The sequence below is a fragment of the Artemia franciscana genome, chromosome 12 (assembly GCF_032884065.1).
Source record: "Artemia franciscana chromosome 12, ASM3288406v1, whole genome shotgun sequence".
Classification (NCBI taxonomy): Eukaryota; Metazoa; Arthropoda; class Branchiopoda; order Anostraca; family Artemiidae; genus Artemia; species Artemia franciscana.
The window spans coordinates 29,242,483-29,386,661 of NC_088874.1; the positions used below are offsets into that span (position 1 = coordinate 29,242,483).

At 35.1% G+C, this 144,179-nt stretch overlaps 2 protein-coding genes across 4 annotated transcripts in view; one reads left to right on the top strand and one right to left on the bottom strand.

Annotated features, from left to right (window-relative positions):
• Nucleotides 1–22,700: 22,700 nt before the first annotated feature.
• Nucleotides 22,701–82,180, bottom strand: LOC136033967 (uncharacterized). Its single transcript, XM_065714993.1, has 6 exons — nt 82,058–82,180; nt 69,821–69,971; nt 60,915–61,080; nt 40,193–40,336; nt 29,434–29,565; nt 22,701–22,876 (listed from the first exon to the last, which is right to left on the bottom strand). Exons 1-6 carry the CDS (start codon nt 82,086–82,088, stop codon nt 22,775–22,777), a joined length of 726 nt encoding a protein of 241 aa, XP_065571065.1. The 5' UTR covers nt 82,089–82,180; the 3' UTR covers nt 22,701–22,774.
• A 21,952-nt stretch (nt 82,181–104,132) lies between these two features.
• The window catches only part of LOC136033968 (5-hydroxytryptamine receptor 4-like), a 106,065-nt gene continuing 66,018 nt past the window's right edge, over nt 104,133–144,179 (top strand). For 2 of the 3 annotated variants that reach the window (XR_010619068.1, XM_065714994.1), the window contains exon 1: nt 104,133–104,205. The gene's annotated coding sequence lies outside the window, so the exon portion shown is untranslated. The remainder of the gene's footprint in view (nt 104,206–144,179) is intronic. The other variant, XM_065714996.1, reaches the window with a different exon arrangement.

A 144,179-nucleotide genomic window follows, 5' to 3' on the forward strand; every position in this document is an offset into this window, starting at 1 on the left:
CAAATACAGAGATTCTTTGCTCATTGTCAGCCTTTATTGACCAAGTTTTGCTTGAGTATAAAGCAATTGGGATTATGAGGGAGTTGAAGAGTTGCACCTTCAGAGAAGTTGACAGAGTCTTGTTTTTCCAGATTGGCAAGAGGTTCTTGAAGCTGGCGCCTGCCAGGCCAAGTCTTTGTTTGATCAATCTTGAGCAGTCGTTATCAGAAGTTAGGAGGCTCCCTAGGTAGACAAAGGAGTCAACATTTTCTACTGGCTCTCCTTTTATTGTTAGCTGCACGTTTCTTAGAGTAGGGTCTCCAGACACCCACATAACCTTGGTTTTGGCTGTGTTAATGACCATCCCAAAGACCTTGGTGGCCACCACTAGTTTGTTGGTTTCAGCTTGGAGTAGATGCTCTTGATTGTTGAATTTTTTTATGTCATCTGAATATGCCAATTTATCGATAAGCTTCCCTCCAATTTCTCCACTGTCAACAGTCTCAGCAAATGATAGTGAATGAAGTCTTGGCAAAGAAGAATGCCCGCTGATGTCAGAAACCCTTCTGTCAATCCCTTGGGCATTTGGACTTGACTGACAAAATGTGAATACATGTTTCTTATCAGGATTACTATGTTTTCAGGGACTCCATAGTGTAGCAGGATGTGCCATAATCCATCTTGTCATATCAAGTCAAAAGCCTGCTTGAAATCAATGAAGAGTAGTAGCAGCTCTTCAAGACTAGAATATCACAAAACTGAGCATTCATATTGCTGATTGTATCTTAAGTAAATACAATCCCTGATAGAGCTTTGTTGATACCTGTCTTAAAATTTATTTGTCTAAATAAAATACATATTGTTTGTGGGACAGCAGTGATAAATGGGAGCAACTATGACTAGAGTTGTTTTTTTTTTCAATATTTTCTTTTTCCAAATAATTTTTGTTCTCTGGTGACATTTGTGTTCCTTCCTTAGTGGCTGGCACTCTAGGTTGAGAATCCTTTATCCAAAGGGCACAGGTTTAATTCCTGGCATTAGCAGTTTATTTGGTTTGGGACAAATGTCAGTGATGTGACTCTGTAAGTTCAGCCAGAATTGGCCCAAACTTAACAGGTTACCTAGAGAAATCTGGGGTCAGTAAGCAGGAAGGGCATGTAAAAGCATAGGATGACTGGCCCCTAGCTTCCTATTGCACTTCCTGGCTAAAGGACCACCTGATCCTTTACTGGGCTTCTGACTTAGCCATAGAAGCTTTCTTTTAAACCCATTAAATATAAGTACAAACGAAGAAATGCCAGTAAGGTGGTCTTTCCTTTTCAATGAATTGTTGATGTACAGACAAGGGTGTAGGTCATAAGAGGTGGCTGGTGAATGTTTTGCAAGGTTTAAAAATTTAGGGCAATTGCTCAGGTTGGCAACTGAGCACAAAAGTAAAATTTTGTGAATGTTATATTTATGTAATGTCAAGCATTTTAAAGTTAATCTTAATCTTTTGTTTTAATTGCCATGGCCCTAGGACTTTAATGTATTAAAACCTACTTATGTCCGCCCATTTTCTTTTAAACAGAGAGGAGTTCTATGTTTCCTAGCTTCAATAAATTTATATGCAATTTTGAGACCAGGGTTATGAAGTAGGTCAAAACTTGCAAATGGAGCTTTGGTATGACTAATTAATTTGTAAGAAATGTATATCAATTTAAAGATTAAAAAATCATGTAGAAAACAAACAAGACAAATGAATAAAAGTATCCCTTTACAAACATTTAATGAAGTGTAACAAATGTAGATCATTCCTAAGATAGAAATGAACAAAGCTTCAATTATGAATCTGTTTTCTTCAAACTGACCAAAGGGGCAAACCTCCAAGCTATGACAAATTCAATCTCACTTTTAGTCTCTTTCCTTTTCAATGGGAACTTTCTTTGGATTTTTTTTTTCAACCAAGTAAAAAGAGTAGGGACAGGATCAGGTATAAGTGACCTTCCACTTAGCATACATACCCAGGGGAAAATCAAGTAGCTATACTAATAATTGGTAAATTTTTTGTTGTTCATATTTTTGATTTACAAATAAAGTGAACATACCCTTTGATGCCTTTTTTATGTTCTTTACAAACATAATAAGTGCTTCAATTGCAAGTTTTTGAGCTCTTGAAAATGACCAAAGTATACGCAAATAGTTTTTGGGTATAAAAAAGCTTAAAACATTGGTCTCAATTTTACTGTTTCATTATTAATCCATTTTTTAAATGTTGTATAATCTATGGGCACTGATTTTCCACAATTAAGTTGGATTAATAAATTTTACAATATTATGCTGTTTTTCTTCTTCTTTGATGCCAAATGTTCAATTAAAGTATGTGTTTTTGGTCATTTTTGACAAAATAACTTATGTTTTTCACTGCCAAAATTTGTTAGGTTAAGTAAGGTCAAAAAGTGCTTAAACTTGAACTAGCAATATAAGCAATTATAATATTTGTAAAGAACATACAAAAAGGCATCAATATGAACAACAAAAAATTTACCCCTAACATGCCTAATTTGCAAATATATAGCCCAAATTATATATTTCCAATGTTTTCTGCCACCTTTTACTTGTTTTTCCAGTCCTTGTTTTGCCACAGTTGCTTCAATTAACAGGTACTAGGGTTGAGGGATAGATTGGCAGAATCAATAGAAAATTTGTAATTTCAGCTATAGATTTCCACATTAGGAGGGTTGGGGCTAAAGTAGAGCAGGGCTGCATGTAGAATGTGTTAGCTATAATTATTATGTGAATTACAAAGAATCATCTTTTTTAACAGGTCTTCTTCTATAGGTCTACAGGTCCTTCTCTTGGCTTATACCACATCAAGCATTATATAACCAGAGAAGAATAAGTAGCAAAAAGCTATATGTACATAAGCACATGTTATTTAACAATGACTTCTCTAGTGCTTAACTATGACCCCTTAGTAATATTGACAAGAAATGAGTAACAGAAAAAGCGAAATTTAGTGTAAATGATAATCAGGAACTGGATACTGGCTCAAGGGGGCCAAAAACAGGGCTATATAATTGGAGTTCAAAGAAGGTGGTGATTTTTAGTGAAACAAAACACTTCCCTGGCTAATTTAGGACTTTAAATTGATTAGCCTACTGAAATTTTCCTATAGGCTACTATACAATTGAAATATTTTTCCCTTTTCAGAGCATTAAGAAAATTTATCACAATAAAAAATATCCAAAGCATCTTGAATGGAATGACTAAAAAAGGCAAATGACAACCACAATTTGCAATCTTACAATTAAACTTCTGGCCACACAAATTGTATTAGGCTAACTGGCTCTGAAATAATTGCTCAAGGTGTATTTGCCTGTAAAATTAGAAACAGGCCCGAAGAACCAGCCTCTTCCTTGTCAGAACTTCACATAGCATTAAAGCAATAATATAGGCTATTTTACATGTGAAAATTTTTGTTATTCTCGTAGTTATTCGTGCCGTTTCAAGTGGCACGTGGCCAGATAAGTATTTGTTGTTATCTTTTAGGGGTTAAACCCCGATAAGTGGAAACCCCATTGGACAAGTAAAAGAACACGGGGCTTAATTAATGTTACCACACAAAACGAAATCAGAAAATCATTTAAATTTTTATTTTTTCGCTAGCTAAAAGATAAGTTTGCCATTTGATTCGCCATTTATCCCATTTTCCAAATATAATAATCATTACCAACGCTAATGCCCCCTGACCTTCCCCCACTAATACCTGAAAATAACCCCAGAATAATCGAGCATATGAAACTGTGCTGACTCTCCCGTTATTTTTCTTGTTAATTTGGTATTATCGACCAGCTATTTATGAGAAGTAACGCAAATATTAAAATAGTGCAAAACAACGGAATCGTCGAATTTTTTTTAAGTAGCCGAGGTTTATAGCCAGCCATTAAGAGGAAAGCTCGGACCAGTGCTTAAAAGGTAGGTAATTACATTTTCAAGAATTAAAATGTGTGCTTAAATACTTCTATGTAAAAGAACTCTAATTACATTTTTTTTTCGTGTGCTCCCCAGCACGTTAATAACAACTACATTTTATCTCAAACTTCTTAACTGTCTTCCAGGAAACATAACCCATTTCAAGCTTATTATGACTTAAAGACTGTTTTTTTAGAAATATAAAGCGGCTATTTAAAGATCTCAAAAATAATACGGTCTCTCTTCATAAGAAAAGAGAAAAAAAAATTGCTCGAGCGAAAATTTTGTCGAATTTTTTTTAGTTATTATATTTAATAGCTTTTGCAACTTATTTTGATGTTTACTTTAAAAATTTAGATAAGCTTTCGGTACATATTAGTTTAAAAATGACCTAAAAAACTGAAGAAAAATTAAGAGTGATATTAAAATCTAAAACAGTAGAAATGAATTCATATAACAAACCTAGCATAAGACGGCAATAAAATACTTTGAATGACTAAATGAAAGTTAAAGTGAGAAGATTTAGGATATAAATTTTTAGAACAACGCTAAGCGTTGCAGCAAACGTTGGTCAGCTTTGGAAAGAAAGTCTATTGGCAAGAACGGTTAAATATTGTTGATCATATTTTAAATACCATCATATTTTAGTTTATGTTTTGTTTTAAGGTTTTTTTTTATTGAATCTGCACTGAAGACGGTCAAGCGGAGGTCTTGACCAAAAAATTTGCATGATTTCAAATTTTTTCACTGGCTGTCAATTGTCTACGTTCTCCTTTTCTTTGCAATTTTGGGTTTTGTGATTATTAGCCAGTGTGGTCCCAGAAATTATTTACGTCTAGCCTACGGGGAGCATTTGACCAAGTCTATTCTTAATTATTTTGATATGTCTTAAAAAACACGCCAACCTTATTAATCAACAAGAATTTTTACAGCATTGTAGAGTAAAGAGAATTCTTCCAAATTCTCTTCGTTTCCACCTAAATCTGTAGGTGTAATTTGAAAGGCAATTTAGTGATAGGGTTGGTTTTCAGTACTTATCCACATTTTAAAGACCAAAAAAACGACGCTTTATTCTTAGTAATACAATTTCAAAAATTCGACATTTTTTACAGTGCAACCTTTCACCAACAGATTTTCAGCAGATTTCTAGAATAGCTCAGAATACTTTCCGCCACGACTTTCGTATGGCTAAGGCTCGTTTATCAGAAAAGTTTGAAAAATTAGAATACAAAAATTTCAGAATTCCGGATATTTTTTTTACCTAGATTCTGTCCTGGTCCGGCAATTGAGAACCTATCTTCTAAAGTTCTGACACTGCAAGAAACCCATTGTTTGTCTAAGGGACCTAAATTTTGCCTACCTCAAACACAAGTGAATTTCTCAGAGATAGTCGCCAATGTGGAGGTGGATATATTTGGTTCAGGTCGTGCTGTGGAAATCCAGATTTACTTCGTGGAGAGGTGGTTAAGAATATTCTTGATTTCACTCCGCATACCTCAAGGTAAAAAAATCAGGAAACACAAATTCTCAAGAATTTAAGAAAACCCACACATCATTATCACCAGGGCTAACAAAGGAGTTAAAATTGTTATCCTTGATAAGACGTCATATAATCAAAAAATTACAGATATTTTATCCAACACCCTTACTTACAAACTCTTAGATTCAGACCCCACCGATAAGTCCACCCATATGGTACGAAACGAACTAGGAATTTTGCAAACTGAAAGGCTTATTACTCCACAGATGTATAAAATATTTTATCCTAAAGATTCTTCCGCTCCTAAATTTGACGGTCTCTCAAAACTGGAGACCGGTCGCCCAATTTACGGTTGCCCAATTGTGGCTTCTTAACGCTCGCCGGCTGCCAGATGGAGAAAATGGTTGTCAACCCTTTTTCGACCCCTTCTGCAAACGCAAATTTCATACACTAAGAATTCTGTTAACCTTGTTGAAAAATTAAAAGACCTTGATTTAAAAAAAGATACAATTTTGGCCAGTTTTAATGCCATTTCTATGTATACATCTTGTGATATAAAAAAAAATGTGAACTGACTCTTCAAAGAAAATTAGAAGAAAATATTGACCAAATGGACTACAAAACACTGGATATAGAAACTATTATGCGTCTTGTCCGTCTTTGCAATAGTTCCTCCTCATATTTCCGATATAATAGCCAGTTTTTCACCCAAATTATGGATTTTCCCATGGTTAGGAGCCTTTCACCATTTTTGGCAACTTTTTATATGGAATTTATTGAAACTTCTGCTTTGGAAAATTTTCCTCTGAAACACCGGTTTTGGGGTCGGTTTGTGGATGATGTTATTTCTGTGTGGGACCATGGAGAGGAGTCAATTAACTCCTTCTTGGCTCATCTAAACACTTTGGACTCTAACCTTCAGTTCACTTTAGAACTATAAGACAACCATGAACTTTCTTTTCTAGATGTATTGATTTAAGTCTCCTAGACTTGAATTCTCTATTTATAGGAAGCCTGCGCATAATGATAGGTATTTATATTTTCCTCCAATCACTCTCCTTGCATAAAAAGAGGAGTAGTTATTTCTTTGGTTGAAAGAGTTATCAGAATATACTCAGAGTCTCCGAATTGAACTATATTAAGGATATTTTATTTTGCAATGAATACCCATAAAATTACTTGAAACCATTATAAAGAAAAGACAAAAAAAGGCAGAATAGAAGTCATCAACTCCACAAATAATAACAGATATCATCCCACTGGTGGATGAGAAGAAACTTTTCAATGTTCTACCCTACATTCCAAAACTGAGTGACAAACTGAAAAGAATCCTTAACAAAACATAAACTTAATGTCACCTTTAAACATTCAAATAAAATACAGAGATTTTTCAACAGTGGCAAAGATAAAACCAGCCCCATTCTGGGTAGTGGTGTTTATAGAATTGCCTGCTCTTGTGGCCGTCTTTATATCGGAAGAACCCAACAGCAACCAGGGGAGACGTTATTAGAACATAGATCTTCAATAGACAAGGCCATGAGGCTACGCCAAAGGCCTGAGATTTTTGATTCCGCCTTGGCTCAACATTTGTACAATTCCATTCATGTACGATCATGCGGATGTACGATCCGCACCATTTCATCTTATTTGACAGCACCTCTATTATTGACCCCGTTCAAGGTCTCATGGAAGTTTTCAGGGAAGCAGTTGAGATGAAAAAAAACACATACACGAAAAGGTAGCTCTCAATAGAGACACGGGAGAAACTTCTCTAAGTCTCATTTATGACAAAATTATTAATTCTGATCGTTTTCACATAAATCAACAAATTTTTGTTGCACAATCAAATGAAATATATGATAATAATCTACCTGAAAAGCGATTACCCTTTAAGAGTGCTGTAAGTAAGATGAAATTGTGAAGTGTTATTTAGACTTGTGGTCTTTATTTAGTTACCCTTTTTGCCGTTACTGAGAAAGGGTCATCATATTTTAGTTTCGTGTTTTGTTTTAAGGTTTTTTTAATATTCTTATCAGTTTATTCTGCACTGAGGACGGTCAAGCAGAGGTTTTGACGGAAATATTTGCATAATTTTCAATTTTTTCACTGGCTGTTAATTGTCCTCGTTCTTCTTTTCTTTGCAATTTTGTGTTTTGTCAATATAGGCTTTTCTACTAAAAATAATTTCAGTCCTTTTTTCTCAAACTTATCAGTGTTTCAATCCCCTCATAATCTCCATTGCTTTATACTCACGTCAAACTTGGTTAATAAAAGCTGATTAAGACCGAAGAGTTTCTGCATTTGAAACTAAATATTTTAGACACATTACTTGGATCACTTACATTGACCGAGTATTAAATGAAGGCATCTAAAACTACTTCTTTGCCACCAAACCACCATGGACAGGACCAAAATCCAACCACTCTGCTGGCTTGGCAATATTCAGCAAATGTCAGCCAACCAGCTACCAAAAATAACCTTTGATGGACAGTTTCACGGAACGTACTCTAAAAAAAGATTTTTTAAGAGATGGACCGACAAGTTCATGGCCTATAACCTCCGCCAGCTACTGCGTCTAGCGCCAGTCAGATTGAAATATCGTTGCCAAATTCATCGTCTGCCTTGAAGTAAAGAAGCACTAATACAACCGCAAATGCCAGATCGGACTTTCTTCAAGTAATTCAAGACAATGTTGTTAGTTTTCTGAAATCTGTTTCTTAGGTTTTCACTTGACAGACCGAAATGTGTTCGTTATGACTTCATTAATGCGATCTTTGATTGTGTTCTGTTCCATCTCAATCTTGGTTTGAAGACGGTTGGGGTTCTGACCACTGACCTAGTCTCTTCGAGCTCAACTTGAAAGGCAGCAGAGGAGTTCAAGAGTTAAATAACAAATTCTCATTGGTATTGATATGCTTTTAGCTTCGGTACATCCATATTCTGACTGGGAACACTTGTTTTCTTTGTGCTGTATTTTCGCCTCATCTTCAATAAGTAGTCAGATCCTCTTTTCGATCTTTTGCAGTCTCAAATCTAGCACTGTATTTTTCTGCCGTCAGGATATGAGCAGGTAATCCATTTGGGCGTTTAATTTTCGGATTCCCAGGTATTTGTATTTCACGGCTTGATTCTAAAGCAGGTGTTAGCGACAGCAAGAGAAAGCCCAAAAAGGAAGCCGAAGCTAAGTACTTGATGTTTCGATCACAGAGTTGTATGTAATATTATCAACCAGAGGACACTGAGATGGCTTGTCCACGCAATGCTTACATCGGAAGATCATATAAGCAAAAAATGGCCTAAATTTCTACAACTGCTAACATGGAAGAAGAAAACAGAAGGCCAAAAGAAGACGTGGTTTGTGACAGTGAAGTCCGATCCTAAGCCAATCGGAGGGTTTCAAAAATACTGCCTTCATTGGTACCATCAGTAGTTGGAAATAGTGGAGTCTGCCACCCTCTAGTGAAATCTCTGTAAGAAATCGTGTCTTCGTCTGCTAGCTGCCACGATGAGCCTGACTGTGGATTGAATATCTATAATTACAAGTGTGTATTGACTGTACTGGGTCTATTAGATTTGTGGCTGCTGACCCCTTTTATGCTCCCAAAGGGAGAAATTAGATGTACAAACGATCCTTGGATACCAAAGGTTCATTTCTGAATGCCCTTCGATATGCCAGTCTTGTCTTTGATGTGCTAATTTAAGTTTTCGCGTTTTCCTTTTAATTCTATTTTCTTCCCCATCAGATATGACAAAAAAAATAAGTCGTTTTTGAATCTTTGGGCTCGTGTAAGCCGTCGAAAACCGTATAAACAAAAAAATATATAATAGATTCTCATCGAATTCCGTGTATCTAGAATTATCCTTCTTTGGAAATTCACTCTGGCGCTTTTTGGGCAATACAGAGCGTTACAGTTCCTTTTGTTCGGTAGCATCATTTTCAAATATGAATTGCTAATTTTTAATGTCAAAACATGGGTCAAAACCTATCATCTCGAGGACTCTATATTTCAGGGATATCAGTGAACTGCTTCATAACTACATGGCAAGAAATTTGTTTAAGGTGAGTATTTCTTTTTGAATAACGAAACTAAGGTTTAATAAGATATATGCTGGTTTTCCATTCTTCTCCAGTCATCTGCTTTTTGGTTTCTCCTCGGGTGACTAATACACTATATCTTTAGTAGGAGAGGATTTGAAAATCTTTGATATAATTTTCTTAACCAATTAGCACTTGAGAGGCTGAAAATCATTATCGAAGAAGATTCAAAACCTTAACTTCCTTAGTAAATTTTGTCTCCGCTTTAATAAAAATTTTTCTCCCCAGAAGGGAGAAAATAGTTTCCTTCAAATATAACTCACGCAAGGAAGATTTGCATTAGCAGGTCCATCAAGTCGTCCGATTTATTGCATTTGATATTAATGAGAATTAAGGCTTCTTTGGAGCAATAAGTGACAAATATCATCTCCTTGTTTAGAGAAGGTTTTGATTTCCAATCAATATTCTTGGATATTTTATTCAAATCTGTCCTTCTAAGATCAGTAGTGACGTCAATGTCCAGGAACTTGGGAAGTAGGCGAAATGTATACTTCAAATTTTGGAGAGAGGCATTTTTTTATTTTATTTTTTTAAAGTAAAAGCACCAAAAAAAGGTATTTTAAATAAAAATCCATAGAAATGACTATTTTCAAAATATGAGAGGGGGAGTGGTAGACACTATTATTGCTAGACACTTTTGATTTCCAAAGACAGTTTTACCATCAAAAGAAAAATACACTCTCTGATGCTATTTTGTTCCACGTGTTCTTTTTATGGTTTTTCACCCATGTTTTTTTTTGCACTTGCTACTACCAAAGACTTAATAAATTGATATGGAGTTTGTTCTTGGCAAAAGTTATATTCTTGGTTTTTTCCCAGTTTTTTAAGATAAATATGACTGTGAAAGTTTCCAATTAGTCAGTTCTAACGTCAGATTTCATTTTTACAGTCTTTGGTACTTTTGGAAGGCATTTTAAATGTCCCACTTGACTTTGAACAATATCTTTTTGGGGTATTTTTGAAGAATTGATGATGCTACATTTTTTATATATTAGTTAGGTTACTAATGCAAAAAATTTCGAAGATTTTAATCGCTTCTAAAGCCCGCCTTTTTTGTAATAAAATAGCAAACCAACTGTCGAGAAGACGTTAAAGAAAAAAATTTGAAAGCAAGCAAGAATTTTAAAGCTTGTTCGTCATCAAACAGTTCGTGGTAACGAACTATAAGTAAGAGGCGACCCGGCTCAATAGTAACCGAAACTCTAAAAAACGGAATTTTTACTGAGATACATCAAAAGAATTGGATTTTTATGCTGATTTTAAATATATAAGTTTTTAGTTTTAATAAGTTCAACCTTACCCATCATAAGTTACGAGCCTGAGAAAATTTGTTTTATTTTCGAAAAAAGCGGGGAACACCTCCTAATAGTCATAGAATCTCAATGAAAATCACACCATCAGATTTAGCGTATCAGAGAACCTTGATTTAGAGGTTAAAAGCACCTATCTGCAAAAATTTGGAATTTTGTATTTTTTGCCAGAAGAAAGATCACGGATGCATGTTTATTTGTTGTTGTTTTTTTTCAAGGTTGATCGTATCGACTCAGTTGTCTTAGAATGTCGTGAGAGGGCTCATTCGAACGGAAATTAAAGTTCTAGGGCCTTTTTTAGTTAAAAACAAAATTTGATTAAATTAAAAAACATTTTTATTTAAAAAACTGCATTTTTATGTACAAGCTTGATGAATGGATGTTCTCGAACCGAGTGCCGAAAACAGATATAAGCAGGATGAGAAAGCGCATCTTTTTTCTTCTCTCCAGGGAAAAGGGGCAACATACTTCCTCTAATCACGTAGAAATAGGTGATTTTATATCAGCTGACAAAAATATAAAACATGACGGACCTTAAGGTTCGGTTTTGGCCTCACTTTTGCTTTTGTTATATACTAATGATATAGACCAGTTTCTGGCAATTTTTGGTCTGTCAGGACAAGCTTCAGCCTTAAGAATCTTGTCCGTCGAACTTCTGCTAACATTGATCGCAATATCGGTCTATTAAGAAAAATTGGGCATATTTTCCCAGTTAATATCCCTAATATCCATCTGAACATACACCTAGTTTACAGGGTTGTTGTGTGATCATCTACGTTTGTAATTCATCAACAGCAGATCAAAATAAAGTGATGAGAATGCTGATCACTGATGATAAATATTCTTCAGTGAGGTCCAGGTACAGTTAAGTTAAGATATTGCCCCTATGCGGTTTAGTATAATTTTGATTGCTCTATTCATGTATAACTACCAGAATGATTTGTTGCTCAGGTGTTTAGCGGTCTCTTTGTTCCTACTTCAAGTATCCTCGAATACACACAAAAAGTTCCAGTCAGTTTAAAGATCGAGATAGTACTCGATCAATGTTTTCTATTTGTCATGTTTGCTCTAATGTATGGAATAATATGCCATTGAATATTGTTCTGGAAACGAAACTGAACGATTTCTGTTGGCTCTTAAAACACTATTGTTTTAGGTACTATGAAAACAAGTGGGAGAAAATTTTCTATTGCCATCATTGGTTAACAGAAAAAAAAAGTATATGATTTTTTTTGTGGTTCGATGGATTGAAGATTGGAGGTCCTAAAGGTTTTTTTTTATTATAGGTGGTTGATTGTCACCACCTTACACAAATTAAAACATCATAAAGCCCTTTGGCTTTATGATGCCAAATGATGCTTTATTTATTAAAGCATCATTACAGCAGTCAGCCCTTTGGGCGACTGCTGTAATGGATTCTATTTTTGGGATTTTGCAGCCCCAGTGGACAATGACTTTGTGCGGTGGCGACTGTAAAGTCCCGCTGGTCGAAGTTGTTAGAACGACACTTTCGAAAATTAGCAATTTCTAAAGTAGCAGCACTCTTGGAATTGTTTTCTTGTTGTTTATTTTAATTTTCTGTGTTCTGTGACGTTTGTTTTGGATGACCTTGCAGATAAAAAATCAGCATTCTGTCTCTATCTTTTATTTCTTTTTGCTCTTTTATTTCTTTTATTCGCGCCTTTCCCTCTTTTATTCAGGTCAAGATTAAACAAAGAAAAAACAAATTCCTTTTGTTGGTTTCTTTCTCTCTCTCTCTCTCTCTCTCTCTCTCTCTCTCTCTCTCTCTCTCTCTCTCTCTCTGTGTGAGTATCTCTCTGACCATCTCTTTTGTCTGGACTTTGTCTTTCTCTGTGCATTTGTGTGTGTATGTGTTTCTTTCACAGAAGACGATGCTCCGACACAGAAGACGATGCTATGGAGCAAGACCTGATTGGCATGGCGTTAGCTAATATTCTCCCAAGTTCGGACATGCGAAATGCTGGAGAAGACTCGACAGCCACTTTTCTAATCCCAAACGATACAGATCCTTGGCTTGCTGTGCCTTCAACTTCATCAGCACCTGTTCTGTCTCGTGCAGCTAATCAACCAGAAAAAATTTAAGACCGCTGGCAAGGAAAGCAAAAGTCAATAAAAGGCAAAGAACATGGAAGAAAGTTGTCGCACAAACCCATCAGTTGGAATTGAAGAGTCCTGAGGCTAATTTAGAGGAAATAGGACGTGAATCAATTCCTATGGATTTTTTTCTTACCTGCTTGAGCAATGAGCTTCTTCAGCTCCTTGTTTTCAGTCAAATTTTTATTCTGTTCAGAAGGGCAAGAACCTCAACATAACAGACAGTGAACTTAAGGTGTTTTTAGGGATAAATCTATTAATGGGGTACCACCAACTTCAAAGCATGAGGGATTACTGGGCTGCTGGTACTGACCAAGGTGTCTCTTTTGTATCGTCAAGGATGTCAAGAAACAGATTCGAAGATATTCTAAGAAACTTGCATGTCAGAGACAACCTGACAATTACAGCTGGCCAGAAAGACAGGCTTTTCAAGCTGCGATCGATGATGACCTGCTAAACTTCCGCTTCAAGCAGTTAGTGAAGCCTGGAACTTACCTGAGTGTTGACGAATACATCATTCCTTTCAAAGGACACTCCACACTAAAGTAATATAACCCAATTAAGCCGATAAAAAGGGGCTATAAGCTTTGGTGCTTAGCCTGCATGAGCGGTTATGTCTACAACTTTGAAGTTTATCAAGGGAAATTCCAAGCTATCAAAGACGATTTAGGATTTGGACTTGGCGATTTTAGGATTTGGACTTACCTGAGACTGAATGTCTCACCAAGAAAGAGCATATCGTCATTTTTGATAAATTTTTTTCGTCTGTCTCTCTTCTTGAGCAACTTAAGGAAGATGATATTTTTAAATGTTGTACCGCACAAAGGCATTGTCCACTGGGGCTGCAAGGTCCCAAACATAGAATCCATTACAGCAGTCGCCCAAAGGGCTTTATCGGATTTTTTTATGCCAAAATGTTTCCTTAAACATAAGCAATAACTATGGAAGTTTTGGATCTGATCTTACAACGCTGTAGCCCGCTATCACAAATAAAAAAAACGACTTCTTACCTTTTTTGAAAAAAAAAGTCGCAGCAAAACTTCACCGTCATCTGAGTAACTCCAACTGAACACAACCCATCAATCGACTGGCAAAATAAGGCGCAAAACGATGAAACAGGTTTTATCACTCTATCAATTTAGAAGCACCCAAAGGATTTTTAAATGCCGGGACTGTAAGGTCCCATCGGTCGCGAAAGGGTTAAACTTAGAGCTTGTATTGGCTAAGGTCACACTGCCACAAAATCAACACCTATAAATTTTTTTCTATCCTTTTGATGGTAAAACTGTTTGATTTAATGTCTATCATTGAATGAATGCAGAAATAAGATTATGAATACTTTTAAAATGCGAAATTGTTTTGCATTATTAACTATAATATTTCTTAAGCTATTTGAAGGAAGTCAGATTTTCGTACTTTACAAAGCATTGCATAAATAGTAGATTTTTTTTTCTTTTCTTTTTTCAATGAAAGCAGTTTATTCAAAAAAGATTTCATGCTTAAATAATACATTTTTTCAATGAATGGAGTTTATTAATAAATACTGGAAATAATGAAAACCAGAATGTTAGCCTGTCAAGATTAAAAATCACCCTACTAGGCTTTATGATGTTTTAATTTGTGTAAGGTGGAGACAATCAACCACCTATAATAAAAAAACCTTTGGGACCTCCAATCTTCAATCCATCGAACCACAAAAAAAATCATATACTTTTTTTTCTGTTAACCTATGATGGAAATAGAAAATTTTCTCCCACTTTTTTTCATAGTACCTAAAACAATAGTGTTTTAAGAGCCTACAGAAATCGTTCAGTTTCGTTTCCAGAACAATATTCAATGGCATATTATTCCATACATTAGAGCAAACATGACAAATAGAAAACATTGATCGAGTACTATCTCGATCTTTAAACTGACTGGAACTTTTTGTGTGTATTCGAGGATACTTGAAGTAGGAACAAAGAGACCGCTGAACACCTGAGCAACAAATCATTCTGGGAGTTATACATGAATAGAGCAATCAAAATTATATTTTTGTCAGCTGATATAAAATCACCTATTTCTACGTGATTAGAGGAAGTATGTTGCCCCTTTTCCCTGGAGAGAAGAAAAAAGAAAAAAGATGCGCTTTCTCATCCTGCTTATATCTGTTTTCGGCACTCGGTTCGAGAACATCTATTCATCAAGCTTGTACATAAAAATGCAGTTTTTTAAATAAAAATGTTTTTTAATTTAGTCAAATTTTGTTTTAAACTAAAAAATGCCCTAGAACTTTAATTTCCGTTCGAATGAGCCCTCTCGCGACATTCTAAGACCACTGAGTCGATACGATCAACCTTGGAAAAAAATAGCAACAAATAAACATGCATCCGTGATCTTTCTTCTGGCAAAAAATACAAAATTCCAAATTTTTGCAGATAGGTGCTTTTAACCTCTAAATCAAGGTTCTCTGATATGCTAAATCTGATGGTGTGATTTTCATTGAGATTCTATGACTATTAGAAGGTGTTCCCCGCTTTTTTTGATAATAAAACAAATTTTCTCAGGCTCGTAACTTTTGATGGGTAAGGTTGAAACTAAAAACTTATATATTTAAAATCAGCATAAAAATCCAATTCTTTTGATGTATCTATTGATGTAAAAATTCCGTTTTTTAGAGTTTCGGTTACTATTGAGCCGGGTCGCCTCTTACTTATAGTTCGTTACCACGAACTGTTTGATGACGAACAAGCTTTAGAATTCTTGCTTGCTTTCAAAATTTTTCCTTTGACGTCTCCTCGACAGTTGGTTTGCTATTTTATTACAAAAAAAGGCGGGCTTTAGAAGTGATTAAAATCTTCGAAATTTTTCGCATTATTAACCTAACATATATATAAAAAATGTAGCATCTTCAATTCTTCAAAAATACCCCAAAAAGATATTGTTCAAATTCAAGTGGGACATTTAAAATGCCTCCCAAAAGTACCAAAGACTGTAAAAATAAAATCTGACGTTAGAACTGACGAATTGGAAACTTTCACAGTCATATTTATCTTAAAAAACTGGAAAAAAAACAAGAATATAATTTTTGCCAAGAACTAACTCCATATCAATTTGTTAAGTCTTTGGTAGTAGCAAGTGCAAAAAAAAAAAAAGAAAAAAAAACCTGGGTGAAAAACCATAAAAAGAACACGTGGAACAAAATAGCTTCAGAGAGTGTATCTTTCTTTTGATGGTAAAACTGTCTTTGGAAATCAATAGTGTCTAGCAATAATAGTGTCTACCACTCCCCCTCTCGTATTTTGAAAATAGTCATTTCTATGGATTTTTATTTAAATGCCTTTTTTTGGTGCTTTTACTTTAAAAAAATAAAATAAAAAAATGCCTCTCTCCAAAATTTGAAGTATACATTTCGCCTACAATACATCCACGAATATTGATTGGAAATCAAAACCTTCTCTAAACAAGGAGATGATATTTGTCACTTATTGCTCCAAAGAAGCCTTAATTCTCATTACTATCAAATGCAATAAATTGGACGACTTGATGGACCTGCTAATGCAAATCTTCCTTGAGTGAGTTATATTTGAAAGACACTATTTTCCCCCTTCTAGGGGGCAATTAAAGCGGAGATAAAATTTACTAAGGAAGTTAAGGTTTTGAATCTTCTTAGATAATGATTTTCCGCCCCTCAACTGCTAATTGGTTAAGATAATTATTTCAAAGATTTTCAAATCCTCTCCTACTAAAGATATAGTGTATTAGTCACCCGAGGAGAAACCAAAAAGCAGATGACTGGAGAAAAATGGAAAACCAGCATATATCATATTAAACCTTAGTTTCGTTATTCAAAAAGAAATACTCACCTTAAACAAATTTCTTACCATGTAGTTATTAAGCAGTTTACTGGTATCCCTGAAATATAGAGTCCTCGAGATGATAGGTTTTGACCCATGTTCTGACATGAAAAATTAGCAATTCATATTTGAAAATCATGCTATCGAACAAAAGGAACTGTAACGCTCTGTATTGCCCAAAAAGCGCCAGAGTGAATTTCCAAAGAAGGATAATTCTAGATACACGGAATTGGATGAAAATCTATTGTACCTTTTTTGTTTATATGGTTTTCGACGGCTTACACGAGCCCAAAGATTCAAAAAAGACGTATTTTGTTGTCATATCCGATGGAGTAGAAAATAAAATTAAAAGGAAAACGCGAAAACTTAAATTAGCACATAAAAGACAAGACTGGCATATTGAAGGACATTCAGAAATGAACTTTTGGTATCCAAGGGTCGTTTGCATATCTATTTTCTCATTTTGGAAGCATAAAAGGGGTTGACAGCCACATATCTAATAGACCCAGTACAGTCACTACAAACTTCTAATTATTGATGTTCAGTCCACAGTCAGGCTCATCGTGGCAGATAGCAGACGAAGACACGATTTCTTACAGAGATTTCACTAGAGGGTGGCAGACTCCACTATTTCCAACTACTGATGGTACCAATGGAGTTTGTACAAAATTGGATGAAGCTTAATAAGTTAAATTTGAATTATAGTAAATCTTGCTTTTTATTGTATGGTAGGAGCTCAAATTATTACCCTTGGATAGACAGACTTAATATTGCTGATATGAGTATTTTAAGAATAAATTGTACAAAATATCTAGGAGTTTTAATTGATGAATGTCTCAGCTTTAGAGAACATATAGATTATATTAGTCTTAAACTCGCTAGGAATGTTGGCATTTTAAGAAAGTTGCAATATATTTTCCCAAGAGATATTTTAAGAACAATATATTATTCCTTAATTCATCCTTATCTGCTATATTGTTGCAATGTTTGGGGTAGTACATTTCCTTCTCATCTCCATCGTGTTCGAGTTTTGCAGAATAAAGCGCTTCGAGTGTTATGTGGTGTAGGTTTTAAAGACTCGGTATAAAAGAGGTATATAGAATGCAAAATCTTGCCTTTAGCAGGACTTATTATTTTTTATCGAAGCCTGTTTATATATAAATATTTTCAAAATTGTTTACCAACATGTTTTAAAAGTATGTTTGAATTAGGAAGTGATATTCATACACATTCTACGAGACAGTCCGATATAATTCGTCGTCCGCTTGCTATTACCCGTAGATCTCAATTTTCTATTCGGCATCTAGGACCCCATGCATGGAATTGTTTACCTACGACTTTGAGAAACATGGATAGTTTTTTTGAATTTCGGCGGGAATTAAAGCTATTTTGCCTTAATATTTATGGTTTTGATAGTTGAGTGGAGCCAAGATGTTGGTTTTGATTTTGGCGATACTGGTAAAGTGGTTTTAGTTTCTTTTTGTTTTGTCTCTTTTGAAGTGTAAATCCGTTTCGATTGAAATGCAGGGTAATTGATTTTTTCTTCTTCTTTCTTTCTTTTTCTTTTCCTTTTCTTTTCTTTTTATTTTTTCTTCTTTTTCATATTGTTTTATTTGTATGTGTATTGGGGTTGTAAGCCCAAACAAGCTTTGCTTCGGGCCATTTGCTTGTTTTGTTTTGTTATTTATATTAATAAACCCATCTTTCTCTCTCAAAAAAAAAAAAATGAAGGCAGTATTTTTGAAACCCTCCGATTGGTTTAGGATCGGACTTCACTGTCAAAAGCAACGTCTTATTTTGGCCTTCTGTTTTCTTCTTCCATGTTAGCAGTTGTAGAAATTTAGGCAATTTTTTGCTTATATGATCATCTGATGTGGGTATTGCGCGGCCAAACCATCTCAGTGTCCTCTGATTGATAATATTACATACACTCTCTGATCGAAACATCAAGTACTTAGCTTCGGCTTCCTCTTTGGGCTTTCTCTTACTGTCGCTAACACCTGGTTTAGAATCAAAACGTGATATACAAATACCTGGGAATCCGAAAATTAAACGCCCAAATGGATTACCTGCTCATATCCTGACGGCAGAAAAATACAGTGCTAGATTTGAGAATGCAAAAGATCGAAAAGAGGATCTGACTACTTATTGAAGATGAGGCTAAAATACAGCATAAAGAAAACAAGTGTTCCCAGTCAGAATATGGATGTACCGAAGCTAAAAGCATATCAATACCGATGAGAATTTGTCATTTAACTCTTGAACTTCTCTGCTGCCTTTCAAGTTGAGCTCGAAGAGACTGGGTCTGCGGTCAGAACCCAAACCATCCTCAAACCAAGATTGAGATGAAATAGAACACGATCAAAGATCGCGTTAATGAAGTCACAACGAACATATTTTTGTTTGTCAATTGGAAACCTAAGAAACAGATTTCAGAAAAAATACTCAAAACCCCTGCAGAGAAGAAAAAATGACAAACAAGAAGCCAACTAATCACATAGAGCTACGACAAGAATACTAAAAATCAGCAGGAGCTGTCAAAAAAGCTTATGGGTCCGATGTTATCACTGATATATGAAAACCACATTATGGAATGATATAATAAATCTCTTTCATCACTTATTTAGAGAATGTACTCAGAAGCTGAAGCAAACGACCATCCTCTCTCTTAAAGCAAAGGATGGGAAAATACTCACAAGTCGTTAAGAATGTATAGAGAGATGGAAAATGCATTTTCAAGATCTATTAAAACCAAGTTCCTGATGGCCGAGATCAACGACCCAGAGCTACCCACAACCCCTACACATCCCCGCTTATGAGAATGCGTGGAAGGAATGACCCTTCACGGATCAAGTAACCAAGGTGATACAAGAACATATTTTATAGCAAATGCCTGCACTATATCATGGGTTTCGGCCTCTCAGATAGAATCTCGAACAACGGAGCTATTAGAAGATGTGTAGATTGTACACTGGTATGTGATATTATCAAGCAGAGGACGCCTAGATGGCTTGGCCACACAATTATCACGTCATATGATCATATAAGCAAAAATGCCTTGAATTTCTACCACTGTCAAAATGGAAAAAGAAAAAAAAATTGATAAAAGAAGACGTGGCTTGCGACAGTGAACTCCGACTTTAAGCCAATAGGAGGGCTATGAAAAATACTGCCGTCACTGGGACCATCAGTGGTCGAAAATCATGGAGTCCTCCATCCTTGAGTGAAATATCTGGAAGAGTATATATTTTTGTCTGCGAAGCACCACGGTGAGCCTGACTGCGGCTTGAACTTCAAATGAGTAAAGCAAGTAGTAACTGCACTGGATCTATTAGACACGAGGTTTCTGACACCTTTTATGCTGCCCAAATGAGAAGTTAGATATTCAAATGATCTACAAATATTGAAAGTTTTTTCCTAAATGACCTTCAATATGCTAATCTTGTCTTTTAGGTGATAATTTAAGTTTTAGCGTTTTCCTTTTTAATTTTGGTTTCTACTCCTTGAGTTTTGACAAAAAAAAAACTTCGTCTTTGCATTTCTGCACCTATGTAAGCCGTTGGAAAACATATAAATAAAATAGAAATAGCAAAGTCTCAACCAATCCTGTTTATCTAGAATTGTCCTTTAATAGAAATTCGCACTTGCTCATTTTAGGTAATTCATAGTCTTACAGTTCCTTTGGTTCGGTAGCATTGTTTTCAAATGTCATAATCAGCTTATTAGGGTCACATTTAAATCTCAAAGCTATTTACACTTTCAAATTTTTCGCTAGCACTTTTTTAATTGTTTTCTCTAGAGGCTGTCGCCTCTTCTTTCCGAAATTCACTGGGTGAATGTTACAATTGCAACATCGGATGTAATGAAACCTTTTTGTATTAAAGTAAAATTATTTAGGCTTTTAAAAAAGCAAATGAGCCTCCTTTTTGATTCTCAGAAGTGTAACTCGTAGAATTAAAGTACTAAGGACAGTAAAAAGAAATCTGATTGTTTGAATTGGTTGAGTAAAAACCTGCACAGCTATACATGCCTAAAAAAATACAATTAAGAAAATCAGGAAATTTCTTTTTAATGGAAAAGATTTCTGCACTTATATAGTTTTGATAGAATTGGGTACCAAGTAAAAAAAAAGAAATGTGGTTAAAAAAAACTTTAAAAAATGCAGAAGCAAATCGCTTAAAAGAGTGAATTTTTCATTCAAGGTGTAATTGTCTTCGAGAATCAGCATGCCGTAAATGTTTGAATTTTTGCAGACAAAAAGTGTTGTCAAGTTTTACAAGTCAGTTCTGCTTATTTATTTTAACGCTACAATATAGCAACACATATAGTGCTGCTCTAAAAAAGTCCAGATTTCTGAAGAAAAGGATGGAAAAATTGATGAACTGAACCCACTTTTAAGAGGAAAAACTTTTCATTTTTTGTACCGGTGTTCAGTTTCACACAAGAAATCAATAAGGTGAAATTTAAATTTCCATTCTCTATGTTCACTTAAAGTATTCCAAAGAAGGTTTTCAATTAAAATCAAAGGGCTTTCATTTATAATGGTCCCCCTCACATTTAATTTCTGAATGTTTTTGAATTAATGCATGTTTTGATTTTGGTTCACCGCACATGAATAATTAAAACGAAATTTGCATATTAATTTTTTTGGCCAAATGGCTTTCTCATAATTTTGATCGGACGATTTTGGTAAAAAAAGGGGTGGAGGAGGAGGCCTAGTTAACCTCCAATTTTTTGGTTACTTAAAAAGGCAACTAGAACTTTTAATTTTTTTTAATAACGTTTTATTAGTAATAAATATATGTAACTTACGAATTTCAATACCTCACTCTTTACACTAAAGCTTGAATTTTGTCCCAATTCCTTAAGAATGACTGACCCCTGAATCACAAAAGCCGTAGGATAAATAGTTGAAATTAATAAAAATACTCTAGTGTACAGACCGAGGTGTTGAGGAAGAGACAAGCCCCCTTATAAACGTAATAATTTCAGTTCGTTTTAAGTTTTAATGCTGCTCCTTACTTCCAGTTGAGAAAACCTTTTTTTTCTCTCTCCAACCCTCTCCAACCGAACCCCCTCCCTCACAACGCGAAAAAGCCACCTTGAAAATGTCTGTATACTTCCCAATAACCATTACTATATGTAAACGATGGTCAAAGTTTGTAACTTGCAGCCCCTCCCCTGGGGACTGTGGGCAATTAAGTCGTCCCCAAAGACATAGTTATTAGGTTTTTCGACTGTGTTGAAAAAATGCACATCTAAAAATTTAGATCCGGTGATTTTGGGAAAAAATGAGCGTGGGAGGGGGCCTAGTTGCCCTCCATTTTTTGCCCTCTTGCGACATTCTAGGACCGATGAATCGATATGATCACCCCCCGAAAAAAAACACGCATCCGTGATCTATCTTTTGGCAAAACATACAAAATTCCACATTTTCATAGATAGGACCTTGAAACTTCCACACTGGGGTTTTCTGATAGGCTAAACCTGATTGAAAATTGTATGAATTTTGAAGGGTGTGTCCCCCTATTTTGTAAAATACGGCAAATTTTATCAGGCTTGTAGCTTTTGATGGGTAAGATTAAACATGATGTAACTTATATATTTAAGATCAGTATAAAAATACAATTCTTTTGATGTAACTATTGGTATCAAAATTCCGTTTTTTAGAGTTTATGTTACGATTGAGCCGGGTCGCTCCTTACTTACAGTTTGTTACCACGAACTGTTTGATAATGTGACTGGCCAATGAAGACACATCACAAACTTAAGCCAATGAAATTATAGTACACTTTTAACGAAGAATTAATAGGATAGTCTTCTGTTTTCTTCTTTTAGGTTATGCAACTATGAGCGAGTCCTGCCGTCCATTACCCATGTAGGGGTTGATAAATCTTCTTTCTGGTGAAATAGTAAGGAGATAAAAGGACTTTAGGTATCAGTATTTACTTTTGGCACTGTATAACAAGCTGCCAGAGCATAAATTCAAAATAAACAAAAACAATCATGGCTTTGGTACGATGTCCCAGATATTGATTCCTTCAAATGCTTTATTGAGGAAGTTGACAATCGCATCAGACAATGGCGTTGTTATCAGGGGTATTATCTAAAATAAAATAAAAATTAGAGCAAAGATTAAATTCTCTTTAATTAAAGCTTGTTATGCAACCTTGATTAGAACTTATACGACCGAAGCTCAAAATTACGGGCTAACAAGCCCCAGGTCGCTTGTGATAGGGGCGAGGAAGATATTCCCATGTGATGTGATGCAGATGTTCAATTAAGCAACTGTATGTTATCTGATAATATTGGTGGTTGTGCTATTCTGTCTTTTTCTTCCAAAAATATTTATATGAGCGTCACTTTCACTGAAAATTAATATTTACAAAAGAAATTTATGATAATTTAAACTATCTCGATAAACAATAACAAATGAATTTTCTTGTGATTGCTTAACAGGATTCATATAAGTTTTCCTATATGACCCTATAATTGTTCAGTGGCTATTGTTTAATAGATACTAATTGGTCAATTGAGCACATTGATCATTCAGATCTTTTAAGTTCCATTCTTCAGAAAAATATGGGTTGTGCATAATAAGACCTTTTGAATTACGAAAGCAAAGTTTGTGCAAAGTCAAACTAGCAGATTGGTACAGTTGTGGATTGGTATAAATGGTAAAAGTGTCCATACTGAGCAAGGTATATTTACTTTTGGGAAATTTCAGTGGGTTGACACAATATTTTCGTTTAGAAATAGAAAACATGGTTCGATTGTGTACTTTTGGGCATTTTTAATTGCTTAACCGCATAATATTTCGGGAAATATTAGTTGTTGACTTGCTTCTATTAAGTCTTGTCCGTCCATGAAGGTCCCTTTGTGGCTTTTTCTTTCACCAGTAAATTGATGTCATTCCTGAATGCACTTCTATCCTCTGCCAGGCGGAGAAGGTACCGTAAGTTATGTGACGAGAAGTCTTTGTTGCATGTGTTTGAGTGTCAGCAGGTCAACGACCGTGTATCCAGCCTCCAAAGGCTATCTTCAGGAGACGAGTGCTTTCTATAAGTTGTATTTTTGCTAGTAAGGTGCTGCAGTTTTATTCTGTTGAGGATGGTTAGTTTGACATAGAGATTACGAAGATGCTTGACGTTGGAGATTTTGTCATAATCAGTGAAACTGGCAATGCCTCGTAGTTATTTTGTTTAAAAGGCAGCAAGACAGTACTGATCATCTGCTTTCAGAGTTTGAGATTCACAGGCATAAATGTTGATAGGGGTGATAAGTAAATTAAATGATAACAATATCATAGGCATAAACAAGTTTTGTCTATCATTACTCCTCCTACAAGGGTACCAGACAGACTTTCCATGACTGAAGCGACTACAGGTAAAAAGAGTTTCAAGAAATCGGGTGATAGCAAGCAACCTAGAAGAGCACCAGTCTCGATGTTTCAAAGATTTCGGAAAGGCCTTCTCTAGTCATAACACGGCTCTCAACTTCATTTACATGAATCTTCTCAGACACACTAAATCGGGTGGGATTCCAAAGCAAAGAAATGTTTCTTTTCTCCAGAAAAAGACCTTTTCTCCAGACGAATTCAAACGTCTGTTTGAAATCTATGAAGAGGTGGAAGATACTGTGATCTCGTTCAAAAGTCTCGTTCAAAACATTTGTCTATGATCTGGCGGACCGTGAAAATCTGATCTACAGTCGACCTATTTGGTTTAAAACCTACTTTTTATTCTGAGATGACTGCTGAGCATATTGCTAGGATACGCCCTAGCATGACTCTTATCAGTATTTTAGCAGCATGGCCAGTCAGACTGATTGGTTGGTATTGGCCTTTCTAATGGAGAGAGAATATCGTGGCTTTGCAATAAGTACGGGGAGGTAACCTACCTACTAGGTAGCTGTGGTGACTTTATGATAAAGCTCAACGAGGGATAATTGACTTTCAGAAGTTTCATCTGTATTCAATCAGGGCAAGCAGCTTTGTTGGCCTTCAGATCTCAGATGGATACTTCTGTTGCCTACTGAATGGGAGGGGGGAGAATGTGGGCTCGGATCAGAAGTGATTACCGGGAAACGGGACAGAACAGTTGAGTCAAGGAGGATGGGCAAATTTTGTTTATTCTCAAAGTGCTGTTTCAATTTAGATCAGACTCCACATGTGGATTACTTCTGGTGGCCATGTTAATCAAGGATGGAACAAGCCCCGAGGTCCTTCTTTTAAGCCAGTTCCCTCACTCTGCTCTACATGAAATGTGAGTCACGTTTAGTGAGAGCTGTTTCTCACTGCTCACATTTTGCTTAACAAAGATGTGGTGAGCACGGTGTATTGCTTTCTCTACTGTTTGATTTGCTTGTATTGGTCTATACTTTCTGTGTCATGCTTGCTGACGGCGTTGCGCTTTTCATCGAAGAGCTGAATGGTTCCGTCTGTGAACCAGGGTTTCTGGTTATCCTTATGGAAACCTAGTACGGAAAATTTGTGTGATGCTAGTCACCAGGTTGTCAAATGCAAAATGAATGGTAATTTTGAAGCGAGCTCAATGATTTTGTCAGATACGGTGCTTATATAGGCTATTTGGGTTGCTTTGTCATTCAGGAGATTTACTTGAAATTTGAGGAGTTTATTAGTAGTTTTGAAGCTGTTTTAGGTTTCATTCTGAAGTTAGGCACAATAATTAAGCGATTGCTGTCAAATTCACCACCGGCTAGCGTGACCGTGTTAGTGACAGACGACTTACAACATTTCTTCCATCGCAGGAGTTCGAGGTAGCTTTACATCGGGGACTGTGCTTTGAGATTGTGTTTGTGATGACTGAATCGCTGTCTCAGCAGAATTTTATTTAGGTGCTCCCCTCTTTTGTTTAGTTTCCATCACATCTCCATGGCCTACGTGGTCCTCGCCATCCAGGGCATTGAAGTCACCAATGACGGAGAGTGTATCTTTTTTTTTGGGGGGGGGGAGGCTCAACTAGGCTTTGAAGCTGGAAATAGGAACTTTTAGACTCCTTGTTGTCTCTACTGGAGTCTGGAGTAAATAGCAGGACCACTGTAATATTGACGGGTGATCTTTTTAGTCCGATCGTAATAAACCCTTAGGATATAGAAGTTGCCATAATCAGAAGTCCTCGAGCATTCCTAGAGAGTAGAAAACCGATTCCTTGTCGTATTTTCGATCATTATGTCCAGGGATGATAAGGGTGGCATCCCCATGTTTCTCTTTGCCAGTGATTGGAGGTGGATTTCAGATAAACCAATAACATCCCAGGTGAACCGGTTTATCTTTCTCAGAAAGGTTTCTTTTCCTTGTTTAGAAAGGGTTCTGGAATTGAAGGTACCAACTGACAGGAGGGAGGAATACTGCCTTCTCAGCCCGCCCCCCCCCCCCGTACTTAATACTGAAGTGTAACTAATAATCAACTTAAAGCATTTTAGAGCGCCATAAACATAGTTAATTGTTTATTGCGAGTGTTTTATTTACCGATTGCTTTTTAAAGCACTTGAAGGAAAATCTTAGTTGTTCAAAGCTAATGTGAAACAATAAACCTTTCTATTCTCAAGGCATAATGAAAGAAGAAATATTTTTTTTGTCATTACTTACTAACACTTTTTTTTGTTTTTTCGTAATTTGGTTTATCAATTCACTGCTCTGTAAGAGCGTTTATTCTTGAAGCATTGGCGAGAAAAAAAATTAGAGTAAAAACTAGGGGGTTGATAGGCCTTACCCACTGAAGTACAAGATAATTTCATTTAGATTTGTCTTTTAATATTACTCTTAACTTTTAATTGAAAAAAGTGTTTGTTTCTTTTTAATCTTAGGGTGCTTAAAATTATTCCTTATATGAATAGGGAAGGATTCAAAAATAAATCTTTAAGGAAAGTGTGGAGGTTTGAATGAAAGTGTATATTACTTGATATGTGAATGTGAAGAACTGAAAGATTACAGAACTGAAGTGATTTGTTGGGAGGATTTTGAATTTGAGTGGTTGATGAGAGTGTGTGTGAATGAATGTATTATGGATTTAAGATATTTGGCAAGATTTCTGCGTCTTGTGATGGTTCGTAAAGCTAGGTCTCTGTAGGATTATGTTAGAGATTTGTAATTTCTGTCTAATTTTTGTTTGTTTTACATATTTTGCCATGGCCTATGGGCTGAAAGTGCAAATAAATTATATTCTATTTATTGTTTAACTTAACATATTACAGATATTTTGATCAAGAGTTTTTTAAGCTATTCAAAACACACATCGAGGGAAAACCCCAACTTATACAAATGAATAACTAAAAATGAATTTTTTTAGAAAACTCGAAATATCGTGTCACTTTTGAATTTGGATCAGCCAGGCATGTTATATGAAAATATTTTCGGACTCCAATGACTTTTCCTTTTTAATGAAGATTAGTAATTCAAGAAAATATCATATTCTACACCTAAAGGCTAAATTATAATCTTTTTTTAAAGCGTGACATTGTTCTAACATTTTGAGTTAGACATTGTATTGAACATGAAGAGGCATTTTCTTTGCCTTTCTGGCCCAAGTTCTAATCGTAGTAAAAACTTCTGTGATATTGAAAGCCAAAATAGCCATTTCCAGGAGCCGCTTTTCTGAAATACCAAACGTTCTGAAATACCTTCAAGATTATATCATAAGCGAATAGAATTTTTATTTGAATAAAAATTTATATTGATTTGAAGGGCTTCTCCCAAAAGGTGGAAAAATTTGGCCTCAAAAATTCATTTTAGGGTCTGAGCACTTCCTCCATTATCCATAAGGGCCCATGGATCTTCCACCTCATTCCCATAGAGGTTATGCAGCAAATCCGCTTCTTATAATTGTTATTGACACCGCATATACGTTTTATATAAAGGCTCTTTCTGTATGAACCATGTCTATGTTTAGAGACGAATGCGGCACCGTGTGGTAGTATGATCTCTGAAAATGAGAGGATATTTACGTATATTTTTGATATTTCTAAGTCAATCGGCCATTTCAGAATTTTCTCTGAATAACGTTTTAGCCATGTTCTGGCCAACATTTCTGTTTTACAGCTTAAAATGGTGGAAATAGATACTTTTTTACGATGGTTTACGACCACTACTTCGTTATGATCGTGCCTGTGAAAAAAATTGAAAAGCCAATTAACAAATTAATACACATCCGATACCAAATTTCATCAAAAAATTATGTGACTGGGTTTTGGGGCATCCATAATACGACAACACTACTTTCGTAAAATTTTGCTTACTTTTGGTGGGTGTAGCCTTTTTTTTCAGAAATTATGCAAATTTAATTTTACTAAAAAAATTTGACGGGAGCTGTCATGATATACGCCATGCTATATTGATCATGCTTGCCACCAGGTTTTGTTACTTATAAAATTTGTTCCAAGTAACCCTTAGGTTAGTAACCACCAAGGTCCCCAAAGGTGGCTGCACTTTCTTTTTTCGTTTTACGCTGGAGCATTTTGTATTATATTTTTTTCTCAATATACTAATATGTTCAACAAAGTATTAAATCTATACTTGTACCTTCCATCTGTTTTAATCAAGACTCACCACGATACTATTTTCCAATTAGGTGGTTTTACTTATCAGCAATTTTCTAGTAAATAAGGGAACAAGCACTCTTTTTTCTAAGGAAACTCAATAGGAATTAGAAAGGTGAGCGTCCATAGTGGAGCTTCTGTTAAAGTCTCAATTTGAGACTACAGAGGACTTGGTGTACTGTAGAGAAAAGTAGGCTTCGAAACATCACATAATGGTAGGCATGTTTAAAAAAGTTCATAGGGGGGGGGGAGGGTTCAAGTACATTAGATCTGTCAAAACGTAATCAAGTGTCCCAATTCACTTAGGATCGATAATTAAACAATTAATTTCATTTATTTCAGCTAACTTAATTGCAACTAACTATTTGCCTTTAGCTGACTATAGGAAACATATAGCCTAAGATACACCTAATCTATTTGTCAAATCTAAGAGACATGCTTTTTATTAAGTATTCACTTGCATTGGTATGATACATAAAATGTTGCTTTTTAAAAAGTAACAAAAAGACTGATTACTATTCACTTGCTAATCACTTTTAGATTTGGAACTTAATGTGCAATTTTAGCCAGAGGTTTTAGATATTTTTTCGTTTACGGTGAGGCATTTAGCCCTGTTTTTAAAAATTCCTTGATAAGTTAAAAGCACGAAATCTATCCTTTTTATAAATTATTTCTAGTACCATGTTCGATTCCCTTCTAATAAATACAATTTTTAATGACAATGGAAAGGCCTACATCCAAGATGAGGTCGAATATATCTATTTTAAGAGGTTGTTTGTGATTTCAAAATTTTCCAAAGATGTGTCTTAACATCAACGCAGATCTGTATACATCAGAACAACAACCTTTACAGAGCAAAATTGGCCATTCTACCCTTTCATATTTTTGGGATTTTTGTTGTCAAAGTAAATGTTTTTGTGACAATCTACGTTAGCAAATTTTGTGTGGTTGCTTTTATTCTTAACTCGTCAAATTTTATCTCTGCTCACTAGACTAAAAGCAAAAACAAGCATATATCCTTCAAAAATTCATTCATTCAATAAATTATTTTATCGCCCTTGTCTTGATAATAACCTTCAAGATTGCAAGATTTAATTCAAAACTTACCGAATTGATGATGCTGGTTGCAAGAGAAGAAATCATTTCATTGATTTCACTCCCCAAGTCACCTCCTCCTAAGAGTCCCTCAAAGTTAGTTACCAACTGGGAAAAGCTTAATCTTAAATTCAACCAGTTCATCTAGAAAATAGAAAAAGGAAATGTTTTAAAGATATAAGAACTTCAAACATACTTTTTAAGCCAAGAGTGTGGATCCGATATAAATATACTAACCACCGACTAAGTTTAAAAACTTAGAAAAGATTTTTCATCTCATTTTGTTTACTATAGCCTAAACATCGCCTAAAAGCACCTACCAGGGAGGGGAAGCCACTTAAACCCCCTGAAATCTCTTAATTTGTAAGTTCCAAGAACTTCCAGTAATTATTCTTAGAATTAACTTTGCTGACTTGTTGACAGAACTAACTCAATATATACCCACCCTAGAAAAGTATTTGAGTATACAGTATTTAGAAAAGTATTTGAGTATAGAAAAAGTGTTAGTATTTTGACCTTGTTGACCTAGAAAAGTATTTGAGTATACAGTATTTAGAAAAGTATTTGAGTATAGAAAAAGTGTTAGTATTTTGACCTTGTTGACCTAGAAAAGTATTTGAGTATACAGTACGTCAACTGTTATGACTCGCAATATTATGAATTCCACACATTATGGAAGATAAGTTTTCATACATTTCATTCCAAGATTAGCTATTAATGCAGCAGCGACTCTATAAATAGTTAGTTTGGATTCTATGAAACTGAGGGGTAAAAACAAATAGAAATAAAAATAGATTACAAATGAAGGCTTTATGCTATATATCAATCGTTCGTTAGAAAGAAAAATGGGTATGGACCAACTATCGCTAGTACGCAAGGCCAATCAATAAGTAACAAGACAAATCACTGTAACCCAAAAACAATTCACTTAAAAATTTCAAACCTATGGCTACTTGTCAAAATAGTCCTGAGTGTCCTAATTTGTATATGCCTTTGGCATAAAATTTTTTAAATTAACCTCGAAGCCACCTTAACACCTGATTTTTAATTTCATCATTGAAACGAAAAAGTTTTCTGAGTAGAGCCTCTGTAGTTTTCTGCGTAGGTTCCAACCAAATGAAAGTCTGATGGAAAAAGTCAGGGCAGTAAGGGTGATTTGGAAAGGTCTCCCACCCCAGTTTTAAACCGTTTCTGGATTTTGAACTGACACACATGGGTGCAATTTTTTCATAAAAAAAGTCACACCTTTAGTCAAGAGTCTACGATGTTTTGTTCAAATGAAAAGGCTTACTTTTTGTCAGCATATCACTGTAAAACTGGTTGTTACTGGCACGTTGGTCTTCAAGATAGTCACAATAGGTAGGCTCCAGTGAATTTTACTGCAAGTATGACTTAAGGCTTGCTATACCATAATATGTTGGGGACTCTTCACTTTTCTTCAAGACAGGTTTGATTTTTCTATGACTATACGCGTCCACAGGTGGCACTACTGAACCTAGAAACTGCTTAAAAACTAGAGTAGGAGATCCCTTCAAATACCTTTACTGCTCTAACCTTGCCTTACACTTGCTTGGACTCCTTAAAGAGGCTCTACATGAGGAATATTTTCGATCCAATGAAAGAGTTAAAAATCAGAAGCAAAAGTGGCTTCAAGATCTAGCTAACCAATTTTCTACCAGAGAAAAACTATTGTCGTTTTTCAATACCCTTTACCTTAGCAGATCGGGTTAGTCAGATCCGGTCAGATCGGATAGTTATTATCACGTTAGATGGTCTAGGTTCTTGATCTCTTTTCTAGGCATTATAATTCCTCTTTTTACTTGCTATACTTACTCTAGGCATTACACTTTGTATTTTATACTTAGCTATGGTCCTTGTTGTAACGTCGTATACGTCATAGATATAAGAACGATACGTTGAATCTTGGGGGGGGGGGGAGAATCATATAATTTATTCTCTTGAAACGTACTCTTAAATATGGCGTCAATTGAAAGATCTTAAGTTGATCTTAAGGCAAACTTGAAACACAGTTTAGATTCTTTAGATTTTTTCTGTAAATATTTGAACAGTTTTGATAAAAAATATAAAACTTACAGTCGAGCTTGAAGAAAATGACAAATTACCTTTTCTTGATATCTTATTAATTAAAAAAGATTACCAAATACTTTTCTCAATGTACAGAAAACCTACGCACAATGATAGATATTAAAATTTTTATTTATGCCACCCTGTTTTGGTGAAATGAGGGGTTGTAATTTCATTAGTGGATAAAGCTTTCAGAATTTGTTCCCATGAATTTCTGAATTATTGTATCTGAAGGATATTTAAACATGAAGGACGTATTAAACATATTAGTAGGGCTAACCGGAGTTTCGCAGTCTTCAGAATTAAATGTTTCTAAAAGTTTCATTCCTTTGCCATATGTACCTAATTTGGGAGAGAAGCTTAAACGAATTTTACTTAATTATAATATTGATACATGTTTCCAATCGGTGAGACCAATAGGTAGTTTTCATAACTCTGGGAAAGATTTAACCTGGCAAATTTAGTAAGTGGGGTGTATTGGATTCTTTGTTCCTCTAGGAACTTTTATACTGGTAGAACTCACCAACAATTTGTTGAAAGATTTATTGAGCATAAACTCCACAAATTCAGCAAACCTCCTGAAACTTTTGTTTCGGTTTTGTTCATCCCGGACTTTATGTACAGTTTGATGAGGCCACGGTAATTTCTAGTGATAGAGCATTTTCTCGGTAGGCGAGGGAGGCTATAGAAATAAAGAAAAAACATTTGTTTGCTAACCTCTAAATTGATAAAGATAAGAGAAATTTAAATATTGACCCAATTTATAATATTATTTTGGAAAATGAACCAATAGTTAATAAGGGAAATTAAATTTTACAATATCACCAGGGGACGAGATTACCTACCAGACCAAAAAGAATTGTTTCAATAAGAACTAACAATATGATTATTTCGCAATAGAATAATTAACTTCATATCCGTTTTTATGCTGCTTTGAGCTGCTTTGGTGTTTTCATCGAAGTAACTCTATTTGGGGGTCTACTATGTGGATCAGTTGGGACATTTGTAGTTTTATTATAATTGGTGGTTGTTTTATTTGTTTTTAGTTTACTTTAGTTTTTATCGTTTGTTTTTTCTGTGCTGAAGACGCCTAGTTTACATACAGGCAAAATATTTGCGTCGTTTTAGTTTCTCATCTTTTCTTTCTACTTGCCGCAGTTTCGTTTGTTGTTTTTCATTGAGTTTTTTCTCTCTTTGTTGGTTTATGACGTATATAAATATAATTATATATATAAATAATTATAAATATATATAAATATAATTATATTTATATAAATAAATAAATATATATATATATATATATATATATATATATATATATATATATATATATATATATATATATTATATATATATATATATATATATTATATACATAAAAATAAGTTGTCTGTGTGTGTGTGTGTCGAGTGACGTCATGTTTGTGTGTCGACTGACGAAATTACAGACCGGGACACTCAAAGAGAAAGCGACCGGGACACAAGGAATGTTCGATTAGCAATCATCATCAACAAAGCACCGGGACACAAATGACGACCGGGACACAGGGAATATAAATGACGACCAGGACATAAGTAAAAAAAAACAAAAAAAACTAAAAAAAGGTAAAAACTAAAAAGGTAAAAACTAAAAAAACTAAAAAGAAAAAAGAAAAAAGAAAAAAAGTAAACAAAAAGTAAAAACCAGGTGGGAGCGAAGCGCTCCCACCAACTAGTGGTATATATACCACTAGTATATATATATATACTAGCTGTTGGGGTGGCGCTTCGCGCCACCCCAACAGCTAGTATATATATATATATATATATATATATATATATATATATATATATATATATATATATGTTTTTAACTACGTAAAACTTGCGAATATACAACATTCTTTGCTGTCCCATTGTCTGTGCATATAAATAGATTGTCAGGTTTACCGACTCTTGAACATGCAACATATAATGGTCCATGGGAAAACAATCCGTATTCAGATCTATACCTCATGATTCTAATGATTGCCCTTGAGCTTTGTTGATGGTGATTGCTAATCGACCATTCCCTGAGTCGCCATCGTCATTTATATATCCCCCTGTGCACCCCGGCGTCCCCTTTGTAGTTATGTCCCTGTGTCCCGGTCGTCATTTATATTCCCTGTGTCCCGGTCGTCATTTGTGTCCCGGTGTTCCAGTCTGTGATTTCTCTTTGAGTGTCCCGGGCGTCATTTATATTCCTTGTGTCCCGGTGTCCCGGTCGTCATTTATATCCCCCTGTGCCCCCCGGCGTCCCCATTGTAGTTGTGTCCCTGTGTCCCGGTCGTCATTTATATTCCCTGTGTCCCGGTCGTCATTTGTATCCCGGTGTCCCGGTCTGTATATACATTCGTTTTTTAGTTTTGTTTTTCTCCTTTATTTTTTTCCTTTTTTCTTTTTTTTCTTTTTTAGTTTATTTAGATTTTTAGATTTTTTAGTTTTTTTATTAGTTTTTAGTTTTTTTGTAGTTTTTACCATTTTTTTAGTTTTTTTAGTTTTTTTTTTACTTATGTCCTGGTCGTCATTTATACTCCCTGTGTCCCGGTCGTCATTTGTGTCTCGGTGCTTTGTTGATTGCTAATTTATATTATATTTATATTTATATTTTTTATATTTATTAATATTTTTTTAGTTTTCTTTTTCTCTTATTTTTCAGTTTTTTCCTTTTTTTTAGTTTTTTCTTTTTTAGTTTTTAGTTTTTTTTTGTTTTTTACCTTTTTTTAGTTTTTTTAGTTTTTTTAGTTTTTTAGCTTTTTTAGTTTTTTTATTAGTTTTTAGTTTTTTTTTAGTTTTTGCCTTTTTTTAGTTTTTTCAGTTTTTTTTAGTTTTTAATAATTCAGACGTCATATGCGGACAAACACGACGTCACTCGACAGACAGACAGACAGACATAACCCACAAACAACTTATTTTTATATATATTTATTCATATTTTTTTAGTTTTCTTTTTCTCTTTTATTTTTCAGTTTTTTCCTTTTTTTTAGTTTTTTTCTTTTTTAGTTTTTAGTTTTTTTTAGTTTTTTACCTTTTTTTAGTTTTTTTAGTTTTTTTAGTTTTTTAGCTTTTTTAGTTTTTTTATTAGTTTTTATTTTTTTTGTAGTTTTTGCCTTTTTTTGTTTTTTTCAGTTTTTTTTAGTTATTAGATTTTTACCTTTTTTTAGTTTTTTTTAGTTTTTTAGCTTTTTTAGTTTTTTTTTCTTTTTAGTTTTTTTTGTAGTTTTTACCTTTTTTAGTTTTTTTCTTCTTTTGTATTAGTGTGAAATAATTCAGACGTCATATGCGAACAAACATGACGTCACCTGATCCATCCACAGATCCACACACAGACAACTTATTTTTATATATATGTTTAAAAATTCAGACGTCATATGCGGACAAACACGACGTCACTCGACAGACAGACAGACAGACATAACCCACAAACAACTTATTTTTATATATATTTATTCATATTTTTTTAGTTTTCTTTTTCTCTTTTATTTTTCAGTTTTTTCCTTTTTTTAGTTTTTTTCTTTTTTAGTTTTTAGTTTTTTTTAGTTTTTTACCTTTTTTTAGTTTTTTTTAGTTTTTTTAGTTTTTTAGCTTTTTTAGTTTTTTTATTAGTTTTTATTTTTTTTGTAGTTTTTGCCTTTTTTTATTTTTTTCAGTTTTTTTTAGTTATTAGATTTTTACCTTTTTTTAGTTTTTTTTTAGTTTTTTAGCTTTTTTAGTTTTTTTTTCTTTTTAGTTTTTTTTGTAGTTTTTACCTTTTTTAGTTTTTTTCTTCTTTTGTATTAGTGTGAAATAATTCAGACGTCATATGCGAACAAACATGACGTCACCTGATCCATCCACAGATCCACACACAGACAACTTATTTTTATATATATATATATATATATATATATATATATATATATATATATATATATATATATATATATATATATATATATATATATATATATATATATATATATTGGGGTGGCGCTTCGCGCCACTCCAACACCTAGTTGGTAGGGGCGCTTTGCAGCCCCCCCCCCCCCCCGCGCTTAAGTCGTTACGTGCCATATTAGTTACGCGCCATTGTAGTTGTGTCCCTGTGTCCCACCTGTGAATATAGATAGATATATACATGTTTTTAACTACGCAAAGCTTGCGAATATACAACATTCTTCGATGTCCCATTGTCTGTGCATATAAATAGATTGTCAGGTTTGCCGACTCTTGAACATGCAACATAACATTGTCCATGGGAAAAACAATCCGTATTCAGATCTATACCTCATTATTCTAATGATTGCCCTTGAGCTTTGTTGATGGTGATTGCTAATCGAACATTCCCTGTGTCCCCGTCGTCATTTATATATCCCCCTGTGCCCCCATTGTAGTTGTGTCCCTGTGTCAAGGTCGTCATTTATATTCCCAGTATCCCGGTCGTCATTTGTGTCCCAGTGTCCCAGTCTGTAATTTCTCTTTGAGCGTCCCGGTCGTCATTCATATTACCTGTGTCCCGGTGTCCCGGTCGTCATTTGTGTCCCGGTGTCCCGGTCTGTAATTTATCTTTGAGTGTCCCGGTCGTCACTTATATCTCCCGGTCGTTATTTTTGTCCCAGTGTCCCAGTCTGTAATTTCTCTTTGATTGTCCCGGTCATCATTTATATTCCCTGTGTCTCGGTTTTTAGTTTTATTTTTCTCCTCTGTTTTTCAGTTTTTTTCCTTTTTTAGTTTTTTTTCTTTTTCAGTTTTTAGTTTTTTTAGTTTTTTTTCTTTTTAGTTTTTTTTGTAGTTTTTACCTTTTTTTAGTTTTTTAGTTTTTTTTTTGTTTTTACCTTTTTTTTCTTTTTTTTTTTAGTTTTTTAGCTTTTTTAGTTTTTTTAATATTTTCTTTTTAGTTTTTTTGTAGTTTTTACCTTTTTTAATTTTTTTTCTTCTTTTGTATTAATGCTAAAGCCAAGTTTCGAACCTGGAACCTCTCGGACCTAGAACCTGGAACATAATGCTTTACCAACTCGGCTTGAATACATTCGGCATAGCTACTTCGGCTTGAATACATTCGTTTTTGAATTGGTATATGATGAAATAATTCAGACGTCATATAATGACGTCACTTGACAGACAGACAGACAACTTATTTTTATAAATATATACTAGCTGTTGGGGTGGTGCTTCGCGCCACCCCAACACCTAGCTGGTGGGGGCGCTTCGCGCCCCCCAAGCCCCCCCCCCCCCTCGCGCTTAAGTTGTTACGTGCCATATTAGTTACGCGCCATTGTAGTTGTGTCCCTGTGTCCCACCTTTGTATATATATATATATATATATATATATATATATATATATATATATATATATATATACATATATATATATATATATATATATATATATGTATATATATATATATATATATATATATATATATATATATATATATATATATATATATATATATATATATATATATATATATATATATATGTATATATATATATATATATATATATATATATATATATATATATATATATATATATATATATATATATGTTTCAACTACGTAAAACTTGCGAATATACAACATTCTTTGCTGTCCCATTGTCTGTGCATATAAATAGATTGTCAGGTTTACCGACTCTTGAACATGCAATATATAATGGTCCATGGGAAAACAATCCGTATTCAGATCTATACCTCATTATTCTAATGATTGCCCTTGAGCTTTGTTGATGGTGATTGCTAATCGACGATTCCCTGTTTCGCCGTCGTCATTTATATATCCCCCTGTGCCCCCCGGCGTCCCCGTTGTAGTTGTGTCCCTGTGTCCCGGTCGTCATTTATATTCCATGTGTCCCGGTTGTCATTTGTGTCCCAGTGTCCCAATCTGTGATTTCTCTTTGAGGGTCTCGGCCGTCATTTATATTCCTTGTGTCCCGGTGGTCATTTGTGTCATGGTGTCCTGGTCTGTATATATATTTTTTTTGAATTGGTCTTTTTTTAGGTTTTAGTTTTTTACCTTTTTTTTAGTTTTTTTATTTATACCTCATGATTCTAATGATTGCCCTTGAGCTTTGTTGATGGTGATTTCTAATCGAACATTCACTGTGTCCCCGTCGTCATTTATATATCCCCCTGTGCCCCCCAACGTCCCCGTTGTAGTTGTGTCCCTGATGAAATAAATTTTTGTATTTTTCCCCTTTTTTTCTTTTTAGTTTTTATTTGGTTTTTACTTTTTTTAGTTTTTTTTCTTTTTCTTTTTAGTTTTTTTTTACTTTTATTTTTTTAGTTTTGCTTTTCTCCTTTATTTTTCATTTTTTTTCCTTTTTTCTTTTTTTTTTCTTTTTTAGTTTTTTAGCTTTTTTAGTTTTTTATTAGTTTTTAGTTTTTTTAGTTTTTTTTTTACTTATGTCCTGGTCGTCATTTATACTCCCTGTGTCAGGGTCGTCATTTGTGTCCCGGTGCTTTGTTGATGGTGATTGCTAATCGAACATTCCTTGTGTCCCGGTCGCTTTCTCTTTGAGTGTCCCGGTCGTCATTTATATTCCCTATGTGCCGGTGTCCCGGTCGTCATTTGTGTCCCGATCTGTAATTTCGTCAGTCGAAAACATGACGTCAGTCGACACAGAAACATGACGTCACCTGACAGCCAGACACACAGACAGACAACTTATTTTTATATATATAGATGTTTGCCTGAAATCTCCCGCAAGCAATATTAATGTGCTGCCAAAGGGTTTCGACTTCCCTCTCAAATCTTTCAAGCATTGATCCAGAGCCTCGAGCGATTTTTTGTGTGCCATTGTGCACTCATCCCAAATAATAAGTTTGCATTGCTGCAATACTTTACCCATCCCAGATGATTTGGAAATATTGCACGCGGGAGTTTCTGTAGAATGTAAATTCAGAGGCGATTTCAAAGCGGAATGAGCAGTTCTTCCACCAGGCAGCAATGTTGCGGCTATTCCGGACGACGCAATAGGAATTTCAAGGCCTTGCAATAGGGACAAATTTTAGACATTGTCCCGATTTGAACACATCTACTCAAGCTATAATCATCGACTGGGCTGTACCTGAATGCCAGGCGATAACTTTCAGGTTGCTCTGATTCCTCGGCACGCTTTCTTTTCTTACTTTCTCTATCAGCAGCAAGCCTGATTTCTTGCTGTTTTTGTGATTCCTCGGCACGCCTTCTTTTTTCACTTTCTCTTTTAGCAGCAAGTCTGCTTTCGCGTTGCTCTGGTAGTTCCTCGGCACGCTTTCTGTTCTTTCTTTCTCTATCAGCCTCAAGCCTGTTTCCTTGCTGTTCTTTTGATTCCTCGGCACGCCTTCTTTTTTCACTTTCTCTTTTAGTAGCAAGTCTGCTTTCGCGTTGCTCTGGTAGTTTCTCGGCACGCTTTCTGTTCTTTCTTTCTCTATCAGCCTCAAGCCTGTTTCCTTGCTGTTCTTTTGATTCCTCGGCACGCTTTCTTTTCTGACTTTCTCTATCAGCAGCAAGTTTTTTGGCATAGACTCTTTGAGCATCTTCATCGGCTTTTGCCATTGTAAGTTCATCAGTCATTTTAAACTTAAACATTAATAGATTTCTACGTGAACATATATGTCTTAAATATCTTTAATGACGTCACCGTCATAGCAAAAATGACGACAACTAACTTCATGACGTCAGTCGACACAGAAACATGACGTCACCTGATCCACAGACAGACAACTTATTTATATACATATATATATATATATATATATATATATATATATATATATATATATATATATATATATATATATATATATATATATATATATATATATATATATATATATATATATGTATGTATATATATATATATATATATATATATATATATATATATATATATATATATATATATATATATATATATATATATATATATATGTGTATGTGTATATATATATATATATATATATATATATATATATATATATATATATATATATATATATATATATATATATATATATATATATATATATATATATATGTTTTTAACTACGTAAAACTTGCGAATATACAACATTCTTCGCTGTCCCATTGTCTGTGCATATAAATAGATTGTCAGGTTTATGTATCCCGGTGTCCCGGTCGTCATTTGTGTCCCGGTCTGTAACCCTGTACCCCCGGCGTCCCCGTTGTAGTTGTGTCCCTGTGCCCCGGTCGTAATTTATATTCCCTGTGTCCCAGTCGTGATTTGTGTCCCGGTGTCCCAGTCTGTTATTTCTCTTTGAGGTTCCCGGTAGTCATTTATATTCCCTGTGTCCCGGTGTCCCGGTCGTCATTTGTGTCCCGGTGTCTCGGTCTGTAATTTCATCAGTTGACAAACATGACGTCAGTCGACAAACAACCTCATGACGCATACAGCTCAATCCTTATAATGACGTCAGTCGACAAACATGACGTCAGTCGACACACAAACATGACGTCACTCGACAGACATAACACACATACAACATGTTGTTATATATATATATATATATATATATATATATATATATATATATATATATATATATATATATATATATATATATATATATATATATATATATATATATATATATATATATATATATATATATATATATATATATAAAGAGAGAGAGAACGAGAGAAAAACAATGAAACTGTGAAACTGAAAGCAAATCATTTTACCTGGAGTTTCCCTGTAACGACATTCACAGTGATACCGCCCCCACCTCCAAACGAGGCATCTATAATGTCTATTGTATATGCACCTTCGCCATATATTGGCAATACGCTTAATAGAACACCATTGGTCCAATACGATCCAGAAACCTAAAATAAAATATTAATTACATAATACTCTGCCACGTATAGGCACGCAGGAAGGATTTGAGAGGGACTGCAACATTCTTGAGGAGGAGGGGTAGGTCTCACAAATAAAAAAGATTTGTAATACATGAAAAATATGGAATCAGCCATTGTGTTAAGTATGACTTTTCTTAGAAGTCTCACAGTATAAATAATAAAAATCATAAAATAATAATAAAAAACAAGTTTTTATGGCACTTGGTATTAACCAAGTGACATATAGCAATCGCCAATTCTGTCGGTCTGGCTGTCTGTCGGTCTGTCGGTCCCGGTTTTGCTACTTTAGGCACTTCCAGGTAAGCTAGGACGATGAAATTTGGCAGGCGCATCAGTGAAGGGGCCAGCTTAAATTAGAAATAGTCGTTTTTCCAATTTGACCATCTGGGGGGGGGGGAGTGGGGGGCCGGTTAATTCGGAAACAATAGAAAAAATGAAGTATTTTTAACTTATGAATGGGTGATGGGATCTTAATGAAATTTGTTGTTTGGAATGATATTGTGTCTCAGAGCTCGTATTTTAAATCCCGACCGGATCTGATGACATTGGGGGGATTTGGAAGGGGGGAAACCTAAAATCTTGGAAAACACTTAGAGTGGAGGGATCGGGATGAAACTTGATGGGAAAAATAAGCACAAGTCCCAGATACATGATTGACATAATCGGAACGGATCCGCTCTCTTTGGGGTAGTTGGGGGGGGGGGGGGTAATTTTGAAAAATTAGAAAAAATGAGGTATTTTTTATTTACGAACGGGTGATCGGATCTTAATGAAAATTATGTTTAGAAGGATATCGTGTCTTAGAGCTCTTATTTTAAATCCCAACCGGATCTGGTGACATTGGGGGGGGGGAGTTGGGAGGGGGAAACCTAAAACTTGGAAAACACTTAGAGTGGAGGGATCGGGATGAAACTTGTTGGGAAAAATAAACACAAGTGCTAGATACATGATTGACATAAACGGAACGGATCCGCTCTCTTTGGGATAGTTGGGGGGGGGGGGTTATTTCTGAAAAATTAAAAAAAGAGGTATTTTTAACTTACGAACGGGTTATCGGATCTCAATGAAATTTGTTATTTAGAAGGATATCGTGACTCAAAGCTCTTATTATAAATCCAGACTGGATCTGGTGACGTTGGGGGAAGTTTGGGGTGGGGGAACCTAAAATCATGGTAAACGCTTAGATTGGAGGGATCAGGATGAAACTTGGTGGGAAAAATAAGCAGAAGTCTTACATACGTGATTTACATAATTGAAACGGATCCGATCTATTGGGGGGGGGGGGGGTAATTCTGAAAAATAAGAAAAAATTACGTATTTTTAACTTACGAAGGAGTGATCGGATCTTCCTTAAACTTCATATTTAGAAGGACCTCGTAACTCAGATCTGTTAATTCAAATCTCAACCGGATCAGGCGTAATTGGGGGGGAGGCAGTTGGGAGGGGGACCGGAAATCATAGAAATTACTTACAGCGGTGAGATCAGGATGAAACTGGATGGGAAGAATATAAACCCGTCTAAGATACGTGACTGACATAATCGGACCGGATCTGCTCTCTTTGGTGGATTGGAGGGGGGTAATTTTTGAAAATTGAGGTTTTTGTAACTTACGAAAGGGTGACCAGATCTTAATGAAATTTGATATCTAGAAGGATCTTGTGCTTTAAAGTTCTTATTTAAATTCCGACCAGATCCTGTGACGTTGGGGGGAGTTGGAGGGGGAAACCGGAATTCTTGGATAACGTGAAAATTGGGGTATTTTTATGTTACGAATAAATGATCGGATCTTAATGAAATTTGATTTTTAGAAAGAATTCATGTCTCAGAGCTCTTTTTTCAAATCCCGACCAGATCGTTTGCATTGGGGGGAGTTGGAGGGGGAAATCTTGGAAAAACACTTGGAGTAGAGGAATCGGGATGAAGCTTGGTGGATAGAATAAACAAATGTCCTTGATACGTGATTGACAGAATCGTACTGGATTCGCTCTCTTTGGGGGAGTTGGGAGGAGGGGTTCAGTGATTTGGCGAGTTTGGTGCATCTGAACGTGCTAGGACGATTAAATTTGATAGGCGTGTCTGGGAGCTGCACAATTTGACCTGATAAAGTCGTTTTCCCAGATTCGACCATCCGGGGGCTAAAGGGAGAGGAAAAATTAGAAAAAATTAGGTATTTATAACTTACGAGTGGGTGATCGGATCTTAATGAATTTTGATATTTAGAAGGGCATCGTGACTCAGAGCTCTTATATTAAATCCTGACCGGCATTAAGCCTCTTATTTTCCTTTTTAAATCAATCTATTGATTCATAGAATTTTGCTAGAGCTCATACCATATGATCTCTTGGCTCTTAGCTCTTCTCGCCTCGTCACAAGTGCCATGAGCTCTTAGCTCTTGTTTTTAAATGAAAGTAAGGAGCAATATTAAAACTTAAAACGAACAGAAATTACTCCGTATATGAAAGGGGGTTTTCCTCCTCAACGCCCCGCTCTTTACGCTAAAGTTTGACTTTTTCTCTTAACTCTATTTTTAAAACAGTAAGAAACTTTAGCGTAAAGAGCGGGGTGTTGAGGAGGAAAAGCCCCTTTCATATACGGAGTAATTTCTGTTCGTTTTAAGTTTTAATGTTACTCCTTACTTTCATTTAAAAAAACTTTTTTTATTTAATTTCTGGGCGTTTTTGAAGTAATGCATGTTTTGATCTTGGCTCTCCGCACATAAATAATTAAAACGAAATTTGCATATTCATTAATTGCAATTAATCGGAAGATTTTGAGAAAAAGGAGCGAGGGAGGAGGCATATTTGTCCTCCAAGTTTTTGATTACTTAAAAAAGCAACTAGAAGTTTTAATTTTTTACAAATGTTTTCATGGGTAAAAAATATACGTAACTTAAGATAAAAATATACGAATTAACTTATGTAACGACCTTCTATATTCTTATGTTTTTATTGCGTATATGAGGGGGTTCAGCCCCCGTCGAAACCTCGCTCTTTACACTAAAGCTTAGATTTTGTCCCAATTCCTTAAGAATGACCTCTGAATCACAAAGGCCAAAGAATAAATAGTTGAAATTACTAAAAATACGTTAGCGTAAAGAGCGTTAGCGTTAGCGTTCTCCATGGAAATATCCTCCCACGTAACCCCCCCCACCTCAACTCTCCCCATTAAACCAAAAAAAATATCCTGAAAACGCCTGTACACTTCCCAGTAACCATTACTATACGTAAACACAGGTTAAAGTTTGTAACTTGCAGCCCCTCCCACTGGGACTACGGGGCAGTAAGTCGTCCCTAAAGAAATATTTATTAGTTTTTCGACCATGGTGAATAAAATGGCTATCTCAGAATTTTGATCCAGTGACTTTTGGGAAAAAATGAGTGTGGGAGGGGGCCTAGGTGCCCGTCAATTTTTTGGTCACTTAAAAAGGGCACTAGAACTTTTAATTTCCGTTAGAATGAGCCCTCTTGTGACATTCCAAGACCACTCAGTCGATACAATCACCCCTGGGAAAAAAATGACAACAAACACTAAAAAACACTAAATACACTAAAACTTAAATTTTGTCCCAAATCTTTAAGAATGATCCTTGAATCCCAAAGGCCGTAGAATAAAAAGTTGAAATTAATAAAAATACTTTAACTTGAAGAGTGAAGTATTGTAGAGGAGATGAACCCCCTTATTTACGTAGTAATTTCTGTTCTGTTTTGGGTTTTGATGCTTCTCCTTACTTCCATGTGAAAATATTTTTTTAATTTATTTATCATTATTTTCTTAAATAATATTAGAAAATCCTGCAGCCCCTTCATGGAAGTTCTCTTCCCTCAAGATAAATTACTCCATGGGGAGATATTCCCACATAATCCCCTCCCCCCCTTCAACACGAAAAATTCCTCCTGAAAACGTCTGTACACTTTCCAAAAACCATTACTATATGTAAACAATGGTCAAAGTTTGTAACTTGCAGTCCCTCCCCCAGGGACTGTGGGGGATTATGTCGTCCCGAAAGACATAATTATTAGGTTTTTCGACTATAATGACCAAAACGGCTATCTCAGAATTTTGATCTTGTGACTTTGGGAAAAAATGAGCGTGGAAGGTGGCCTAGGTGCCCTCCGATTTTTTTGGTCACTTAAAAAGGGCACTAGAACTTTTCATTTCCGTTAGAATGAGCCCTCTCGCAACATTGTAGGACAACTTGGTCCATACGATCACCCCTGGAAAAAAATAAAAAAAAAATAAACACGCATCCGTGATCTGTCTTCTGGCAAAAATACAAAATTCCACATTTTTGTAGATAGGAGCTTGAAACTTCTACAGTAAGGTTGTCTGATACGCTGAATTTGATAGTGTTATTTTCGTTAATACAATGACTTTATAGGGGGTGTTCCCCCCTATTTTCTAAAATAAGGCAAACTTTCTCAGGCTCGTAACTTTCGATAAGTAAGACTAAACTTGATGAAACTTATATATTACAAATCAGCATAAAAATGTGATGCTTTTGATGTAACTATTGGTATTAAAATTCCGTTTCGTAGAGTTTCGGTTACTATTGAGCCGCGTCGCTCATTACTACAGTTCGTTACCACGAACTGTTTGATTAAATCTAGAAAAAACTAGTTTTTTAACTGAAAGTGAGCAGCAAAATTAAGACTTGAAACGAACAGAAGTTAATACGTATATGAAGGGGGTTCCCTCCACTTCAACACCTCACTCTTTACGCTAAAGTCTTTTAGTACTTTAAAAAAGCTTCTTACTGTTCTAATTAAACGAACCCTGCGTTTCTAGAAGTATTCTTGAAGAATTAGGACAAAATTCTAATAGTTGAGGAGAAGGCAACTCTGTTCATACACTTGATAATTACTGTTCATTTTAAGTTTTATGGTTGCTCCTTACTTTCAATTGAAAAAACTTGTTTTTGTTATCAAATTTCTGATCGTTTTCTAGATTTCACAGGAAATCTAGCCCCACCTCAACGGATTAAAACCCTTTCCACGGATATATCGTCTAGACAATTCCCGGCGAAAATTTACCCAGGCCAATAACCTTTAATAACTCTACGCGTAAAATTGAGACGGAAGAGAGAAAGCAAGACATACAAAAACAATCAGGTATAGGAATTTGGCGAATTCCGTCAGTGAATAATTTCCCCTGACAAGCTCATTCCTTCTTAACTTCTCTTAACTTCTCTCTTAACCTTCTAATGGGGAAAAACCCCATCAGAAAATCCCCTACCCTGAAATGCATACATGATTATTTATTTATTTAAGAATTAACGACGCTTCTTGACTACTATGGTCCCTGCGTCGGCCCTGCAGTGCATTCCTGCAGCGTGATTCGATCTCTGGGTCCCGTAATGCATACATGATTCCCAATACCGTAACGAATACCATGCGTAAACAGTGGGCAAATTTGTAACTTAAAGACCTTTCCCCTGGGGCTTGGGGAATCATTTTATATCCAAAGGCATAGTTATTGGACCTTTCAACTAAGAAGAACAAAATGGCTATTTTTTAATGTTGATCTGACGATTTTGGGGAAAAGGGACGGGAGTGGGTCTAGTTTCCCTCCAGTCTTTTTTATCACTAGTAGTGACGGCATTGTGGAATCCAACGGTCAAAACCCCCGTCGAATTTCGATCCGACACTTTTTGAAACTTCTTCAAGATGCAGGTGCGTGTGACATAATAGGGGGTGTTTGTTTACTTATGCTTATGTTTTCTTCAAGATGCGGATGATTGTTACGTAGTATTGTTTACTTACGTAAATGTTTTCTTCAAGATTACTTTGGTTGTTACTTAATATTGGATTGTTTGTTTTCTTATGCAAATGTTTACTTCAAGATTTCCTTGTTCGATATGTTCAAAAACCCGCGAGGCCCTTCCAAATTAAGATGTAAACATAGAGGTTAAATCATAGTTTTTTTTAATGTTTAAAAACTTCAGGTTCAAGGGAAAACCTTCAGGGCCCTCCCAAGTAGGTATGTAGTCCAAATTGATCCCAGCCAAATATTTTTCTGCTTTACACACAGAGCATTTTGCTCCCTTTGCTCTTGACAAACAAAGGATTTTTCTGCTATTTCCAGGAACAAGGAACAAAGAGTTATGTGATCCTTAATTTATTTTCCAGGAACAAAGGAAATGGTGTGTTTTTCTGCTAGTGGGACCGGGTAATTTCCTATTGTTCTCTTGTGGCTATAAAACCCGCTGCTAGAGGGAAACTTTATCAGTCTATTTATCAAAATGGATGTTGACGCACCAAGAAATATATAAAAGAATTGGATGTCGAGACATATATTCTATACAGGTAATGTCGAGACATTACCTCTATACACATAGAGGTATACCTCTATGTGTATTATGGATCCCTTCCCTCCGCCTAAAAGAGGCGAGACTATAGTCAACTAAGAGCTAGTATAATTCACTATATGACACTACCGAGTAAAAGCTTGCCTCCTCCCGATATTGTATCGTTCTATTGCTGATAAATTTGCCTTATAAATATTACATCCTTTGCTATGAAATTCATGTCCCATATTAAATTGCTTTTCCGCTATTCTATCAGTGGGGTAAACATGACATAACCATACATTACGTTAACCTTTAATTATACCCACTGTCAGGTAGAGGATTAGTTTTTAGCAAACAGGTGCATAAAAAGGGCTGCTTTTAACAGTTTTTTCATCTGCAAAATTAGATGGTTTTTAGCGAGTTAAATCTGTACTTGAAATGCTCCAATAAATGTAAATTATTTATGTGTTAAATTAAGTGACGGATAATATTTTTCTCATAGTAAACAGAAATAGTTAAAACAAAAACTTTTTGAGTATAATAATGAATTATTGTGTAAGGCCTTTCCTCCTACAAGATATACAGTCACTTCGAAGCCATATTATTGGATTGTGCATGGCATATTAAACTCACATTTAAAAAGAGGTGCTTTGATGAAATTAGGAAAACTATAAATTTATTCTTGTTTCAGAATGTGCTTCTATTGCATTTAAACGTTGTTATATAAAAATTTTGTAGCTCAAGAATGGTGTTGTATAAAACTTTTGTAGCTCAATTGCAGAATAGGGGGGAAGAATAGAATGTTTTCCTTTATTGTAACATAATAGTTGGAATAAAAAACGCTTATACAGGCAAAGAAAATATTTATGGTCCGCAATATTTGCTAATTTAACTTTTTCTGTCAAATGTTGGATTTTTGCCGTGCCCTTCTTACTACAGATGCGGATGAAGCCCCTTTAATCCCTATTAAAGTTTAACCATGTATATTATTTTTATGAAAACTCATTTCCAACTTTCTTAAATGACCAAAAGATATTTTTTAACCGTTTTATTACTTCATGAAAAACTAAAATTTAATTTCTATTTAAAGAAAATTCTGAGCAATGTGCTCTTCTCCCAAAAAGGGAAAAGGCGCGTAATGAAGGGCAACCACCTCCGCCCTACAATGTAAAGGTGCAGACCCTCCGCTGTCCCACAACGAAGCGGGGAGAATATCGCTATTTCTACCCACATGCAATGAGAAGATTCGCAGATGAGCAGCTCTGTCGTAAGTAAAACTCTTTGACAATCACAGATATTTTTCGTAAACCTTAATGTTTTAGTGGTAAAAAACTTAATGTTTTTACGGCATGGGGAAAAAACTATGATGTTGGGGACCTTGCTCACGACCCCCTGGAGGGAGGTTTGAGGGTATTACCCATTTTATAAGAATAGGCTTCTTTTCAGCATAATAAATGGGGAAAATACCATTTTGTTTTCCAGTGCACAAACAAACAGGTGCCTAAGGATTTGTTGAGGTCTTTACGATTTGCTCTTTAAATTATAGAAGAGAAACAGAATTAGATTTGAGAAAAATGCCATGTCAGCCATATCGGATAAAGTTAATTTGCGCGCGGACCGTGTGAGAGTACTACCATACGCCCACTACCTTACTTTAGATCAATACGTATGTGTAGAGTACAAACAGCGTCTCGGTCTAGAGAAAGCTCAATATTTGATAGTAGGAGGGTCTTTTTTCTATTTCAAAAGTCTCTATCAGTCCTTAGCTCAGCGTCGTGTTTTTTATGTGTAGCCTAGTGCTTTATTTTTTTGTGCAAGGTTGAATCGTTATTTTTAAAAAAAGTGATTAATATTATACTATGAATTTACACACATCTGGCGCTCCTTGTCCGGCAGCCGGCCCTTGCCCTCCGCAGCAGGCACCATGCGTTCCAGCCGTCCTTGTAATTTATGTCCCTTGCAAATATGTTCAGGTGCATATGTATATATGATATAGAAATTTATGGTGTATTTACTTATCATTAAAGAAAACACGAATTGTGTTTTTGTATTTTTTTGGCATTTATTCAACAGATTGAGGTTAAGTTAGGTGTATTTTGCCGGTGAGAAGATTAATATGTATCAATTTAAGATTACATTCAGATCATTTCTTTGCAGTCCATCAAAGTCTTGCAAAACAAACTTTTTAACGAGTATAATTCATAACCGTGTTAAAATGTTCTTAGAAAATCCGAGAAATATCTATTCTTGCTATTTTCTGTGGCAATATAGTATTATTCCTATGTACAATAATATAATATATAAATCATAGCCATAGTCAACAACTCGGTTTTTAATCTCAACTTATTGTACGTTGAAAAATACTGCTGCTTTTATTCAAGATTCAGATAAATCGTATTGATTTATAATCTACGTCCTCATTGATCCCGGTTCAATCTTAGTCCTCTTAAAGTTGGAGGCAAGTGAAAAAGAAGAAATTTAATGTTGGTGATACAGTTGGAATCAATCGAACAAGTGATATTTTTGAAAAGGGAAATTAGTTGGGGTCCAATGAACTTTTTAAAGTGCCAAAAGTCCTAGACACTAAACCTGTAACGTGTCGTCTCCGTGATACGAAAGATGACAAGATTTTGGCGGTTTTTACGACTAGGGATTACAAAAAGTTGAAAACAGTGGAATCTATCAAATTGAAAATATATTTAAGAGTGGAAATTACAAGGCTAAGAGACAATTGCTTGTTCGCTGGCTAGGAAACGACTCTAATTTTGATTCTTGTATTGCCGCTAAAGACGCTCACAATGCCTAAATTTGCTATAAAAAAAGCTTGGGCCAAGGCAGGGTGTATAAATGGAGAGGAATATTGTAAAATGTACCTGACAAGTGATATATTGACGTTGTTGGATATTGTATGTAAAGCACGGACAAAATTTACGAGGAATTTGAATTCGATTTGGTGGATCATTTTTCAACTCCTCACCTATTGATGGATTTAATTCATAAAATCAGCGAAGAAAAAATAGGTCTTATCATCGACGTGGCTTCAGTTATTTGTAGAGAGTCAATTCTGGGAGGGTATATTATTCACGGATATTGTATCCTTGAAACTGATCCGACTGTACAACGCACCGTTGTAAGGCCGGACGCAGTTTTTCTTGATATGAACTTTCTTTATCCTTCGGCAATGTCTCACTAATGTTTGCTGTGTTGGAATTACAAATGGCCTGGCAATCCCTGTGATCTAAGTCTCATGACATTTCTACTGTCGAGGAGAATGGACCACAAGAATGGTTTTTTGAAATTGATGTTGAAATACCAGTGGAACTTCATGACTCGGTAAAGGATTTTGTTTTTAAGTGCCTAAGTAGACCAGTGCCTAGGGATTCATTGAGTCCCTGTAATATTTCTTTGGTAAAGGATGGGGGCATGCCCTCTAAACAAATTGCTTTTAAACAAAAAAATATTGCTGACCTTCACCTTCACATTCTTTTGTGGTGGATACTGGCCAACTGTTTCAAGGTCACAAATATTCATATAGCCCTTCAATTCAATCAGAAGCCGTACATGAAGATGTTTATTGACACTTTTGACAGTAAACGCTCTGAAGTAAATTCAGTCTTCGATAAGATGTGAGAGAGTGTGTGCCACAAGAGTCGTTGCGACGTTGTAACTGATCCAAAAGAATGTGCCCGAATCATTGCCGATCTGAATTTCAGATCGTCGACTATCATAGACTCAAATGTGGTCCTTTTGCACAGAAAAAACAAGTGTACTATTGGTAGCACAATTTGAGAGTTTCTCAAGAAAATCATGTTGAAATTATATCGCAATGTGTGAAAGCTCCATTGGCTGGGGAAGGGGAAAGTGCAAGTGTGAATTATGGTGACACTGAGTCAGTCTTGTTAAAATTTAAAACGGACAATCTGTTGGACGATTTTGAAAGTAGTGAACTCATTAGCTCTCAAATAGACTACATCAACTGGGATGAGTCCATTCACCCGGAGCTAAGGAAGCGCTAGGCCAAAAATAAGTTGTTATTTTTAAAATCCGAGATCGGGAGTGACTTGATATCCATTGGTGTGCTTGTAGGTCCAAATTTTTAATCCGTGCAAACACACAATGAGGACATAAAAAATGTGTGCAAAGGGTACCTTCACACTATGTGAAGGAAACTTTTGACATGAGTGCTTATAGAAACTGTGTTGAAAATAATTAATTCCAAGAGCGAAGGTCTTTGTGATTCGCTATTTTTAATAGAAAAATACACACTTAAAGTTGAAAAATCCCATGTCAGCCATATCAGACAAAATCTATTTGCGCACGGAATGGGTGACAGTCAATTACCGCACGGACACTACCTAACTTTAGGTGAAGATGTATGTTTAGAGTACAGACAGCGTCTCGGTCTGGAGAAAGCTCAATAGTTGATGGGCGGAGGATACTTTTTCTATCCCAACAGTTTTTATCAGTCTATAGTTCAGCAGTGAGATTTTATTTGTAATGTTTTTTTTTGCGCTGGACAGAATCGTTTGTTTTTTTTAAAAAAAGGTGTTTAATATTATAATATTAATTTACATGCATCCTCCGCCCCGACCCCGCAGCTCGCCCTCGCCAACCGCAGTGGGCACCATGCCTTCCTGCTGCCACAGTGGGCCTTCGTGTCTTCCGGCCGCCCCTCCTCACGGGTGGTGCCATGAAAAAAGGCTTTTGGAATGTTAAAGTGGTTTTAATTGCCTGTTTTATGTCCCATGTAAATACTTTCGAGTGCTTATGTATATATGTTTTAATAATTTATAGTACATTTATTTATTATTAACGAAAACATTCATTTTAGTTTTGTCTCTTCTGGTATTTGACCAACCGATTGAGCTTAGGTTAGTTGTATTTTGACAGCGAGTTGAGCAATATGTATCAATTTAAAACTTCACTCAGATCATTTCTTTGTGGTCCATTAATGTCTGGCAAAACAAACTTTTAATGAGAATAATTAAAAATCACGATAATAATATGTTTATAGAAAATCTGAGAAATATCTATTATTGCTCTAGTCCGTGGCAAGAATTCTATGATAAAATAAAGCCTTTTGCACCAGATATAAAACTCATACGGGAATTAAATTAATCTCATTGAACCAAATTCGTTGTTGATTGTTGAAGATCTAGCTGAATCAATTGAAGACTGGTCTCAGGAGATATTGCAGTTACCCACGGTCCGTTGTTTAAATTTACCTTAAGGCAATGTTCAACTGCCAGAAGCAGTTAACCAACGGGCAAAGGAAAATTGTTCACTTGTACGTGCCCTAGCTTGCAAAAAAGGAAAATAGTTTAAAAACGGCTTATTCAAGCAGGTGGTAGTTTCTTTTCACTTTTACTGCCAATAATTGCGTGATTTGGCAAACACTATTGGTTCACTAATTTCTAAAACCAATGGCTAATCCTAACAAATTGAGGTCAATAAAACTCGCTTTTTCACCAACAGACCACTTTGAAGATAATATTAATAAATTGATTGATTATGAGACAATTGCCGACAACGAAAAATAAATTTTGCTTCAAAATGCCCTTCAGTGTGTCAACAAGCATAAGCCCTACCATGAAAGATCGCTCAAAGTAAATGTTTTTGATCAACCCTAGCCTCAAAATTCCCCGCCAGCACCACCACCACCATAACCACAGCCAAAACAAGAAGAAGATTTATCTAAAGCTTTATTAAGTGTTGCAGACTTATTACATCAATCGTATCGTAAGCGAAGTAAACGACTGTTGAACTATCTTACTGAAAATGAACATGTACAAATTGATGAAAAAAGAGTGAAGTTATAATCCACGGCAACACTTATAATTTAATTGATTTGCTATTAGATTTTATTGCAAATCGTAATCATGTGATAGTCATTTTTATAAATTCTTAAAGTCGTCGGAATTTCCAAAAAGTCTTATTGGGAATAAATACATTCTAAATCAATTAAGGGAATATGGTCAAATATACAAAGATGTTTTTAAATCGTTTCTGGAAAATAGGAGCCCACCAAGTGGACGATAATTTGAAAGATATAAACGAAGGCTTCGTATTATTAGTGCATCACCTATTAGTATGCAAAAGGGTAGTAGACGCTCCACATCGTGTTTATGTTCAAAATGGCTCAAGTTTTATATTCATTCCAGTGAAGACTATTTTATAGATTAGACTTCCACAATTATAGATTTGCAAGTCATTGTAAAAAATCTAAAACTAAAAAAAGTGCAGCCAGGGGCTTATCCTATGAAAATTGTGTGCTACACAATTCGTTTAGACAAATAAGTTTCTAGATCTCAAAGGTATATTAAATCTTTTCCTTTCTTTTTGCCTGCCCTAAATTGCAAAAAGAAAGGAATAGACTTCAAAAGAAAATGGTTTTTCAAGCAGATGCTAGTTTCTTTTCACTTTTACTACCAGTAATCATGGGACTTGGTAAACACTATCGGTAGACATTATTCTCTAGAAAAAATGGCTAGACCTTGAAAACTGAAGCCAATAGAACTCGGTATTTCACCAAAAGAGCACTTTGTAGATAATCCCGATAAATTTATTAACAATGAGACAATTGCTGACGATGAAAAATTGATTTTGCTTCAAAATGCCCTTCTAAGTCTAAAGCTTTAACAAATGTTGTAGACTTATTACCACAATCGTATCGTGAGATGTAAAATACTCTTGACCTATCTCACTGAAAATGAATATCGTTCATTTAAAGCTTTATCAAGTGTTCTAGACATATTACCACAATCGTAGCGTGAGCAAAGTACAATACTCTCGACCTATCTCAGTGAAAATAAAAATATGCAAATTGATGATAAAAAGACAGAAGTTACAATCCACGGTAAAAAATTATAATTTAATTGATTTGATATCAGATTTAATTGCAAATCTTACAAGACTTGAATCATTTGATAGTCATTTGTATAAATTTTTAAAGGCATCAAACTTTTCAAAAGGTTTTAAGGTTTTATTGGGAATAAATGCATTTTAAATCAATTAAGAGAATATAGTCAAACATCAAAAGATATTTTTGAATTGTTTTTGCAAATTACAAGCTTGCCAAGTGGAGACGATGATTTAAAAGTTATCAAACGAGGGCCTCTTAATATCATAGCATCTCCTATTAGTGTGAACAAGGGTAGTGGATACTCTACACCGCGTTTACGTTCAAAATGGCACAAGTTTTAAACATGTTTATGAAAATGTTGGTGAAGCGGGAAGCCCCACAACACTTGCTCGAGTCACTGAAGTTGAAAAGAAGTTAGAAACAGTGTGTTTTGAATGTGTTTTGAAACCCAGCTACACTCTTCATCGAGATTATAGAGTTCACGGGAGCCATCATAGAAAAAATAAAGCCTTTTCCCGTTGCATATAATGCAAGCTGATTTTTTGACTCTAGACGAGATTCAAAGATGTCACAATAGTCCGTACTAGTACATTTTTCTTGCACTCAGTGCTTTAGTCGCCAGGCATATGCCATACAATTTCTTTCAAAGAGAGGTAATGAAGCTGCTAGAGCCCTTAAATCTGTCTTTGAACAAGATAGCTATAGAAAAATTCAAATAGACCGGGATAGTGAGTTTGCTAAGCCAAATGTAAAAAGGCTTTATTGAAATGTAATAGAATACTCTGTCACAGTCATAGGTGAATAAAGTCTGCATTGGCTGGACGATTGATAAGAAAAACTCGACTATAGATCTTGAAATATTGTCATTGAAAAATACTGCAGGTTTTATTCAAGGTTTAGATAAAATCATGTTGATTTCTAATCTACGTCCTCATTGTTCCCTGTCCAATCTTATTCCGCTAAAGTTCATCACAGTAACAATACACTTGATATTTTTTTAAACAATAGTCCAATGACGGGAGGCAAGTGAAAAAGAAAAAGTTTAATGTTGATATACAGTTTGAATGGTTCGAACAAGTAATATTTTTGAAAACGGAAATTACGTGGGGTTCATTGAACTTTTTAAAGTGTTAAAAATGTTAGATACTAAACTTGTAACGTGTTGTCTACGTGATATGAAAGATGACGAGGTTTTTGGTGGTTCTTACGAGTATTGACTACAAAAAGTAAAAAAAGGTGGAATGTATCAAATGTGGTCCTTTTGCACAGAAAACAACAAGTGTACTACTGGTAGCGCAATTGGAGAATTTCTCAAGAAACTGAGTTACAGACATACTCGAGACAGGAATCACAGTCGCAAATTAGATGGATTATATAATCTACACTTCTCATTATAGTCATATGCAGTAGTACAATTCTCACAGGATGAGCAGATGCCCAATGTATATAAACCTAATGGACATGTGTAAAACCTTTTTTCAGTGTTGATTCTCTCACTTTTAAAAGGAATCAGAGTTTTGATCGATTAATTGAATATTATCTAGGAGGAGGATTTTATCTTAAGAAAATTCCTAAGTCTTAACTTAATTTTATTAACCTATTATTAACCTAACCAAATCTTAATAAACGAATCTTAACCTAACACTGTCATTTTGTTCTTTTTCAATTACTATGTCAATCAATTGAGTTAATGGATCTGGTCGATGACATAAGAGTTTCATACGAAGTCAAAAGACAGAAAATATGTAATTTCTCATTGTATCGTTAAGCATTTTATGAGAACATATTTCCTTTGAAGAGATAACTCTAGAAAATCATCATCTAGAATCAAACATTTTTCCGAAGTCACTAGATTCTGTATGATTTTTTGTTTCTCAAATCCAGTCATTTTTAATCCTGAGACTCTCACTAGCGATTATAGACTAACAAAGATAGAAGATTCTTTCTCGCTTGTAAAATATCAAACATAAAATGTAGCAAAATCACTCCTTTTTTTATATATTGATGCAGATTTTCGCCTTCAATTTATTTCACTAATGCGTTTAATCCATCGTGTAATCTTTGTATATGTATTATATTTACTTTTGCCGAAAAGCACAACTGTTGTTTCGACTTGAATTTGCTCAATGATATTGCATATCGTGCAAACATCTCATTCCATTTTGCGGTTAGCCAGAAACCCCTTGTAATTTCTACTGCAACGTTAGGCACTATAGACTTCATTTCACCTTTGCTGGCACCTTCAATATCCAATAGAGTAAAAGCATCTACTACTAAGAAATATGCCAAGAATAATATACTCTATGTTGACAAAATGAACTCTTCTTCAATACTGAGATGAGGGAACTGTAAGATCTAACATAGTACTTGTCTTTGATGTTCAAAACCAATGTTTGCTGGATTATAAAGATCCACAGGAACCAAAACAAGTCTTATAAGATTACGTCATCTTCACATGTAAATATTGGACTACGGTCAATTTTTTTACGACCGGGACTTCCCCGCGTGACTAGCGGCTCCTGAACTCTAACAAGCCCTATTATGCAACAACAAAGGAAAACATTTGCATAAGCAAACAAATAATTCCCTATTACGTAACAACCAAAAAAATCTTGAAGAAAATATTTACATAAGTAAACAAACTAGTCCTGTTTCGGAGCAATCACAAGCATCTTGAAGAAAACATTTGCATAAGTAAACAGACACCCTTTATTACGTAACAAGCTCCTGCGTCTTGAAGAAGTTTCTAAGAAAAGTGTCTGGATCGGCATTCGATGGGTTTACTTACCAGTAGAATCCACAATTCCGTTACTACTGTCACTTAAAAAGGGCACTAGAACCTTTGATTTCCTTTCGAATGAACCCTGTCACGATGTTCTTTGGCCACTGGGTCAATAAGATCAGCCCTGGTGAAAAAAATAAACGAATATAAGAGCTGTGATCTTCCTTCTGACAAAAAATACAAAATTCCACATTTTTGTAATTAGGAGCTTGAAACCTTTATAGCGGGTTTTCTGATACGCTGAGTCAGATGGGGCGATTTTCATTATGAGTCTATGACTTTTAGAGGACGATTCCCACTTTTTAAGAAAATGAGGCAAATTCTCCCGGGCTCATGCGAAAATATTTGAAATTAGCATAATAATCCAATTCTTTTGATATATCTATTAGATATCAAAATCCTGCTTTTTAGAGTTTTGGTTACTATTGAGCCGGATGGCTCCTTACTTACAGTTTGTTACAACAAACTGTTTGACAAGGCCACTCAAAATTGAGGAAGCAAGAGGCTTGTATGCAATAAATATGTGTTTAAGTTTGTGTTAGAATTGGGTGAATAATAATAAAAAACGGTATCAAACAGTTCGTGGTAACGAACTGTAGTAAGGAGCGACCCGGCTCAATAGTAAACGAAACTCTAAAAAACGGAGCTTCGATGCTAAAAGATATATCAAAAGAATCAGATTCTTCAGATTCAATCGAAAATCACACCATCGCATTCAGCGTATCAGAGAACCCTATAGACAAAATTTCAAGGTCCAATCTACAAAAATGTGGGATTTCGCTTTTTTTGCCAGAAGACAAATCACTGGTGCGTGTTTATTTGTTTTTTTTTTTCTCAGGGGTCATCGTATCGACCAAGTGGTCCTAGAATGTCGCAAGAGGGCTCATTCTAACGGAAATGAAAAGTTCTAGTGCCCTTTTTAAGTGACCAAAAAAATTGGAGGGCACCTAGGCCCCCTCCCACGCTTATTTTTTCTCCAAAGTCAACAGATCAAAATTTTGAAATAGCCATTTTGTTCTGCATATTCAAAAACCATAATAACTATGTCTTTGGGAATGACTTACTCCCCCAAAGTCCCTGGGAGAGGGGCTGCAAGTTACAAACTTCGACCAGTGTTTACATATAATAATGGTTATTGGGAAGTGTACAGTCGTTTCCAGGGGATTTTTTTTTGGTTTTGGGGGTGGGTATGAGGGGAGGGGGCTATGTAGGAGGATCTTTCCTTGGAGAGATATATCATGGAGGAACAGAAATACAATGAAAAGGGCGAAGGATTTTCTAAAATTACAAAAAAAAAACAATGAAAAAATAAACATGGAAAAGATTTTTTCAATTGAAAGTAAAGAGTAGCATTGAAACTTGAAACGAACAGAGATTATTACACATATGAGGGGTTCTAAAAATACTTTAGCATAAAGAGCGAGGTATTTTGGAGGAGATAAATACCTCGCTCTTTATGCTATAGTATTTTTATTAATGTCAACTATATATTCTACGGCCTTTCTGATTCAGGGGTCATTCTTAAAGAATTGGGACAAAACTTACGATTTAGTGTAAAAAACGAGGTATTAAAGAGGGTACAAATCCCCTCATATACATAATAAGAATTAAAGAATATAAAATTTTGTTACGTAAGTTAATTCTTAAGTTACGTATATTTTTTACTAATAAAAAAATTCGTGAAAAATAAAAATTTATAGTTGCCTTTTTATGTAACCGAAAAATTGCATGGCAACGAGGCCTCCTTCCCCATCCCTTATTTCTCAAAATCGTCTGATCAAAACAAAGAGAAAGCCATTTAGCCAAAAAAGGAATTAATATGCAAATTTCATTTTAATAATTTATGTGCGGAGAGCCAAAATCAAACATGCATTAATTCGAAAACGTTCAGAAATTACATAAAAAAACTAGTTTTTTTAACTGAAAGTAAGGAGCGACATTAAAACGAACAGAAATTACTCCGTATATGAAATGGGTTATCCCCTCCGCAATCCCTCGCTCTTTACGCTAAAGTTTGACTCTTTGCCACAATTCTGCTTTTTAAAACAATTAAAAGGCCACTCAAAATTGAGGAAGCAAGAGGCTTGTATGCAATAAATATGTGTTTAAGTTTGTGTTAGAATTGGGTGAATAATAATAAAAAACGGTATTTAAAAATAAACTCGACTTTTTTAACGACAAAATTTTTCACAAAACATGAACAGAGCTTTTACATTATAAAAAATTTAGTCAATTCATTTTATTAGATAAACAAATAAATCAACTATTTAATTAGCTTTTATATGATTCTTAAATATTTAATGCTTGTTATTAGAATTGACTATTCTATTTATTCACATAAACTGTTTAATTACTAATCTATGTAATAAATTAATTTTTGAGAAAATAATTAAAAAAGTAATTAAAACTAGATAAGCCTCTGTTATCTGCTCATTGTCAGCAGATTCTTTAAAATCAAATATGCTGTAAAAGGAGCTGCCATGATAAAAAAGCTGAAACGTCTCCGATTGTCAAAAGACGTCTCCTTAAATACCTTCGTCGCAACATTTTGAATAATTCCAAAGCTGCAATTTATCACAGCATCCTCACTTTTTAGCCCTAAGCCTTGACGAGACAATGGCAGGGAGGACGGAAATAGAAAATGTGCGAAAAAAACATCTGGAAGACCTTTTGCAATAAGGATGCTTTTGAAGAAACGGTACTTGACTGCATTAGGAACAGCACAAGATCACCAAATGAGCCCAAGCCAACATTTCAAAATGATCTTTGCAAGTTTTTCATCGGTCTGTCAGTGCTGTAAGGAACGTAATATCATCTGGCTCTTACATAATAAGTGAGTCACAATAATAAGTGAGCAAATAAGACGCACTAATCTATTTTTGACAAGGAGGAAACTGCCATTTCAGTTTTGTTAACTTTATTAAGCATCGAACAGTTCGTGGTAACGAACTGTATGTAAGAAACGACTCATTTCAATAGCAGTCGAAACTCTAAATAACGGAATTTGATATCAATAGATGTATCAAAAGAATCAGTTTACTTTGCTATTTCCAAATACATAGATTTCATTAAGTTTAGTTTTATTCATCAAAGCCTACGAGTCTCAGAAAGTTTGTTTGATGTAGGAAAAAACCAGGACACCCCCTAAAAGTCATAGAATCTTAATGAAAATCACACCATCAGATCAGATTCAACGTATCAAAGAACTCTACTGTAGTGGTAGTTATTTATGCAAAAAAATGTAAAATTTTGTATTTTTTTTGCCAGAAGAAAGATAACAGATGTGTGTTTACTTGTTCTTGTTTTTCACAGTTTGATCGTATCGACCTAGTGGTCCTTTAATGTCGGGAGAGGCTCATTCTAACTGAAATTTAAAAATCTACTGCCCTTTTAAAGTAACCGAAAAGAATGGAGGGCAACTAAGCCGCCTCCCGCACCCTTTTTCTCAAAGTCCGTCAATTAAAATTTTGAGATAACAGTTTAGCATAGTTGACAGGCAGAATAATATTACGCCTTTGCATATAGCATAATATCCCACAGCCCGTAGGGAAATATCTTTAAGTTATAAAATTTGCCCATTTTTTCGTATAGTATTTGTTATTGGGAAGTATAAATACTTTTTTCGGGTGGGGGCGGAGACAAATTGTTGTGTTGGAAGTTTTTCTATTGGGATAATTTATCATGGGAAGGGAAGTTTCCAGGGGGTGAATTTTTCAGGGCAAATTTTATATTGGGGAATTTGCCAGAATTGCTATACAAAATTTTTCTTGTTTCTTGCTTTCTCTTTGGTGACTCAATTTGACGCGCGGAGATGTTAAAGGTAATTGTCTGTGGTAAATTTCACCAGGATTAAATTGTCTAGAACATATATCCGTAGGAAGGAAGGATATTTCTGTGGATGTAGAGCCAGATTTCCTGGCATTATTTAATTTGATCGCAAAAAACGATCAGAAATTAAATAAAAAAAACAAGTTTTTTCTCAAATGAAAGTAAGGAGCAACATTAAAACTTAAAATGAACAGAAATCATTGCGTATATGAGGGGGATATTTCTTTCTCAATACCTCGACCCTTATATTAAAGCCCGAATCTTGTCCCAATTTTCAAAGAACGACCACTAAAACACATGGTTCGGTTAATTAAAACAATAGGGAGCCTTTTTAAACCTACTAAGAAACTTCAGCGTAAAACGTGAGGTGTTAAAGTGGGGGAATACCCCCTTGCATACGTAAGAATTTCTGTTTGTTTTGAGTTTTGATGTTGCTCCTTACTTTCAGTTGAAAAACTTCTATTTTATTTAATAACTATAAGAAGCGTCTTATTTTTCTATCAGAAAAATTAAAAGTGTCTATTTATTCTGTTTTTATTATCTATCAGATTATTATTTTAATGATTTGATTATATAAAACTTAAGTAATTTTCAGTTGCATGAAAACTACGTATCTACAACCATGATCTGTTTCACTTTTGTCTTTTAATGAAAATATTGTAAAAGAAATTGATCCCCCATAAATATGTATGCATAAGAACTTACATGATTTAATTACAGATTTAAGAGAGGAATATGTTAATACAAATAAGTTACACATAGTAAGTAGAAAATGAATGGACTCACCTGTAATATAGGAAGACTAAAGTTCATATCCATTGTCCCGTTGTATTCAACAGGTATGAAGCCTCCGGCCGCCTGAATGTCTACTTCCACATTATCGGCACGGCAATTCGACATCCCTTTTACTTCAGTAAAAGCAATTTTAGCATCGAGATAGCCACCTGGTAACCTGTGAATTAAAGGGACCTTATCAAACAGTTCGTGGTAACGAACTGTAGTAAGGAGCGACGCGGCTCAATAGTAACCAAAACTCTAAAAAATGGAACTTTGATACCAATAGCTACATCAAAAGAATCGCATTTTAATGCTGGTTTAAAATATACAAGTTTCACCAAGTTTAGTCTTACCCATCAAAAGCTACGAGTCTGAGAAAATTTGTGCTATTTTAGAAAATAGGAGGAAACACCCTCTAAAAGTCATAGAATCTTAACGAAAATCACACCATCAGATTCAGCATATCAGAGAACCCTACTGTAGAATTTTCGAGCTCCTATCTACAAAAATGTGGAATTTTGCATTTTTTGCCAGAAGGCTGATCACGGATGCGTGTTTATTTGTTTTTTTGTTGTTTTTTTTTTGTTTTTTTTTTCCAGGGGTGATCGTATCGACCTAGTTGTCCTAGAATGTTGCAAGAGGGCTCATTCTAACGGAAATGAAACGTTATAGTGCCCTTTTTAAGTGACCAAAAAATTGGAGGGCACCTAGGCCCCCTCCCACGCTAATTTTTTTCCAAAGTCAACGGATCAAAATTCTGAGATAGCCATTTTATTCGGCGTAGTCGAAAAACTTTATAAGTATGTCTTTGGGGACGACTTACTCCCCCACAGTCCCCGTGGGAGGGGCAACAAGTTACAAACTTTGACCTCTTTTTACATATAGTAATGGTTATTGGGAAGTATACAGGCGTTTTCAGGAGGATTTTTTTGGTTGGGGGGAGGGGTTGAGAAGAGGGGGATATGCTGGGGGAACTTTCCATCGAGAATTTGTCATGGGAGAAGAAAATTTCAATGAAGGGAGAGCAGGATTTACTAGCATTATTAAAAAAAAAAAAAATTAAAAAATAAATGTGAAAAAGCTTTTTCAGCTGGAAGTAGGGAACAGCAATAAAACTTAAAACAAACAGAAATTATTACCCATATGAGGGGCTCACCTCCTTCTAATACCTCGCTCTTTACGCTAAAGTATTTTTAGTAATTTCAACTATTTATTCTACGGCTTTTGTGATTCAGGGGTCATTCTTAATGAATTGGGATAATATTTAAGCTTTAGTGTAAAGAGCGAGGTACTGACGATGGGGCGAATCCCCTCATATATGTAATAAAAACATGAGAATACAAAAGTATACTTCCAGCTTTTCAGCTGGAAGTAAGGAACAGCAATAAAACTTAAAATAAACAGAAATTATTACCCTATGAAGGGCTCACCTCCTTCTAATACCTCGCTCTTTACACTAAAGTATTTTTAGTAATTTCAATTTATTCTACGGCTTTTGTGATTCAGGGGTCATTCTTAATCAATTGGGATAAAATTTAAGCTTTAGTGTAAAGAGCGAGGTACTGACGATGGGGCGAATCCCCTCATATATGTAACAAAAACTTGAGAATACAAAAATTCTTTACGTAAGCTAATTTATAAGTTACGTAAATCTTTTACCAATAAAAAGATTCTTAAAAAATCAAAAGTTTTAGTTGCCTTTTTAATTAATCAAAAAATCGGAGGGCAACTAGGCTTCGTCCCCTGCTCTTTTTTTTCAAAATCATTCGATCAAAATTATGAGAAAGCCATTTAGCCAAAAAAAAATATGCAAATTTCGTTTTGATTATTCCTCTGCGAAGAGCTAAAATCAAAACATGCATTGATTCAAAAACGTTCAGAAATTAAATAAAAAAAAACAAGTTTTTTAACTGAAAGTAAGGAGCGTCATTGTAACTTAAAACGCACAGAAATTACTTCCATAGAATAGTCCATAGAATGGACCATAGTCCATTCTATGGACATAGAATCCATAAAATGGACTTAATATTAATTTCTTTCCTTGCCAATTTTGTTACGCTTTATTCCCTTTTTAAGGAAAGTTCATTTTGGCTTTCGAAACGTGCCAGAATCCTATCTCTGATCACTTTTTGACGATATTGGCACGTGTTGAAAGCCTATATACCAGAGTATGCAAAAGCTATCAAGCGACTTTAAAAAATTGATATCACTGGGAAAAGGCTTAGTCTGACTTGGATTTACATCTTAAACGGGCGTGCTTTGTTTCACAGGATTCCCTGGACGAATAAAGAAGCATACTCGGAGATCTTAGACCGATACTGGAATTATGTTTCGACCAAATACCCAGAAGCCATTATTGTCTTTGATGGCTACAACGTTTTTTGCTTCGACAAAATATATCAATCATCTTAAGCGAAACTCTGTCACTGCACGGGAAGTCACTATGCGCTGATAACAGCCTATTCTTTACGTTTTGGTTTCACATAATAACTCTCAAATGTAGAACTGCTTTTATGTACAATACTATGATGACTTGTTACTATTTTCGCTTTTCTAAATATTTCTTTTAAGCATCCCTACAAAAAAATTGACATAAAAAATTGTTTAGCCCAGAAATTAGACTGACCACCAAAAAAAGAGGAATTTCTTTCGTGCAAAAAGACTAAATCCCGTTTCTTCAATGTACTTTAAGATTATTTACTAGTCAGAGGTATGAGAACCATCCAAGTTAAAGCTCAAGCTGACTTGCTTATTGTGCTTATAGCGGTTGAGTGTTCGAAGACTTGGGATATGTGTTATAATAAAGTGTTGTTACTTTATCGTTGTAATCCGGAGCACCACAAGGTCTACCTGCGCAGTGAGCCTAAGGCAACCACTCCAGGTGCAACTTCGGACATCGAAGCCATTGTTAGAGAATCGGGACTGAAACCAGCAAACTGCTCTCTTTTGCTCACGCAGTTCTTGGCTGCGACACAACTTCTCGTCTGCATTGACTTGGAAAAGGGATTGCACTTAAACGGCTGAGAGACAACGAAAAGTCTAGGGAAAATGCTTCAAAGTTTTCTCTAATTGATGTTTCAAAAGAAGATATTAAAGCAGTGGGAGGGAGTACACTTTCTATATTGTACGGTGGAAAATCTAATGATAATCTTGGAAGTTACGGACACCGAGTCTTTCAGCAAAAAGGGGCAACGTCCACAGCTTTCTTCTATTCCCAATATCACCTCCTACTTCAGCAGCAGTTAAATTTCACTGTTTCCGAACCTATCTTCAAGTACAAGATTTGATCAGGCTTCAGAGTACTACCCTTTATCCAGAGAACTGGGAATGGAAACTCCAGAACGGCATGCTGTACCGTATCCTCACAGATCTTCCAGTGGCACCAAAAGAAAATTCTCACCGTCGTGAAGTGGGGGCCATTGTAAGAGATCCTGTGATAGGGACCAGTGCAGCGATCACTGAACTGGCATCGAATGCAACATATCTTTCAAATTTTGAAAATGAACTAGTTGCTCTAATGTTCAGGTCCAAATCAATGATGAAGAAGACATGTGATTATTAAACAAAAATGTTATGAATTTGTAATTCCTTTACAACTTTAGTTGTTTTAAAAGTTGTTTTAAAAAGTCGTCACTTTCGAAAAAAAAGACAAAAAACGGTTAATTTCACCCTGTTCGATTTTTACCAATTTCTTGTGTTTTAGAAATTTCGTTTTTGGTTTGAATGATACCAAAATCCAAAATTTTTCAATTTGTTTGAGGTTAAACCTTACTTTGACTGTAATATCAGGGACGGATCCGAGGGGGGTCGGGGGGACCTTAGATTTTTCTGGCGCCCTCACCCGTATTCCGTTCTTTTTTCTTCTTTTACTCTTTTTTAAGTATACTTGTCAATTTGATCAATTATTCATAGGTGATTTACCCAATTAACAACAAAAAACAAAGCTTTCCTATGAATGTAAAGAGCAAAGTTGAAACTTAAAACGAACAAAAATTATTTATCTTCAGCGGGTTCAGTATGTATCTGCAAAATTGCCATCAAATTCTTTGATTGCTGCTAAGATTTTTCTACGAACATGGAAGTTTCCCCTATTTCACGAAAATGGAAACACCTGTTGAAGATAAAAGGGGTATCTTCCACACGTTACATAAACGTGGTAACACAGTTATAGCTATTTGTCTATTTACAATGATATATTGAAAAGTAGCGTTGTAGCTAAAAGTTCAAAATGGAAAAATATAGAAAATCTGGACACGAGCATAGAATGGATAAGAGACGAAGACTGATGGCTGAATGTGCAAGGGGATCGAAGAATATTTCCGGATATTTTGCAAAAATATCCGAAAATACCCGGAAATCGAAAGGTAACTTTTGACTAATAATACATCCCCTTCACCCTCAAAAATCCTGAATTTTAGTTTTGTAACTAATTAAATAGCGGATGGCCCAATAGGGCTTTCGTGTGAATAAATCTATCTATCTATTTATTTAAACTATACAGCTAATTTGGTTGAAATTAGATGAATGAAAGAATCGAAAGCAATTTAGGCCAGGAACAGATACAAGAGGTAGGAGGGGGCAACCCTCATCCTAAGAAATTTCTGGCACACTTATTCCGTTCTTTATTTTTTCTTTTTTAATCTTTTTTAAAACAAACTTCTTAATTTGGTGCCCACCTCGAGTCACACTGGCACCCTTGGTTCAGCAGCCCCCTTACCCAAGATTTTGCTCTTGATCTGTTAGAGACTCAGACATGAAACTGCTCGCACGATCAGTTTACGAATAGATTTCGTCATAAAATTATAAGATAAACCTCGTTTTCATGAAAAGTTATTCGTAAAATTACACTTGCTTGCTAGATCTTCATCTTCAGAATGTGTTTTCTTTTTCTTTTTTGGAAGATTTGTTTTATTCTCTTTCTTGTAAGCCCGTCGATTTAGGGTATGGTGTATGGGTTTTAATGATGGGGATATGACAAGGCAACTTACAACATTAATTTATGCTAGGGAGTAATTTTTTTGAACTGCCCCTGTCCCAATTAATTGATTTTCCCCATTAATTGATTTTTTATATCCAACTCTAAAGAAAAAAAAAATAGTCTGGCCTACTCATTCAGAAAGTTTCAATGAAGCCTTAATAATTTATTCGTCAAAGAATCTGCTCGCGTCTGTTGTGTAAACGCATTTTACTGCTATAGGAAAATATTATTGCCTTTCAAAGAGGTTTCTTTGTCACATTACATCATCACCAACCAGATTCATGCAAACGAACGAACTGATCTTACGAAAACGTTATCTACACCCCCCCCCCTATGATTAAGCTCAAATCATATTGGTGCCCTTGGTCTAGTGCCCCCTCCATGATTTTTCTCTAAATCCGCCCCTGTGTTCTATTATGGTATGAAACATTCAATTATTATTATCAAAAAGAAAGACAAAAACTCAATTCAGTTGGATCATTGTTCACTTATAAGTTATACTCGGGGATATTTGAAAGCTAAGGATTTATAACGTGATAATTTGTGAAGTGCCATTATGCAGTATGATGAAGTATTCTAGTGATTTGTTGAGATTTTATCGAGCTTGAATATTCATTAATAATGTAGATTAACCATTATTTATATTTATTTCTTTTTGTGTTTTTTCTTTTATGGCAAATATGCTGTTTTTTTTTATTTTGTTTGATATCTTTGTCTAACTCCCTGATTTTGGACGTTAATAAAATCTTTAGATTGATTATATTCTACATAATAACCCTACGTTTAGTATGAAGTAGGTATATACCTAGGAACGAATGTGGCACCATGTGGCAGTAAGTCGATGGCATCTTGACCCTATTCTGGAAAAAAAAGATTCTGTTTCGCAGTACGAAATTCGTATAAATTAGTGCTTTGCTGTGGTAGGCTTTGAAAATTAAAAATCGGGCCAAATATTTGGACTTGCAGACCACAATTGTCGAAATACTTAAGAAAATCTAAAAGTAATTAATAAAACTTTTATTTCAGGTCACAAGGTCATTAAAAACTCTAAATGCATATTTGATTTCATATTTCATGAATCACGATTCATAAGATCGTGATTCATAGTTGGCTACCACGAATTATTGCATAATCATCCGCTAAGCCCGACTATCGAATTTGGGTCGAATATTCTTAATTTTGAACAACCTTCACAGCTTCATAAAAGAAATAAAAAGAAGGTCTTCATTATTGAAAACCTTCACAAAGCTGGTAAAACCTAGTAATTTTTTTTTTGTCCGATCAAACCAAAGGGGCTACTGGGCTTGGGAATCGGACTATCAAACAGTTCGTCGTAGCGAACTATAAGTAAGAAGCGATGTGGCTCAATAGTAACCAAAAATGTAAGAAACAAAGTCTTAATAATAATAGATACATCAAAAGAATCAAATTTTGATGTTTATTCAAGATATATCAAATTCGTGAAGTTCAATGTTGCACATAAAAAGTTATGAGCCTGAGAAGATTTGCCTAATTTTTGAAAAAAGGCAGAAACACTAATGATTTGATAAAAATTACAACGTGAGATTCAGCGTATCAAGGAATCCTACTATAGAAATTTCAAGCTCCTATACACAAAAATGTTGTATTTTGAACTTTGAATCAAGATCATGGAAGCAGGAAAGCAAGATCACGGATGTGTGTTTATTAGTTCTTTTGTTGTTTTTCCCCAGGGGTGATCGCATGGAATCAGGGATCCTAGAAGATCGGGAAAGGGCTCATTTGATTGGAAATTATAAGTTCTAGTTCTCTTTTTAAGCGACCAAAAATATTGAAGAGTATCTAGCCACCCCCTCCCACCCCTTTTTACCCAAAATTGTCCGATCAAAATTTTGAGATAACGAATTTCTTAGCATGGTTGAAAGATCGAATAACTATGAGGATGACTTGACCCCCCACGGCCGACCGGGGAAGGACTGCAAGTTATTAACTTTGCCCATTGCTTACATATAGTATTGGCTATTAGGAAATTTAAAAGAATTCAGGGGGGGATTTTCTGGTGGGGTACTTAAGTCAGAAAATCTTTCTGTGGAGGAGTTTTTGCGGCTGGAGAGAAGTTTCTATGAAGAATGAGATGGATTTCCAGGTATTGATTAAAAAAAAACTACCAGAAATTAAATAAAAATCAAGTTTGTTCAACTGAAAGTAAGGAGCAACATTAAAACTTAAAACGGACAGCAATTATTGCGTATACGAGGGGTGTTGCCCCCTTCTCAGGACCTCATTCTTTACTCTAAAATGTGTTTTGATTTATTTTTTTTTAAATAGCTTAATATTCTAATTAAACGGTCCTTGTGCATCAGGAGTCATTCTTAAATAATTGGAACCAATAGCCAAACTTTAGCGTAAACAGCAAGGTATTGAGGAGGGGGCAACCGCTTCAAATAAGCAATAATTTCTTTTCGTTTTAAGTTTTAATGTTGCTCCTTATTTTTAGTTGAAAAAACTTGTTTTTTTATTTATTTAATATCACAGCTAGGGAGCATGTTTGATTGTTGAATGTCTAAAAACCCTCTACTATAAAATTTTAACTTACTGAAATTTTCTGGAAATCTTGATCCATGTACTGAAAGAAGAAACATAGGCATTTTATTTTAGTTCTAATTATACAACCGTTTTTTTTTTCAGAAACTAACAACAGCAATAAGTTTGAGCAAGCGTTCACTAGAAAGTAAATCTTGAATTTACCTTGTCATAACAGTTTATTGTTTATTATAGTATATTTTGTATAGTTTATTGTCATTTCTTATTATTTATTTGTTTATAATGTTTATTATTTGCTTATTATAATAGATTTTGTTTATTATATAAACATTATTTTGCTATGTCGTTGCTGCTAGTTATACCTGAAGCTCCATATTTGACATTTTTGATGCTCTTGTTATAACAGGTTCGACAGTGGCAAGTACTAATAATATGATAGGCAAATAACGATTGGCCTCCGTCGATCATCATTGAAGTTCACTATTGAATAGCTGGAACTGCCTTTGAAAGAAAAATCATAAGAGCACAAACCTATAGCTTCGAATTATAGTCAAGAATTTTCTTAAGGAGCACAAGTAGGCCTAAGTACTATTGGAACCAGACTCTAGAAAAAATAGTAATGGCTGGTAGGCATATTTCCATTTGGCCTTTATGATTAAAAACCAAATAAATCAGCTGATATACGTTTATACAAAATTTGACGCAGGCTTACAAGGAGAGTTAATTATTCTATATTTAAAAATAAGTAATAATAATAGTCGTAACAATAGTGTTTATGATAATAATCATGAATAATTCAATGTAGGTAAAAGTAATAATTAGACATAGGTAAAACTGATAATTGAGATCGGTAATAACAATTTCCGTAATAATAATAATAATCGTAAGTAATGTAATGTATAAATAGGTAATAAAGTTAATAAAAATAATTGTAAGGTAGCAGACTGCTTACACTACAAATTTCGAATTTACCAAATGTGTTTTCATTCAATGAAGTGTGTCATTGCAAACCAGCGTAATACAATGCGCATGATCAATCTGGTGACAATATTATACGGGGTGCCAAATGGGGTGCAAAATCCCCTAATAACTTTTTTAAGTTTTGCTTAGTGGATTTATTCTAATGTTGTTTTCTGAAGTCAAACTCATATGGATTTCCTTTTTTTCTGTTTAATTAAGTCCAAATCTGCTTTGCCCAAATCGTTTGAATTTTTTCACACATTTTTTTCATATCGATTATTATAATTATTAGACCAACAACTAAAGTTTCTTTAGCACGTGAAGAGTCAACTCCTGAAACTATTTTCTTACAAAACTGCGTCTGCTAGAAACATCAATACATGTTCTTATGCAAAAAGTGTTTTCTCTCCTCAGACTAGAAATAGTTCAAGGTAAAATTAAAAGGGGTACTTACGGAATTGTTGGAATAGTCATGTTGAAAATTGCTAAGGGATCAAGTGCAGTTCCACTGAGAGTCCCGAAAAAGCTATTAAGCATTCCTTCAATCACTGGGCCCAATTCTGATCCAAAACGGTTATTTTTTTCATGGCAGTATGTAGAAGAAACTAGAGAACAAAACAAGAAAATTAAAGAAAACGTGTTGATTTTCTTTAGGGTTTCAACAGGAATTTTCTCGAAAAAGGTATAAAACAGTTCTTCCATTACTGGGCCCAATTCAGATCTTAAACTACCATTTTTTTTTGGCATGACAGTAAGTACGAGACACTAAAAAACAAAAAAAAAATAAAAAAATAATTGGAAAACATGATGTTTTTCTTTTGTCTGTACCGTTGATCTAAGGTAAAACTATTTTGTAGCAAACTGTTAGTAATTTTCAAGCATATGGGGCTCAGCAGGGATACTCTCCAGAAATTTATAAAGCAGACTTGCAATTACTGAACTGAATTCTGATCCAAAGCGGCCATATTTCACTGGCCTGATATTGTGTCTAAAATACACTGTTCGATTTTGACACAGTTATAATACTAATAATAATAATAATTTATTTGTGACCCACTTGAAACAGTGGAGTAGAAAGCAAACACACAGAAAAAAAAACAACTTCTGATAACACATTAAATTACTGTAGAAAACATTTTAGAAGACATTGAAAAGGGTTAATAGTAAAATGTATCGAGTCGGATAGTTTCTGCTGTAGCACTTTAAGTTTGTTTAATAAATCTGGAGCCCCGAAATTTGTTACCATATCACTGCTCTTGTACCAGGGAGGAAGATACAACAAAAATCGGAGGAAACGAAAATAAGATGACTTGAGAACCTTTAAATATTTTCTTTTTAAAACAGGATACAATCCAGAAAGATATAAAACCGAGTGATCACAAAAGCAAGAATAAATTTTTGGAAGGGCTTTGCGGTTGTATTTCCCCCTGTTCGCAACAATTTTAGAATAACCCACTTGAACCTTAGCATCAGAAACAATTTTATTATGAAAAGAGTCTAAATTGTTAGTAAGGGTAATGCCCAACCACCTTAAAGAAGTCACGCACGGAATGCTAAATTCAGAACAGTTTAGTCTAGAAGATTGGTTAGGAGAAGGACCAAACTGAAGGAATTCACATTTATCAGGGTTAAGGGTTAGAGCTACATTCGAGAAAGCAGTAAAGATAGAACGAACAGAAGCCGAAAGCCCAGATTTAGTTCTACTAATGAGAAGAATATCGTCTGCACAAGCAAGATATGAGAAATTTTAACTACCTAAAAGTTAAGTTGTTGGAAGACGATTTAACATATCAGCAATACAAATTTAGAAAATTGATGGAGATAAAACTCCACCTTGTCTCACTCCTTGTCTTACGAAGATCTTTAACATAAAGGGATCAGAAGGAAAAGATTTAATATGGAGGAAAGAATGACCATACAAAAATTTTAATAAAGAAACAATAGAAACATTCACTCCACATTTAAGCAAAGAAAACAGGGCTTGGAAGTGAACTACAGAATCAGAAGCCTTAGATCGATCTAAAGAACAAAAATAAAGATCATACCCCTTCCTGGAAGCATCAGAAAGCAAAGTAGAAAGAACTTTATGGGCATGCTGACATCCCAGACTACGCTGAAAACCAAACTGGTTAACTCCAAAATTTATATTATCTATTATAGAAGGGAGAAGTAAATACTCAAGGACTTTGCTTAAGGTACAAGAAACAGTAATAGGATGATAAGAAGAACATGAAAATGGATCTTTCCCCCTTTTTAAAATAGAAGTAACTGTGCCAAACAAGAAACTGTCCAGCACGACAGAACAACACAAACACATTTGAAAAAGTAGTTGTAAATGCGATATTGAAGAGGGGCAATCAGTTTTAAATGATTCGCTGATATTCCATCGGTGTCAACTGACTTAGACTTAAGCCTTTTAATAGCCAGGTAAATTGAATCAGCGGATATCGGTAATATATCCTGCTGAGATAGGGAGACGATAGCATACGTTTCAAAACAGCTGAAAAACGTGAATGAACTGCATAATTAATCCGGAAAAAATAGTAGTACAATGCGATTCCCAAGCTGACTTAGAAATATAATTGCCAGGACCATCACTAATAATTTTACTAGAATTTAAAACTTTCTTCCAATCACTTGGATTTGATGGAAAATCAAGACCCCGAAATTGGACTGCACGAAGGTATTTCTTATAAGCAGATTTAGTGCGATTTAAGGATGTCAGCCACCAAAGTCCTCAGGTTAAGTCCTCTTAGCTAGGCAATCCATATTTAGAAAATTATGCATGTTTGAACTTTATCATAGGCAACACAAAAGGGCTGCCCAGGTAAAGAGCGATATGGGCATAATTTACTACTATTTTTTTAGGCCAGGGCTCGTCGTATAGAAGGTGTCGTCTTAGAAACGTCAAAAAGGGCTATTTCTAGAAATTGAAAGGGCCAGTGCCCTTTTTAGTAGCCAAAAGTGGTTGGAGTGCAACTCCTCCCCTACCACACGGTCATCATTTCTCAGAACACATTTAATCAAAATTTTGAGATAGCTATGTAGTTCAGCCTAGTTTAAAGGTCTAGAAATCATGTCTTTGAGGATGACAACCCCTCACCCACAACCCTCAGTACAAGAGTTGTAAGTCCCATACTAAGGGCATAGAAGATTTTTATGGAAAGGATGGTCGAACATACTATGGAGGGGGCTCATTGGATTTGACATCAGAAGTTTCAGTGCCTTTTTAAGAGTCAAAGTAATCTGAAGGTAGCTCCCACGTCGTATTTTTCCAAATGTATCCAATAGAAATTTTGAGAGAGCCATTTGTTTAAAAATAGTAAAACGATCATATAAAAAGGCATTTGGGGTTGACAAAATAGCACAGAGTCTGAGGGCCAGGGCTGTAAGTTATGCCACAGGGGCATATAAGGTTTCTCTGGAAGGGATGGTCGTGTGAACTTCAGGAGAGGCTTATTTGATTGGATATATATAGCTCTAGTTTCTTTGTAGGAGTCAGAAGTGATTGAGAGCAACTAGTTCCCGTCCCCTCTCTGACATCCTCTTTTCCCAAATAGCATTCAATTGAAATTGTGAGATAGTCATTTTGGTACTCACAGTCCAAAAACCATATAACAGTATCAATATGGTGGACATAAACCCGCAGAAACCAGGGACAAGGGTTGTAATCTATACCCCGGGGCATATAAGGCTCCAATAGAATGGGTATTCGGATAAATTTTGCATCGAATAGACCTTATTTGAATGGAAGTCGGAAATTTTAGTGCCTTTTTATGAGTTAAAACTGAATCAAGGGCAATCAGCCCACCCCTCCACCAAGCCTATCTTTCTCCAAAATACATCACATAAAAAAAATTAATATAGCTATTGTTGAAAGGTCCTGTAATCATGTCTTAAGGAATTTCAACCTTCCCTGGTCCTCAGGGAGAGGACTGTAAGTTAGAAAATTAGTTCATTGTTTACATAGAGTATATGGTATTGAGAAAGGTATGATTGTTTGAATTTTACTTTCCAAGAAGGCGAAGGGCACTCAGATGATCCTTTCAGACAACGTTGAGGGGAGTGTTGAACTAAATCAAAGGAATTGTGTGTATAATGATTGTCAAAAAGGCCGTTACTCAGGAGCAACAGTACGTTAAATTGAAAAATTCAGAAAATGATAAAGGATTCTCAAAACAGTATTATAGCATTAATTATTCCAGAGGTAAGACCCCCCGAAAATCAAAGGATAGGGACAATACTCCCAGAGGAACCTCATTAGCAAAACTCTATTAGCACAAAATTTGCAATGCCGATTTACCTAGTATCCAAATCCGGTCATGGACCTTCTCTAACAACCAGATTGTCTATACCACAGAGACATTTACGTATCATTTGCATACTTCCATAGTATGACCCTAATTACTCTTATGCTAAGTTAATTTGCATGTATCCTCAACCTAATTGTATATACCATAAGCCTCCCGAGGCTTTATAGAAACTAGATCCGATGACCCACTTACATGACTATACTACAAGAGAGATACACCATTAACAGCCAGCATCTCATTTTCCAATACCTGTATGGACATGATTAACAAAAGAAAGTTTTAATATATGTTTAACATTTAATTCTATGAATGAAATTTTTTATTTGAATTGAATGAAATCTGGTTTAATCACATGTTTGGGTATAGTAAACTGTCGAACTTATGTTCCACAGTGAATCAATTGCTATAGCAATTTTTTAGAGGGAAATTATGGTTATCCATGTCCCACTTCCAAGGGGCCCCCAAAAACCCTCCCCTAGCTTTTACCGCCCCCCAATTTTTGAGACTAATAATTTTTAGGACTCATAATTTTTTTTACTCTGGTGAACATGGTCTTTTGGATTTTCTTATGTGGCTGCGCCATAGTGCTCTGTGGCTAGTCATCGGCACTACCTAGTTGATTGTAGGTTTTCAATCAGTATTTTTCGTATGATAAACAATTGTATCATATTTAAAACAGTGGACACTAAATATTCCAAGGAAGTACATGAGCATGATAAAGTTATCGTTACGTTGAGTTCTGAAAAAGACTTATATTTGAACTGTAAAACAAGCATTAATGGAGATCTTATTCGAAATGTGTGCCTGCATTGTTGTGGCAGTGAGAGATTAAATTCCTTGGGAGTATCAAAAAGGTTCAACTCTTATGATGGTGGATAGGTGAGAGTAGAATTTTCATAGACACTAGTGCTCAGAGATAATGCCAGCCTGAAACTAATAGTTGACGATGAGGGTCAACTTCTTGCTAATGGTTCTGGTAACACGTTATCCGTTGACAGATCTTATCGCCATCTTTCTGGAATTAGCATTCAAATAAAGGCAAAGGTAAAAAGGAATGCCTACAGTGAAAGCGAAAGCAAAATAAAAATGGCATTAGCAGACAATATACAATGGGATATAAGGATGAATTGCTTAAAAACCTAATCGGATATGAACATTATTGCTACCATTGATTGTATACCAACAGATATAGTCAATGAGCCCAATAGTACCAATGATGAAATGTGTGATGCGACTGTACCTGAAACCATGATAAAAGTCTTGTATGACCCCAAAATGGGATAAGCATCATGCCAAGAGAAAACTTAATGACGTATTTTGTGGAAGAGATTCAAAGCATTAATTTTTGTTTTTATGGTGATATTCTACATGTCGTTGTTTCAATAAAAATATCTTACGCATCACTTTGTTATGTTTCCATTTTTTGTCAGGGAACGCTACCATATCACACGTTTAGAATGTTTATTAAAGAGTCAGAGATGTAAGAAAGGGAATTTTCAGAGGCATAGCTCCTACTAGTGGGCTCATAGGGGGTAGAATATCATCATAAAAATAAAAATGAATGCTTTGAATCCCTTCCATAAAATACTTCATTATGTTTTCTCTTAACATGACACTTATTCTATTTTGAGGTCATACACGAGCTTTAACAAAGTTTCAGCTACAATCGCATAACACATTTCTTCATTGATATTATTGGGTTCATTGTCTATGTCTGCTAGTATACAATCAATGGTTTTAAAAAAGTTAAAATGCACTTTGTTTTCCCAACTATTCATCTTTATACCCTGTTGTTATATTGTCTGCCAATACCATTTTGATCTTGTTTTCGATTTAACTGTCTATTACCACATTATTTTCACATAGTTTCCAGTTCTGCCACATATACCAGATATGAATTATAAGTGCAGCAGTAGGCATTTCTTTTTCCCTTTGATTTCATTTGACTGCTAATACCGGAAAGATGGCGATAGGATCTGTGAATGGGTTAAGAAGTTAACCCTATTTTTCAACTATTAGTTTCAGGCATGCATTATCTTTGCGCACTAACTTCTCTGGATGTGCGACTCTCGCATATCCACCATCATAAGAATTGAATCGTTTCGTGCTCCAATGGAATTTAATCTTTCAATATCATGACAATGAATGGATACATTTTCAATAAGATATCCATTAATGCTTGTCTCATAGTTAAAATATTTGTCCTTGTTGGCATTCAACACAACGATAACTTTATCATGTGCACATACTTTCTTGGAATATTTCATCTTCACTTTTTTTTTTAGCTATGATGCAAGCGATTATCAATCCAATTTTGTACCATATAGTACCACTGCGCAACCAATTTTCTGCATAAATATACACGTTAATACTTGCAGGAATGTTCTTTATCACGACAGAAACGGTGGGGGGCTGACATGGTGACGCGGATGGTCAGACAGTTGAGACTGGAAGCTGTGAGCAAGTTTCTTGCTTTTCCACCAAGCAATTTAGTATACGGACACACTCATTTAAGCATTAAGCCACAGTCGTAGGCTCATCATTTGGAAACGATGGCACTTCCGAAGGGGTCTATAATGACAAAAAGTGGTGAAGGTTCATCTTGTTGCATTAAGCCACTATTTAGTTCATAAATATCTATCTGATAGGAAAGATATAGCAAGATGTGAACCTCTTCGATTTTCAAAAATGTCCACTTGAAAAGCGTTTTTGCACGCCTCAACCTTATGCTTAATTGCATCTTTTCCGAACAACTTTGCAGCAATTTCAATCAGTATCTTTCGCTATATGCCGCTACAAAACGCTCAACGCCGGACAAACAAAGATAGAGCCTGTTATTGCTTATTTACCACTGAACCAGCTCTTACTTCACAATCTAAAATCATCTTCCTAGTTACTATAACTCTTATTGCAACATGATACAAATCTTAACCTAAGAAACCTACTGAATTAATAACCTCCTTGCATTATCTTTAATATGTTGGTCGTTAAGTATAAGTAGGGAGGATCTATCAAGTTACGTGTTGTTTATCTTTAAAATCTGTTCTTGCTGGATTATAAAGGTTCAAGCAACAAATTCAATCGAGCGAGATTACGTCATCATGACATGTAGATATTGAGCAATCTAACCTAGCTCCAGGTACCCCCAGCCAACATTCAGCTGTCCCTTGGATTTTTTTCAAAGCCAGAAACACATGAGTAGGAATTTCAACCCCTCCGTTACCATCTATTCCACTACAGTTTTAGATGGCAGCAAAACTATATAGTTCATGTTACATTAAGCCCACCACTTTTAAGTTTCGTGCATTTAGCTTATGTTATCGTGGCTGGTTACCTTGGTATTATATTAAGTTAGGGTGGTTTAAAATCTCCTGTTTTCTTTAGACTGCGAAAAAATCAATTTCTCTGATAATTTGATCCTGTTTGGGCAAATGTTGATCTTGTACGAAATTAAATAAAAAAAAAATTTTTTTTAACTGAAAGTAAGGAGCGACATTAAAACTTAAAACGAACAGAAATTACTTCGTATATGAAAGGGGCTGCTTCCTCATCTCAACGCCCCGCTCTTTACGCTAAAGTTTGACTCTTTCTTTCAACTCTTCTTTTTAAAACAGTTGAAAACTCTAGCGTAAAGAGCGGGGCGTTGATAAGGAAGCAGTCCCTTTCGTATACGAAGTAATATCAGTTCGTTTTAAGTTTTAATGTCGCTCCTTACTTTCAGTTAAAAAAACTTATTTTTATTTAATTTTTGAGCGTTTTGAATCAATGCATGTTTTGATTTTGGCTCTCCGCAGAGGAATAATTAAAATGAAATTTGCATATTAATTTTTTTGGCCAAATGGCTGTCTCGTAGTTTTGATCCAATGATTTTAAGAAAAAAAGAGCGGGGGAGGAAGCCTAGTTGCCCTCCGATTTTTTGGTTACTTAAAAAGGCAACTAGAACTTTTAATTTTTTACGAATGTTTTTATTAGTAAAAGATATACGTAACTTATAAATTAGCCTGCATAACGAACTTTTGTATTCTCATGTTTTTATTACACATATGAGGGGGTTCACCCCCTCGTTAGAGCCTCGCTCTTTACACTAAAGGTTAAATTTTGTCCTATCTCATTAAGAATGACCCCTGAATCACAACAAAAACCGTAGAATAAATAGTTGAAATTACTAAAAATACTTTAGCGTAAAGAGCAAGGTATTAGGAGGAGGTGAGCCCCTCATATGCGTAATAATTTCTGTTCGTTTTAAGTTTTAATGCTCCTCCTTACTTCCAGCTGAAATAAATTTCATATTTATTTTTTCATTGTTTTTTTTTAAATAATTCTAGAATATCCTGCGCTCTGTTCATGGAAATTTTCTTCCCCCATGACAAATTCCTCGATGGAAAGTTCCCCAATATATCCTCCTCTTTTCAATCCCTCCCCGACCAAAAAAATTCCCCTGAAAATGTCTCTACACTTCCCAATACCCATTACTATATGTAAGCACTGGTCAAAGTTTGTAACTTGTACCCCCTTCCACGGGAATTTTGGGGGAGTAAGTCGTCCCCAAAGACGTAGTAAGGTTTTTCGACTACGTTGAATAAAACAGCTATCTCAGATTATTGAACCGTTGACTTTTGGAAAATAATTTGCGTAGGGGGGGGGCCTAGGTGCACTCCAATTTTTTTGGTCACTTAAAAAGGGCACAAGAACTTTACATTTCGGTTAGAAAGAGCCCTCTCGCAACATTCTAGGACCACTGGGTTGACACGATCACCCCTGGAAATAAAACAACCCAAACAAATAAACACGCATCCGTGATCTGCCTTCTGGCAAAAAATACAAAATTCCACATTCTTGTAGATAGGAGCTTGAAACTCCTACAATGGGGTTCTCTGATACGCTGAATTTGATGGTGTGATTTTTATTAAGATTCTATGACATTTAGGGGGTGTTCCTCCATATTTTCTATAATAAGGCACATTTTCTCAGGCTCGTAACTTTTGATGGGTAAGACTAAACTTGATGAAACTTATATATTTAAATCAGCATTATAATGTAATTATTTTGATGTAGCTATTGATATGAAAATTCCTTTTTTTAGAGTTTTGGTTACTATTGAGCCGGTTCACTCCTTACTACAGTTCGTTACCACGAACTGTTTGACAAAATAAAAGTAAATGCCCTTCTGCGGTGGTCTGTCCAGATAGTGTCACTTAAAATCTCCCGTTTTAAATCCTTAGAATATAAAAAAACTGATTTCTCTTATATTTTTATCCTCTTTCGGCGTAAATTGATCTTTTATGGCAGAAAATGCCAGTAAAGGCCCCTCTGTGGTGGTCTGTCGAGATAGGGCTGGCTTAAAACCTGCTGTTTTAAAGTTTTAGACCATTAAACATCGATTTCTCTGATATTTTGAACTTATTTGGGCAAACATTGGTCTTTTATGTTGTAAAATGGCAGTAAACGCCCCTCCACGGTGTTTTGTCAAGATACACTGGCTTAAAAACTCCTGTTTTAAAGCTTTCGACTATGAAAAATTGATTTCTGTATATTTTAGTCCTGTTTCGGCAAAAACTGTTCTTTTATGGCACAAGATGGCATTAAACACACCTCTCCAATTTCCAGGGGAGGTGTACAAAAGTCTAATACCCAATAGAATATCATAAATAAATAACTGCCATAAAAGATTTTAAAGTTAAGGTGGGAGGTGCTAGGTGTTGTTTTAGTTTGGATTATTTTATAGTTTATTTTTAGGTTTTTTTTTAGGTTAGGGACTGAAATTTAAAGCCCACTAAGCTATCGTAAATGAATAACATCCGTAAAAGAGATTAAAATTAAGGTGGGGGTGTTAAAGGAACTTTTCTGGGGGAGGGGGACTGAGACATAACACCCAATAGGCTATCGTAAATAAATTACTTCAATGAAACCGTTTACATTTAAGTTAGGAGGCTTTAAAGGAATTATTCCAGAGGGGGGGAGACTGGAAACTAACACTCAATAAGCTATCATAAATAAATAACTTCCTTACAACAGTTTAAAGTTAAGGTGGGAGGTGTTACAGGAACTTTCCCGGATAATAGGGACTGAAATCTAACACCCAATAAGCTATCGTAAATAAATGACTTCCATAAACAGCTTAAAGTTAAGTTAGGAGGTGTTGCAGGAATTTTTCCGGAGGAGGAGGAATGAATCTAGCACCCAATAAGCTATCGTAACTAAATAACTTCTATAAAGGACCATAGAATGATTTGCCTTTGGAGGTTGTCGAGGCAGAGAGTGTTCGAATTTTTAAGAGTACATTAGTAAATACGCCTTTTTATTTAGACGCTTTTGTTGTGTAGTTCCGTATTATTTAGAAGTTTTTGGTGTTTAGTTTGTCGTTGCCAATTTACTTTAGATTAGTATAATGATTTTGTGTTTTGTGTTTTTGCGACAAGCATTGAGGCTTACCGCTATTCGCAATAATAAATAAATAAAGAAAAGAGTTTAAAGTTAAGATGTGATTTGTTACGGGAGTTTCCGGGGGGAGGGGAATAAAATCTGACACCCAATAAGCTGTCGTAAACAAATAACTTCCCTAAAACAGCTAAAAGTTAAGGTGGGAGGTGTTACAGGAATTTTTCTGGTGGATAGGAGTACTAAAATATAACACCCAATAAGCTATCGTAAACAAATAACTTCCATAGAGCTTAAAGTTAAGGAGCAAAGTGTCAAAGGGATTTTTCAGTGGTGGGGGGGGCTGAAATCTAACATCCAGTCAAAGACACAAGGGGTTTTCATTAAGACCCCTCGAAAATAACTCTTAATAAGGTTTAAATATGTCCCCAATAACAACCCCCCCCCTCTGGAATTGCTTGCTAGGGTGGGCTAGACACATATTTTCACGTTGGCGTGAAATATGCTTAGCCTTAGCTCAATGAAACGTGGTAATTCCATTAAAACCTCTCAGAAATACTTTTTAATCTGACTTAAATTTACCTCTAATAACGACCCCCCTGGAATTGGTTTCTAGGACCACCATCTTTCTTTTTTTATCCTATATATTTTATATTTATATCCTATATATTTTTACTTATATTTTATCCTATTCCAGGTTTTTTCACGTTTTATTTTTCCATTTGTTGAGTTTTAACTGCTTTTTCTATGATTTTATGGTTCTTTTTGCATATATTTTATCCTTTATAAGCTTTTTCATTTTTTATTTTTAATGCCTGTTTTACTAATAATACCTTGTAAATTTGTTTTTATTAATAAAACTTGTATTTACAATAAAATGTAGGCGTCTTTTTAGATTTTTGCTCCAGGACGAATCTTCAATACCTGATCATTTACGTAATGACACATCTAAAGCCAATGCTATTTAACATGTGCTGTATAACTCAATCTGTCTAGATCATATTAGAAAATTAATAATGCTGTAACATACAGGTGTACCTGATATAGTAAAATCAATAGCACTGGGATGCTATTAAAGACGTCTTGAAGAAAAAATGTCTTAATAAAATTATCCCGCTTGAATATTGGACTCTAACACATCCTGTTCCGTAACAATAAAAAAAAACTATGATGGAACAACCAAATACTATACATAACAACCAAAGTAAACATTCCCTGTTACGTAATTAACATCTGTATCACTTAGGAAACATTCCCTATTACGTAACATGCACCTGCATCTCTTAGAAAACATTCCCTATGACATAACATGCATCTGCATCTCTTAGAAAACATTCCCGATTGTGTAGGCTATGTAGGTGTATTATATGCATGCGCTAAAGTATTGTGTCAGACCCAGGTCTGCGTAATGACGTCTTGAGGGACTAGTAGCTCTTATAGTTTACCCTCCATCTTTCCCTTTTAAACAGGTGAACCGTCACTACTCAAAATAAATATTGAGAAAATTGAATGATTTTACTTTTCGTCAACCTGAAATCTTAGCAAAAAAAAATTCTTACATTATCTTAAACACTTTATATCTTATAAAATATTGATACAAGTAGCTGAGGGATGAGTAATTTTGCTATTTTGTCACAAAAAAAAATGTATGTGCTAGTTAATCATTCTAACGCTATGCAAATTTTGATTGATTGTACATTAAAAAGTTTATCTATGAATATGCATAAGCCCCCACACACAAAAACAAAATGAGTCAGTAGCATATAAAAAGATGAGCCTTGGAGGGAAAGGTGCGAAAAAGAATGAAATAAAAATAAAAAGTAAGCAAAACAACATAAGACTTAAATATAATGAAGGAATTTGTTTATCATTCTAAAATTCGAGAATTAGTAGTTTAAATTATCTACCGAATTAAAAAAAAACAGCCAGACGCATAAAAATATTGTTTTTGATGACCTGGAACAATATATTCCTTTTTTAATTAAAGAAATTTGTATTACTGATAAAGGTCCATAAGAATAGTAGTTTCATTTCTCAATTGTAAACTGTTCCACCAAGGTCAGTACAATACTGATAATTCCAGAATTCCAAAATTACTTTATCTCTATGATGCTATAATCCTTTGTTATAATTTAAAAACTCGTTTGTTGACTAAGTAAACAGCCTGTGACATGTTTTCTTATAGATGATTTTCCTTATTGTATGTAAAAATAAAACAAATATTAATATTTTTTTCACTATTATTATGTTAGAGGATTGGGTACTTATCTGTTATAGCTACCAAACTCAAGAACTGTAGTTTGGTTAATTTTACTGAAAGATTAAGTTAAAAAAATAAACTTTTAAAACTGAAAGTAAGGAGCAACATTAAAACTTAAAACGAACAAAAATTATTATGTATACGAAAGGGGTTCTCCCCCTCGTCAGTACCTAGTTCTTTGTGCAAAAGTTCAAATTTTTGTCTAATTCTTTAAGAATTATCCCTGAATCAAGAAGATCGTTTAATTAGAATAAATAGCTCTTTTGAAAGTATTAAAAAACTTTAGCGTAAAGAGCGAAGTACTGAAGGGGAGTAAGGGGCGAACCCACTCAACTACGTAATAATCTCTGCTCGTTTTAAGTTTTAATTTTGCTCCTTTCTTTCATTTGAAAAACTTATTTTTTAAAATCTAATTTCAGATCGTTTTAAATAATTTCGGAAAATCCGGCGCCCTCTTCGTGCAAAATTGCCTTCCCTCGTGAAACATTCCTCCATGGAAAGACCCTCTCACGCAACCCCCGAACCCCCAAAATAAAAAATCCCCTGAAAGATTCTGTATACTTTCCATTAACCAATGCTATGTGTAAACAACGGAGAAATTTCATAACTTTCAGCCCTTCCCCCGGGAACTGCGGGGGATTAAGTCATCCTCAAAGACATAGTTATTAGAATTTTTTCTATGTTGAAAAAAAGACTATCTCAAAATTTGGAGGGCCTAGTTACCCTCCAATTATTTTTGTCACTTTAAAAGGGCACTAAAACTTCTAATTTCCTTTCGAGTGAGCCCTCTCACGATATTCTAGGAACACAGGGTCGATTGCTCTTTACATTAAAGTTGAAATTTTATTCCAATCTTATAAGAATGACTCCTGAATCACAAAGGCCGTTTAATTAAAATAAATAGCTCTTTTGGTAGTGCTTAAAAAAAGTTTTGCGTGAAGAGAGAGGTATTGACAGGGAGACGAACCTCTTCACTCGTGGAACAATTTTTGTTCGTTTTAAGTTTTGATGTTGCTCCTTTCTTTCAGTTAAAAAAACTTGTTTTTTTAATTTAATTTCTGATCGTTTTTATATGATGCCGAGAAATCAGGTGCCCCTTTCGTAGAAATGTCGCTTCCCCATGAAAACTCCCTCCATAAAATTTCCTCTCAATTAGCCCCCCCCTTCTAGACCCCACCACCAGAGGACATCCCCCTGAAAGTGCCTTTATACTTACCAATAACCAATAATATACGTAAATAATGGGCAAAGTTCATAACTTGCAGCCCTTTCCCACGGGACTCTGGGGGACTAAGGCATCCTCAAAGAAATAGTCATTAGATTTTTCCACATCTCTAAATCCTGATAGGTTGACTTTGCGAAAAAATGAGCTTGGCAGGAAGCCTAATTGAACTCCACACCGTTTTTGGTCATTTAAAAAGGGCAGTAGAAATTTTAATATCCTTTCGAATGAGCCCTCTCGCAAAATCATAGGACCACTAGGTCGATTGCTCTTTACGCTAAAGTTCGAATTTTGTTCCAATTCTATAGGAATAACCCCTGAATCACAAAGACCGTTTCAATACAATAAATAGCTCTTTTGAAAGTACTAAACAAACTTTGGCGTAAAGAAAGACATATTGCCTAGGGGAACAACCCTCTCATACACGTAATAACTTCTATTCATTTTAAGTTCTAATGTAGCTCCTTACTTTCACTTGAAAATGCTTGTCTTTTTTATTTAATTTCTGATCGTTTTTTAAATCATGCTGGTACATCCGGCCCTCCCTTCACTGAAATGTCCTTCTTTCCATGAAAGCTTCCTCCATGGAAAGATTCTCCCACATAAACCCCTCTATCCCCCCACCCGAACAGAAAAATCTACCCTGAAAATGGCTGTATGCTTTCCAATGACTAATACTACATGTAAACAATGGGCAAAGTTCAAAACTTGCAGCCCTTCCCCCGGGGACTGTGGGGGATTATATCATTATCAAAGACATACTCCTTAGATTTTCTAATTATACTGAACAAAATAGCTATCTAAGAAGCAACATTGCTTCTTTCGTGTATGATTTTTGGTTTGTTTTGTTTTTCTTGCGATTAGCGGTCTCTGGCTTGGAAACGGTAAGCGAGAAAAAATATAGAGTTTTATATGGAGATGGTGAGAAAGAAACGAAAACGAAAATGTTTTAGCTCCTAGAATAAACTTCTTAGAGATCATGTAATTTCACACTTCTGTAGCAATTCGGATAATCTCTTTAGAATTGAATTTCTACATCTCTTTTAGGTTTCAGGGAAATTAAATTGGCCTAGCAAAGCTTGATGAAAAGTTTTAGAAATATTTGTCTTAGTTGTACCTTTTCAGAGTTCAGTTATTAGTTCAGTTTTTGCGAGGGAGAGGGAGCGTATTGTCTCTAAATTCTTCTCGCTCTAACAGCTACCAAAGAAGGCTATCAAGTTTCAACAAGGTTTCAATCTAGGATGGAATAAAAGAACTAAAAGGAAAGGAGAAAAAACTGGCCAACAGCTACAGTTCTTTTTTTGTACGTGCTTGCTTGATAGAGCCTACCTGACGGAATGGCTGTGTATATGTCATCGCCACCATCATAAAACTTGAGAATGTAATTTTTTTAGATTAGCAATTTTGTTTTAAATATTTTTTGGTTTTAATATAATTCTCAGGGATTAATTTCTAGGGATTAATGTTTAAGGATTAATTTTAGGGTTCTTATTAGCATCTTTTGTCAGTTAAAGTGTGATAGCATAAAATGTATTTTTTCCTAGAGGAAGGTGCGATGTGAACTTTCAGGTTGAATTGTTGGTTGAGGTAGAGTTGTTACAGCAGGGTGGGAGAGAGGGAGTTACTTGCTGATAAGTGACTGGACTGAACATGACTTGACTATTTGCGCTACTATTTTTCTATTTTTATTCTTCTATTATTAGTTTTAATTCAGTTGTTTTTATTTTCATTATTCATTTTATAGGTTATTTATTTCAAATGATATATAATTACATCTAATTAAATATTTGCTTTAATATACAAGTAATTATGTGGACTTGTGCACGACCGCAAACCCTCATGGGTTTTTTCCTTCGCGAAAGTGAATCTTTTCAGTTTTCCCTGTCATTTTCACTTGATTTTGGAAAATTGGCTCCAACTTTACCCCCTCTCCCCTTACAGGAATTAAACGAAATTACGGGGTTTGGATTTAGTGATATACTACGAAAACAGTTACAAACCATAAACTGCATGATCTCTAATCACTTTTTAATCAAAATACTTGACATATTTCGAAAATAAGTGTATTACAATTATAAAAATAGTGATTTGTCTGAAAAATAATCATATAGAAGGGAAAAGACTGTGATTGAAAAAAAAATACAAAGGCAGCAATTGAACACTTAACATTCTGACTCGAAGTCTAGCGCTCAACTAACTGAACCACAGCTCTATTAGCCTAATATAATCTCTTGGTGTTTTTGGACCATAACTGTGTAACTTATTAAGGGGGCTTGGACGAGGAATATACGGGTGGTGTTCTTGTAAACCTCCGGTTAAGGGTTTTGGACCATAATAATTGTAATAACCATTTAATATTTTCAAGCTTTTCCACTTAAGAAGTGGCACCAAAGTGTTGCTTTTAGTGCTATAGCAAACTTACGGAAAATAAAATTGATAAAAAGCACGTAAATAGGATAAATAGCTTTTAAATGAGCCATTAAACATCACTCTAAAAGTTTTAGTAGCCGATTGGCCCCAGCTTTTCCGCTTGAGACATAGCACCAAAAGTGCCAGTTTTAATGCCATTTGGCACTTACACAGGTCGGCCCTCCAAAGGTAAAAGTACGTATATGCACAATTTTTCACTTCTCGACTTAATGCCACCACCATACTAAAAAAAATGTGCTGAATCGAATGGTATATGTAAGAAGGCTCTAGTCCAAATATTAACGGAAATAGCATATGGATAAAGTACGTATCTGAAAAATTTCTGGGCGCATCCAAAGGTAAAAGTACGTATCTGTGTAGATACGTACTTTCACCCTTGGTACGTACTTTTGCCTTTGGCCGGCACATTAAAATGAGAAAGGAAACCAAAGGTCAAAGTACGTATATGTCATGATTCAGCACAATCATCATTGTTTGTTTACCAGAGCAGAGCTGAACAACCAGCCAACTCTGAGCTATTAAAGAGTACTGGCATAGAATGTCAAGAGGCTTTCTAAATTTACAGAGAGCGTTGGTTATACAAAAGGAAAGAGATTTAAGGTAAGAAAATTTTGCTTCATGCTATTTTGGAACCTTTTCTCCAAGTAGGCCTAAACCCTCTGGTAAAACCCCATCTGTACTACCAGGTAGGTACAACAGACCCGCTACAACCAGTTTACACAGCTAGCTATGTAGCTGTCGAATTAGTACAGGAGAGCAGCGTCATACCAAATTACCAACCAACCACCTAAAGCCATTTTTTTAGTATTGCCTACAAACATGACTTACCTTTGAAATAAAATAAAAAACAAGGGATGCATCAAAATAACCCCTAGAACCTTCTCTGTCATCTGAGATAATCAGGGATTAGTTTGGTCAACTATTACAACATTGAGAAAAAATTGAGGGCCTCTAAATATTGCTTACCTTAGAAACAAAAAAAAATGTATCAAAATAGCCCTAGAACCCCCTCTTTCATCTGAGATAATCAAGGTTGATAACAAGTTCTTAGAATTCCAATTTTTCAGGACATTGGCATGTCAAGCAAGTACAAATGAGGCATCAACTTCAAATACCGACTTGCCATCTTCCAGTGAAGAGCAACAAGGAGCTAGTTCCTGTTCCCCCCCAGAAATCATCCAGATAAATCAAACAACAGACATATCACCCAATTTTTCTGGACATTCTCGATCAAGGGACACCACTGATGGAGAAGCTAAAACTAAGGCACAGTTAAAACACTTTGCTGATGAAGAATTCGAAAAAGAAGATTTAAGTAGAGGTGATAGTGATGAGTCTGATATTGACTGGGAGGACGTTGAAGGGACATTTGGGTCTTCTGATGATGAAAGGCAGACAACTTTGAAGAAGAGGAGAAAGCTCTTTACAGATTTAGTTCCTCTTTCGGTCAGTAATGATCTTACATCAGATCATCCAGAGTACAATCTGATCCATTTTCCTACCGATCCTTTCCTGCCCTTGGAAGATTCGGCTTCGGATGCAGCAGCTTATGAGACCCAAGATGACCAGCTAAATTTGGACAATCAACCATCTAATGAAAGCAACAATGCTGTTTGTGAACCTGATTCCTCAGACCATGTCATGTGTGTAATTGACGCTGTAGCAGCAAGGTCTGTGGGACAAGATAGAGAAAATAGACGTGAAGAAAATGGTGGAGGAGAAGGAAGGTCTATTGTTGACCTTACTCCAAAACAAGTTCGCTCAGAAAAAGATAAATTTGAAAGAGATGTTAAGAAGTATCCATTTCCTGACGAACCTGGCTGTAAATCTAACAAATGTACAAACTCATGTTTGAGGTTTTCCAGTGTAGAATTCAGGAAAATTTATGACACATGTTGGAGCAAAGAATATAAATCAAGACAAATGTGGCTCGCTTCTTTGCTGACATTCCTACCAGTTAAAAGAAGGACTATTGCCCCAGAAGCTGCGTGTAGAAAAAAAACTACAGTTAGGTACAGCCTTCCCAGAAATTTGAATGAATACCCCACACTTACCCCAAAAGTTGAAAACTTGCCAGTTTGCAAGTCTACATTCCTTGGTTGTCTAGGATTTGGCAAGAATGACAGAGTGATTTTTACAATCAAGTCAAAAATTGAAAGGGATGCTCTTGGGAATGAGCTCAAGGACGGAAGGGGCCATAAAGTGGCAGGGCCACCAAACAAAGTTGATCGAAGCCTTGTGATGCAGCACATTGAAAGCTTTCAGCCAGCAATTCCACACTATCGTCGAGCTCACGCTCCAAATGTTCGGTACCTTTCTCGTGATTTGAGCTACAAATTTATGGCAGAAGACTTTAATGAAAAATATCCAGCAAATAAAATCTGTGATGAGACATATAGGAAGATTCTTAATGGTATGAAAGTATCATTGTGCATGCCCCAAAGTGACAGCTGTGACATTTGCACACTATTAAAAGAGAAAGTAGGGGCTGCGAGAACTCCTGGTACAAATGGTGAGGCAACCGAGAAAGAGACTGAACTGTACAGAAAGCACAGAGATCTTATTGAACAGGTTTCAAAACCATTTTCTGCAGATAAGAAGAAATACGAAAAAGATTCAACTACCATATTGTTCACCGTGGACCTACAAAAAGTGTTATTGCTTCCCATCATGCACAGCAGAAAGGAGGCCTTTTTTCTATCAAGACTCGTGTGTTTTAATGAGACGTTTGCCCCCGTTAAGGCCACCCAACAAAACCAGAACCTTTGCGTTGTTTGGAACGAATCTCGACAAGGACGTGATGCACCTGATATAGGTAGTGCCTTCCACAAGGTCTTAAAGATGAATAGGGATATCTTGCACTTCATTTTTTATACTGACAATTGCTGTGCCCAGAACAAAAATTGGACAATTTTTAGTGAATTTGTACTGATAGTCAACAGTGAAGGAGGACCTGAAACGATTCGTATCAAGTATCTAGTGAAAGGCCATACGCACATGGGGGCTGACTCCATACACGGATCGATTGAGTCTCGAATTCGAAAAAGGGATGTTCTTGACTTTGAAGATTTGTGCGACACCATAGAAAAAAGTAGAAAATTCACGAAAGCCGTGAAAATGGACATAGAAGACTTTTGCCAGTGGAAAAGCTTAAAAGCTCCTGGCATCGTCATGAAGAACTTGGGCGTGACCATTGATGAGTTCAGTGAGGTCTGTTTTAAGAAGGGAAAAACAGAACTGTTCTATAAAACTAGCCCTGAGGGTGAAGAAAAGAGTCTAAGTTTTGTGCCAAAAAAGCTGGTTAGTACAATCAAAGAGGCAAAGTATCCTTTGCCAGATCCGATTCTTGGCGCAAGGGGGGTAAAGCCAGAAAAGAAAAAGGCCATCTTGGAAAAACTTGTACCTTTTATGAATGAGAATCGCCGTACATTTTGGCGCACTATGCCTTCATCAACAGCTTCTGTCGATTTGCTGAAGCACGGCTGTGTTTCTTAGCTGCCTGCAGTATTTCAGTGATTTCTTTTTATTTTTTTTATTTTTTAACTTCTAATTATTTGAATAAAAAAATGACTTGTTGTACATGCTTCATACGTGGTTTTACCTTCGGTATACGTCATAGATACGGGGTTTTGGGCAGAGTAAAAGTGCGTTTTATGTTTTATACAGACTTTTACCTTTGGGACTTCATTCGAATTCGAGTCTCGAGTCAAAGGTAAAAGTACGTATATGTCATATACGCACTTTTACCTTTTGAGAGCGCCTCTTTATATGAGTAACGGTCCAATGGTAAAAGTACGTATCTACTGTTTCAGGCTTCGGGGCAGTAATAATAGAAAATTTTACTTAAAAATATGAAATCCCCATATTTGTTTACCTATTTAACTAATTTCCAGAATTAGCCAGTGTCCAGTTTCACCGTAAACCGTATTTGAAGCTCTCAAAAGTACTCAAACTTTGAGCCGTGATTTATCGAAATAATGAAAAGTGTAGATACGTACTTTTACCTTTGGAGGGCCGAGGTGTAGTCATAGGAGAAACGTATATATGAGCAATAGCTTTTATATGAGCTATTCAACATCTGTCTGCGATGTTCTAGTAACCCACTAGCCCAACCCTTTGAGAAATGGCATAAAAAGTGCCATTTGTTGTGCCATATAGCACTTTCAGATGGTGGAATTTACAAGAAGTACGTAATTATGAGAAAAAGCTTTTGAATGAGCCATTAGACTTCTCTCTATAATGTTCTGGCAACCCGCTAGCCCTGGAAATAAAAGAAAAAAGGGACAACAGATCAGTGCTACCCTTGCAAAAAAGTTCAAGGTGGGGGACTGTAAAAAAAAGGTTTACAGTCATGCTGATTCCAATGGTTCACTTTTAATTTTGATCTGATGCCATTTTCAAGGGGTTTTCAGCCTTTTTTCACCAGGGGTGTTCACCATAATTTTTTTTTTGCGATAAACTTTTACTCTTAAGACGAACCAAAATAATAGTTACAATTCCTGAATCAAAAAAAGTTTTTTAACTTTTGGTTACTGAGTGCTGTGGTTCACTGTTTACTAAGATGCATCTACTAATGCCAATACTATTTGTGAATGTTAAAATAGTATATTTTTGCTTAAACATTCGTAAATTGAAAGTTTTGCAGGCAGTTAATCAAAAGAGGAAATCATTTAATGTTAAAAAACTGATAAACGCATGTACAAATAGTAGCCACAATTTTAAAAAAACGAAATCTTAATAGCAAGAAATAAAATAGTTTATGGTAATGAATGAAACAGTTCTTGGTAACGAATCAAACAGTTCGTGGTAGGAGACTGTTAATAAGGAGTGGTAATTTTTATAAGAATTAATACATCAAAAGAAATACTTTTTTATGGTGATTCCAAATGTCAAAACTCATAAAGTTTAATATTACCCATAATAATTTATGAGTCTGAAAAAAATTGCCTAAGTTTCGTCAAGGGGGAAAGCCTCCAAAAATTCAAGCGATCTTATTGAAAGACATACCATCAGATTGACCATATCAGAAAACCTTACTGTAGAGGTTTCAAGCTCCTATATGAAAAGGTGGGGATTTTTTTTTTTATTTTGTTGGCAGAAGAAAGATTACAAAAGTAGTGAGGGCCCTTTGGATTTAACTGGACAGATAGGCGGTGTACAGTAGGAGCTACTATCCTCTTAACATGTTATTGCATGTATCTGGATATTACGCAATACTATAGTGTACATGTAATGGCGTAGTTCGCTTTTATACTACGTAGTAGGGTTTGTTTACTTCAGAATTTCTTTGTCTGTTACGTAGTAGGGTTTATTTTCTAAAAGATGCAGGTGGTTGTTACATAATAGAATTGGTTATAATCAGCTAGTAGCACACATAATAGATGCAAACGCAAACATTACATCATAGTTTCGGTGATTGTTTAAAAATGCCCGTGAGGGCCAGTAAAATCTTTAGGGCCCTCCCAAATAGAAAAATGGATCATTGCCAAATATTTTTATACTTCACACACATAGAGCATTTTGTTGTCGGCGAACAATGGATTTCCCCTGTTTCCATGAACAGGGGGAAAGCTGTTATACAGTCTAGATTAATTTTCTAGGAACAAAGGCATGTTATTCATTTCGTAGGATAAACAAAGGATTTATCCACTATGTCCAGGAACAGCGGTGACACGTGACTCTCTATCGATTTTCTAAGAATAAAGGCTTGTATTTTTTCTAGCACAGGGCGGGGAATTTTCTATTGTTCTCGGAGGGGATAAAACCGGATATTGATCATTTTCATCAGTGTTATATTGCATATTGAAACTTAAAATCAATTTTATAAAATTGATACTTCTAGAAATTTGAAAAAGAAATGGATTTTGCCTGTATGCTAGTAAGTCTTTATTTATATGCCCCCTCCTCCTATCAAAAAAGAGGCAAAATAATACCCAAATGGGACCTTCTATCACCGTCTATATAGTAAAACAACTAAAACCCTAAGCCCCTCCTATTACATACTTCCATCACTGATAAATTAATCTAATTTTTATGATTTAAAAATATATGCTTTTTCACATATGAAAGTCTATTCTGACTTCGCACGATTAACAGCCGTTAGGCATTTGTGTAAACTTTAATAGTACCCCATTGTCATGTAGAAGGCTAGTTTCCGTGATCAGCTATCATCTTGCATAGGGTTACGGCGAAAAGGCTTCTTTTATAACATATACTTTGTCTGCTAAATTCCATTAGAAAGTTAATTGAGAGGAAGGAACGATTTTTCAAAAGAAACAAGGCATATTATTTTCGGCAAAATTAAGAGGTGATGGTTAAATTGATTGCATATTTAGCAAGGATTCCATGTGGAAAATTGGACAAGGAACATTTTGAGTATAATAATGAATTATTATGTGAGGTCCCTATCCTACATGGAGGCTATGCAGCCAGTTTGGAGTCATATTTTTCAATTATGCATGGCTTATTAAAGTACATTTAAAAAAGAGGTACTATGTTGAAAATACCAATTTATTCTTGTTTCTGAATGTTTTGCTTATTACGTTTAAAGGCTATTATATAAAAATTTCGTAGCCAAGTGGGAAATATTTGTGAAGAACATTTTACCCTTTCCTATATTATAGCAAGTACGAACAATCAAAGACTATTTACGGTCTACGATAGTTGATAATTCAAATTTTGCGTCAAACATCCCAAGTTTGGCGTACCCCCTTACTAAGGCTGAAGTGGAGGCACCTTTAAACCTATTAAAGTTTAAATTCCCCTTGCTAGCCCCTGGTTACAAATCATTTGCTAATATTTGCCCCCCCCCATAGTCCCTTACCATTAAGGCATTTTTCTCACGTGTGGGGCTGCTAAGGTGGATAGGGGGTAATGGGGTCGTTTCTAAAACCTAAATTCTAGCTTCTCATATGATCATATATTTCTATGCATTTTAACAATATAAATCCTTTTTATGAGAACTAATTTCCAACTTTCTTAAATGATCAAATAAGATGTATCTTCTTACTTCAGTAAAATTCTGACCAATAAACGGGCAAGGGCATATAATGCAATAATTGTACCTACTGACCAACATGGGTACCCATAGAGACCAGTGGACTCCTTACAAGGCGATAATGCTGCCCTTATACTTGGCGAAATTGCCGGCCCTTCTATGCTTTCCAAACAAGATTGAGTTGCCAATCATAAGGTAAGTAAAATTATTGATATTTTTCGTAAAGCATGATTCTTTAGCGGTAAAAGAACTGAATGTTTTTTTTTTGCATCGCAAAATAAGTAGGATGACATGGATCATGTTACCTACCTCTGAGAGGGGGGTTTGATGGTATTGTCCCATCCTTAAGAAATAGCTTTATTATCAGGACACTCATGATAGTTTTGAGGGGGCTTTCAGGACACACCTCGGCTCTAAAACAAATTGCTAAGATAACACTTTTTTTGCCTTAATAAAGGAAAAAGCTAGGATCTTGCTGCTTCTAAAAATAACGCATTCTTATAGCGATTAGTAGTTAATTTAAAACGAGAAGTTTTTAACATCCTGCATTCAATGGGGTAACTTGAAGTTTTATATTTGATATTTCTTCAAGAATGCTTAAGTATATGAACTGTATTTTAGTAGCATTTTACTGTTGGAAGGGTGGCCATGTCACGGCCTCTAAGAATGGAGTATTGAGGACCCTAGTCCTTAGACTAATAATAGTTTTCTTTTCAGCTTAATAATATGTTCGTTATCAGCTTAATATAATTTTTTACAGCTTCAAATCCTATATACTTCAAGAAATAAGAATTGTCACTATTTTTTCCATGCCCCAATGATGATTTTTATCAAAAAATACATCATCTGCTCACCGATCCCATTAAGCACGACAAATGCAAGCCAACACTCCCTTCGTATCTATTTTAAGATTCTTTGGAACTATTTAATAGCTAAATAGTTAAGGGGATGACGTAGGATGGGGGTACGCAGTGGACACCTTCAAAACCAAATCTTATTGCCGATGTCAATCCGAAACGGAATATAGTTAAATATCAAGTTATTTAGCGGTGGATACTGACCAACACTTTCAAGGTCACAAAGATTCATAGACCCTTCCTTTTCGATTAAAATCCATATATGAAGATGTTTATTGACAACTTTTGTCAGTAAGCAATCTGAGGCAAAAATAAAGGTTGAAAAGTAGACGTCCAAACTTATCTTAAATTTAGCCTTCAGTGAGATATGCGAGAGTTTGCGCTATAGGAGTCCTTATGACGTTGTAACCGACCCAAAAGAATGTGCCCAAATTATTGCAGATCTGAATTTACTTCTTTCGCAATCACAGACTCTAATATGGTTCTTTTCCATAGGAAAAACAGAAGTTTATTTCAAAATAAAAATATTTCCGCTGGCAGTGTCATTCTAGAAATTTCAAAAAACTCATATTGGAAATTTATCACAATATGTTCAAGCTCTATTTTCCAGGGAATGGCCAAGTTCAAAATTACAGTGAAGACACTAAATCCTTTTGGTTGAGAGTTAAAACAGATCACCTGCTAGTTGATTTGGCAAAGGGTGAGAAAGTAAGCTCTCTAATGGAATATAACCACTAGAACGAGTCCATTTACCCTGAGCTAGCGAAGTGCCAGGGCCCTAAATAAGTTATTATCTTTAAAAACTGAGACGGGAAGTCACTTGATATCAAGCGGAGTGCTTGCAGGTCTGAAGCTCTACCATGTGCAAAAGCACAATGATGACATTAAAAGGGTGTACAAAGGGGTTGCCTTCACAGTATGTAAAGGAACATTTCTTCATGAGTGTTTACAGAAAATGTGCAGCAACAAGTTTAATTGCAAGAAGGAAAGTCCTGGCGATTCGCTCTTTAAAATATCAAACTACACATTTAGAGTTGAGAAATATGCCGTGTCAGCAATATTAGACAAAGCGTATTTGCTCGTGGACGGTGTGATGGTACTACCACACGGCCACCACTTTACTTCAGATCGAGACATTTGGGTAGAGTACAAACAGCGGCTATGTTTGGAGAAAGCTCAATAAATGGTGGGAGGACGATCCTTTTTCTATCTCAACATTTTTTTTCTCAGTCTCCCCTCCTCAGTCTTCAGCTAAGGAATGTGTTTTTATAGTGTTTTTATATTTATTTATTTGTTATTTTGCTCAAATTATTGTTTTAAATACTGCTTAATATACAATATTGTTATTTTATATTTCTTACCACGCCTTACGGCCCGGCGCAGCGGCCTCTTAGCCTTCTGGGTACTGTGTCTTACAGCCACCCCAGCCCTTAGGGAGGGACCCTTCTCTAAGTGTTCATCAATGTCTGGCAAAACAACACTTTCAAGGAAAATAATATAAATCGTAATAAAATGTTTTTAGAAAATCATAAAAATGTCTAATATCGCTAAAGTGTATGGCAAGAGTTCTAAGATAAAATAAAGACCATTGCCGGGCATAAAATTCATACGAGGACTTGATGTGTTTGATATTGTTGAACCAAACTCATGGTTGATTATTGATGAATTGGCTGAATCCATTGAAGAATGATCTCAGCAGATGTTACATTTATTCACGGCCCTATCTTACCACGAAAACGTTTCCGTAACCGTTGTTGACCACAATCCCTTTCATCAAAGTAAAAGTATAAGAAAACTTGCTTTGAATTGTACTTACTATATCATCTATTGTGTTTTGCATGATTCAAGTTCTCTTATAACTTTAAACAAACAATTATATCCTGGTGGACTGAAGTTTCTACTCTCGGCGTACAATCAGGTTACAATATGTCCCAGGGTTAAATTCTACTGGATATCAATAAAAAACAAGAATTTACTTGTAGCCACTGATATTTTTGACCATGAAATTATTGTAGATCTACCTGTGAACAGTGAAAAAGGCCATTACTTTTCATCATGACACTAAAGAAACTACATGAAAACATACATTAAATTTTCTTATTAGGTAATTCAAAACCACAGCTTTGGAAGGCTATGCTCAAGTATGGCATTGACAATGAATTAATTAATCTCAAATTGGGGCTTTGTTACATTTAACTGGAGGCAGTGTTCAACTCCCAGAAGTAGTCAAGGAACAAAAAAAGCAACATCGTCAACTTGTACGTGCCATAGCTTGTAAAAAGAAAGGAATAATTTTTAAAGGAAAACGGTCTATTCAAGTGGGCGGTAGTTTCTTTTCATTGTTAGTACCAATAATCGCAGGACTTGTAAACACTATTCTCTAGAAATAGACCTTGCAAATTGACGCCATTTGAACTTACTCCTTGAAGCTGGAAGTTTAAGTTCCCCCACCATACTTGTCTAAGTCATTGGAGCTGAAAAGAAGTTGACAAAGGAATATTTTGAGAATGAACCCAGCTACACTCTTCATCAAAATTATAGAGTTCGGGGTAGTCATTATCGAAAAACTAAATCTCTTTTCCCATTGCATATATTACAAGCAGACCTTTGGACTCTAGAAGAGGCTCAAAGACGTCCCAACAGCGCGTAAAAGTATATTTTACTTGCAATCAGTATTTTTAGTTGTTTTGCATATACCGTTCAATGGCGTTCAAAGAGAGGCAGTGAAGTTTCTAGAGCCCTTGAATCTATCTTTGAACCTGATTATTATAGAGAAATTAAATTGGTTGGGGGTAGTGAATTTGTTAAGCTACATCTGAGAAAGGTTTTACTGAAACATAATACAATACTCTTTCGAATTTTTAGTCCAATAAAAGCGGCATTAGTTGAACGTTTGATAAGAACCATTCGATATTTTATTTCAAGATATTATAAACTGAGAAACTGCTTTTATTCAAGATTTAGATAAAATTATGTTGATTTATAATCAATTTCCCCATCTATCCTTGTCCAATCATAGTCCTCTTGAAGCTCATGACAGTAACAGTACATTTCACATTTTTCTTAAGCAATATTCCAATGAAGGGGGTCGAGTAAGAAAGAGGAAGAAAAAGGCTTGTTCAAGCGGTAGTTGCTTTTTTTATTGTTAGTATCAATAATTGCAAGATTTTTAAAACTATTCTCTAGAAATCGCTAGAACTTACAAGTTTACACTAATCTGACTTACTCTTTCTCCTAAAAGTAATTTGAAGATAAGCTTGATATATTTAATAATAACGAGACAATTGCCGACGATAAAAATTAATTTGCTCTAAAATGCCCTTAGACGTGTTGATAGGCACTAACCTAACCGTGAAAGACCGCTCAAAGTATCAACCTCAAAATTCTGTAAGTTCAGCTCCACCACCACCAAAACAGGAAAAAGATTTATCTAATATTTTAACAGGTGTTGTAGACCTAATACCACATTCGTATCGTGAGCAAAGTAAAAAGAGTCTTGACCTATCTCGCTGATGTACAATTTGATAACGAATAGAATGATGTTATAATCCATGTCAAGAATTACAATTTCATTGATTTGGTATCAGTTTCAATTGAAAATCATATAAGACTTGAATCATTTGACTGCCATTTGTATAAATTTTAAAACCATCAAATTTTTCAAATGTCTAATTGGGAATAAACTTATTTTAAGTCGATTAAAGGAATCTGGATAAATATAAAAAGATGTTTTGAAATCGTTTTTGGAAAATACTAGCACAACAAGTGGGGGTGACGACCTAAAAGGTATCAAACGAAAATGTCTTAATATCAGCGTATCACCTATCAGTATGCAAACGGGTAGCGGAGGCTTCAGACCACGTTTACGTTCAAAATGGCTCAAGATAAAACCTAAATTATATAAAATCATAGAGTTTGCGGTATTCATTATCGAAAAGCTAAAGCCTTTTTCTCATTGCGTATATTGCAAGCAGATCTTTTGACTCTAGACGAAAGACGTTTGTAAGAATTCAAAAAGACGTCAAAAAGAATTCAAAGACTTCACAATAGCCCGTACAAGTACATTCTATTTGCAATCTGTTTTTAGTCGCTTTAAATATGCCGCTCCACTGCGTTTAAAGAGAGGCGATGAAGTTGTTAGAACCCATGAATCTATCTTTGAACAAGATTCTTGTAGAAAATTCAATCGGATCGAGATAGTGAATTTGTTAATCCACATGTAAAAAATGTTTTATTGAAATATAATACAATACTCTTTGATAGTTATAGTCCAATAACGGCAACATTGACTGAATGTTTGATAAGAACAATTCGACGTTTAACTTCAAAATATTGTAGATTGAAAAATACTGCTGCTTTTATTCAAGATTTAGATAAAATCATTTTTATTTATAATTAAAGTTCTCATTGATCCCTGTCCAATAGTTTTCCTCTAGAAGCTCATCACAGCTACAATACATTTGGAATTTTCTTCAGAAATATTCCAATGAAGGGGAACAAGTAAAAAAAGGAAATTTATAGTCGGTTATACAGTTTTTTGAAGAGGGGAATTACTTGTGGTCAACTTTCTAAAGTGTTAAAAGTCTTAGAAACTAAACCTGTAATGTATCGTCTACGTGATATGAAAGATGACGATATTCTTGGTTGTTTCCACGAGTATGAATTATGATAAGTTAAAAACAACGAAATATATCAAATTGAAATGATATTAAAGAGTCGAAATCGCAAGGGTAAGACACAGTTGCTTGTTCGCTGGTTAGGATACAACTGTGATTTTTATTCTTGGATTGCCGCTGAAGACATTCACAATGCATAATGATTTCTATGTGGCATTCAAATCCAATGTCTCTTACCCCCTATATGATTATTTGAATAAGACAAAAAAAATTTGGACAAAACTCTTCCCCATCCTCAAATTTGAGGGAAGGTATGAAGTTGTTCTTGATGATTTTATTCTTAAAAATACATATGGTATTCGTAAAAAAGATCGTATATATGATATAAAAGTTAGACCTAATGATTGGCATTCGTTACCGAGAAATGGATAAATCAATTGACTCGGCTGAATATCCATTCATTAAATTACCAAACAAAGAATATGGTAGTATGAATGGTCTGTGTTGTGCAATGAATAGAAGAATATCTGCTCTTAAAACGAAGCCTTTCAATTTAACTATTCGATGGACCAGGACAAGATCTACTTTAGTTCCCCCATTGACAATGAGAAGATTATCCTCAACAATAATCAAAGAGATATTCTTGGTTTTAAGCAAAATAAAATCAATGGTAGAAAAGCCAATAAATTAGGTGATCCTTTAGCAATAAACAATGTTTGGCCAGGATAAAATGTCATTTTCAACCCATCCTGTGAAATAGCGAATAGAAAAAATACTTTTGTTTGTCCTGATATTGACTGCTCTGTTGCTACGAGTATACCATGACAACTGGGTCAATAAATTGGCTATTACAGGTGTCGTTTGTCAATGCCCGGTTACTGTCTCGGCAATTGGTTTGTAAGTTGTTTCGTTCTACATTCGCACTTACTAAGAAATCAAATAAAAAAAACAAGTTTTTTAACTGATAGTAAGGAGCGACATTAAAACTTAAAACGAAGAGAAATCACACCGTATATAAAAGGGGCTGTTCCCTCATCAATGCCCCGCTCTTTACGCTAAATTTTGACTCTTTCTCCCAACTCTACTTTTTAAAAAAGTTAGGTGCTCTAAGAGTGAAATGCTTTTCAAATTTTTGTGAATTTGTTAATTAGTAAAAGCTTGAGTCCTTTAGATTTCTTCTTCCACCTATAGATAACAATCGGTAATGAGAAATGGTGCCAGCTCGTCAGGATTCAACCTATATTCATCTTAGATTGCATAGTCAGGGTCATATTTTCTACAATATAATCTAGATTCATTTTTATTATATCTCTTGGTTAGGTCAGAGTCATATCATAAAATTGGGGTGCATCAATTTACTTATTGGAAGCAATGTCACACAGAAAATTCACATTTGAAGAATCACTTTTAGTAATAGTCAAATTAAAATCAGTCGGCTTATAATCATAGTAGCCAGTATCTTCACAGCGATGTCGTAAAAACCAGACTCTTTTAATATTCCAGCATTTGAAGCATAGACCAGATTCTTCCTCCCAAAATAATTTAAAACGTTGACAAGTTGCCTAAAGGGCATGCGTAAAACATTTTTTAATGTTGAATGTCTCACTGGCAAAAGGAAACTGAGTCTCAATTAATAAAATAAATGTCTTCTAGGACGAGGAGTGGTTGATTAACGCCATTCATCAAATCAGTTAAACCTGTTTAGATAGAATTTCTTAAAATGTCAATATAATTCTTTCTGGTATGCAAAATGGCCATCTTAAACTAATTTCTAGGTAGTGCTCAAAAGCAAATCCACAATACCATTTTGTTTTGTTTCAGTTGGTATGTCAATAAATTGAGTTAATGCATCTGAACCACAACGTAAAAGTGTCCTACAACAGTCCTACGTCGAAGATTCAGGTTACTTTATATCGTTCAGCATTCTTTGAGAAAATATTTTCCTTTGAATACATAACTCTTGAAAATCATCATCTAGAATCAAACATTTTCCAAAGTTACAAGATTCTGTATGATTTTTTGTTTCTGAAATCCCAACCATTTTTAATCTTAACACTCTCACTACCGGTTGAACCACAACGTAAAAGTGTCCTTTGTAAAAGTAAAATTGTCTGTTGTAGTGTCCTACAACAGTCCTACGTCGAAGATTCAGGTTACTTTATATCGTTCAGCATTCTTTGAGAAAATATTTTCCTTTGAATAGATAGCTCTTGAAAATCATCATCTAGAATGAAACATTTTTCCAAAGTTACAAGATTCTGTATGATTTTTTGTTTCTGAAATCCCAACCATTTTTAATCTTAACACTCTCACTACCGGTTATAGACTAACAATGAATGAAGATTCTTTCTTGCTAGTAATATCCAACAAACTCACTCCTTTCTTATATATTGATTCAGACAATTGTCTTCACTATATTTTACTAATGCATTCAATTTGTCTTGTACTCTTTGTATATGCATTATATTCACTTTTGTTGCAAAGCATGACTGTTCTTCCGACTTCAATTTGCTTAATGATATTACATATCGTTCAAACTTCTGGTCCCATTCTAGGGTTATTCTGCAACCCCTTATAATTTCTACTTCTGCGTTAGGTACTCTAGGTTTCATATTGCCATTGATAGCACCTTCAATGTCCAAAAGAGTAAAAGCATCCATTACTAAGGAATATGCCAAGAATAATATCCGCAATGTTGACACACTGAACTTTTTTTCAATACTGTGGTGAGCGAACCCTAAGATCTAACAAGCCAAGTGTCGTTGACCTTCAAAATTAGTTTTTGCTGGATAAAGAAGGTCTACCGGAATTAAAACTAATAACGTAATATTCCTTCTTCTTGACCTGTAAATATTAAACCATGATTATTTTTATTAATCGGGGCTTCCCCGCTTGACTAGCGGTCACTAAAAAGTTCTATTTCGTAACAACCAAAGAAACCATGGTTTTGCAGGGGATCCTGAAGGTTTTTCATGGCCCTCATGGGTTTTTAAACACGATCAAAGAAACTATGATGTAATATCTACTTATGCACACTGACTAATGGACCCTCACAAGGTCCAGGTACAGGTGCTTATGTAACAAGCACCTGCATCTTTTAAAAAACAAACCCTATTATTGAACAAGCAAATAAATCCAGGATTACCTTTACAGGTGCACTATAATATTGCGTAAGACCCTAATGCGCTTAATAACATCTTGAGGGGATAGTAGCTCCAATTGTACATCCCCTTTCCGTGCGGTTAGATCCAAAGGACCCTACCTACTCACAGATACGTATTTATTTGGCTTTTGTCCGTTTTTCTTTGTTCCTTTTTTCGTTTTTTACGAGGGGTCATTTCGAAAAATTTTCCTAGAAGATCGGAAGAGGTCATTATAACTGAAATTAAAAGTTATACTGGCTTTTTTAGTGAATAAAAAGCATAGAGGGTAACTAGCCCCCTACCAAGTCTCTTATTTCCCCCAAAGACATCAGATACAAATTTTTAAATAGCCATTTGGTTCAATGTAGTTAAAGTTCCATTAACGATGCCTTTAGGAATGAGTTGAACCCCATCCCACAACCCTCTTAGAACAAGTATGTAAGCAATACAATTCGCCCTTTTTTAGCACATAGTATTTTTAATTGGAAGATATATGGACATTTATTGGGGGAAGAAATTTTATGTGGGAGAGGGGGGTATTGTCTACTGGGAGAATTTTCCATAGCGAGGAAAATTCCTGGGGCAATTTTTTTAGGAGAAATTCTACACGGAGCGGGGAATTTTTAGGGCACATATTGAAAACCGGTTAGAAACTAAAAAAAAAGACAATTTTTTTTAACTGAAAGAAAGGAGTAGCAGCAAAACTTTAAACGAACAAAAAATTTTCTTTATATGAGGGACGCTGCCCTTTTTCATCCCTCGTTCTTTACGTTATTGCTTGACTTTTTGTCCCAGTCTTTTAACATTGACTCCTGAATCATAAGAGCCATTGAACTTAAATGAGGAATTATTTTAAAGAACTTCAAGAGCAAGGGACATGGAAGATTGCCCTTTAAGTAGTGCTAAAAGTTTTAATCAATATCTTCCCCTGTTAAATCGTGGAAGACCCAGCTGTTATAAGTTTCCCAGTCTCTTTGATCTGACCCTTTATGAGGTCTTAAGAGAAAGTAAATGAACAAATCGTTCTCTCACTCTAGCCTTGACCAGAGTGTCTACTGTATGCCTCGATGTTGCACTTAAAGGGTTTGGTGGTACTTAAATTGAATTCGGTTAATTTCTCTCTTGCCACTTATTAATCAGCAAACGGACGTCTGTGTCTCACCTCGGTGGTTCTTCTCACAAAGTTGGGAAATGAATTTCTTTGGAGGTAAACCTTAGCGCTTCACGTTTCCTTGGTATTACTTCTGCTTCTTCTGTAAGACTGTTATGTCAGTTTCAGAAAAAATTACACGGGTAGAGGCCATAAGAATTCTAGCAAAGTAGCTCAAGGTTGTCTTACAAAAGGGTAGATTCAGGGTCTGGCTAGATTTCCATAGCGGCTCATTGAAGCAAGATAGTAAATCCTGTCTTTACTATTTAATCGAGAGCAAAAAAGTAATGACCAAAAGGAATATAATGCTCAGCTTTCAAATAAAACATAGGCTTAGATAAAAATAGCCTCCTTGTGACAATATTGTGCAAGGGGAGTGGATAGTGATTGCAACTAAGTCCCCTTATCTCCAGGCTGTGGCCCCAACAGGCCCACAAAACTTTTGGCAAAAAATTATATACACTACTGTAACTGAATTTTCTAATTAATTAACTTTTATAACACGCTCTTTTTACAAAAGTGCCATCTGAACTCTATTTTTTAGAACCCATAATTTCTTGAGCGACTGAAAAAAGAAAGTGACATAGAGGAATTATTTTTCAGTTTAAATCGTTCCTTGTTATTTCTTCATATTTGTATTATACAACTCAATTACATTACAGAAGGCTCTAAGGTAAATGTTTAGTTTCGTTCCAAGTGCTCTAAACTAGAAACTATACTGCAAAGTAGCATAGTTTCCAGTTTAGAGGACTTAGAAATGCTAATTCTAAAAGTGAATCTATTTCTGGTTGACCCTCCTCCTCCATGGGGAAAACTAAAAATGCGTAAAGTGGGCTTGCTTACCGGTAATATTACCTTTAGAGCGAAGCGTATTAGTCCATGAGCCTCGTGGGCAGCAGGGTGAGCCTCGTTGGAGGAGGATTTTAGAAACCTAAAAAATGGATACAATTCTCTAATAATGACAAAAAACAATATGCAATCATCAGAATCTTGCTATATACAGACAGCTGTATAGTGCCGACTTTGTGCATTCTATAATAGTCTAATAACTTATAATATAAACACCAATTTTACATGTTCTATACATGTTTTACAAAATATCACGATGTTCAAATCAATAAATACTGCAATACGTAGAAGAAATGAAACTATATTTTCTTTTTCTACGCCTTATTTTCAAGTCAATGTCAGATTATATCCTTTAATAGATACTGTAACCCAATAATCTGTTCCATAAATTAATTTCAATTAGATAAAACCGGGCTTTCTACTCCCAAACACATATCAGTTCAGATTTTTCCTTATTGTTTCCCTTGCCTCGCGCTGCTCAGAGCAAGTCAGTTTGTCTGAAAGGTTGGAAAATACTAAGGACTGCTAGTGATCATATCTTGCAGTTTCTTAATGCTGCAGTGCGGAGATAGTTCTAATATTCGGAATGAGGCTATGGCTTGAGCATAGGTATCCCTTTGGAGAGTATGTAGAGTTTATTCATTTGGAAGACTGCCAAAGGCATGATTTGAAAATGAGCAAAAATGGGTATCAGGGATGTATAATGGACAGAGGCATAATTCACAAAAATGAGGGGGGAGAGTGAAATATATTTTTCAATATCTATGGGTGGGGTAAACTTGTCTTCTATTTCGGTATCTTCAATGAAAATACAAAAAAGGGCATTTTTCAAGCAAAAAACCCCAAAAGGAAATTTTCCCTTCTCAATACCCCGCTCTTTACGCTAAAGTTTTTTTACTGTTTAATAAAGTAGAATTGAGAGAAAAAGATGAACTATAGCGTAAAGAGCGGGACGTTGAGAAGGGAACAGCCCCTTTCATACACGGAGTAATTTCTGTTCGTTTTAGATTTTAATGTCGCTCCTTACTTTCAGTTAAAAAACCTAGATTTTTTTATTTAATAAAGATAAGAACGAAAAAAATTTCTCGAATTTGAAGCTCTACTTGGGTTCTGTTTCAAAAGGGACGAGCCAGGAGTATAATTATTATGTAAAGATTATTTTGTGTTTATATGCATTTTTGGGGAACAAGGAGGGGATATTTGATTTGTAGGGCCCCATTTTGTCCTAACACAACATTCAGTAATGCAAGGTTAAGGATATAGTTAATCCAAGTCATACCTCAAACTTCAATGAAAAATGGTCGGTTTTTAAATTTTATATTCTTTTTTAGAGAGCACAAATGAAAGAGCAATGCATGATGAGTTGGTTTTAAACAGGAAAAGAAAATTAAATTCAGTTTCTTTGATTAATTTTATAAAATGAATATATTATTGATAGCTCAATCTTAGCTATCTATTTCGAAATCACTTAATATTTAATTAGGCATCAGATTATCAAACCGTTCATGGTAACTAAAATAAATAAAGAGACAATCATTGTAAATAAAAGCTGAATATCCAAAAAATAGAGTTTATATAATTATATATTCATTCTGTTATTTATGCTAACCTAAAGTGTGGAAGATTCATTACTTTTAGCTGTAAGGGAAGAAACTCCCCAAAAAGGAGGAGCTTAATGAAGTTTACTCAATTAAATTCAATATGTCTGGGAATCTTAACGCGGTGCTTTCAAGCCCTAGTAACAAGCATTCAAGTTTGTATTTTTATGAAAAGAATGGCCACATCGTAATCTCTTTTAAGGAGTAATGGTATTGAAGCTGCTGAAATTGAATATTGGGACAAGATTCAGGAGATGAGCATAATTTAATGCCTTAGCAGGTTTTTAAGCAGCAAAATAGTTCGGACCGCTACAGGCTCTCGATTTTCTCTCATTTTCGATATGACACAGTATTTTTGGCCTGAGGAGTGCAAAATTACTAATGAGTAAAAACAGTGGTAAGGTTAATCTGTTTAGAACCGTCAAAAAACCATTTAGAGACTTACCATTTTTAGAAGCCTTAGTGCTTCATGGTGGTAAAGTCGTCCCTAAATAGTGTGTGATCTATTAATTTTGTTTTACACCTTTTAAAACCATTGTTATGTGCTTTTTGCCACCTTCATATCGCATTTTTTTAAACAGCATTTTTTTTTTTTTTTTTAGCAAAGTTCTTGTCGTTTTAGCTTTTTTTTTATTGTTTTGTCGACTCAGCATAAATAGTGGGCTTGATCAATCATAGGCAACACCATAGTGTTGCCTATAGCAAAGGCCAAATAACTGTTCAAAGGTCAAATAACTATGCCTCTGGTGTTGGCGAAACCCCCACAGCCCCCAGGGCGGTAGCTATGTAAGTTGCCCATTGTTAACACATAACACTTTTTATGAAAGAGGCGATCGCCTGAACTTTGAAGGAAGCTCATTTGATTTGAAATCATAAGTTCTAGTGCTCTTTTTAAGAGTCAAAAAGGATCAGAGAACAGTCAGCCCCCCCCCACGCCCTTATTTTTCCAAATGCTTCCGATAAAAATTTTGAGACAGCCGTTTTGTTGAAATTAGTTCAGAGGTCAAATAACTATGGTTCAACGTTTGATAAACCCACCACAACTCAAGTGGCTAGAGGTATAAGTTATGCTAGTTGTCATAAGGTTTTTAAGGTTTACGCTATAGTGTGACTTACAGTAAAGGCCATTAGGCTTCAAAGTTTAATATTTTTTCTCAGAGGCAATCCGTATGGAAGAGGTGGCGATATTAACTTCGGAAGGGGCTCATTTTATTGAAAATCAGAAGTTCTAGTTCTCTTTTTAACAGTCAAAAGCGATCGGAGGGTATCTAGCCCTCCCCTTTCTTATCCGTATGCATCCGATGAAAATTTTGCGATAGCCAAATCGTTCAAAATAGTCCATAGAACAAAGAACTAAACCCCCACACCCTGGGGCAAGGGCTGTGAGTAATGCAAGTTGCCCATTGTTGAAATATAAGGTATTTATGGAAGAGCCGACAATATAAGCTTTGGAGGAGGCTCATTTTATCTGAAATAGAAACTTCTAATCCTCTATTAAGAGTCAAAAGTGATCATGAGTCAAAATATTCAGATGAGCATTTTGTCCAAAATAATCTGAATATCAAATAACTATGCTTCCAGGTTTGATAAGCCTCCTCCCCTGCCCTCCGGTTAAGGGCTTTAAGTTATGCTATTTTTCCATTGTTAACAATGTTTTTCGTGGAACTAGTAGTCGCATAAACTTTAGAGGGACCTCATTGGATTGGAAATCGAAAGCTCTATTTCCGTTTTTAAGAGTCCAAAGTGGCCAAAGGGCAGCCCGCTTATGACCTTTTTTCCTCAAATGCATCTGGTCAAAATTTTGAGATTGTCATTTCGTTCAAAATAGTCCAAAGGCCAAATAACTGTGCATCTGAGTTTAAACCCCTCCAGTCCTGGGACAATGGCTGTAAGTTATGCAAGTAAATAATTTCTGAGACCACACGGGCTAATCATGACAAAACAAAAAATCGCAAAGAAGAGAGAAACGAAGACAATAACAGCCAGTGAAAAACAGAAGAAAAAGTTATGCAAATATTTTGGTTGAGACTTCCATTCAACCGTCCTCGGAGTAGAATAATAATAATAGTAATAATAATAATAATAATAATAATAATAATAATAATAATAATAATAATAATAATAATAATAATAATAATAATAATAATAATAATAATGATAATAATAATAATAATAATAATAATAATAATAATAATAATAAATGCAGATAAAAGTCCAAAGGACAATATAAAACCAAATCTCAAAATATACACTGAAACTAAAATAAAAACCCTTCCAAAGTAACAATGAAAGAGCAACATAACCCTGTTCTCACCCTTTAATGTTCAATTAAATAAAAAAAACTAATTTTTTTAGCTGAAAGTAAGGAGCGAAATTAAAACTTAAAACGAACAGAAATTACTCCGTATATGAAATGGGTTGTCCCCTCCGCAATCCCTCGCTCTTTACGCTAAAGCTTTTAATTGTTTAAAAAAATAGAATTGTGGCAAAGAGTCAAACTTTAGCGTAAAGAGCGAGGGATTGTGGAGGGGACAACCCATTTCATATACGGAGTAATTTCTGTTCGTTTTAAGTTTTAATGTCGCTCCTTACTTTCAGCTAAAAAAATAGTTTTTTTTTATTTAATTTCTGAACGTTTTTGAATTAATGCATGTTTGGTTTTGGCTCTCCTCACATAAATTATTAAAATGAAATTTGTATATTAATTCTTTTTTTGGCTAAATGGCTTTCTCTTAGTTTCGATCAGGCGATTTTGAGAAATAAAGGGTGGAGAAGGAGGTCTAGTTGCCCTCCAATTTTTCGGTTACTTAAGAATGCAACTAGAACTTTTAATTTTTAACGAATGTTTTTATTAGTAAAAAATATACGTAACTTAAGAATTAACTTACGAAACAAGCTTTCATAATCTTATATTTTTATTATGTATACGAGGGGGTTTGTACCCTCGTTAATACCTCGCTCTTTACACTAAATCGTAAGTTTTGTCCCAATTCTTTAAGAATGACCCCTGAATCAGAAAGGCCGTAGAATAAATAGTTTAAATTACTAAAAATACTTTAGCATAAAGAGCGAGGTATTTATCTCCTCCTAAATACCTCGCTCTTTATGCTAAAGTATTTTTAGAACCCCTCATTTGCGTAATAATCTCTGTTCGTTTTAAGTTTCAATGCTACCCCCTCCTTTCATTTGAAAAAACGTTTTCATATTTATTTTTCATTGTTTTCTTATAGTAATGCTAGAAAATCCTGCGCCCTTTCATTGAATTTTTCTTCCCCCATGACAGATTCCTCCAAGGAAAGATCCTCCAACATAGTCCCCTCCCCTCAGCCCCACCCCCAAACAAAATAAAATCCCCTTGAAAACGTCTGTACACTTCCCAATAACCATTACTATATGTAAACACTGGTCAAAGTTTGTAACTTGCAGCCCCTCCCCCAGGGATTGTGGGGGAGTAAGTCATCTCCAAAGACATAGTTCTTATGGTTTTTGACTATGCTGAACAAAATGGCTCGAAATTTTGATTTGTTGACGTTGAAAAAAATGAGCGTGGGAGGGGGCCTAGATGCCCTCCAATTTTTTTGGTCACTTAAAAAGGGCTCTAGAACTTTTTATTTCCGTTAAAATGAGCCCTCTTGCGACATTTTAGGACCACTTGGTCGATACGATGACCCCTGGGAAAAAAAAGAAAGAAAGAAAAAAAAAAATAAAATAAACACGCACACGTGATTTGTCTTCTGGCAAAAAATACGAAATTCCACATTTTTGTAGATAGGAGCTTGAAACTTCTACAGTAGGGTTTTCTGATACGCTGAATCTGATGGTGTCATTTTCGTTAAGTGTTTCCCCCTATTTTCTTAAATAAGGCAAATTTTTTCAGGCTCATAACTTTTGATGGGTAAGACTAAACTTGATTAAACTTATATATTTAAAATCAGCATTAAAATGCAATTCTTTTGATGTAGCTATTGATATCAAAATTCAATTTTTTAGAGTTTTGGTTACTATTGAGCCGGGTCGCTCCTTACAGTTCGTTACCACGAACTGTTTGATATAGCTCAAAGGTTAGATATCTATGCCTCTAGGGCTGACACACCTTCCTCCAGCCTTCGGGCAAGAGCTATAGGTTATGCGATTTGTTCATTGTTACCATATAAGGGTTTTTATTGGAAAAGAGGGCATGTTTGATCCTGGGTCTCCAAAAACGCTTAGGGTATTAATGTGAAGCCTTCACGAAATGTTAAAAGGGGATCTAAATCACAACCAAAACGCTCTATGTGATTTGCTAACCTAATACTGGAGGTATTAGGTTGGCAATTTTAAACTATATTGAGGAGATGTTGAAGAAAGATTGGTGAACATTCTTCAAGGTGAAACCTTGAAGAATGTTCAGGGGTACGTTATATTAAATCAAAAGAAATTATGAACATCCAGTCTCTCAAAAAGGATGCTTTACATCATTTTAAGAACGGTTGAGGGTAGTGAATTTGAACTTTCAGGACATGTTGGAGGATGTAAGAAAGTGGTTGGAGGGGCCACCAGCCTCCTCCCATGCATTTTTGATTTTAGTTATTCCAAAAATGTTTGATCAAAATTTTGAAATGCACAAATACACATCTTGTTAAATATAGTCAAAAAGGTCCGATAACAATGCATATGAGGATAATATCCCCCCCCACACGGATTTGAAGAGGGATGGTGAGCACAATAAAACACACTGTGTGCGTGCTGATTGTCAGAAGGGTGTGTAATCACTATCAAAGGAACAGCTGAGGGCATTCAGGTGAAAATTTTTGGGGATGTTGAAGATCTATTTGAGAAAAAATAAACCTAAATGTGTAATCTTATTCTTTAAGTAGTGAAAAACAAAGGTAAACAATTACGGAAAACTTAACTGATCGCGAAGGGTGTTCCTAGGGGGTTGATTCCCCCTCAAATATAGGACAATATTAATGAAAACTACTCCATCAAATCAAATTTGTCAAATCGAAACGATGTAATGCAATAAAAAGTTACATATCAGGAGAAGTATCTTTTTTTTCTTCTTAATTGGTCCACTTCCCAAAAATCAAAACATATCCCCCAATAAAAATAGAGATCATCACAAATAATGAAATTATCATATAAGAATTAACGAAGATTAAACTTTTAACATTCAAAAATATTGCTACTGATGCTAATTTTTTATTTTAGACTATAAAGTTTCATAAACAACTGGAAAGATTACGGTTCAACCCATCCTTTTTAGGTATCCTCAAAAGGTTGTAGTGAGTGCTGTTGTAACTCTGCAACAAAGATATTTGCTAAAGCTTTTCCCATTAACTACTTTTTCTTTTTTTTCTTCTTTGGAAGCCTTTGTTTGAGACTCAGAGCTCGAAATTAAACCAGACAAAGCTTTCTTACAACAAAAAGCTTTTTGTCCGTTTGTTTGTGATAGAATGGCAAAAATTACTGGGTTTTAAACAACGAAAAAATGTTTGAAGTAGCGAGATTTGAGAAAAATCCAAATGAGCATTGCTGTACCTTACCTGTTGGCTCAATTGAAGTCCAAGGAGCGTTGGCAACTAATAAGAATGAGAACTTAAGCTAGTGTCAAGAAAAGAATCAGCACTGCCATCTAATATTTTGTATTTCTTGGCATTTTCTGAGCTTCGTAATTGTGTTTCTTTTCAGGATGTGAGATCATTACCTATTACTACACTACTCTTACTAGTTATTAAATAAAAGAAGAAAAAAACAAGTTTTATTTTAACTGAAAGTAAGGAGTGACATTATAACTTAAAACAAACAAAAATTATTCCGTATATGAAAGGGGCTGTCCCCTCCTCAACGCATCACTCTTTCCGCTAAAGTTTGACTCTTTGTCATAGCTCTACTTTTTATAGCAATAAAAACTTTAGTGTAAAGAGCAGCGCTTTGAGGAAGGGACAGCCCCTTTCATATAAGGAATAATTTTTGTTCGTTTTAAGTTTTAATGTCGCTCTTCATTTTCAGTTAATAAAAAACTTGTGTTTTTTAATTTAATTTCTGAAGGTTTTTCAAGTAATGTAGGTTCAGACTTAAGTCACCGTACATGAAAAGTTAAAAGGAAATTTACATATTAATTTTGGTAGACTCGTTTCGTCTATGAAGGGTTGTCCCCTCCTCAACACCTTTTTCGTTAAGTAAAGCTCTTAGCACTTTTAAAAGAGCTTCCATTTCTAATTAAATGACCCCCGTGTTTCAGCAGTTGTCCATAAAAATTGGGACAAACAGTCAAACTTTAGCGTAAACAGCAAGATATTGAGGAGGGGGAAACCCTTCTTATATGAAATAATTTATGTTCTTTTTCAAAATTATGCCGGTAAATCTGACCCTCTATGCAATAGACCCCTCCCATTCACGGAAAACTCCTCCTTGGAATTATCATCCAACTTAAGGTGCATCCCTCCCCCGTCAAATTTTCTTCAGAAAGTTCCATCCTCGCTGAAAATCCTCTATCCCTGTAAAATTGCTTGCGGACGATTCAGCCTAAAAAATTCTTCTTAGCCATCTTTCATTTGAATAAGATTTTAGTTGCTAATAGGTTTCTCGACCACTCCAGAAATGCCTCTTACCATGGTAATTATTTCCCAGAACTCAAAACACGTAGAAAAATCCCCCGGATAATTTCCCCTGGACATCTTCAAATGAAAAATTTGGCAAAGAGAATGTAAGACAATTAAAAAGAATTTCGTGTAGTAATTTTGTCAAATCACCCCAGTGTAACATTTCCACCGGAATATTCACCCTCCAGAAATTTCCCTCCCCACGGAATATTCTCCCTATAGAAAGCCACTTGAAGCACAACCCCTTCCCCTTATAAGAATATCATTAGGCTATACTTCCTATTAAAAAATAGTATTCGTAAACAATGGTTGAATTTCATAACTTACATGCCTCTCCCCATGAACTTTGGGGCTAATTTTACAATTAAAGACATAACTATTTGATCTTTCAACTATTATCTAAAACGGCTATCTCAAAATTTTGATTAGATAATTTTGGGGGAAAAGGGCGTAGTAGGGGGCCCAGTTGCCCTCCAATCTTTTTGATCACTTGAAAAGGGCACTAGAACTTTTTATTTCCGTTTGAATACACCCTCTCCTGATCTTTTAGGACAATTTGTTTGATACAGTCACCCCTGGAAAAAATTACGTAAACAAGGATCCTTAATCTTTGACAGATAACACTAAACTGGATGAATCTTATGTATTTCGGAATCAGCATAATAATCTGATTCCTATGATATGTCTTTTGATATTAAAATTTTGTTTTGTAGAGATTTAATAAAAAAAATAAAAAAAATTTAACGGAAAGTAAGGAGCGACATTAAAACTTAAAACGAACAGAAATTACTTCGTACACGAAAGGGACTGCTTCCTCATCAGCGCCCCACTCTTTACGCTAAAGTTTGACTCTTTCTCTTAACTCTATTTTTTAAAACAGCATAAATCTTTAGCGTAAAGAGCGGGGCTTTGATGAGGAAGCAGCCCCTTTCATATACGAAGTAATTTCTGTTCGTTTTAAGTTTTAATGTCGCTCCTTACTTTCCGTTAAAAAACTTGTTTGTTTTTATATAATTTCTGAACGTTTTTGAATCAATTCATGTTTTGATTTTGGCTCTCCGCAGATGAAAAATTAAAACGAAACTTGCATATTTTTTTTTTGGCTAAATGGCTTTCTCGTAGTTTTGATCTAATAATTTTGAGAAAAAAGGAGCGGGGGAGGAGGCCTAGTTGCCCTCCGTTTTTTTTTTGGTTACTTAAAAAGGCAACTAGAATTTTAAATTTTTTACGAATGTTTTTATTAGTGAAAGATATACGTAACTTACAAAATAGCTTACGCAACGAACTTCTGTATTCTCATGTTTTTATTACGTATATGAGAGGGTTCACCCCCTCGTCTGTACCTAGCTCTTTACACTAAAGCTTAAATTTTGTCCCAATTTCTTAAGAATGACCCCTGAATCACAAAAGCCGTAGAATAAATAGTTGAAATTACTAAAAATACTTTAGCGTAAAGAGCGAGGTATTAGGAGGAGGTGAGCCCATCATATGCGTAAAAATTTCTGTTCGTTTTAAGTTGCTTCTCCTTACTTTCAGTTGAAAAAACTTTTTCATATTTATTTTTTCATTGTTTTTTTTTTTTTAAATAATACTAGAAAATCCTGCGCTCCCTTCATGAAAATTTTCTTCCCCTATGAAAAATTCCTCCAAGGAAAGTTCCCCCAACATATCCCCCTCTTCTCAACCCCCCTCCCCAAACCTAAAAATTCCCCTGAAAACGTAAGTACACTTCCAAATAACCATTACTATATGTAAGCACTGGTCAAAGTTTATAACTTGTAACCTCTCCCAAGGGGACTGTGGAGGAGTAAGTCGTCCTCAAAGATATAGTTATAAGTTTTTTGACTACGCTGAATAAAATGGCTGTCTCAGAATTTTGATCTGGTGACTTTGGGAAAATAATTAGCATGGGAGGGGGCCTAGGTGCCCTCCAATTTTTTGGTCACTTAAAAAGGGCACTAGAACTTTTTACTTCCTTTAGAATGAGCCCTCTCGCAAGATTCCTCACAAGGTAGGACCACTGGGTCGATACGATCACCCCTGGGGAAAAAACAAACAAAAAAACAAACAAACAGACAAATAAACAAGCACCCGTGATCTGCCTTCTGGCAAAAGACATAGGACATAGACATAGACATACATATAGTTAGAAATTAAAACGAAATTTGCATATTAATTTTTTGGCTAAATGGCTTTCTCATAGTTTTGATCGGAAGATTTGAGAAAAAATGGGAGAGGGAGGAGGCCTAGTAGCCCTCCAATTTTTCGATTACCTAAAAAGGCAACTAGAACTTTTAATTGTTTACGAACGTTTTCATTAGTAAAAAATATACGTAACTTACGAATCAACTTACGTAACAAACTTCTATGTTTGTATGTTTTTCTTGCGTATATGAGGGGGTTCACCCCTCATCGATACCTCGCTCTTTACACTGAAGCTTAAATTTTGTCCCAATTCTTTAAGAATGACCTCTGAATCACAAAGGCCGTAGAATAAATAGTTGAAATTACTAAAATTACTCTAGTGTAAAGGCTGGGGTATTGCGAGGAGGTAAACCCCTCATATGCGTAATAATTTCTGTTCGTTTCAAGTTTTGATTCTGCTCCTTACTTTCAGTAGAAAAAAATTTTCACATTTATTTTTTCATTGTTTTTTCATATAATGCTAGAAAATCCTGCACCTTCTTCATTGAAATTCTGTTCCCCCATGAGAAGTTCCTCCGTGAAAATATCCTACCACATAACCCCCCTCTCAACTCTCTCCCCTAAACCCAAAAAATCCCCCTTCCTGTACACTTCCCAGGAACCATTACTATATGTAAACACAGTTCAAAGTTTATAACTTGCAGCCCCTCCCACGGAGTCTGCGGGGGAGTAAGTCGTCCCCAAAGACATAGTTATTAGGTTTTTCGACTATGGTGAATAAAATGGCTATCTCATAATTTTGATCCGGTGACTTCGGGGAAAAATTGAGTGTTAGAGAGGGCCTAGGGGCCCTCCAATTTTTTTGTTCACTTAAAAAGGGCACTAGAACTTTTATTTTCCATTAAAATGAGCCCTCTCGCGACATTATAGGACCACTGAGTCGATACGATCACTCCCGAAAAAAAACAAGAAAAAAACAACTCATAAACAAGCATCCGTGACTTGTCTTCTGGCAAAAAATGCCAAATTCCACATTTTTGTAGATAGGAGCTTGAAACTTCTATTGTATGAACTATAGGGGTTGTTTCCCCCTATTTTCGAAAGTGAGGCAAATTTTCTCAGGCTCGTTACTTTTGAGGGGTAAAACTAATCTTGATGAAAGATATATATTTAAAATCAGCATTAAAATGTGATTACTTTGATGTAGCTATTGGTATCAAAATTCCATTTTTTAGAGTTTCGGTTACTATTGAACCGGGTCGCTCCTTACTACAGTTCGTTACCACGAACTGTTTGATGAGTCATCACTTACTTACTTTTTGTCGCCACGAGCTGTTTGACACTAACTGCACTAATTGTTTCTTATTACTACCTGAAAAAAGGAAAAAGGAAAATGAAAAAAGAAAAAATGCTGAAAGGCGTTGGGGGTTTTTCAATTGTTTCCACTCTTGTGCAGTGGAGTTACCCATGTGCATCGTTGAAAATAAATTTCATGACGACCACGGCCCCAAAATTCGCACTGTATCTGCTTCGTCATCATTCCTTAAAGTAATCCCTATGTTTTCTAAGCTAATTTTTCACAGAAGAACATCGAATAGGTTGAAACTTAGCTTATATTCCCGATTGAAAGCAAAATTCTCTTAAATTCACTAACAAATAGCAATCCGAATACCAATCAAAGGCTCGTTATATAACTAAATAAAAAAAAAAAAAAGGTTTTTTAACTGAAAGTAAGGAACGACATTAAAACTTAAAACGAACAGAGATTACTCCATATATGAAAGGGGCTTTTCTTCCTCAACGCCCCGCCCTTTACACTAAAGTTTGACTCTTCCTCTCAATGCTACTTTTCAAAACAGTAAAAAACATTACCGTAAAGAGCGGGGCGTTGAGGAGAAAAGCCCTTTTTATATACGGAGTAATTTCTGTTCGTTTTTAAGTTTTAATGTCGCTCCTTACTTTCAGTTAAAAAAAACTTGTTTGTTTTTGTTTAATCTCTGAACGCTTTTGAATTAATGCATGTTTTGATTTTGGCTCTCGGCACATAAGTAATTAAAACGAAATCTGCATAGTAATTTTTTTTTTTTGACTAAATGGCTTTCTCATAGTTTTTATCGGATGACTTTGAGAAAAAAGGAGTGGACGAGAAGGTCTAGTTGCCCTCCAATTTTTTGATGACTTAAAAAGGCAACTAGAATTTTTAATTTTTTACGATCGTTTTAATTATTAAAAAATATACGTAACTTACATAACATTCGTAACGAACTTCTATATTCGTACGTTTTTGTTACATATATGAGGGGGTTCACCCCCTCTTCAATACCTCGCTTTTTACAATAAAGCTTAAATTTTGTCCCAATTCCTTAAGAACGATCCCTGAATCACAAAGATCGTAGAATAAATAGTTGAAATTACTAAAAATACATTAGCGTAAAGAGCGAGGTATTACGCGGAGGTGAATCCCTCATATATGTAATAAAATTTCTGTTCGTTTTAAGTTTTAATGGTGCTCCTTACTTTCAGTTGAAAAAATTTCATATTTACTTTTTCATTGTTCTTTTAAATAATGCTAGAAGATTCTGCGCCCCCTTCATTGAAATTCTCTTTCCCCATGAAATATTCCTCCATGGAAAGATCCTTTCACATAATCCCCCCTCCTCAACTCCCCCCCCCCCGATCCAAAAAAATCCCCCTGAAAACGTCTGTACACATCCGAATAACCATTACTATATGTAAATACTGGTCAAAGTTTGTAACTTAGAGCCCCTTTCACGGGGACTGTGGGGGAGTAAGTCGTCCCCAAGACATAGTTATTAGATTTTTCGATGGTGAATAAAATGGCCATCTAAGAATTTTGATCCGGTGATTTTGGGAAAAAATGAGTGTCTGAGGGGGCCTAGGTGCCCTCTAAATTTTGGTCACTTAAAAAGGGCCCTAGAACTTTTAATTTCCATTAGAATGAACCCTCTCACGACACTCTTGGACCGCTGAATCGATACGGTCACCCCTGGGAAAAAATAAACAAAACAAAAAAAAAAATAAATAAACACGCATTCGTTATCTGTCTTCTGGCAAAAAATTGCGAATTCCACATTTTCGCAGATAGGAGCTTGAAACTTCTAGAATAGGGTCCTCTGATACGCTGAATCTGATGGTGGCATTTTCGTTGAGATTGTATGACTTTTAGAGGGCGTTTCTCCCTATTTTCTAAAATAAGGCAAATTTTCTCAGGCTCGTAACTTTTGATGGGTAAGACTAAACTTGATGAAACTTATAAATTTAAAATTACCATTAAAATGCAGTTCTTTTGATATAGCTATTGGCATCAAGGTTTTATTTTTTAGAGTTCGGTTATTATTTAGCCGGGTCGCTCCTTACTAGTTCTTTACCACGAACTGTTTGAAAACTAGCACCATAGTTACACTTTTAATAATACAGCTCTTATTTATTTCAAACACAGTTTTTCTGTTTGAAGAAAATGTTCAAATCCTATCAGTAACAGAAGTTAAACGAATATTCGCTTGCCTGAAGATATATTTGTTTTTTGTTCAGTATTGTAAAATCTGGCTGCCAAAGCGATATCTATCTTCTGTCAGAGAGCAGTTTAGGATAATTCCCAGCAATTACCAGATGATGTCAGTTATATTCACTTTCCAGCGGAATAATTACTCAACTCGAAACACGGAAATATTAGATTAAGTCAATTACGTGTAACTGACTCTTGTCAAATGAATGGTCAAAGAGCATCAAATAAAATTGGTCACTTTCCGAACGATCCAAATTAGAGCCATAATTTTGGCTTATTTTACGGCCAAAGCTTGATTTGAACCTCGGCATGTGGTTTTCAACCGCTTGAAATCCATCGGTCTCACTTTCCTCATAAGTTATGTTCAAATCGACATGATTAAATTCTTGGTTACGTTTTGGTGGTTTGGGAAATCTTGTTGGCACAATTTTTAATTCATCTGATTCTCTATCCGGACTTGCACGATCTTCAAACCGATTCTCGTCTTTTATTTTCGAGCCCATTTGATTTGGAGACTGAATGTATTTACGTTGCTAGTGCAATGTGAATTTGTTTCAACAACGTTTGGTTGTTGTTGTCGACAAGAGCGTTGTAGAAGCAAACAACTGTTTCAATTACTTCGTCATCAAACAAATTCTATAGTTCCTAAACCCTCAGAGCTTCAAAAATGTTATGTGTCAAGAAGATTTTGTGTTAAAAAAAAAAAAAAAATAGAGAATGGCGCGTTTCTTAACCACAATGGCAAAATACGATGTTTTTAAAGACAAGTTTATTTTTTAGGTATGACATCTATTCAATGTTGTTGGTTTTAAAATGCGCAATGTATACAAGAAAAACTTTTATTTTAAGATGAACTTTTCCTTTTTACACCTTTAATATAAAACGTAGGAGGTTTGAGAAGGGGTAAGTGGTAGAGGGACCAAGGGGTCAAGTTGATCATTAAGTAAAATAGGTTAACAATGCATGGTCGGGTGCAATATCCTTACGTTTGGGCTAAAATGTTTGTTGGGTATTGGAGAAAACCACCTCCTGCTTCGGTTCTTAGAAGGTGTAAACTGTATAACCAGCTTCGGTTATATATATATATATATATATATATATATATATATATATATATATATATATATATATATATATATATATATATATATATATATATATACTACTACTACTACTACTAATAACTCACTGCAGCACCAAGCCGCCTGAGGCCAACACAGCTACGCACGCTCCTCCTCCAACCTAATCTATTTAAAGCCTCCCTCTTTACACCCTCCCAGGAAGTTCCCATTTCCTTTAAATCCTTATTTATGACATCCTCCCAACCCAGACAAGGACGACCTGCTTTCCGTGTAGCCCCAGACGGTTGGCCAAAAAGGACAATCTTCGGTAATCTGTCATCCTTCATCCGTAGAACGTGGCCTAGCCATCTCAACCTTTCTTTCATTATAGCCCCAGAAAGCGGGATTGAACCACACTTTTCGTACAACCTACTGTTTGAAATACGGTGAGTCAGCCGGGTACCCAGAACAATCCGTAGGCAATTTCTCTGGAAAACATCTAGTAAATTTTCATCTGCTTTTCGGAGTGTCCATGCTTCAGAGCCATATTTGACCACTGTCATCACTGTAGCTTCCAATATTCTAATCTTGGTTTGTAGGCTTATCTTTCTATTCTTCCAAACTTTTTTTAACTGTGAAAAAACACCCTGAGCTTTAGCTATTCTACTTTTAACATCTTCACTGCTCCCACCATCTTTACTAATAATACTACCAAGGTAACTGAAGCTCCCAACCTGATCAATCTTTTCGTTACCTAAGGTCACCTGTTCATCTTCACTTATTCCTAACCTTAGTGACTTAGTCTTCTTAACATTAATTTTCAAGCCTATTTTAGCACCCTGAACTCGTAAAACCTCTAAAAATTCATTCATTTTGCTCACACTTTCATCTAATATGCTTAAATCATCAGCATAATCTAAGTCCAGGAGCGTCCTTCCTCCCCATTTGATTCCATGGTCTCCAATTGCCTTTCCTGTGCTCCTTAAGACGAAGTCCATCAAAATGATCCATATAAAGGGGGATAGAACACAACCCTGCTTAACTCCTGATTTAATACAAAACCAGTTGCTAACCTCATTTCCTACCTTAACCGCAGCAGTGTTATTCTCGTACATAGCGCCAATAACTTTAATGTATTTTTCTGGAATACCATATAACGATAAGACCTTTGTTAACGCTGTTCTATCAACAGAATCGAAAGCTTGCTCATAATCGATAAAACTAAGGACCAAAGGTGTTTGACAACGAAGGGACTTCTCAATTATTAACCTAAGAGTGAAAACATGGTCGACACATCCTCTACCTTTTCTAAAACCGCATTGTTCTTCCCTTAAAACTTTATCTACAGCATGTCTCAGTCTAAAAAGTATCATATTACTCAGTAATTTGCTATTATATATATATATATATAATATATATATATATATATATATATATATATATATATATATATATATATATATATGCATATATATATATACATAACCCTTAACTGGTAGGATGTTTTTATAACACTCCTGGTAGGGTGGGGTCTAAATAACCCTATTCTTCAGAAGGGTACCAGTCATTAAATATTTAGATGTAAACAAGACCTTTTATTTTCAAATATACATTGAAACCAATAAAAAGTTTGTTTCTAGATGCAGCTTGAGCAAACAGTCACTGCATGTTTCTTACAGACACTATATTTACAGATGGCACAGCATAGGGTAGTCTTGCGGTTATTTTCCCGGAGACCGATACCACATCAAGCTCGTTTGGCTGCAGAATGTTGTTCCCAAGTGTTCTGGTTTTCTGCAAAGGGAATTTCAGCAACCTGACATGTAAGTCGACGAAATTCTCATGGCGAATTTTGTTTGAGATCTGATGATGCAAAATAGTCGGACCAAAGCCATACCTAACCGTATTAGGAGCTCACGGCGGGAAGTACTCTTCTCTCGATTGCTAAATTCATCTACAAGCACAATGCACAAAAACGTTTACATCAGCAATGCCTAATAGAGTAAAAACACTACCAATGGCCAAAAGCGTGTTCTACGGCTTGTGGTATAGTTCGCGCATTTCTGGTCTAATCTGTCAACTCCATTCTTTGTTGAGTTGTAAGATTCAATGTTTTTGGTTATCCCGTATATTGGTCGACTTTAGGTGTGTGATGCATCGACGATATCAACAGGACGGCCTTGCATTTCTTTGGTACATATGAAACCACTGTTTTGTTACTTTTAAAGTCAAAGAATGAACTCCCTTCCTGGCCAGTTCTGTCTGGCAGGAAACTGCCAGGTATTTCACGCTTGTTCTTCTTTACAGTTCCTACATAGGTCAGCTTGTGTTTTCGAAGCTCATCCACGAGCTGAACGGAACTGTACCAATTGTCGGGCGTGATATTTCTGCTTGAGCCAGAGATGGCCCCCGACAAAATTGGTACATAGTTGGTACCGAAAGATGCTCGGATCCAAGCAACTTTGTCTTCTTTCCACAGGAAATGAACGCATCGCAGGGGTAAAAAAGTACGTGTGTCTGCTAGGCACTTCATTTTGATGCCGTATGTTTGATTTTGTTGGAATGTACATACGAAAACGACATCTGCCTCTAAACCCGATAAGCATCTCGTCAGTAGTGATGGTTTCTGAAGGAGAGTAAAGTTTGCTGCAGTTTCCAACAAAATGCTCGTAAATATCTAATATCGGTACAAGCGGCTTATTATTACTAGACAGGTTGATGGATCGTCGTAGCAAAGGTAGGCGTCAATGTAGAGAAACCTTTCCAGGCTCTTTGTCACTCGAAAAATGTCTCTCCCAGTCCCATCCTTGGCAAACAGGCAAACAGTTGCATCTTCGTTTCCTGACTTGAAAACCCAGGCAGTGTATAGGAGATCAAAAAATATCCAAAGTTCTACCTGACCAAATGGCTTTGTAAATGTTGGCCTATCTAGTAGATCGGCTGCAGAATTCACACGAGAGAGATCTACTTTTCTGTTGGCATACTCTACCACCACATCAATCATATTTTGAGGTAAAAGAAGACCCCAAGCAGTTTCTGGTTGCATAAGTTAGCCGGTAAGTGCTGGTGCTTTGAGTCCAGCTCGTTCGGTTACAATGCTTATAGCTCTGGTTTTGATCGGGGGTGGTGCACTTTTCGATTACTTTGTTCTTTTGTCACGTCCTAGTAAAACATCCTTGCGGGTCCGTCTTCTGATTCTCTGAGAAAGAGGCACATCATCAAGGTCTGACTGATGGCCGTTCTCCAAATTGATTTGAAGGAGTGGCAAAAAAGGCCAAAATCAAGAAATTAAAAACTGAAATCCAACTAGAATTTACGAAAAAACAACTAGTCCATTCTTGACAATGACAGAAACGTGCAATACTAGCAACGAATACCACAATTCGTCAAAAACCCAAAGTTTTATTTTCTTTTTTTTGTAACCTTAATGGTGGGGTGGGTTAAATATCCCCAGACCACTATTACCTCCTCTGCCTTTGGTGCGAGCTACTCGACTGATTGTGTGATTCATCACCACCAAGTTTCCGGAGAATACACAAGAAAACAGCGCTTTAATCCTGACGGCATAGGAGGAGCACACTCTCAAAAGGTCATTAGGGTCAAAAAGACCCCACCCTACTGGTTAAGGGTTAAAAAATCATTTCGTGATAACCCTTCAGAAAAATTCAGCGCTTCTTCTTTTCTGCAAACTTTTGGCAGGGGAAAAAGGGCTGCAATCGTAAAAGTTTTTCCTTATATCGTACCATTTTTAAAATACTAGCATGATTCTGATTTAAACAACTTACAACATGCTTGACTCACTGCTAGAAAGCTAGCAAAGGAGAAGGGGAGTGCTATTGGAATGTATTGGCTTCACTTTTTTTTCCTATCATTTACATCCTTGCATGATCCCGGTTCAAACAGTATATAATATTCATATCTTCGTGCTAAAATTTGGGAGTAGGAGGGGCGGAGCAGACTTTGAGAGTCCCTCCCCACTTCGGTTCTCAAGTCGTATTAATGCGAAATTATTGCGTGTTTTTGTTTTATTATGGTGGTATAGCCAACCTTTCTTTAAAAAAACGAAATAAAAAAATGGTTGGGAGAGGGGAGGGATCTTTATCCACTTATGTGGCTTTCAGAATAAAAACATTATCATTACGAATAAACATCTTTATCTGATCCTCTTTTGCTTTGGGTCCTGAGGATCAGTTTCGTCATAATTTCTGTACATTCTTAAAATTGTATGTACCCTTTCCCGAAAATAGCAACAAAGAACAATACACAAATGCTAAAAAATCGAATACTTTCAATACAAAAGATTGAGTTAAAAAAATCGCATTCAAAATTAACTCTATTTTTCAACAAATCAAAAGAACTTTGTTTTTTATTTGTCTTGGTCTTCAAACCTTCTTCTCGATAAATATACAATCCTGCCTTTTGTCTGAACCCCCTGAAGACTTGCCGATCTCCTGAAGCGATCTTAATTTTCTAAACGTTAACTCATCTGCGTTAACGTACTGTCTTTTTTTTAGGAGAGTGGATACAAATGTTTTTCTCTCTTCTCTCTTTTATCTTCTACTTCTTCCTAAAATGGCAAGGCATCTTATCTGAAACCTCGAACAAGACTCTTGTCGATCTCTTGAAGCAGTCTTAATTCTTCTAAACGTTAACTAATCTACGTTAACGTGCTGTATTTCCTACAGAAGCGTGGATAAAAATACATTTCGCTCTTCTCTCTTTTATCTTCCACTTCTTCCTAAAATGGCAAGTATTCCCAAGTTCTAAATATGTGTCAAAGATGCTATTTTCCCGGAGTCTATCCGAGATGATCTCATTTGAAAAGTAAACTGAATATCTGCTTTCTCGGGGGAATCGTGCAATTTTGGAATTGAATTTCTTTAAGACAATATTCTTTCTTCCTTTGGCTGAGGGAAACATAATATTTGAATTATTTTATTTTTCATATGACTAAATATTTTTGCCAAAGTATATGTCCAGAGGCGATCGAAAAAAATAATCGGAAGCTTCTTCATGACTACTTTCGTGCATGTTCACATATCTGATTAGGAAAGTTGTACGGTTTACATATACACAATATATGTTTTTCAATTATAAACTAGGCTATCATCACCCCTTAAGAATTTGCCTATGTGTATATAAATGCAGCAATTGAATATCAACTCAGAATTTAACTAGCTGGCCTGCAATCTCTCCTCTGTGATGACAATTACTTGTAATATCTGCATGAAGTTCATGATCCCTAGCAATTAGTGCATAAGGGTATTGACATTCTGTAGCCTTGTTTTCTTTATAACAGGGTTGAAACATCCATAGGGTCGTCTTTCTGTGCGTCTGTTTAAGAAAGTCATTTAAAATCTCTCTTCACTGAGATGATCTCTCTCTATACCTCTTCATAGAACTCTGTACATAGACCAATGGTTTCCTTTTTTTATTATACCTTTCGTTTCTCCTGTCTCTATTTCTTGTCCAGTTAAAAAGAAATGGTCTCCAATATTGCTGGCTTCATCCAGCGAGGGTTTCCACCAGTATTCCGGCATAACCTGAGCTACTTGATGGTGGATATCAAAAACTCGAGTGATTATGTCTATCTTCTCTTTAAGCCATCTGTATTTCTCTCAGTCTTATTCTCTGTAGAATCTAGCCGTCTTATGGACATTTTCACAGGTTTTGCGGAATGATCTAAAAAAGTTTGCTTATGCTGCTTTTCGAACTCAAGAATTGTTTTTTTACAGGCTGTCGCTGCACTTTAGGTAGGAACTGAGGATAGTAGCTGGTTTACTTTAAATCAGGAGCTAATCAGGGTTGTGTTCTATCCCCATTTATATGGACAACTTTGATGGATTTAAGGAACACAGGAAAGGCAATGGGAGACCAAGGAACCAAATGGGGAGGAAATTCTCCTGGAATTAGACTATACTGATGATTTAAGCATCCTAGATGAAAGAGTGAGCAAAATGAATAAAATTTTAGAGGTTTTGCGATTTCAGGGTGCTAGAATAGGTTTGGAAATTAATGTTAAGAAGACTACGTCACTAAGGATAGGAATAAGTGAAGATGAAAAGGTGACGCTGGATAAAGAAAAGATTGATCAGATGGTCAGCTTCACTTACCTTGGTAGTATCATTAGTAAAGACGGTGGGAGCAGTGAAGATGTTATAAGTAGAATAGCCAAGAATCAGGGTGTTTTTTAGAGTTAGAAAAAAGTTTAGAACAATAGGAAGACAAGTCAGTAAACCAAGATTAGAATATTAGAAGCTCCAGTGATGACAAAAGTCATCAAAAAAGTGGGTGAAGATTTGCTAGAGGCTTTCGAGAGAATTTGCCTATGGATTGTTTTGGGTATCCGGCTGACTGACCGTATTTCAAACAGTAGGCTGTATGAAAAGTATGGTTCAATCCCGCTTTCTAGGGCTAAAATGAGAGAAAGGTTCAGATAGCTAAGGCATGTTCTGCGGATGAACGGATGATAGATTGCCAAAGATTGTCCTTATCGGCCGACTATCTAGGGCTGAACGGGAAGCAGGTTTTCTGCGGCTGGAGTGGGAGGATGTCATAAAGAAAGGTTTAAAGGAAATGAGAACTTCCTGGGAGGGGTAAAGAGGGAGGCTCTGAATAGATTGGGAAGAAGGAGAAGCGTGGGTAGCAGTGTTGGCCACAACCGGCTCGGTGCTGCGGTGAGCTGTTGTTAGTAGTAGTAATCGCAGTCTGATCTTTACGATCAATACTACCCTGTAGAGCCTCCGTCTGAGAACAGTTTACCAAACGGTTTATTTCCGGTTTACCAGACGTTTCTTTGAGCATGGTGGGAGCGATGCATTAATCTCATGGTTTGAGGTTAATATCATGGATGCATTAACACCCATTAATATGCAAGATCTGATGTTTCGATGATTTGAGTACTGCTTACAGCCAGAGAATTGTTGATTGGGTTGCTCCTACAGCTTATACAATGGATGCAATTTGATAAACAAAAATATACTCATCCATCGTGTCTTTCTTAGGTCTGAGGGTTCTCTGGAGAATAACAGTAATTTCTGTTAATTTGAGATTTTCTGCTCATTGAGACAATTTTGCGATTTGAATCCTCTCAAGGTCTTATCCAGTCCAGATTTGCTCCTTGTTTTTCTGATCTTTTTGATTAATGTTGGTAACCTTGAAGTCTAAATTTTAGTACAACTGTTTTTTATATGTTCTTTTGAGAAGTAACCAAATGGGAGTAAGTCCAGGTTAATTTGACATATTATTAAGATCGATGAATGAGCGTTTTGAGTTAGTTAGGCGATAAAATTTTTTCTTGGTCAGCCATTTGTTGACTACCTCCAATTCTCCTTTCTTCAGTTCTTAGGAATGTAAGAGCCTGAAATTCGCTATATAAAATCCAGTGACTTTAAATATAGTATGGAATCTAAATAAAAGAAATATAAAAGCACTATAAATCGTTAGATAAACCCTGCAAGGGTGTTGTAAAAAAAACTATTGAAATGCCGAATAAAATCCCTGCTAAAGTAAAATAAAATCGTTAAAAAACATCAATTTTCTGTGACATAGTCTTTAAGTCTGCGCCTTTAAGTTTTCAAATTTAATTATTGCATAAAATAAGCTGCTTACTTACCTGTTTCACCTTGTAACGGTAGTGTAAGATCTGACGACGTTTGGCTCTAGCTGATGGCTTTATGATTGACAACCCTTGTTTATCTTAGTGTCTACAATGTTTCCTGAAACCAACAACGATTTCAGTTCAGTTATGAAGGTAGATAGCGAGATTTTCCTAAAAGTCCGATTCACTCCCTCCACAGCTAAACTAGGTAATACTTAATGCGTTGCTTCGATAGCGTGTAATCAGAATCTTGTAGTACTTGACCGAACCACTGGAGGTGTCTGTGTAAATTATGTGAGTTGGGTCTTTAAATACATGAAAATCAGAAAAAAATTAGTTATATATATATATATATATATATATATATATATATATATATATATATATATATATATATATATATATATATATATATATATATATATATATATAAAACATGCAGTAGAAACAGGGCTAGGGACCAAAGCTTATAATTTGGTACCAATCACTGTTTGTGGTATGGGACATATGACGAGGGACCAAAGATTAAGATACTATCTATTAAAAACTTAAGGCCTAGCCGAAGTCCAAGCATTTTACTTCCTAGTAAACTCTTTTTCTAAGGCGGCAACTCGGTCAAAGACAAAGTTATAAGTTTTTTTGGTCGCTTCAGCTAAACAAACATGAGAAGGTTGAACTTAAGGGGTTTCTTACTCAAAATTACGACTAGGCGCAGGTTATCCTTAGCAATTCTTCTTGTAATTATTTATACAATATATTTTTTTTATATATTTTTATGAGCCGGCAGTTCGGTGTCTGCACACTACTTACTCTCCAGACTCTGTTTAAACAGGTTACAATTAACTAATACTTGACTGAATCACTCCTGGAGGTGAATATCTATTTTCCTTATTCTGGTATATTTTTAATTACACTCGCGAAAGAATTATACCAAGTCATCAAAATAATCGCATCTTTGCTTCAGCAAACTATGTGTAATTTTGTTTATTTATCCGCATGACTTAACATTTTCTCAACTGGATATCTGCCATTTGGGGATGGGAAATCAGATTTAATCAAAGCAGTGTAGCGAATTATTATTTCTCTAAGAACCTAAAACGTAATTGTACAACATCCAAATGCCTTTAAACTTGTTCCCAGTCTCACTTGGTAAAAGTTACCGGAATAAATAGAATTGCTTTGTTGTATGTTTTGTTTTTAGGTTATACTAAAAAATGTAAGCTTTTTTTCAAATTAAAGTATAGAGGGACATTAAAATTTAAAATGAGTAAAAATTATTCCGTATACAAGCGGATTACCCATCCTCAATCCCTTGCTATTTACCCCAAATATTTCCAGTGCGTTAAAATATTTTAATTCAAATTCAACGCCCTTGTGTTTAAGCAGTCCTAGAGAATTGAAAAAAGGTAAAAACTTTGACGTAAAGAGCAAGGGATTGAGGAATAGCCAGTTTCCTCAAATACGAAATAATATATATTCGTTTTAAATTCTTATTTCACTCTTTACTTTCAATTGAAAAACAAAACTTTTGTTTATTTAATTTCCGTTGCGTTTTAATAGCATAACCAGGGTTACCCTGAATGCGAAGAGGGCTACTGTCCTCATAAACATACCTTTTTAAATCAATTTACACGGCCATCCTTGGAGAAAAAAAAACTAGCGTATTTGCTTTCCGACGTAAAGTGTAATTATACAAAATTAATGATTGTCGCCGCAATAAGAGGGGAACATGTAATCATCTAAATATTCATTCAATTCGTAAGAACAATGAGAAATTTCTTGTGGATAATGACTTTAAAGCTCTCGTAAATGTTGAACTTCAATGATGTTTCACCTCTTTTTGGGGAAGTTTTAATTTTTTTCAATTGCGTAATTTTTAATGTGCTATTAGATACGATTAACAAGATTTTTTTCGGTACAGGCATCATAATCGAAACTTCATTCTTTAAAGTTTCGGTTTCTATTTGCAAGGGTTGCTCTCTACTTACATATTGTTACTTTGAGCTCTTATATTCAAGGCTGTCTTAAACGTGAAAGAGGCTAATATTCTCTTCTTTAAATCATTTTTAACGTTCTAATTGAATGTTCAAATAACAATTCTTCGAGAACAATCATCATCTCTGAAAAATGCACCCCTCATCATACTTATTGGGCGGGAGGTTCTGAATTATCAAAAAGTAATTGTAGACTTATCAGTTCCACCGTTTTCAAGGTTAGTTTCTAGAAAAGTTTTCTCGATAGAGCATATAAACCAACAGGAATGACAAGGAAAAGTGCCCCTGGAAAGAAGAAGACATTAAACAATGTATATGAATAGGAAAATGTGATATATTTCCATTTAAGTCTCAGTGAAAACAAATCACTTTGTGACACCTGACGTCCCCCTCCCAGAGACTTCCCGACTAATTATGCCCACCTTTTCTCCTTCGTGCTGTTGACCATGTCAATGTGATCTTTAAATCTGCGCAGGAAAAATAGGCTTTAATAAACAGAGCGCTGTCACCTCGTAGCACTCAAATTTCAACTGCAGTACAAAAATATTCTCAGGCATCGAAGGAGATTCATTCTTTACAAACTGACATCTATATATATACGGAGGCTCATGGAGAATTCAATGATTTTTGGGGGATATTCACTTTTTCATAGATAAAGTACACTTCCTTTACCCCTGATCGAAACAAAAATCTACCGGTTCTCTTCTATAATGGCTGATACAAAATTATATTGCACTATACTACATTGGATCAAGTCTCAAATAAATCAACTTAGTCAAATGAAGCTCTAAAACAAATGTCTATACTATCTGTTATTTTGTATAGAGTACGTTTATCTTTAGGAACGTATCTAAGAGAAATTGGAGCCTTTGAAACTGAAAAACTCAATACTTAGCTTTCCAATAATTTCACATCAGTTTGGTATCTTATAATTTTTATTCGATTGCCCTTGGCATCTTTTGGACCGATGTTGTCATTTCTGATTCAAATGGAAAAAATGCAGCATTGCTATGGCATAATCCTTTTGCTGTTTCAAAAACACGCAAAAAATCTCAGAATTTTTTCTGCTGAGTCTTCTCTCAATATTTCTAGAACCGCTACTTGGAAAAATATCACCCACTGGAGGAAAAAATATAAGCAAATAAACACGATAATGTCATCATTCTTCTCCAAAAATACTTAATATAGTGTTTTTGCAGACGGGGGATCGAAATCTCTACAAGCTATTTTTTAAATATGGATCAACTACCTTTTTGGAGGGTGGCTTCTCCCTATTTCGAAAATAAAACAATTTTGCCTATTTCTTTATTTTCTGTATATAAACTTATGGTCGTTTAATACTTTAAAGATTCACCCTATCTCGTCCATTACAAGCTTTTTAGTATGTGTGGCCAAACTATTCAGAATTGACTCGGTGGCCTTGTCATAGCTTGTATTACTTCAATAAGAGAATAAAGTTCGGATTTGATAATCCGAATAAAAGAAAGAAAAAAAGCCAATACCCGGAAACACGGGAATGTTTCGTTACGGAAACACCCCGAACAAAACATTCCCGGATTTCGTAGGAAAACCATTTAGCTTCTCCAGTTTTGTGCCAGAGATAGAGATATTCAAATTTAACGAAACTTGCATCATTAGAAAGCGTTTTCTTATTATTATTATTTTTTATTGAACGGGTCTGTTTTTTTAAAGTTCAGGAAAGGGCAGTTCCTGAAATGCTCTTGTATACCAGCTTAGAAAACATTGAAAATCAGCTAAAAACAAATCTTCTTGAGTAATTTTCAATCTCCAGAAATTTCCTGTTGTGCTAACTGCCTTGATTAAAATCTTTGCAGACACAGGATGCACATTATTTATGCTGTAAGTACATTGGTTAGACAGCATTTTGCTTAACAATTAGTGAAAAATTATCGGTTTCCTTTGTTTTATACTAACCTCTCGTTGACTTTTCGAACTGTTGACACATCTAAGATCCTTTGTCAATTTATACCAAAATTCCTTCGGAAGCTATTTGTGGTGCTGAGAAAATTTTTTAAGTGGCAATTGTCTTTAAGACTGTCACCCGATGCTCAGACTAGCAAAATGACATTTTTAGTATTGAATTTCCCTAAATTCATTAAATTTTAACTGTTACGTGTATGACGGGGATTGCTCCTTATCAACACCTCACTCTTTACTCTAAAGTTTGAATTATGTCCCAGTTCTTTAAGACCGACTCCTGAAATACTAGGTTCGTTTAATTAGAACAATAAGAAGCTTTTTCACTGAAAAACTTTAGCGTAAAGACCGGGGTGTTGAGGAGGACCAATCCCCCTCATACACATAATAATTTCTGTTCGTTTTAAGTAGTAATGTCGCTTCTCACTTTCAGTTAAAAAAAAAAATATTTTTTTAAATTTAATATGTTCTAGAAGTGTGGATTTTCAGTCTGCTGTTTTGACGATTAGTTTTTGATACGTTTGAATAAGATGCTCTGCAAGACTATTTGATTTTTCGATGGTCTTGTGATGAGCTTGTTTATTTAATATCCAAACCCGGTCTCTGGTAAACTACAAAAAGTGATTGTACTCATTTGGTGTCATTGCAGGACGAAAAAGAAAAAAAATATACCACAAAAAAAAGTGAACAAAAGTAAAACAAAATCAATCTCCTTCACAATATCCCCTAAAAAAATATAAACCTCCCAATAACCCTACTCCCTCATTACCACCCATCCACCCACTCCTCCCTAATGCCCATCCACCCCTTACTCCCTACCACCCATCCATCCACTCCTCCTCACCACCCCCCAACCAACCAGACTTTTACTTTAGTAACAAATAAAAGCTGTTTAAAAAAGAATCGCTTGTTTGTGGTATTTTCCACTGGTTTAATTCAGTACTTTTTCCGCTATTGATAAGAGGGTAGTAGGAAAACTCTTGAAAAAAAATAATAATAATTCAATCGTGATCCATTTTTAAACGAAACAAGCTGCGTAAATTACACTGAAACGAAAGAAGAAACAAATACAGAAACACATAGACAGCTTAACCATAAACCATAGACTGCTTGAAGACATCTTAGCTGTCTATAAATCATAGAGAGCTTAAGCCATATACACAGAGACAGCTTGGACACTAAGGCAGCTTGGACAAAAACACATGGATAATATTATGGTTCGGGCATAGTGCCACAAAGATATGTCTTGTTAAGTTAGCACAAAGCAACTCAAACGATTGGATGATGTCGGTAGAACCATATGTCAAAATAATACATTCTGTTCATTTCTGATATGTTTCTAATATGATCTAATATGTTCTGTTCTTTTCTTATCAATTTCTGTCTCGCCTTTTCGTGTCTATTAAATGAAAAAAACAAGTTTTTTTGAATTGAAAGTAAGGAGCAACATTAAAGCTTAAAACGAACAGAAATTACTATGTATATGAGGGGATTGCTATTCCTCAACACCCCGCTCTTTAAGCTAAAATTTATTAGTGCTCAAAAAAACTCTTAATGTTCTAATTAAAAGAATATAGTGTTTCAGGATTCGTTCTTAAAGAATTAAATAAAAAAAAAGCAAGTTTTATTAAGTAAAAGTAAGGAGTGACATTAAAACTTAAAACGAACAGAAATTATTCCTCATATGAAAGGGGCTGTCCGCTCCTCAATGCCCCGCTCTTTACACTAAAGTGTTTTATTTTCTTATGAAGTAGAGTTGTGAGAAAGAGTGAAGCTTTAACGTAAAGAGCGGGGCATTGTGGAAGGGACAGCCCCTTTCATACACGGAATAATTTCTGTTCAATTTCTGTTTTCATGTTGCTCCTTACGTTCAGTTAAAAAAAAATTATTTAATTTCTGAACGTTTTTGAATTAATACAGGTTTTGATCTTGGTTCAACGTACATGAATAATTAAAACAAAATTTGCATATTAATTTTACTGCTTTTTGGCTAAATGGCTTTCTCAAGTTTTGATCGGACGGTTGTGAGAAAAAGAGGTGGGGGAGGAAGCCTAGTTACTCTCCATTTTTTTTAGTCACTTAAAAGGCCACTAGAAATTTTCATTTTATTTAGGAATGTTTCCATTAGAAATAAACATACTTAACTTACAGAATAAACTTACGTAACAAACTTCTATGTTCGTATATTTTTATTACGTATATTAGGGGGTTTGGTCCCTCGTCAGCATCTTGCTCTCTACACTAAAGTTTTATTTTGTTCCAATTCTTCAATTTCGAATGACCCCTGAATCACAAATGCCATCTAATCAAAATAAATAGCCCTTTTGAAATTGCTAAAAATACTTTAGCGTAAAGAGAAGGTATTGAGGAGGGGACGAAACCCCTCATATTGGTAAAAATTTCTGTTTTTTCTAAGTTTTATTATTGCTCCTTACTTTCAGTTGAAAAAACTTTGTTTTTTTCCATTTAAATTTCTGAATGTTTTTAAATTAATGCAGGTTTTGATTTTGGCTCAACGTACATGAATAATTAAAACGTAAAATGCATATTAATTTTAATTTTTTGGCTAAATAGCTTTCTCAAAGTTTTGATCGGATGATTTTGAGAAAAAAGGGGTGGGTGAGGGGACCTAGTTGTCCTCCAATTTTTTCAGCTACTTAAAAAGTCAACTAGAACTTTTATTTTATTTTAAGAACGTTTTTTACTAGTAATAAATATTCGTAACTTACAAATTAAATTTGCCCCCTCTTCAATACCTCGTTCTTTACACTAAATGTCTAATTTTGTTCCAATTCTTTAAGAATGACCCCTGGATCACAAAGGTTGTCTAATAAGAGTAAATAGCTCTTTTGAAATCACTACAAATACTTTAGCGAAAAGACTGAGATATTGAGGAGGGAACGAATCTCCTCATTTTCACAACAATTTCCCTTCGTTTTAAGTTTTAATGTTACTCCTTACTTTCAGTTGAAAAAACTTGTTTTTTTATTTAATTTCTCATCGTTTTTTAAATAATGTTGGACTTGCATAACTTGCAGCCCTTCCCCCGGGAAATGTGGAGGATTATGTCATGCTCAAATACATAGTAACTAAATTTATTTTACTATGCTGGACAAAAATACTAAATTGAAATTTCGGTCCGATGACTTTACGAAAACAATTAGCATGGGAGGGGGCCTAGTTGCCCTTCAGTTTTTTGTCATTTAAAAAGGACAATAAAACTTACAATTCCGTTAGAATGAGCCCTCTCACAACATCCTAGGAACACTGGATCAATATGATCACCCCTGGGTAAAAAAAACGAAAAAAAACAACAAAAAAACATATAAACAAAAAAAATACGTTTCCGTGATCTTTCTTCGGGCAAAAAATACAAAACTCCACATTTTTGCAGATAGGAGCTTGAAACTTCTACAGTAGGGTTCTCTGATATGTTGAGTCTGATGGTGTGATTTCAATTAAGATTCCATGACTTTTAAGGGGTTTTTCCCCTTTTTTCGAAAATAATGCAAACTTTCTTGGGCTCGTAACTTTTGATGGGTAAGACCAATTTTGATGAAACTTATATATTTAAAGTAAGCGTAAAAATTTAATTCATTGGATCCATATACTGGAATTAAAACTCTGTTTTTAGAGTTTGGTTACTATTGAGTCGGCTCGCTCTTTACTACAGTTCGTTGCCACAAACTGTTTGATTGGGACAAAATTCAAACTTTATGCATAAGGAGCGAGGTGTTGAGGCATAACAATCCCCGCTCACACACATAATAATTTCTGTTGGTTTAAGTTTTAATGTTGTTCCTTACTTTCAGTTGAAAAAACTTGTTTTTTTATTTAATTTCTGATAGTTTTTAAATAATTCCAGAAAATCTGGCTATGCAGTTTCGGAAAAATACCTCTTCCCCATGGAAGTATTCTCTAGTCAATTCAAACCAGGTAAAAATTTACCACGTACAGCTACGCTTAACATCTCCACGCGTAAAATTGAGTAGGCAAACTCTGGCAAATTCCCCAAGTGTAAAGTTTCCCCTTATCACGCGCTGGAAACTTCTCTCCTATAGAAAATTTTTCCTGTCGAAAATCCCACAAGCAGAAAATTTACCCCTCTCCCCAACCCAAAAAAGGCATGAATACTTACCATTAATAATTACTATACGTAATCAATGGGTAAATTTTTTAACTTAAAGACCTTTCCCCAGGGCCTGTGGGTGGTCATGATACTTCCAAAGGCATAGTTATTGCTGAACAAAATAACTATCTCAAAATTTTGATTGGACAATTTTGAGAAAATTGGGTCGTGGGAGGGGGCCTAGTTACCCTACGATATTTTTGGTCACTTAAGAAAGACACTACAGCTTTTAATTTTTGTTCGAATGAGACTTTTCCCAATATTCTAGTACCACTTGGTCCATACAATCACCCCTGAAAAAAAAAGAAAAAGAAAAAAAAACAAAAAAAAAAACACGCAGCTGTGATCTTTCTTCTGGCAAAAAATACAAAATTCCACATTTTTGCAGAAATGAGCTTGAAACCTCTACAGTTGGGCTCTCTAATACGGTGAATTAAATGGCGTGATTTTCATTAAAATTGGATGACTTTTAGGGGGCGTTTTCCCCTTTTTTCTAAAATAAGGTGAATTTTCTCAGGCTCATGACCTTTAATGGATGAGACTAAACTTAATGAAACTTATATATTTGAAATCACCATGAAAATCCAATTCTTTTGATATAGCCATTGGCACCAAAATTCCGTTTTTTAGAGTTTCGGTTACTATTGAGCTGAGTCGCTCCTTGCATATCGTTAACACCAATTGTTTGATAGCAAATGCAGAAGTGTATCACATAATGGTTATAAGTCAGATGGGCTACAAGTATTTAAGAGTTTAAGATAGTAGGGTGAAGTATAATCTACATTTAGAAGGGTAGGATAGGTACACAAAACATGAAACAGGTTAAAAATATTATTCAAGGGTAAAAGAAGATTCATAAGGACGAGACAACTTCAGTTGCTTTCAGGCAAAGAAGAAAAAAATACACAAGACAAATCAAATACTTATCGAAAATTTTTACAAAGTAATTTTGTATATTTAAATATAGCTAAAACAAATAAGTTTTTGTAAATTAGTCAGTTTATTACAATTACTTTAGAAAACAAAATAAAAACCATAGTCCATTGGCCATAATCCGTTTGAATGGTAGGCTTGGAAGTTAGGCTAATCATTCTTGGTGATGTCAAGACACCTACAACACTTTTAATTAATTATGATGATCAAATATATTAACATCAAGCTGACAACAATAGTAAAAGCTGACAGTAACAAAATACAAAATTACAAAAGGAGGGAAATCAATTCCCCCATCACAAGTTCCCTTGAAATAAGTAAGGAAATTTTAAATTTTCCTATATGATATATTTTCAGTATCTTATTGTTTTCAATGGAGGGGTTCATTACCCCCCTTAAATTTATCCCCCCTCTCTCTCTCTCTGATGGTGCCAATAGTACTCACGTTTGATAATGTTAAGAGTGTTACAACACTTTCAATAAGTTTTCCTAACTACCTTAGTCCAAATATCATGCTGACAATAGATTGGAATAGAATACTAGATTGAAAAAAGGGGTAATTCACCAATAATAGGTATTTTAAAGGTGCCCAAAGCCTATAGTAGCTCAAAAAAGTGTTTGGTGAAGTAAATTTTGAAGTATAAAAGGATTCGTGATATAACACTGTCTAGAAATGACAGCTACTAGCTCTCATTACAAGTAATGACAGCAATGCCACACATTATGTATGACAGCTACTAGTATGACAAGTATGACTACTAGTATGTCACTACTAGTATGACTAGTAGTGACAAGTATGACAGCTACTAGCTGTCAACTAGTAAAAAATTATGATGAAACAAATTTATGGGAATCTCAAGGAAGAAAAACCCCGGAAAATGGTGGCAGAAAATCATGGTGAAAATCAACCACTGATTTTCACAGACGCGTCTCCTTTTTTCTCCGTTTTTTTCCATACTAGCATGCTTTTTCTAAAAAAAGCATGAAGTTTCCCCTTCATGATTCCCAAGAGTTGCCTGTGAAATTAGGAGGAGATTTTTTGCTGTCTACAAGACGAAAGTCAAATCGTAGAGGAAATTTTCTTCTGGGTTTTAGAAGGTCATGCTCACTTGGTGGATGTCACAGAAAACAGAATGTGTGGCATTTCTTCAAACAGAGTGTAGATACTGAATTAAATTGAATTAAATTGCAAATGCATCGTGACTTTTATAAAAGAACCCTAAACAAGCTTAACTTCAGGAATCTACTTTATTTATTATGCAGGATGTCATTTAATATTGTTCTGGAGGGATGGGGTGCCAGAGGTGTCAAAAGTGAAAAATTCTGTAGCCTTTTAGCAAGAGATCCTTCAGATCATTATTATAACACGGGCTGGTTGAATTATTCCTTAATCACCTTTCAGTTAGCGAAGTATTTTTAAGTTTAGTATTTGGGGTTATGGATACTGAGGGAGTGATATCTGAGCGTGAAATGAAGATTAAAGTTATCCTGAGATCTAGCATTTTTTCTATATTCTCACGATCGTTGAGATGGCTAGGCCACGTTCTACGGATGAAGGATGACAGATTACCGAAGATTACCGTCTGGGGCTACACGGAAAGCAGGTCGTCCTTGTCTAGGTTGGTAGGATGTCATAAATAACGATTTAAAGTAAATGAGAACTTCTTGGGAGGGTGTAAAGAGGGAGGCTTTAAATAGATTAGGCTGGAGGAGGAGCGTGCGTAGCTGTGTTGGCCTCAGGCGGCTTGGTGCTGCAGTGAGTTATTAGTAGTAGTAGTAATAATCAAAATTCAGTATTTACTAATATACTCTATTTATTGCAGATACAAATACTCTAGTTAATGTAGATTCCAAGTAAGTTTTGGTTAGCAGGTCGTCCTTGTCTAGGTTGGGAGGATGTCATAAATAACGATTTAAAGTAAATGAGAACTTCTTGGGAGGGTGTAAAGAGGGAGGCTTTAAATAGATTAGGTTGGAGGAGGAGCGTGCGTAGCTGTGTTGGCCTCAGGTGGCTTGATGCTGCAGTGAGTTATTAGTAGTAGTAGTAATAATCAAAATTCAGTATTTACTAATATACTCTATTTATTGCAGATACAAATACTCTAGTTAATAAAGATTCCAAGTAAGTTTTGGTTATAATTTGGGGATAACATCACCCCTCCCTCCCCCACATCCCCTGAAAAAAGGTCTTAAAGTTGTAAAATTTGCACATTGTTTATGTTTTGAATCTGTTATGGGGAACTATGCATACATTTTATTGGGTGGAGATGGGGGGAGGATAAATTTTCTGTTAGGTGGATTTTCTAAGGGCAAAATTTTCCATGGGGAGGGAAATATCCGGGGTGAATTTTACAGGAAAAATATTACACCGGGGGAACTTGCCAGAATTCCTATACGAAATCCTTTTTAATTGTCGTACTTTCTCTTTGTCGACTCCATTTTACGTATGGGGATGTTAAGGGTAATTGTCCAGAGTAAAATTTCACTGGGATTGAATTGTCTATAAGATCTCTCCCAGGGGAGGGGGATTTTACCGTGGAGGTGGATCCAGATTTCTGAGCATCATCTAAAAAACACACGAAAATTAAAGTAAAATAACAAGCTTTTCAACTGAACGTTAGGAGCAAAATTAAACCTTAAGACGAACAGAAATTATTACGTATATAAAGGGGGTTGCCCCCTTGTGTAAACCTTGCTCTTTAAGTTGACGTTTTAATTTCGTCCAAATTATCTAAGATCGGCTCCTGAAATACAAGGGTCGTTTAATTAGAACAATAAGAAGCTTTTTTAGACGCGGTGAAAAAATTAGAGTGAAGAATGAGGCTTGAAGGGGGGGAGGTGACACTCCTCGTATGCATAATTTCTGTTCGATTGTAGTTATAATTTTGGTCCTTACTTTCAGTTAAAAAACACTTAAATATAAGGAATCATCGCAAGGTTTAATCAATGAATTTAATTAATGGATATATCTGGATCCGTCTTTTTGGATCCGTCTTTTGTAGTTTAAGCTGCTATGACAAGCGTCAATCTTTTATTATAATTTATTACAGTGAACAGTTTGACAATCTAAAGATCGAAATTGAGAATTTGGATCGTTACGGGAGAGGGTTTTCTATCTTCTATCTTAAGAGATAGGACTCTAAAAGTATCTCTATACTGCTCTATAAGACTATAGATATTACTCCGTAAGAGTAAAATCTACTCTATAAGATAAGTTGTTTACTGTTTTATAAACTAGAATTGAGAGAAATAGTCAAACTTTAGCATAAAGAGCGGGGTGTTGAGGAGGGAACAGCCCCTTTCATACAAAGAGTAATTTCTTTTCGTTTTAAGCTTTAATATTGCTCCTTACTTTCAGTTAAAAAACTTTTTTTTTATTTAATTGCGCTTAGGTTCCATTTCAGAAAACCGGTTTCGTAGCTACAAAAACAAGTGATGAATGATACGATGCATTGGACTTATACAAGAATACATTGGATTTGTATTTTTTTGGGCTATATATTTGCACATTAAGGGTGGGGGCGGGGTTAGGCTAGGTTACGTTAGGTCGGGTTAGGTTAGTTTCCATAATTTTGATTCTAAAGTATTATTTTATCATTATGTTTTGTTTGTTTTTTTCATTTAGATTAACCTAGCTTCACTTTTTGGGTGTGTTTCCAATAACCGACAAACATCGAATGGTTTTTCTTCATTTGTAGAGATTTTTTTGTATTTATTTTGTTTTGTTTAAATTGAGCTTGGGAGATTCTACTGTGCTTAAGTTAGCAGGGACTTATTTTATATCATTAAAGGTAGAATATTCCGTGAACTGAGTTTTGTGAATTTTGAGTTTAGTCAGTTTAATCATTTAAATTTTTCATGGGTTGGGTTTTGTGTCAGGAGATTTTTGCAGGTTTAATCTGCGTCAAGTTTTCCAGGCCGGGTTTTCCATTGGTGAGTATGCGAAACCCTATTGTTAGCCACTTCTTTATATGGGGACAACCCTAATGAAGCTCAGCACAATTTCTTTCTTTTTTAACAGGCACTTAATTTTCTGAACAAATAAAAAAAAATAAACATGGCCTTTAAGAAATTAAGAACACTCCAACACAAATTATTCAGTAATAGCACAATATATTATATATATGTTAAATAAAAATAATTTAATACATGAGGAACAAGGAGGTTTCAGGACAGGGAATGGGACGACAGATAGTGTGTTTATTTTAAAGGCATTAATAGATAAATTTGAAAAGGTTAAAACTTGTCTTTATGTAAGACTTATGGATCTCCATAAGGATTTCGATAGTGTCGACAGAGAGTTATTCAATGATGTCATGCTAAATATTGGTCCTCCCCATTCATTTGTTAGATTGATAGTGAGCAGGTATACTTGTGTGAGCGGAATCATACAAGTTGGTAATAGGTTTTCGAAGCGTTTTGATATTAAGCGGGGAGTAAAACAAGGCAGCACCCTTTCACCTAAGTTGTTTAATATTTTTTATTAATGATGTTGTTAACTTTCTAGAGAATAAATGGGCTCCGAAAGTTAGCCTAGGGACTCAAAAACTATGTCTTTTATTATTTGCGGATGATTTTGCTTTGGTGGCTAATAAACCGCAAGATCTACAGACACTTTTGAATCTCGCAGAAGAATATTTGTAGATAAAAAAATTAAGGCTGAATACTGAAAAGAGCGAAGTTGTTATTTTTTTAAAAAGGAGTGTGGGGGGCGATGGAAAATGTACATTTAAATTTAATAATAAGGAACTAATTATAAGCAAAAGAATAAAATATTTAGGCTTTATCTTATCGGAAAATGGAAGCCTAAAGAGTCATGTTCATGAAATAATTAAGAGAGGTAGAGTGGCCATGTAAGCAATATTTAGAAACCTGACGATAATGGGAATTAAAAACCTAAAAATTCATAAAAGAATATTTAACACAAAAATTTTACCCGTGATAGAGTATGGAACAGAGATATGGGGTGGAGAAACGGTTTAGCAACTGGAGTCCCTTCAGCTCCAGTACTATAAAAGAGTGTTTGGTCTACATCAGACAACTCATTCACAGATTCTAAAAGGTGATATGGGCCTATTTTCTTTAAAGCTACGTAGGTATATTTTAATGCTTAGATTCTGGTTGAAGTTAACAAAGAGTAATGAAGATAGACTAGTAAGAGCGGCATATGAACAGATGTTGAAAAGGTGGTTTAAAAACCTCGTGGTCATCCCAAATTAAATCATTACTAGAAAAAGTAGAAATGCCTTATTTATAGAATAATGGTCTTTTTTCTAATGATATACCAACATATTTAGAAAGCCAGGTACGATTTATATTAGAGAGTCAGGAAATTCAGCATTGGCAAGGGCTGGTTTTAGATTCTACAACTCTACCACATTATAATCAGACAAAGCCTAGTTTTGGAGAGGAAGTTTATTTTAAATTTAATTCACCGGCTATGATTCTACGTCGTTGGATTCAGCTTAGGGCAAATTGTCTTCCAATCCAGAACAGGCAAAAAATGTCCGACAAAATAAAATGATAGTTGGTCACTTGGACCATTTGGACTTGGATCATGGAAATGCCCGATGCTCTTGGATTTACGGGAAATTTATTTGCATGGGATTAATTTGATGCTTCTGGGTATTCTGCAAAATAGTAGCCCGATCACAATATTTCGAGTGGGAGTGTATATAGATAAATCCTTAATAAGAAGAAAAAGTTTTATATGACTAATTTCTTTTGTTGTTAGATTAGGCAATTTCGCGTTGTATTCTGTTTTTGTGCGTGTTTGTAATTCGTACTGTTGTTTTATTTCCTTACTTGTTTGTTATTTATTTATATTTTTGTGTGTATATGGCCCATGGGCTTTTGAAATACACTTCAAAATCTATATTCGATGCAAAAACCCACAAGGCCCTGGCCACAAAACAATACAGATACAATTAATAGTATGCAAATAAAATTAAAGGATTCAATTTAAGCTCTTGATGAGAATTAAATAAAAAAAACAAGTTTTCTTAACTGAAAGTAAGGAGCGACATTAAAACTTAAAACGAACAGAAATTACTTCGTATATGAAAGAGGATGCTTCCTCATCAACGCCCCGCTCTTTACACTAAAGTTTGACTCTGTCTCTCAATTCTCCTTTTTAAAATAGTAAAAAACTTTAGCGTAAAGAGCGGGGCGTTGATGAGGAAGCAGCCTCTTTCATATTTGAAGTAATTTCTGTTCGTTTTAAGTTTTAATGTCTCTCCTTACTTTCAGTTAAAAAAACTTGTTTTTTTTATTTAATTTCTGAACGTTTTTGAATCAATGCATGTTTTGATTTTGGCTCTCCGCAGAGGAATAATTAAAACAAAATTTGCAATTTTTTTTTGGCTAAATGGCTTTCTCATAATTTTAATCGAATGATTTTGAGAAAAAAAGAGCGGGGGAGGAAGCCTAGTTGCCCTCCGATTTTTTGGTTAATTAAAAAGGCAACTAGAACTTTTAATTTTTTACGAATATTTTTATTAGTAAAAGATTTAAGTAAATTATAAATTACCTTACGTAAAGAACTTTTGTATTCTCATATTTTTATTACATATATGAGGGGGTTCGCCCCCTTGTCAGATCTTCGCTCTTTACACTAAAGCTTAAATTTTGTCCCAATTCATTAAGAATGACCCCAGAATCACAAAAGCCGTAGAATAAATAGTTGAAATTACTAAAAATACTTTAACGTAAAGAGTGAGGTATTAGGAGGAGGTTAGCCCCTCAAATGGGTAATAATTTTTGTTTGTTTTAAGTTTTAATGCTGTTCCTTACTTCCAGCTGAAAGAACTTTTTCATATTTATTTTTTCATTGTGTTTTTAAATAATGCTAGTAAATCCTGCGCTCCCTTCATGGAGATTTTCTTCCCCCATGACAAATTATCGATGGAAAGTTCCCCCAGCATATCCCCCTCTTCTAAACCCCTCCCCAACTAAAATAATCCTCCTGAAAACGCCTGTACACTTCGCAATAACCATTACTATATGTAAGCATTGGTCAAAGTTTGTAACTTGTTGCCCCTCCCATGGGGACTGTGGGGGAGTAAGTCGTCCCCAAAGACATAGTTATAACGTTTTTCGACTACGCTGAATAAAATGGCTATCTCAGAATTTTGATCCGTTGACTTTGGTAAAATAATTAGCGTAGAAGGGGGCCTAGGTGCCCTCCAATTTTTTTGGTCACTTAAAAAGGGCACTAGGACTTTTCATTTCCGTTAGAATGAGCCCTCTTGCAACATTTTAGGACAACTGGGTCGATACGATCACCCCTGGAAAAAAAAACAAAAAAAACAAAAAAACAAAAAAATAAAAAAACAAATAAACACGCATCCGTGATCTGCCTTCTGGCAAAAAATACAAAATTCAACATTTTTGTAGATAGGAGCTTGAAACTTCTACAGTAGGGTTCTCTGATACGCTGAATCTGATGGTGTGATTTTCGTTAAGATTCTATGACTTCTAGGGGGCGTTTCCCCCTATTTTCTAAAATAACGCAAATTTTCTCAGGTTCGTAACTTTTGATGGGTAAGACTAAACTTGATGAAACTTATATATTTAAAATCAGCATTAAAATGCGATTCTTTTGATGTAGGTATTGGTATCAAAATTCCATTTTTTAGAGTTTTGGTTACTATTGAGCCGGGTCGCTCCTTACTACAGTTCGTTACCACGAACTGTTTGATGATTAAACCACAGAAAACCATACAAAAACACTAACACAAACAAAGTGATCACATAATATTCATACAATGGGTTATATCCATACGAATAAATCGTGTCAAATTCTTAATACTAATAAAACACCCATTTCCCCGCAATTTTTCAACCCAACCCTCATCCCCCTCATCCACTCCAAAAATGTCCCTTCTCCAAACCCTTAAACCCTCACAGTTCACCAGAAAATGTAACGAACTTTCTCCGCTCTCCACACATCGGGAAAATGTAAGGACCCCTCTTCATTATAACCCTTCCCAAATATCTTCTTCTCCCCCAAGTGGCATAAAAAATTATCCACTTAATATCCTCCGTAGATAGCCCAGATCTAAAATATACCTCCTCTCCCAAATATTAGTATGTATCATGTTCTTCTTGAATATTTTTCTAATATTTTCTTCTCAGCAAATCATGCAAATATAATATAAAAATATATAGGCAATTTACTTTCGTTGCACTCTATCTCCAAATAAAGAGACCTCTGGACATAGATTAAATTATAAGCATTCTCTTCCATGCTACGAATTTATAAATATTTTCTCTTTTCCTGAATATAAAACACTAAAATATGGAGGCATCTACGAAAATCTCAGTCGAATATTTAGTGAAGCGGAACTGGAAAAAGAAAGATAAACAGTGAGAGGGAACCAATAAAGGAAGGTAAACAAGCAAAATCCTTGAAAATCCTAGTAATCAAGTTCTTATATATGAGACTAGCAAATCGAGTAGAAAAAGCTTACACTCTCAAATACTAAAGCATACTTAGGGAGTGTTACTGATTCCTCAAAAAAGTAGAGTGAAAAATGATAGAAAACTATTTTTAATAGAAATTGTTACTAAATAGAAATAAAAAGCGGCTCATAGCAACAGTAACCAAAGTTTAAAAAGCGGTATTTTGATAGCAGTATATACATGAAAAATTTTCTTAGTTACTGTGATTTCAAATAAGTGAAATTTAGAAAGTCTGAAGCTCTCCACCAAAAATATGAGTCCTAAATGATTTGCCTGATTCCAGAAAAAAGAAAGAAAACAGTCCAAAAATTAAAGGTATCTTAATTACACATCAAATTCAGCAAATCCTCGAAAGAGCTCTATATTTTAAATGCTTTTTTTTACAGCTCTTATCAAGGATGCGTGTTTTTTTCCCGTGGGTGATCTTATCTAAACAACTGTCATGAAATATTAGAAAATGATTAATTAGGCTTGAAATTGGAGTTCTAGTGCCCCTTTCAAGAATCAAATGACTCTGTTTTTCAGAAAAGTGGTGTTTTATGCCATTTTGTGGCGCAAAACAACAGAGGGACAAAATACAATCAAATGAAAGATCTGAGAGAATTAATCTAATTAGAAAAACTCCAT

Coding starts and splice junctions, on each gene's coding strand:
- LOC136033967 (XM_065714993.1), bottom strand. CDS start 82,088: ATGAAACTACTATTCTTATGGACCTTTATCA. Junction 69,972..82,057: donor ATTCTTATGGACCTTTATCA/GTAATACAAATT, acceptor TTTGTTCTCTAG/TTTCTTCTACATACTGCCAT. Junction 40,337..60,914: donor TTAGTCTTCCTATATTACAG/GTGAGTCCATTC, acceptor ATTTTATTTTAG/GTTTCTGGATCGTATTGGAC.